Below are 144179 nucleotides of genomic sequence, written 5' to 3' on the forward strand. Positions count from 1 at the left end.
CTTCAGGTTGCTAGTCCAATGCCTTAACCACTTAGCCATGTGCCCACACATATGTACTTTGATATAAACTTACTTTAAAATAAATAAATACAAATTAAAAGTCAACATGTATGAACTAGCAATGTGTGCTGTGTTCTGTAAAGGAGGGTTAGAGTCTGGATGGAAACTGGGTCAAACACCTTCGCTCCATCTACAACAGGCAGGATTTTCCAGTGGCCATATTTTAATTCCACTCCCCATTCTCACATATCTGTCCATGGCTTTCTCTACTGTTGTGAGGCCACACTCAGGTTGGAGGAGCAACATCTCATATTCTGTTGGGAAGCCACCAACCCTATGGCATAGACCCTAATTTTTCCAGTTCCTGGTAATTCCCCCCCACCTTTTTCATTCCCCATTAAGGCTCCCTTCCCCTGCATTTCACCTCCCTCTAGTACACATCCCTTCCTTTTCTTCCATGGTCCAACTCTCCTCTCCTAACTGATTCCTTATTTCTTCAGCCCTGCATCCATCACCTGCCAGCTTCTCACTTCATCCCCCTCCTCCCCCACCCACCTACCTTCTCCCTCACCCATCACTTCCCAGGTTCCCACTTCACCCTCTTTCCCCCACCCACCTACCTTCTCCCTCACCCATCACCTGCCAGCTTGTACTCTTTCCCCTCACCCCCACTTTCATATCCTGGTTTCCTCCTCCCTTTCCAGTCGCGATGAGGGGTTTCGAACCAAAACTCTGATTGTTTATTTCCCTCCGTAGATTCTGCCTGGTGTTACGCTATAATCATTCAACATGACAAGATGTCTTTAAATTTCTTTCATCAGGGTCCTGGCTAATCGGCAGATGGGTGGGGCCATTTGTGGTCAGACTGCACAAGGCGGAAATACAAAATAATTACAAAATGAGGTGTGAGGATAGAGGGTATGCAAAGGAAATCGCCTTGGGGTTTCCTACACCTACACAATCTGTGCGAGATATCATCTGCTAGAGAAGAGATCCAATCACTAGCTGTTCGTTGATGTGAAGCAATGTAGAAAAGGGACACTCCAGCATAGGTGGTGCATGGTCCGGGTGTAAATGCACAGAACTGTGCATTTGGAATGGTCGATGATGGTGATGGAAAAGGGAGCTGGCCCTTACACAGCCTTGCTGTAATTCCTTACTGGATGCAGGGCTACCTTGTAGCTTGCGGGAGGGAAAATGAATAACCAAACTAAAGTTCAATGCCATGCTTGTGTAAACCCTGAAATAGACTGAGGGGAAGGGAGGGAATACCATTGGTCTTGGGCGAAGCAATTATATATTCATTAGCTTCTGACTCAGGATAAGTAGCATCTGATTAGCTTAGGGCACATCTCCTTTGAACTTCTATACAGTATACACACATACAAGGCATTGACCAGACCACACTTGGAGTATTATGCGCAGTTTTGAGTATTTTATCGAAGAAAGGATGTGATGGCTGTAGAGAAGGTCCAGAGGAGGTTCATGGGAATGCCCCTGGGAACAAAAGGGTTAACATAGGAGGAGCATTGGATGGCTCTCGGTCCATACTCCGTAGAGTTTAGAAGAATAAGGGGTGGAGAAGGAAATCTCTTTGAAACCTACCGAATATTAAGAGAATGTGGAGAGGATGTTTCCTACGGCAAAGGAGTCTAGCACCAGAGGGCACAGTCTCAGTGTAGGACATCTGTTTAGAACAGAGATGGGGAGGAATTTCTTTAGCCAGAGGGTGGTGAATCTGTGGAATTTGTTGCCACAGACTGTTGTGGAGGCCAATATTTAAAGCAGGGGTTGATAGGTTCCTGATTGGGGAAAAAGCATCGAAGGAGAATGGGGTTGAGAGGGATAACAAAGATTGGTGGAGGGGCAGGTAGTGTTGAGGAAACAGGTAGGATGAAGGAGGACCGGATTAGGAGAAAAGGCAAGAAAATGGCAAATGAAATACAATGTTGGAAACGCATGGTCACGCACTCTGGTAGAAGAAACAAATGTGCGGACTGTTTTCTAAACAGGAGAAAATCCAGGAATCTGAGATGCAGAGGGACTTGGGAGGCCTTGTGCAGAACACCCTAAAGGTTAACTTGCAGGTTGAGTTGGTGGTGAGGAAGGCAAATGCCATTTTAGCATTCATTTCAAGAACTCTAGGATACAAGAGCAAGGGTGTAATGCTGAGGCCTCGCCTTGAGTATTGTGAACAGTTTTGGGCCCCTCATCTTCGAAAAAATGTGCTGGCATTGGAGAGAGTCCAGAGGAGGTTCACAAGGATAATTCCAGGAATGAAAGGGTTACTATACGAGGAACATTTGATGGCTCTGGGCCTGTACTTGCTGGAATTCAGAAGGATGAGGGGGGGATCTCATTGAAACCTTTCGAATGTTGAAAGGCCTAAACAGAGTAGATGTGGAAAGGATGTTTCCTATGGTGAGAGAGTCTAGGACAAGAGGGCATAGCCTCAGGATAGAGGGGCACACTTTCAAAACAGTGATGCAGAGAAATTTCTTTAGCCAAAAGGTGGTGAATTTGTGGAATTTGTTGCCACGCGCAGCTGTGGAGGCCAGGTCGTTGGGTGTATTTAAGGCAGAGATTGATAGGTTCTTGATTGGACATGGCATCAAAGGTTACGGGAAGAAGGCTGAGAACTGGGGTTGAAGAGGAGATGGGGGGAGGAAAAAGGATCAGCCATGATTGAATGGTGGATCAGACTCAATAGGCCAGATGGCCTAATTCTGCTCCTATGTCTTGTGGTCTTAAGTCAGCACTGATAGAACGGCAGAGCACAGTCCATGGGCTGAACGGCCTAACTCTGTTCTTATTGTCTAGGTTGTTGACGAAGGCAGGAACACATCTACAACCAAAAATAACAATGCTGAGTGATTGGGATTTCCAGTCTGTGGTCTCCCAAACAACCACTGGGTAGCCTTTTCAGCTCTGGGGATTTTTTTTTACCTTAGAAGCTTCACCCACACTGATTGTTTGTTTGGAAACATCACTACCACAAAGTTTTCTTTCATTTTTTTGGGGGGGAATTTGGCTGTCACCAACAAGGCCATTTACTTCCTTTCAAATGAGGGGCTTGTCAGGCCCACACGGCAGCTAAGACTAAACCTCACGACTGAGGTTGGGGACATGTGGGCCGCACAATGTAAGAGACAGTTAATTACCTTCAGGAACAGTTATTACCCTTCAGCCACCAGGCACCTGAACCACTGTGGAAAACTTCACTCACCCCAACAATGAACTGATTCTACAACCCACAGACACTTATGCAAGGAACACATGTTCTCAATATTATTTATTAGTAATACTTTTTGTATTTAGTTTCTCTTCTTTTGCACATTGGCTTTTTTTGACTACCTTTGTGTAGTTTCTCATTAATTTTATTGCGTCATTTTTGTAACTACTTTGAATGCCTGCAAGAAAATGAATTTTGGGTAGTATATGGTGACAGATATGTACTTGGGTAATAAATTTACATTGAACTTTGACGCATCTTTCCTAGACGGTCATTAATGAACAAGATGGCTCTTTACAAATCTGCGTGCATTAGACTATAGTACAGTACAGTGCAGGCTTTTCAGACCACAATGTTATATTAACCTTTTAATCAATCCTAAAATTAAACTAAACCTTCCCTCCCACATAGCCCTCCATTTTTCTCTCATCCATCTGCATATCTAAAAGTTTGTTAAATGCTCCTAATGTCTCTACCACCACCCCAGCAGGGTGCTTGACCCACCCACAACTCTGTGTTTAGAGCTAGGCTTTTCCCTTTGGAGCAAAGGAGAATGAAATATGACATGATAGAGGTGTATAAGATGGGGTGGACAGACAGCACTTTTTTTCCCTAGGGCAGAAATGGCTAATACAAAAGGATCTAATTTTAAGGAGATTGCAGGAAATTATTAGCGGGGGTGGGGGGTTGGGGGGTGCACGGAATGAGCCGGCAGGGGGCATAGCAGATACATCAGGGAGATTTAAGTAACCTTCAGATAGGAACATGGATGAAAGGAAAATGGGGGAAAGAGAGGGATTAGATTGATCTTGGAGTAGGTTAAAGGGTCAGCACAATACCGTGGACTGAAGGGCCTGTACTGTTCTGTGCTCTGGGAACAATAACTCAGTCCCTCCTTCATCCGTTATGGTTTATAGAACGGTAGAGCACAGAAACAGAGCCACAATGTCTGCACTGAATACAAAGCCGAATTAAATGAATTGTCTTCTGCTTCACATGATCCACACCCTTCCATACTCATGTGTCTAACAGCCTCTTAAAGCACACTGTCAAATCTGCTTCCAACACTACACCACATGCCCCCACTCTGCACCAAAAGAACTTGACCCCCCCAGCACTTCATATTCCATCTGAACAGCCTCCAACCTGATGGTATGAACATCAATTTCTCCTTCCAGTTAAAAAAAAAAGTTCCGCACCTTACCTCTTTTCTGCTCTGGCATCTTACCTGCTCAACACCACCACACATCCCCCTCTCCCCACACTGGCACCCCCCTCCCTTTCTCCCAGGGCCCACTCTTCTTTCCCATCAGATTCCTTATCTCCAGCCCTTTACCTTTCCTACTTGTCTACACCTATCACCTTCTAGATAGTCCTCCCTCCTTTCTATTCTGGCATCTTCCCTTCTTTTCCCAGTCCTGATGAAGGGTCTCAGCCTGAAACATCGACTGTTGATTCCTTTCCATAGAGGCTGCCTGACCTGCCGAGTTCCTCCAGCATTTTGTGTGCTGCTCTGGACCTCCAGCATTTGCAGAATCTCTTGCGTTTATCCTTCAAGTAAGTCTCCTTTAAACTTCCCCGTTTCATCTCAAATGCACGTCCCATAATACTTCCTTCTCTATCCAGTGTAACCTCCTCTTCCCAACACACACAAAATGCAGGAGAAACTCAGCAAGCCAGGCAGCATCTACGGAAATGAATAAGCAGTCATTGTTGTAGGCTGAGACCCTTCACCGGGACTAGGAAGGAAAAGGGAAGAAGCCCAGAAGAGTGCAAGGAGAACACGTTGGTGGGTGATAGGTGAGGGAGAAGGTGAGACGAAGTAAAAAAAAAGCTGGGACTCAATAGGTGGAGGTGATAAAGGGCTGAAGAAGGGGGAACCTAATAGGAGAAGAGAGTGGGCCATGGAAGAAAGGGAGGAGGAGGGTGGTGATGGGCAGGTGGGAGAGTAACCAGAATGGGGAATGGAAAAATAGAGAATAGTGGGGAGGGGGCAGAAATTTGAGAAATTGATACTCAAGCCATCTGACTTATTAACAAAATAGACTTCTGAGCAGCAGATTAAAAAAGCTGGACAAAAATCAGCAGGCCAGGCAGCATCTATAGAGGGGAATAAACAGTAAATGATTTGGGCCATCAGGATAGAAAGGGAGGGCTGGGCGGGGGGGACAAACCAGAATAAGCTGTCTAAGTTGCATGCCATCTTGGACAATGTCTCCCATCCACTACATAATGTACTGGGTGGGCACGGGAGTACATTCAGCCAGAGACTCATTCCACCAAGATGCAACACTGAGCGTCATAGGAAGTCATTCCTGCCTGTGGCCATCAAACTTTATAACTCCTCCCTTGGAGGGTCAGACACCCTGAGCCGATAGGCTGGTCCTGGACTTATTTCATAATTTACTGGCATAATTTACATATTACTATTTAACTATTTATGGTTCTATTACTATTTATTATTTATGGTGCAACTGTAACGAAAACCAATTTCCCCCGGGAACAGTAAAGTATGACTATGACTATGGATAAGGTGGGGGTGGGGAGGTTTACCTGGCAGGTGAGAAACCAGGTGAGAATGGGGGTGGGGGAGGGTAAGAAATTGGGATCTTCTCTTCCCACCTCCTGCCTCACCGTAAACCTCTTTGCTTCTCAAAATTCTGCCTCGCGATGGGATGCAGGTGATGGTTGGTGCGTACCTGTGACCGCAAGGCTTGACGTACTGACATTTGCACTAAATCCCTAGGTTCTTTGTTTCATCAGTAACTGGCCCGCAAGCGAGAAACCAGCCGAGGATAGCAAAATGGTCAGGGTGCTCGAAACTGAGGAAGAAAGTCTTGAACTGCGGGAAGATCAGTCAAATGGGTAAGTGGCAGTGGGGACAACAAACAAGGGGAGGGGTCGGAACACAGGGACCAAAGAGTGCATGTCCCAGAAGGTGGGGTGGGAGTTGACATCACCTGCACTGTCAAGTCATTGAACGTGGACAGGGAGATCATAAACACAAGAGATTCTGCAGATGCTGGAAATTCAGAGTAACACACAAAATGCTGGAGGAACTCAGATCAGGAAGCGTCTATAGAAATGAATTAACAGTCATTGTTTCAGGTTGAAACCCTCGTCTAAGGGAAGGAAAACTCTAATGTCAAACCACGGCTGCCTTGCGGCTATACCCACCCATGGGGAAGGGTGTGGGAGCAAAGCCTGAGCAAAAATCCAGAGCTGAAGTCCCTAAGGCAGTCCTACATTGAGTTCAACGCCTGTGACGATATTGGTGCTAAGTGTATAGTCTCTGTTGTTTCTTTGGAATCATCAGCTTGGAACCTGCTGTGTGGGCAACAGCTTGCTCTCTATATCAAATTGCCCTGGTTTGTGCATCACGTAGACAGCTAGGACACAACATCCATGGTTGACCCCACAGTTATATATTGTCAGCCTATTGCAGCAGAACGTGATAGCACTAGAGGTTTTAGAGAAGGGCAGTGCCAGAAATGAAGATGTTCAATTGTGACACTCACAACACGCTGGAGGAACTCAGCAGGTCCGGCAGCATCCGTGGAAAAGACCTGTGCCCGACCTGCTGAGTTCCTCCAGTGTGTTGTGAGTGTTGCTTTGACCCCAGCATCTGCAGATTATTTTGTGTTTTTGATGTTCAATTGTGAGAGTTTGGGAATATCTCCCTGGAACTAGAGCCAAGGGTAGTTTTAGCAGAAGTCCATTTTAAAAGACCTAGCTTCCTCACTCGATACCTGACTAGGAGCCGAATGGTACAGGAACATGAGGTTGAGGAATGACTTCAAGCCCTCAGAAACCCAAACCTGCCAGACTTTTGACCAGTCCCGATGAAGGGTCTCAAGACTGAAATGACAGCTGTTGATTCACCTCCATAGGTGCTGCCTGACCTGCTGAGCTCCTCCTGCATTTTGTGTGTGTTTCTCTGGACTTCCAGCATCACTTGTGTCAAGACTTAGATGTCATACCTTTTGGTATGGCAAAGAAAGGTATCAGTTAGAAGATGGGTTGGAAGGAGAGGGAGGGGGGAAGAGGAAGATGTTAGGGAAGAATATGGTTGGGGAAAGGATGGTGTTAGTGTGACTGTGGGGAGAGGGGATTAGGGGTGTGGGAAGAGGGGTAGGGTTGGATAGGGAGAGGGGAGTGGGAGGAGTAAGAGGTGTACAGCAAGAGGGGTACAACTGGGGAAGAGGGTAGGTGTGTGGGTGTAGGGGAGTGAGGACTGGGGAGTGAATAGGTGGTGAGACTGGTTGGAGGTCAGAGGGGAAGTAGAAAAGGGGTGTGTGGGAGTGGGATAGGGTTGAGGGAGGAGCTAGAAGGATTAGGATGTGTGAGAAAGAGGGGTAGGGTTGAGGGAGAAGGAAGTGGGGTAGGGTTATGGGGGACTGATGTGGGAAGAGGTGTATAGTTCGAAAGAGGGGACGGGGTTGGAGGAGTGAGCAGGCAGTGTGAGAAAAGAGGTATGGTTTCGGAGTGGGGGGGGAGTAATGAGATGTGGTGGGAAGGGGTAGAGTCGGGGGAGAGGATTTGAGAGGAATGAGGAGCTGTGTGTGGGAAAGGAAGGGCTGGATGTGGGAAAGAAGGGAAGGTTGGGGAGTGAGGGGCAAGGTGGGGGGGTGTGGCAGGGTAGAGTTGGAGAGAGGAGGGAAAACGATAGTGTTAGAGGAGAGAGTAGGGGCACTGAGGGGGGTGTGGGAGTGGTCAGGAAGAGGAGTGGGACGGGGAAGAGATGGGGAGGGGTCACTGTGGGGATAGGGAATGGGTAGCATTGGGAGGGGAGACAGAAGTGACATTGTGGAGAGGGGTAAAGTTGGAGTAGTGGCACTGATGTGTACGGAGGGTGTTGGAGGGGGGGAATGAAACAGTAAGTACAGGGAAAGGTTGGGGGTGAGAGTAGATGCTGAAGATGTTCTACGAGTCTGTGGTGGCCAGTGCTATCATGTTTGCTGTTGTGTGCTGGGGCAGCAGGCTGAGGGTAGCAGACGCCAACAGGATCAACAAACTCATCCGTAAGGCCAATGATGTTGTGGGGATGGAACTGGACTCTCTCACGGTGGTGTCTGAAAAGAGGATGCTGTCCAAGTTGCATGTCATCTTGGACAATATCTCCCATCCACTACATAATGTGCTGGGTGGGCACAGGAGTACATTCAGCCAGAGACTCATTCCACCGAGATGCAACACAGAGCATCATAGGAAGTCATTCCTGCCTGTGGCCATCAAACTTTACAACTCCTCCCTTGGAGGGTCAGACACCCTGAGCCAATAGGCTTGTCCTGGACTTATTTCCTGGCATAATTTACATATTACTATTTATTATTTATGGTGCAACTGTAATGAAAACCAATTTCCCCCGGGATCAATAAAGTATGACTATAACTATTTCAATTTTCCAAGTTCATCTTCATGAGCAGAATTTAAAGTTTGATGTTACATCCAGGCACCATTGCTGTTAAATTGCTCAACTGTGAAGAGACGATCCTTCTCCCTTCCCTGCACAATTTACAGAAGCCTCCTTCCTCAATCCTGGTGGGATTACCTACCTTCATTTTTCAGTTCTGTTCATCTGTCCCCGATGGAAACAGTCACCCACCCCCATGATGCCGCCAGTCAAACACAATCTCAAGTTTAATGTACTTATCTTCCCGTGAAATTCTCCTCTGACGCACCGGGTCCGGACTCCCCTCAGAACCAACCATTCTTGCACCGGCTCTGATTTGCTCCTACCAAAGTGACACCAGGACCTCAAGTTCTGGAATTTCCTGCCAAAGTTTTTAAAATGGGTAAGTTTTTGCCTGTTCACAGGCAAATGAGTTAACTGCAAAATCAAATGTGTTCTCTGAAAGCTGGCAATACATCCACCTTCTACCAGCCTTTCACTGCGTCTTGCAGCAGCAATGAGTCCAGTCGGTGTGAAACGATCCTTTGAACGACCATCATCGCCTGCGATCACACCCCACTGAGCGGGTACACTGCAACACTTACCGGCTGCCGCAGCACGTCCTTGGCATTGTTGGTTGTTAAGAACCTGGGGGGGGCGCGCCACGGTGGCGTAGTGGTTAGCACGGCGCCATTACAGCTTGGGGCGTTGGAGTTCAGAGTTCAATTCCAGCGTCCTCTGCAAGGAGTCACTCCCCTGTGGAATGCGTGTGTTTTCTCCCAGCACTCCAGCTTCCTCCCACAGTCCAAAGACGTACCAGGTAGGCCAACTGGTCATTGTAAACTGTCCCGTGATTGTGTTGGGGTTAAACTGGGGTCGTCAGGGATTGCTGGGACTCGAAAGGCCAAAAGAGCCTACTCCGCTCTGTATCGCTACTTATATAAATAAACAAAACACAAACGATGCATTTCACTGTATGTTTCGCTGTACATGTGATAAATAAATCTAAATCATTAGCAAGTCCCCATGGTGGCCACCCCCAGCCCTTCTACCAATCACAGAACATATTACATACACTAGGGAACAAGCCAGTGACAGGCCGGGAAACAAAAAGGCTGCAGTCATTAATAAACTGTAATTATTGTTTCAGAAAGTTACACATCTTCACAAAACCAGCATACATTTTAAACAAAAAGAGAAAAAAAAAGGTGCATGTGAAGAAGAAAAAAATAAATTAAACGTCCACATTGATGCCTCGTTAGAGTGAAGTGGGAAGGGAGGGGGGGACCAAAGTGAAACAAAAAAAAAAACTAGATGCAAAATTGATCGGAATCTATTCAAAATCCAGTTTACATGAGGTGGATTTAAGAGTCTGCGAGAGCAGGAGCCCAGGAATTGGGCCTGGCAACAGAGAAGAAGTTTGCAGTATTTGTCCGTGAGTGTACAGATGTATACTTGTATATACAGGTTTTATTTTATAGTAAGTGTATGATCCGATGTTCCGGCCAAAGCCCGTTCGTCTCACAGGGGAAGAGGCAGCTACTGATAAAATGGAGTTTTTTTTTTTCCCGACTGATGCAGCGTAATTGGTCCTGAAGCACAGGACGTCTGTCACTGTTAGCCATCTTCCTTGGGCGGGGTATACCAACCTGTGGGAATAAAGAACTCAAAATGGTAGATCAGACTATACAGCGCCTGCTCCCGGAGCTAACGTCAATCTACAGTCAGCTCATTCGCAAATGCAGTAGTGACCCTTGTGAGTGTATTTATCGAGCAATGCAGCCCCTCCAACACTTTGAGCTGGGCGACCAGCAACCCCACAAACCCAGACTGGACCCCAGTCTAATCACAAGACAATTTACAGTGACCAATTAACCTACTAACTGGTGGGTCTTTAGACAGCGGGAGTGAACCCGCACATTCCACGTACAGACTCCTTACACAGGACCCTGGGATTGAACTCGCAACTCCGACGCCTCGAGCCGTAATACCGTCACGCTGACAGAGGCCCTACCGTGGCAGCCACTGCGACCGTGCAGAATCCCAAAAGCTTTGATTCAAGTTTATTCATCACGTGTACGTCGGGGCATAAAGCGAAATGTGCCGCCTGGGTGGGCTGGGGAATGCCCGCAAGCCCGCCATGCTTCCAGTGTCAGCATAGCACGCCCAGGATACCAGCAGGACAACACAGAACACAACAAGCAACAGAACAACAGGAAAACAAGCCCCGTTTTCCCTTCACACGCGCATACACTATCCTCTAATGCCAAAACATTCTGTATTCTTTGGCCCCCAGTGGACTCTGATCAACTCCCCTTCCCACCCACCTCTGTAAATACTTTAAACCACTTTTCATAATGCTGGTTACATTGGAAACATATGCTGATATTCTTGCACGTTTTCTTCCATATCTGTACTCTTCACTTTACACACAGCAGTGCAGCAGTGGCTGGATTAAAAGGCTTAAGCCTGTGCCATCGAACCCAATCATCTCAAAATGATCAGTGTTTCGCATCGATGCTTACAGCCGTCAGATACCCCACCGACACCCACTCTAAGGCTTGGCATGCAGGAACACTAAGCTGTAATAACCCTGTATCCCTGCCAGAGGCGCTGACTGCACCAGAGACACACTAATGCCTGACTCTCGAAGTTTACGGTCTGCAATTCATACCATTTTTCTCGTGAATCTGGACCAGCGATTTGTAGGACTGCTGTGCTCTGGTCAGGCTGTACTGTGACTGAAAGGAAGAACACATGCTTTAGAAGTTCAAAGTGCAAAGTACATGTATGTCACTATTATACATAAGAACATAAGAAATAGGAGCAGGAGTAGGCCATCCGGCCCATCGAGCCTGCCCCGCCATTCAATAAGATCATGGCTGATCTGTCCGTAAACTCAGCTCCATCTACCTGCCTTTTCCTCATAACCCTTAATTCCCCTTCTGTGTAAAAAATATCTAACTGTTCCTTAAATATATTTAGTGAGGAAGCCTCCACTGCTTCCCTGGGCAGAGAATTCCACAGATTCACCACTCTCTGGGAAAAACAGTTTCTCCTCATCTCCATCCTAAATCTTAAGGCAATGTCCGCTAGTTCTAGTCTCACCTACCAATGGAAATAACTTTCCTACTTCTATCTTATCTATCCCTTTCAAAATTTTGTATGTTTCTATAAGATCTCCGCTCATTCTTCTGAACTCCAGAGAGTACAGTCCCAGGACACTCAATCTCTCCTCATAGGTTAACCCCTTCATCTCTGCAATCAACCTGGTGAACCTCCTCTGCACTGCCTCCAAAGCCAGTATATCCTTCCTGAAGTATGGAGACCAGAACTGCATTCCAGGTAAAACCCCGAAGGCTGTAACTCACAGTAGAACAAAGAAATACAGGAGAATTTATGAAAAACAACACAAAGACTGGCAAACAATCAATGTGCAAATGAAAGCAAACTGTACAAATGTATACACACACACACAACACTGAGAACGTGAGCAGTTGAAAACTTTAAATGTGTCCATAGGTTGTGGAAATCAGTTCAGTGTTGATGTACGCTGGTTTAGGAGCCTGATGGATGAGGGGTGATAACTATTCCTGATCCTGGTGGTGTGGGACCCAAGGCTCCTGTACCTCCTACCTCCTTCCCAATGGTGGCAGTGTGAAGAGCCCATGGCCCAGATGGGGGGGGGGTCCTTCACGAGGGATGCTGCTTTCTCGTGCCAACCATCCTTGTAGATGTGCTCCTGGGGGGTGGGGTGCTGAAAAGATCTCGCTTCTGTGAGACCTCTTACAACTACTGGACATTCCCAAGTGTTTACCAGTGAGTGAAGTTGGGCCACTGCCGTGGGAAATAGGACAGTTTGGGTACGGCAGACACCTACGAAACGAAAATCTAAACTGATGAGGGTGGCGGACAGGGTGAATGCTTGCGGCCTTTTCCTCCTCAGGCTGGATGAGACTGGAACTAGCGATTCTGGGATGGCTGTGGCTTGAACTAGAGCTCATAGGTTTAGGGTGAAAGATGAAATATTTAAGGGGAACTTTGAGGAGATCTTCTCTCAGGAGCACCATCATGTGGTATGGAAGCTACAAGGCACTGGACTGTAAGACCCAACAGAGGGTAATAGAACCTGCCAAGAGGATCATCGAGCTTTCCCTCTCCCCGATTTGAGACATTTGCCGGGAGCATTTCGGACAAATTGAGGATCCCTACCACGCATTCCCCAATCTCTTTGGTCCCACTACTGTTAGGAAGGAAGCACAGGAGCATCAGGACTAGGATGGCCAGACAGGGAAACTGCTTCTTCCGCAGGGCTTTAAGATTAGTGAATATCATGTCATCATTGAGATCTCGTCACCAGGACAGCAAGCTGTTTAACATACTGTTTACCTGTGCTGTGCAATATATGCACTTTGAATTATATTTTATTAACTTCTCTGCGGTAATATTTTGTTTAATGTGCTGTGTGTGATACAAGACCATAAGACATAGGAGCAGAATTAGTCCATTCAGCCCATCGAGTCCGCTCTGCTATTCCATCATGGCTGATCCTGGATCCCACTCAACCCCGTATACCTGCATTCTCACCACATCCTTTGATGCCCTGACCAATCAGGAAACTATCAACTTCTGCCTTAAATATACCCATGAAATTGGCCTCCACCGCAGTCTGTAGCAGAGCATTTCACAGATTCACTACTCTTCAGCTAAAAAAATTCCTCCTTACCTCTGTTCTAAAAGGTCACCCCTCCATTTTGATGCTGAGCCTTCCAGTGCTGGATACCCCCATCACAGGAAGCATCCTCTCCACATCCACCTTATCTAGTCCTTTCAACATTTGGTAGGTTTCAATGAGATTCCCCCCTCCGCTCTTCTAAATTCCAGTGAGTACAGGCCCAAAGCTGCCAAACGCTCCTCATTCCTGGAATCATCCTCGTGAACCTCCTCTGGACTCTTTCCAAAGACAACACATCCTTTCTGAGATATGGGGCCCAAAACTGTTGACAGTACTCCAAGTGTGGCCTGACTAATGTCTTATAAAGGCTCAGCACCATCTGCTTGCTTTTATATTCTATTCCCCTTGAAATAAATGCTATTATTGCATTTGCCTCTTAACCACAGACTCAACCTTCTGGAAGTCTGGCAGAAGGACTCCCACTTCTAATGTTTGAATTTTCTCCCCATTTAGATAATAGTCCGCAATATTGTTCCTTTTACCAAAATGTATTATCACACATTTCCCAACACTGTATTCCATCTGTCACCTTTTTTGCCCATTCTTCCAAATTGTCTAGGTCCTACTACACTCGCATTGCTTCCTGAGCACTACTAACCCCTCTACCTATCTCTGTATCATCCGCAAACTTTGCCACAAAGTCATCAATTCCATTATCTAAATCATTGACAAACAATGTGAAAAGTAGTGGTCCCAATACTGACCCTGAGGAACACCACTAGTCACATGCAGCCAACGAGAAAAGGCTCCTTTTATTCCCACTCGCTGTCTCCTGCCTGTTAGCCATTCCACTATCCTTGCCAGTATCTTTCCTGTAACGCCATAGGATTTTACCTTGTTAAGCAGCCTCGTATGTGTCACCTTATCAAGCGCCTTCTGAAAATGTGTTGTGGGTGCACTGTAGCCCAGAGGAACATTGTTTAGTTTGGTTGTCTGTATGTACAGGCAGATGACAATAAACGAGCTTGAAGGGGAAGCATAGTAGCTTGGCGGTCAGCATAATGCTTTACAGTGCCAGCTGAAAATTCCCCCACTATCTATAAAGAGTTGCACATTCTCCCCATGACCGTGTGGGTTTCCTCCCACATGCTAAGGATTAGTTAGCTGAGGGTACGGGAAGTGTGGCGACACTGGCGGGCTGCACCCCCCACCCCCAGCACATCCTCAGACCACGTTGGTTGCGACGCAAACAACACATCTCGCTATTTTGACGTACAGGTGATAAATAAAGGTAGTGACTCCGCATGCCCTGTGTGTGACTATATGTGAGGTGTTTTGCACCTTGATTCCAGGTGAACGATGTTTCATTGAGCTGTATATGTGCGTATGGTTGAATGACAATAAACTTGAACTGAAGTGAGCAGAGGCTCTCGACTTTTATTTTCATGCCATGGACCAATACCAGTAAGCCAGGGGTCCGTGGATCCCTGGTTGGGAACCCCTGGGAGGGACACGGCATGGCGAGCTATAGCAAAAATCTGTTCCTGACTTGGGGAGAAGTCGGCTTATGAACAGTTCTTGGAACGGAACTCTTCTGTAACCCATGGACTGCCTGTGCCAGGGAGCCAGCCATCAGCTGATCCTGAATTGCCACAGTCTGCAGACCGAATGGTGCTGGATTAGGAGGGCGAGTGAGTAGCCAGACCCCACACGGCTCTGGAGAGAGTGGATCCCAGTGGAGGATTCCTCAAAGCTAGAACAATTAAATTGGTAAGCTTGTGTTGCATGTAGATCCACAATATCACTGCAGTGTCCACAGCAAAAAAACAGCCACAGCTTAAGGATCAAAGGTAATGTAGATCTGTTGTTGGAAGTATGCACACTCAGTGGCCTTTTTATGAGTTACCTCCTGTACCCAATAAAGTGGCCATTGAGTGCATGGCTGTTGTCTTCTGCTGCTGTAGCCCATCTACATACTTCTGCACACCACTGCTGTTATTTGAGTTCCTGTCGCCTTCCTGTCAGCTTGAACCAGTCCGGCCATTCTCCTCTGACCTCTCTCAATAACAAGGCAGTTTCACCCCCAGAACTACCGCTCACTGGATGTTTTTGTTTCTCATACCATTCTCTATGAACGCTGGAGACTGTTGTGCATGAAAATCTGAGGAAATCGGCAGTTTCTGAGTTACTCAAACCACCCCATCTGGCACCAACAATCGTTCCACAGTCAAAGTCACTTAGATCACATTTCTTCCCCCCATCTGATGTTTGGACTGAACAACAACTGAAGCTGTTGACCACGTCTGATGTTCTTGTACATTGAGTATCTGTCACATGATTGGCTGATTAGATATTTGCATTAATGAGGTGGACGAGTGTACCTAATAAAGTAGCCACTGAGTGTATATACTACCTTGAGATTAATTTTCCTGCAGGCATTTACAGGAAAATAAAGAAATACAATAGAATTTATGAAAATAACCATACATAAAGACTGTCAAACAACCAACATATTAAAGACAAACTGCACAAATAATGAGAACACGAGTTGTAGAATCCTTCAAAGAGATCCTGTAGGTTTTGGAGTCAGTTCAGAGTTGAGGTGAGTGATGTTATCCACGCCAGTTCAGGAGCCTGATTGCTGAGGGTTAATACATGCTCCTGAAGCCGGTGGTGTGAGGCTCTCGTACTTGCTACCCGATGTTAGTAGACAGGAAGGGAGCATGGCCTGGATGGTGGGGGTCCTTGATGATGGATGTTGCTTTCCTGTGGCACTGGTAAGGCTCACTGTAGGGGAGGGTTTTCCTGTGATGGACTGGACAGTATCTACCATTTTCTGTTCCTGGGTGTTGGTATGTCTGTATCAGCTGTGATACAACCAGCTGGAATACTCTCCACTCTACACCTATAGAACCTTGTCAAGTTTAAGATGACATCATGAATCTACGCAACCTTTGACGGCCTCAGTGAAGCAAGAGGAACTGACGCGTGCAAGATGACCCGCAAGCTCTTTGATCCATACCTCCCTTACCTTATTGGCCCCGAACTGAATCCTCGCTTTCCCTTTCACCAGCGTTGCACTGATCTGCATAATGACGGACTCGATGGAGTAGGCGCTGCTCCAGCCCTGGGTGAAAGGTCGACAGGCAAAACGTTAATGACTCTGAACGGGCGCTGGTCGGGGCAGAATGCAGTAATGGTGGCATAGGCTACAGGACACTCATGGACAAGAGGGCATAGTTACAAGGAACCGGTCATTTAAAACTGATGTGGGTAGAAGCATCTTCTCAGAGGGTAGGAAGGGTTCCTAACCCTTTTTATGCTATAGACTGCTACCATTAACCGAGGGGTCTGCTCAACCCAGGTTGGGAACTCCTGGGATACAGGATCTCTGAAATTCTCTATCACTGCTCTACACCACCCACCCCCACCAAAAACCTGAGGATGGGAGGAGATAAGGTTTATAAACACAAGGTGGAGATGGGCAAATGAAGAAAGAAAGAGGAAAAAGATGCAGAAGAGGCTTGAGGCCTACAGACGCGAGAAGCCACGAGGGACATGAGAGACATGTGTAAAGTGTAAATTTTGAGAAAGTTAAAGATGTCTTTCGAAGAAAGGTTGAATGAGCTAAAGCCCTTCTCTATAGGGTGAAGGAGAATGGGAGGTTCCTTGTTAGAGATGCATCTTTAAAGGTTCTTCGTCTGATCAACCACACTCCCCTCTATCTATTATCCTCCGTAACTGCACTGCATTATAAACATTTAAAAAAACTCTTTATGATGCTGTTAACATTATAAATATATGTTGGTATTTATGTATTCACGCACATTTTATTCCACATCAGCACTTTCATCTCTAACTTTATATAATTCTTTATAATTGCTGAATGCTGCTTTTGGTTGCACGTCACGCCAACACAGCAAATTCCTAATACAAGTAAAGGTATATGGTGAATAAAGTTGATCCCTGATAAGATTGTGAGGGGGTCAGATAGAGTGGACAGCCAGCGCCTTTTACCCAGGGGAGACATGGCGAATCTGAGGGGGCATATTTTAGAAGATAGAAATCTACAGCACATTACAGGCCCTTCGGCCCACAATATTGTACCGACCATGTAACCTACTCTAGAAACTGCCTAGAGTTACCCTGCCGCATAGCCCTCTGTTTTCCTAACCTCCGTGTACCTACCTAAGAGTATCTGAAGGTGAACAGAGGAAAGTTTAAGGGAGATGGCAGAGGCAGGTTTTTAAAAAATATACACACAGAGAGGTAACGCACTGCCAAGATGGATGCAGAGGCTGATACATTCAGGACTGTTAGAGATAGCCACATGGATGAAAGGAAAATGGAAGGCTATGGGTTATTTCGGAGCAAAGGGTTAAATTGATCATAGAATAGGCTAAACACAGCGGGCCGAAGGGCCTGTATGGTGTTTTGTGCCGGACGAGGTTTTGAAACAGAGTGGTAGGTGCTTTGAACAGGCTGCCTGGGGTGATGTTAGAAGCAAATATGATGGAAGTGCTTGTAAAGCTGTTAAAATAGGCAGATGAATGGACAGGGAATGGGGGATAGGGATCGTGTGAAGGCATTAGGTGTTGAGCTTCAGTAGTTTGGCACAAAGGACGAAGGGTCTGTTCCTGAGCTGTACTGTTAGATAACGTTGGGTTGTAGTGGCAGAGACGGAGATTCGAACTGTGACGGGAATAACGAGGACACACACAACACATATTCTGCATGCTGAAATGTCTTAGAGGAGGAGTATAGTTTCTGCCACAACCTCGTGGTGGGTTTACTCATAAAACACGCTGCCTCCTCACCTGTTTCGTTAGCAGTTCCATGCAAATTGCTCCCCCTCCAAGGACATATCTGTAGACAAAGAGAGGAAAGAAAAAATCAAATAGCAAGTCTGAGGTATTGGGAAGGGAAAAAAAAATCATCTCTCAGCAGGCAGCAACTCAGAACACCTTGCAGGCGTTTAGCTGTTGTAAGCCCCTGAGGCCTCCGCATTGAGCCAGTTATCTTAACGTACAATGATGTGTGTACAAAAGTTAGCCGGCCAGCAAGATGAACAACCAGTTTATTATCAAAAAATACTTTTAAAAACAAAACTACCTTTGGGCATATTTGCACTGAGAATTGTTGTTCAGGGAACTTGGCTGGTCAATTCTTGTTAAATTTACACTCCTACCTGTGCAGAGAGGAGATTTTGCCTGGGAATATGAATAGGCAGCGACTGTCAAACACCCTCCATACTGTCAGCCTTGATCATGGGTTCAACACGATAATGGTATAGGCATAGAGGTGGGGTGGGGTGGGGGGGGGAAATGAAAATAGGGAATAAAGTCATTCCAAATCTGGAAGGATTAGAGGTTTCCGAGGAGTGGAACAGCCCGTAAAAAGAGTGCGCACGCAGGACCAGGCACCTGTTCACCTGCTTGTTACTGTAAATATAAATTTACCTAATCTAATGTCTAATTAGCCCATGTGGCAGCAGCTCAGTGTATAAAAGCACGCAGACATGGTCAAGAGGTTCAGTTGTTATTCAGACCAAACATCAGAATGGGGAAGAAATGTGATCCAAGTGATTTTTGACTATGGAATGCTTGTTGGTGCCAGACAGGGTGGTTTGAGTATCTCAGAAACTGCTGACGTCCTGGGATTTTCACGCACAACAGTCTCCAGAGTTCACAGAGGATGATGTGAAAAACAAAAAAACATCCAGTGAGCAGCAGGTTTGTGGGGAAAAAGGCTTTGTTAATCAGAGAGGTTGGAGGAGAACAGCCAGACTGGCTCAAGATGACAGGAAGGCAACAGTAACTCAAATAACCATGCATTACAACAGTGGTGTGCAGAAGAGCATCTCTGATCGCACAACACGTCGAACCTTGTAAAGGATGGGCTACGGCAGCAGAAGACCAAACTGGGTATCAAGGTGTACCTAATAAAGTGTCCACTGAGTGTATAATTAATAATAATACTTCTAGCCGGGTACAGGTATTGTTTTTAACTGATGTTTTGATGACAGACTCTGCCATCTTCATCAGGGATGATGCCCAGGCATGTCTAGTCCGGTGGTATTTATACCCCTGTAGTCTGTTCCTCCTGATTGGTTAAGTCCTCATCCAATCAAGTTTCTATTCTCCCACCTTGTTCGCAATTGAATTCCAGTTCTTATTTAGAGAGAGAGAGACCTTCATTTTTGTTAAAGTTCTTCTTCTCAAGTTTGATTTCAATGGCTTCCGTCACTATTCAGTCCCAAAAGCCATTGGCCCAGCACGGTAGTTTTCTGCCATCAACTCCTACGGCCATTGTGAATGCAATGTTTTGCTGCCATCGATTTCTCCTGATAGCCCAAACAGATACACTTCCTCTGCTCCTTGATGTAGGTTTCCACCGTGCGTCCCGTCTGGCCGATATACGCTGCTCCGCATTCACAGGGAATCCTATAAACCCCAGTCGACCCGAGTCCCAGGTCATCTTTGACCTGCACAAGCTGCGATCTGACCTTCCTTATGGGTTTGTGGATGGTATTAATCCGGTATTTCTTCAACATCCTGGCCATCCTTCCAGAAACGGTGGAAATATAGGGAAGACAGGCAGTAGCGCTAGGTTCCTCCTCGTTGTTAGGTTTCCTGGTTTCTCCGTCGGCCCTTTTAAAGGCTGGATTGATTTCCTTCACCTTGAGCCTTTCTCTAGGAACACCGTGCATAATCGTCTTATTTCTTTGTGGAGACTCTCCGGGTCCAAAGTAGTTTTCACACAATCAAAGTAGAAAGAACAGCTCTACATTGGGAGGCGTGATGGTGACTGTTATTATTGAGGTACAAGTCTGTGTGAGTGGGTTTTCGATGGACACCATGCCTGAGGCTACCATCCAGTTTCTGTCGTATTAGAAGGTCCAGGAACAGGAGGCAACATTCTTCTCCATCTACATCGTAAATTGAATGTTTGGATATGTGCTGTTCAGATGGTCGTGGAACTGTTAGGAGTGCCTGGAGTCCATGAGGCCACACTACGAAGGTGTCACTGATGGACCTGAAGAAGCATTTCAGGCGCAAGGACGATGAACTCAGAGCCCCTTCCTCAAAGTCCTCCATGTAGGGATTAGCAATAGCCAGTGACAAGGGTGGTTCCATGGCCACTACATCTGTTTGTTCATGGTAGTTCCCCTTATAGAGGGAGTACGTTGATGTAAAGGTGTGTTCAAAGAGGTCAGTGGAATCCTTATCAAACCTTGACTCCAGGAAGGCCAAGCTGTCCTTAGTGGGAACTCTAGTGAACAGGGACACCATGTTGAAACTGACCATTACGTCCTCCGGTTTCAGCTGGATGTTGGTTATCGAAGTCGGTCAGGTCATTAGGAAGGAAAGGAGATATCGAATATAAGAGCAGGGATGAGATGTTGAGGCTCTATAAGGCACTCATGAGACCACACTTGGAGTATTGTGTGCAGTTTTGGGCTCATTTTAGAAAGGATATACTGACATTGGAGGGGGTTCAGAGAAGATTCACAAGAATTCACAAGAATGATTCCAGGAATGAAAGGGTTACCGTATGAGGAATGTTTGGCAGCTCTTGGGCTGTATTCCCTGGAGTTCAGGAGAATGAGGGGGGGATCTCATAGAGACATTCCAAATGTTAAAAGACCTGAACAGATAGATATGGCAAAATTACTTCCCATGGTAAGGGATTCTAGGACAAGAGGGCATGACTTCAGGATTGAAGGACGTCCTTTAAGAACAGAGATGCGGAGAAATTACTTTAGTCAGAGGGTGGTAAATCTGTGGAATCTGTTGCCATGGGCAGCTGTGGAGGCCAAGTCATTGGGTGTATTTAAGGCAGAGATAGATAGGTTCTTGATTAGCCAGGGCATCAAAGGGTATGGGGAGAAGGCAGGGAAGTGGGCATGACTGGAAGAATTGGATCAGCTCATGACTGAATGGTGGAGCGGACTTGATGGGCTGAATGGCCTACTTCTGCTCTTCTACCTTATGATCTTATGAAGTTTGTGATGTGATGCTCACAGCCCCCAACAAAGAGAGACATCATGGTCGTTAAAGGCATAGTGAGGTAGCAAGTCAGTGGATCTATCCCACTGATGATAGGCCTCGGGAGGGGGGGGAACCCTCCTTGTGTGTCTCAGGGAGCCCGTAAAGTCTTGGTGGTACCAGCACCTGAGGCAGAAGTGTCTTGCGCATGTCTGCTGGCAGTCTGGATTTCTTCAGTAAAAAGAGAGATTATCCTGACAGTTGACTCCGCAGGATCCTACAATAAGACCTCTGCAGGCGGGATCATCCAGAATGTGTTGGACTTTCCTGTGGTATTCCTTGGAGGACATCAGAACCGTCGCATTTCCTTTGTCCGCTGGTAAAATCATGATGGCTGGATTTCGCTGTAGTGCCTGGTGGGCCAGTCACTCTCCTTCTGTAATGTTGGTGTCTGTAAAACAGCCCTTTGCAAGGCTACGTAGACCTCTATCCTTACCTTCTCTGCAGTATCCGGCGGGAGCTTTTGGATTGCATACTCTACTCCGCCAACATAGTCTGATAAGCTCTGGGCACCAGAGCGAAGTTTGGCCCCTTGGCGGGGACTAGAGTGAAGTTTAGCCCCTTGGCGGGGACCAATCTAGTCACCTCATCGATCCTTTGCCCAGTTTGATTGATAACAATCCTTCCCTTCGCTAGCCTGCGAGTCACCCTTGGGCAAGGTGTAGCACCTGCTTAGCCCCTCCCCCTGATCTGGGTCATGGGAGCAGGTGTGGACGGTCGTATGAGAAGCCGGTGCACATCACAAGTCCTGGTTATGCGACCACTGACGCCAGGCAGACAATCTCTGAAGATTATTGATAATGGCTGGTGTCACCAGTCTTGTAAAGACACTGCCCAGAATCATACCAGAAGTCTCTGTTAAGTGTTAGGATTGGGGCCCATCATTGCTAGCACCCCAAGAGATGAAATGGGCTCCAGTACCTCACTGGCTTCATAGCTTATAGAAATACACCCTATGGTTTAACTCGTCCATGGTGGCCAAGATGCAATCAAACTACCTACACCAAAAGCTGGAGGATCTCAGCAGGCCAGGCAGCATCTACAGAGAAGAACGAAGAGTCAACGTTTTGGTCCACCATCAGGATCTCGGCCCGAAACTTTAGACTCTTTATTCCTCTCCATTGATGCTGCCTGACATATTGAATTCCTCCAGCATTTTGAGTGCGCTACTCTGGATTTCCAGTATCTGCAGAACCTCATTTCTATTCTGATCTCATTTTCCTGAGTTCAGCACACATCCTACTAATCTGTCATTATCCTGTCCTAATGTTTTTTTTAAACGTTCAATTCCTGCTGGGATAATTTCCCTGGAAAAGTACAAGACTTAAGGGAATACAACAGAGGTAGCTGTTACTCACCCTCCTGAGAGCACTGGAGATACAACCCGTACAAAGGGTGGGTCGAATGGGAAATTATCCTGGGGAGGCAACAAGAGATCTGTTAATATTCACTCAGTACCCCATTTCCCAGATGAAAAAGCGCGTCTCCACAGCCCACATACAGATTCCCCTCCATCCAAGACCGGTAGCAATTCACTTCGATTTCTTGCAGATCGTAGTAGCTGGCTACGCTGAGGAAGAGCAGAGACTGGGTGACCACTTCACAGCTCATTGGTAACCAGCCTGCAAGCCACATGCTAAATTTGCTCTCACTGGTCTGGGACCAGAGTATGTCACAGAATCGCTTTTGTTTTATAATCCTGCCTGAGCTCTCAGATCTTTGCCTGCCAGTCTCTTAAACTTAAACAATCTCTCTCAAAATCTTTTTTTAACTTTGCTCCCAAACTGTGGAACTCAATACCTAAAACTATAAAGGGATGCAGACTCAGTTGACACTTTTTAAACACCAGCTCAAAGCCTATTTATTTAACTTTGCTTTTAACTAACATCTCTGGCTTCTTATTTTCATGTTTGCACTTTATCCCATTGTAAAGCAATTTAAATTACGCTTACTGAATGAAAAGTGCTCGATAAATAAATTATTATTACTACTTTAACACACAGACTCCCTCAGAGGCTTACAGTTCCAAACAAACTCAGCATATAGCATGAACATCAATTTCTCTAACTTATGGAGGTACTGAGTGCCAGGGTGAAGATACGTCTCTTCTAGAGGAGGCGCAAGGCGCTCCTTCCCTCCGTGAGCCTGCAGGTCACCCTTAGGCAAGGTGTAGCACCTGTTTAGCCCCCCGATCAGGGTCACGTGAAGCCATGGGGCAGGAGGTGGATGGTCGTGTGAGCAGCAGGTACATATCACAAATCCTGGTTATGCAACCACTGAAGAATATTGATAATCGTTGGGGTCGGCCATCTTGCAAAGGCACTGCTCAGAAGGAGACGATGGCAAACCACTTCTGTAGAAATGTTTGCCTAGAGTCACGGGACCACAATCGCCCACATCACATGACACAGCACATAACGATGATATCAAATGACACGGTGCAAAATGATGATGATCTGGAGGCATAAACATCGATTTCCATAATTTCCAGTAATTTCTCCCCTCCCCCTTCACTTTCCATTTCCCAGTCTGGCTCACCTCTTAAGCCTGATTTATACTTCTGCGTTAATTCGATGCGGTAACCTACTCAAGTGGCCTGCACGCATTGTGAGCATTTATACTTGTGCGTTGGTGTGTCTGTGTCGCTCTGCAATTCCGGCACATTGCGCATGCACACACACCTGCCCGTGCAAGGTTTCATGGTCATGGTAGTCTTTCTCAGGGTAAACAAGTTTAAAGTGAGCGTCTTTTTTCGTAAAAGCGAAATGTGTCCTCCATAATTTCGGAGGTCTGTAAAGCTTCATGGAAAGCATTGCAGCCAGAGTTCCTTCCCTGCCCTTCAGTCACCCAATGGGAAGCTATTGCAGCGTAGGAGGAAATGCGATGCTACCAAGCGGACCAATCACAGCTGTTGTGTTCTGCGTTGCCACAACACATAGTTACATTTTGGGAGAGGTGAGCGTCAGGCTCTGGTGTAGGGATCCGCGCCCGCTCTGCGTAGGGTTTGCAGCGACGCAGTACTTACGACGTCGCATTGACGCAGAAGTATAAATCAGGCTTAACTCCTTCTCTTCTCACCTGCCAATTACCTCCCTCTGGTGCCCCTCCTCCTTTCCTTTCTCCCATGGTCCATTCTGCGATTAAGATTGTTTCTTCTTCAGCCCTTTACCTTTACCACCCATCACCTCCCAGCTTTTCACTTCATTCCCCCTCCCCTCACCTGGTCTCACCTATCACTTACTAGCCTGTACTCCTTTCCCTCCCCCCATTCTGGGCTCTTTCCCCTTCCTTTCCAGTCCCAATGAAGGGACTCGGCCAGAAAAGTTAACAGTTTATTCCCCTCCACAGATGCTCATTTTTAATTTATTGATTGAGATACAGCACAGAATAGGCCCACTGAGCCACACCACCCTGCAATCCCCCAATTTAATCCCTAGCCTAATCACAGGACAATTTACAACCTACCAACCGGTACATCTCTGGACTGTGGGAGGAAACCAGAGCACCCTGAGGAAACCCATGCGTTCGGGGGGGGGGGGGGGGGAATCATAAAAACCGCTTACAGACGCTGGCGGGAATTGAATCCAGGTCGCTGGTGCCTGACCTGCTGAGTTCCTCCAGCACGTGTGTGTGAAACTCAATAGAAGTTTTCTTCAAAGGATCACACCTCATCTTCTGCCCAGACCTGTTTCACTAAGCTGCCAACTAACTTCATAGAAATGATCTTGCTTCTCCCCTTTATACCATCTCAAAACCATCCATTTTCTTGGCTGGATAATATTGTTAAGAGTCAAGAGCTATTCGGTATGGAACCAGACCCTTTGGCGCAAGTGGTATGTGCCAATCAAGATTACCCTTTCAAGGTAAATCACTGGGTGTACTTAAAGCAAAGGTCGATGGGTTCTTGACTAGTAAAGGGGTCAAAGGTAACAGGGAAAGGCAGGAGAATGAGTACAAGGGGGAAAATAAGTCAGCCATGATCGAATGGTGGACACTCGATGGGCTGAATGGCCAGGTCTTACCCTCTTGGTGTCCAGCCCTGAAGTGTTAACTGTGTTGCTCTCAACCACGTTGCCTCAGGGGATGACCATCTCAGAGAGCTTCTGTTTTTATCCTGCTCTCCACACTCAAGAGACCCACTCACTCCATCTTTTGCAAACCCCACCCACCCCCATGTTCCATAATCCGACCTCGCAAAGAGCCAGTCTCTCAGATTGGGAAAAGGAATTGGGCTTTATTATTTTGGCGGATGACTGGGCGCATATTTTACAACTAGTCAATACTTCCTCTATCTGTTCTAAACACTCCCTAATTCAATTTTAAGTTGTCCATAGAGCACATATGTCCAAAGATAAATTAGCTCGTTTTTATTCTCATATTAATCCTCTTTGTGACAAATGTCATGGGGAGATAGCCTCCTTAACTCATATGTTTTGGTCCTGTCCTACTCTGGAAACTTTTTGGAAAGACATTTTTAATATTATTTCAAAGGTATTGAATATAGATATCTCTCCCCATCCTATTACTGCTATCTTTGGATTACCTAAAATTTCCAGTAGTCTTTCCCCTTCAGCCTGTAGAATGATTGCATTTCTTACTCTAATGGCGAAAAGATATATTTTACAACATTGGAAGGAGATTAATGCTCCAACTACATTCTTTTGGTTTTCCCAGACGATACTATGTTTAAATTTGAAGAAAATTAGAAGTAATCTTTATGATTCTTCAGTTAAATTTGAACAGACCTGGAGATCTTTTATTCAACATTTTCATTTAATGTAACTTTTTTTTCTCTCTCTGTCCATATTTACACTCCCTTCTTGCTTTTTAACTGTTTTTAATGGAGGTCGGGTTTGAGGATGTGATTGTTTTAAGTTGTTTAACTCTACTTGATACCTAATTAGCCCATTGTTTTGCTTTGCTTTTTAGATCAGTTGCACGGTGGGTTTTTTTTGGGGGTTTTTTTTTCTTTTCCTTATGAAAATTAGTATACTATTATATTACCTTGTTATTTTATATCTAAACTGCACTGTTTGTACTAATTTTTTTTTGTGTGTTAATATCTCTTGTAAAGTTATATTGCAACAGTGTATTAGTGCCTATATGGTTTACCTTTCGTGTACTAATTCAATAAAAAGATTTAAAAAGAAAGAAAGAAAGAGCCAGTCTCACTTCTGATACAAACCTCATTATTTATTCATTTAGATCAGTAAGATCCCAGCCTCAGGTGTATGGCTCCTTTCTGCAGGTGGAACAGAGTTATAGGAAGAGGGCATGGTGCCGTAGTGGTTGGCACTACTCTTTACAGTACAGGCAACCCAGGATCAGTTCCCTTCACTTTGTTTGAGGAAAGTACAAGGAGTTTGTACGCTCCCCCCGAGACCGTGTGGGTTTCCTCCGGGTGCTCTGGTTTCCTCCCACAGTCCAACAACGTACCAGATGGTAGGATAATTGGTCGGTGTAGATTGTCCTGTGATTATGGTAGAATTAAATCAGGGGATCAAAGGGCCAGTTCAGCGCTGTATCTCAATAATAAAAATATAGGCCACTCGGCCCCTCAAGACTTCCTACCATTCTGTGTGATCGTGGCTGTTCTACCCCAGTTCCAATTTCTTCTGTGCCCCTTTCCCAGAGCTGCCAAATCATTTATCTACTTCCTCTTTGGTGAGCTAACACCCAGATAACAGGCAGAGCTGTGCTGCAGACAGCCCAACACCTTACAAGTACCAGTGACCCGGGGTCCAAAGCCACCACTGTCTGCAAGGAATACGTGCGTTCTCCCCGTGACCACGGGGGTTTCCTCTGGGTGTCCTGGTTTCCTCCTACATACCAAGGATGAAAACGTTAGTGAATGGTGGGCATGGCATGTTGACACTTGTGGGCGGCCCCCAGCACATGCTCGGACTGTGTTGGTTATTGACAGAAAGAACACTCTCCAATGTAGGTTTTGATGGACGTACAACAAATAAAGCCAGGCTCTCGCCAGGAATTGAGGGCCTGAGCTATAGGGCAAGGTTGGACAGACAAGGTCTTTATTCCTTGCAATGTAGGAGAGTGAGTGGCAAAGCAAAGAAAGGTTAGTGAAAGGCAGACATAAGGTAGACGGTAATAGTTTTCTCCCCAGGGTAGCAGAGTCCAAAACCAGCCGTGAGGAAAAAGATTTAAAAGGGACTTGAGGGTAGCTTTTCTCACTCAGAGAGTGGTGTGTAGATGGAGAAGAGCTGCCAGAGGAAGTGTTCGAGGCAAGTGCAATAGTATCATTTAAGAAGCACTGGGATAGGTAGGTGGAGAGGGCTTGGAGGGATACAGGCTGAGTGCTGGGCGTGCACTGTGGTCAGCATGGAACGGGTAGGCCGAAGGGCCTGTATCTGTGCTGTATTGCTCCGAGACTGACAATCCATATTTCTCTGGTATGGGGTTTAGAGCAAGTCCAAAGCTTACAGGTGGTCTATCAGGTTTTAACAAAAGTATAAAAATTAATAAAGCCACCAGCCACCCTAGCAACAGGCTTGCTCGTACTCTGTGGTTTGTGTGTGCTCTTTCAGAGAGTAAACCTGCGATGTCATCACTTGCTTTTTTCCCCAAAAAAATGGAGCATATTTTACTGACAGAATTGTTATTCTGTAAAATTTTATTTAGAAATGCAGCACCTTCTGGCCCAACTAGCCGCATTGTCCAGCAATCCACCGACTTAACCCCAGCCTAATCACAGGACAGTTTACAATGACTACTTAACTTACTAACCCGTATGTCTTTGGAATGTGGGAGGAAACTGTAGCACCCAGAGGAAACGGGCATGTTCACAGGGAAGATGTACAAGCTTCCTACAGCCAGCATCTGAATTGAAATATGATGCTTCAAGCTGTAAATAGTGTCTCACTGATCGTTATGCTACCACTTAGTACAACTAGACAAAAGTGCTTTAGTCTGTTCTTATAAAATTTTATTTGACATGTTTGTATTTTTCTCATGGATGTTGAGCATCTAGTGCTCTGAGCCTGTGATACTGCTGCAAGTAAGCTTTTAAATTGCACCCACGCACACACAGACTTGTGCAGATGAGAATAAACCTGACTTTGGGTAGCCAGGTGGTAATTCAGAGGGCAGCTTAGCAGTAATCACATCACAATACCAGTGATCGCCAACTGGGGCTCGATTCCCACCGTTCTCTGTAAGGAGTTTGCACGTTCCCCCGTGACTGCACGAGCTTCCTCTGGGCACTCCTGTTCCCTCCCACATCCCAAAGACACACAGGTTAGAATTAGAGATTTGCAGGCATGCTATGTTGGTGTCTGTAGTGTGGCGACACCTATGGGCTTCTCCTCACTGTTTTGACGCTGCATGTTTCAATGTACAGGTGATGAATAAAACTATTTTACCTTTAACTTAGTTACTTTTCTGTGGGTCCCAACTTTCAGGATCAAGTTGGTGGGCAGCAGACTGGTGTAACCAGCAACCCCGTTTCGAACCTGATCTCCAGCACCAATCAGAACCTGATTTATCATCACTGATAAATGCCTGAAATTTGTTGCTTTGAGGCAGCAGTACTGTGTCTTCGGTTGTCCATCCAAATCCGATGATGACGACGTCCACTCTTTTAATGGTGAGATCTTTGATGACTATACAGTCCTATCCTGGACCCACAAGCTCTATTGCAGGTGGGACATGTATATGTAGTAGTAGTGGCAACCATGGCTGCATTTCTCCTGGCTCTCTTCTGCTGTCTTCTGGTTGTTCTTTCCATCTCCAGAATAGACAATAGGTGCAGGAGTAGGCCATTCAGCCCTTCGAGCCAGCACCACCATTAACTGTGATCATGGCTGATCAGTACCCTTCTCCCCATAGCCCTTCGCTCCACTATCTTTAAGAGCTCTATCTAACCCTTTCTTGAAAATACAAACCCCGTCCCCACACAGCTGTCGCCACGTGTTACAGTCAGCAGTAACCTCCTCCAGATCCTCGGGTCTGATCTTGCACTTCCTTAAAGCATTCTTCATCTGATCCTTATAGCGCTTCTTCAGCCCTCCAGCTGAGCGTCGACCATGATGTAGCTGGCTGTGTAACACTCTGCGGGGTAACTGACATGGGGGCATCCTTATCACGTGCCCCAGCCACTGCAGCTGACGCTGGGTGATCGTGGCCTCAATACTCCTGCAGTTGGTCTTTACAAGTATTTCAGTGTGAGGCATCCGCTCACGCCAGGTAATTCCCAGGATGCGCTGGAGGCAGCTTATGTGGAAGTGCTCCAAGGACTTGCAAGTACCATGCAAAGACAAAAATCTACAAACTGCATTCAGTGGCCACTTTATTATGCATCTCCTGTACCTAATAAAGTGGCCATGAGTGCATGCTCGTGGTCTTCTGCTGCGGCAGCCCATCCACTTCGAGGTTTGACATGCATGCGTTCTGCACACCACTGTTGTAATGTGTGGTCATCTGAGTTACTGTCACTTTCCTGTCAGCTTGAACCAGTCTGGCCATTCTCCTCTGACCTCTCCCACTAACAAGTCGTTTTCACCCACAGAACTCCCGCTCACTGGATGTTTTTTGTACCATTATCTGTAAACTCTAAAGAGTTTTGTGCATGAAGATTCCAGGAGATCAACAGTTTCTGAGACACTCAAGCCACCCCATCTGGCACCACAGTCAAGGTCACTTCGATCATATTTCTTCTCCATCCATTTGGCCCATCGAGTCTGCTCCACCATTCAATCATGGCTGATCCTTTACTCTCCTCAGCACAACTCCCTGGACTTCTCCCAATATCCTATCATGTCATCTCCAATCAAGAACCTACCAAGCTCTGACTTAAATACACTTAACCACCTGGCCTCCACAGCTCCCTGTGGTAACAAGTTCCATAAATTCACCACCCTCTGGCTAAAGAAATTTCTCTGCATCTCTGTTTTAAACCTCTATCTTGCTGTGCTCTCTTGTCCTAGACTCCACCACCACGGGAAACAGCCTTTCCACTTCTACTCTGTCTGGGCCTTTCAACATTCGAAAGGTTTCGATGAGATCTCTCCCCTCATCCTTCGAGATCACAGTGAGTACGGACCCAGGGCTATTAAATGTTCCTGATATGATACCCTTGTCAACCTTTCTGAACTCTCTCCAATGCCAGCACACCTTTTCTTAGATGAGGAGTCCAAAACTGTTCACAATACTCAAGGTGAGGCCTCACCAGTCCCTTATAAAGCCTCAGCATCACATCCTTGCTCTTGTATTCTAGACCTCTTGAAATGAATGCTAACATGGCATTTGCCTTCCTCACCACCGACTCAATGTGCAAGTTAACCTTCAGGGTGTTCTGCACAAGGACTCCCAAGTCCCTTTGCGTCTCAGATTTTTGGATTTTCTCCCCATTTAAGAAATAGTCTGCACAATTATTTCTACTACCAAAGTGCATGACCATGCATTTTCCAACATTATATTTCATTTGCCACTTTCTTGCCCATTCTCTTAATCTGTCTAAGTCCTTCTGTAACCTTCCTGTTTCCTCAACACTACCTGCCCCTCTACCACTCTTTGTATCATCTGCAAACTTGGCAACAAAGCCATCTATTTAATCATCTAAATCATTGATATACAGCATAAAAAGAAACGGTCCCAACACCAACCCCTACGGAGCAGCCAACCAGAAAAGGATCCTTTTATTTCCACTCGCTGCCTCCTACCAGTCAGCCAATTCTCTAACCATGCCAGTAACTTTCCTGTAATACCATGGGCCCTTAACTTGGTAAGCAGCCTCACAAGTGGCACCTTGTCAAAGGCCTTCTGAAAATCCAAATATACAACATCCACTACATCCTCTTTACCTACCCTACTTGTAATCTCCTCAAAAAATTACAACAGGTTTGTCAGGCAGGATTTTCCCTTAAGGAAATCATGCTGACTTTCTCCTATCTTGTCCTGTGACCAAGTACTCCATTAACCTCATCCTTAAAAATTGACTCCAACATCTTCCCAACCACTGTGGTCAGGCTAACTGGTCTATAATTTCCTTTCTGCTGCCCGCCTCTTTTCTTAATGAGTGGAGTGACATTTGCTATTTTCCAGTCCTCTGGCACCATGCCAGAGTTCAATGATTTTTGAAAGATCATCACTCCACAATCTCTACTGCTATCTTTTTCAGAACCCGAGAATGCAGTTCATCTGGTCCAGGTGACTTATGTACCCTTGTGTCTTTCAGCTTTATGAGCACCTTCTCACTTTTCATAGTAACTACACTTACTTCTTTTCTCTCACACCCTTCAACATCTGGCACACTGCTAGTGTCTTCCACATTTCCACATTGAAGACTGATGCAAAATACTAACATAGTTCATCCACCTCGTCCTTGTTATTATTTCTCTGGCCTCATTTTCTAGCAGTCCTATACCCACCCTCATTTCTCTTTTTTTTAAAATACATAATTGAAAAAGCTTTTACTATCCATTTTGATATTGTTTGCTAGCTTGCTTTCATATTTCATCTTTTCCCTCCTAATGATTCTTTTAGTTGCTCTCTGTAAAGTTTTAAAAGTTTCCCAATCCTCTATCTTCCTGCTAACTGTTGCTTTGTTGTATGTATGCCCTCTATTTTGCTTTAACATTTGCTTTGACTTCCCTTGTCAGCCACGGTTGTACTATTTTGCCATTTCAGTATTTCTTCATTTTTGGAATATAGCTATCCTGCACCTTCCTTATTTTTCCCCAGACACTCATGCCATTGTTACTCTGTTGTCATCCCTGCCAGCAGCTCCTTCCAATTTACTTTGGCCAACTCCTCTCTCATACCACTGTAATTTCCTTTACTTCACTGAAATACTGCTGCATCAGACTTTACTTTCTCCCTATCAAATTTCAAAATGAACTCAAAATCATATTGTGATCACTGCCTCCAAAGGGTTTTTCCCCGTTGCAATTTAACTCAACCCCCAAGAATCATATCTTCTGATCCTGTGTCACATCTTTCTAATGATTTGATGCCATTCTTTACCAGCAGAGCCACACCAACCCCTCCGCCTACCTTCCTATCCCTCTGATATACTGCATAACCCTGGACATTCAGCTCCCAACTACAACCATCCTTCTGCCATGATCCAGCGATGGCCACAACATCGTACCTGACAATCTGTAATAGTGCAACAAGATCTCCATCCTATTTCTTATTACTCCATGCATTGAGATATAACACTTTGAGTACTGTATTTGCTACCCTTTTTGATTCTGCATCCCAAATGCACTGATACTCAGCCTGCTGGCTGCAATTTTGTCTTATCATCTCCCTGCCCCTCCTGACGTTCTGACTGCACGCTCTCTTTGCTTTTTACCATCTATCCTATCCCGAACCTCTTGAACATGTCTGCATGCTTTTACGCATTGAGTGCCTGAATAGGTATTTGCATTAATGAAATGTACCTAATAAAGCAGCCAGAATGTATATAAAAAGCTTAAAAGGAATAATGAGGAAGTGTTCATGGACCATTCGGAAATCTGATGACAGAGGGGAAGAAACCATTCCTAAATGTTGAGTATGGCAGCATCATCCCACGTCTCAAAGATGAGCAGGGATAAATTATAAACATGAGAAATTCTGCAGATGCTGTAAATCCAGAGCAACACACACAAAATGCTGGAGGAAATCGGCAGGTCAGGCAGAATCTATGGAAATGAATAAACTGTTGACGTTTCGGGCCGAGACCCTCCTTCAGAATAGATTAATTGCCCAATGTAGTATCTTTACATACAGCCCATCCTGGGAGTGCTGATGAGAATACAGGAAGAATAAAAAGGGACCCGTGTTAGATATGCTTAAATGGCTGCAGACAGTATTGGGATAGACGGGGTCTGACTAGGGATAGTCATCACGGCTTTACGTGTTGTAGGTTGCGTCTTTATTTTGAGGAGGTTACAAGGAAGTTTGAGGAAGGAAATGCAGTGGATGTTGTCTACATGGACTTCAGCAAGGTCTTTGACAAAGTCCCGCATGGGAGATTAGCTCAAAGGTTTATTTATTATCAAAGCACGTATTCATATACAACTCTAACACACGTCTTCTCCAGATAACCAAGACGAATTTCAACAAGGCTCAATTGCTTGGCAATCAGGATGAGGTAGTAAATTGGATTCAACATCAGTCATGGGTAAATTACTGAAAGATCTTCTAAGTATTTGGATAGACATGGCCAGAATAGGGATAGCCAACATGATCTTGTGCATGGTAGGTCTCATCTAGCCAATTTTACAGAGACTTTATGAGGAAGGTTGGTGAGGCAAAGCCAGTAGAAGTTGTCTACATGGACTTCAGCAAAGCCTTGGACAAAGTCCCAGATGGGAAGCTGGTCCAGAAAGTGAAGCTGCTTGGCATTCAGGTTGAGGTATTAAAATGGGTTCAACACTAGCTTCAGCAGAAGACAGGGAGCAGTAGCAGATGCCTCTCTGATTGAAGGCCTGGGTCTAGTGGTGTGCGATTGCCTGGTTAGGATGGCAAGTTTCCCTTCCACGGATGCCATCAGTGAATCCGATGCATATTTATTATAAGCAGTAGATTCATTACCGAGGCAGGCTACTTTCTTTTAATTCTAGATTTTGAATAACTGAAAACAAATCCTACGTTGGGACTTGGAATTGTGTCCCTAGGTCGTCAGTTCAGCTGGCCAGAGTACCAGTAGCATTCAACCTGCAAATGTTTCGGCCATGACAACAGCAGGCGCTCAAGAAGTTAGGGCCTCTTGCAACCAAATTCAAATTCCTGAACTGTCAAAATGAGACCAGAAACTCTGGCCTCTGAGCGACACAGCTCCCAGTTATGTAACAGTGAGAAACGACCCACAGACGGCAGGGCTGATCAGGAAGCTTCTCCCACCCACACACACCACCCCACCCACCCACCCCCTCCCCCCGGCACCTCGCCCTGCACAGTACTCACTTTAAAAGAGAAATTTAACAAAATAAAGTCAACGCCTTCTTTCTCTTTGAGGATTTGGAGGTCGTTATGCAAAGCACTGTCCTGATCGACTCTGCAAGTGAAACAGCAAGAATCAGTCACCAAGACCTGCATTTGTCTAGTGCCTTTACAACAAAGCGGTTAGGGAGGGAAGGAGTGGGAAACAGAGACACGGACAACCAGAACAGGCCGTTGCCCTTGCCCCTTCAAGCCTGCTTCAGAATTTAATACCAACATGGCTCAAGGCCATCTTCCTCATACTCTCACTGTACCTTTTGAACAATACAGGCCCTTCAGCCTGCAATGTTGTACTGAACCTGTAACAGACTCCAGGATCAACCTAACACTTCCCTTCCACATAGCACTCCATTGCAGCCCATCAAATATTGATAGGCCGAGATTTTATTTTTTTTTTATTATTGAGACATAGCGTGGAATAGGCTCTTCCGGCCCCTCAAGTCACATCGCCCAGCAACCCACAATTTAACCCTGGCCCGACCACGGGACAATGATCAATGACCAATTAACCTTACCAACCAGTACATCTTTGGACTGTGGGAGGAAACCAGAGCACCAGGAAGAAACCCACATGGTCATGGGGAGAACGTACAAACTCCTTACAGGTGGCGGGAAGTGAACCTGTGTTGCTGGTCCCGTAAGTCATTGTGCTAACCACTACACTGCCATGCTGCCCCAAGATGTGGAGAGGATGTTTCCTACAGTGAGTCTAGAACCCCAAGGCACAGCCTCAGAATAGAAGGACATCCCTCTAGGAGAGAGATGGGGGGGATTTCTTTAGCCAGAGGATGGTGAATCTGCGGAATTCATTGCCACAGGCGCAGTCATTGGGTATATTTAAAGTGGAGGTTGATAAGTTCTTGATTAGCAAGAATATCAAAGGTTATGGGGAGAAGGCTGGAGAATGGGGTTGACAGAGAAAATAAATCAGACATGATCAAATGGCGCAACAGACTCAGTGGGGTTAATAGCCCCATTCTGCTCCTGAGTCTTCGGTAAGAGCTTTTCCATTGTCCCTAACGTACCAGCCTCTTGCAGGACATTCCACGCACCTACCATTAAAAACCTACCTCCGACATCCCTCACCATACTTTCTTCCCAATACCTTATGCCTGTATTGGCCATTTCCATCCTGGGAAAGTCTCTGGCTGTCCGCTCTATCAAGTCACCTCTCGTCCTGCTGCTCTCCAATGAGAAAAGCCCGAACTCACTCAGTCTATCTTCATAAGGAGCATTCACATGGCGGCTAGCCTAACACAATTACAGCGTCAGCAATCCAGGTTCAATATCACCACTCTCTGTAAGGAGTTTGTACACTCTTCCCATGACGAAGTGGGTTTCCTCCGGGTGCTCTGGTTTCCTCCCACAGTCCAAAGACGTAGGGGTTGTGGTTAGTAAGTTGAGGGCATGCTATGTTGGTAGCAGAACCGTGGCAACACTCACACCCAGTGCATCCTTGTTGGTCGTTGATGCTAACTTATTTCATAATGCTTCGATATACGCGTAATAAATAAAGCTAATCCCGTTCACTACTTAAATGACACCATTGCCTGCCCAACAGCCATATTGGGCTCCTCATCTTAGAAAGGATGTGTTGAAACGGGACAGGGTTCAAAGGAGGTTCAAGAAAATGATTCCAGGATTGAAAGGCTTGTCATGTGAAGAGTGTTTGATGGCTCTGGGCCTGTATTCACTGGAATTCAGAAGGACGAGGGTTGACCCAATTGAAACCGAGCGAACAGTGAAAGCCCTCGATAGAGTGGACATGGAGAGGATATTTCCTATGGTGGGGGAGTCTAGGACCAGAGAACACAGCCTCAGAATAGAAGGGTGTCCTTTTAGAACAGAGATGAGGGGGAATTTCTTCAGCCAGAGAGTGGTGAATCTGTGGAATTCAATGCCACAGGCAGCTGTGGAGGCCAAGTCTTTACGTATATTTAAGACGGAGGTTGGTAAGATTCTTGATTGGTCAGGGAATGAAAGGATATGGAGAGAAGGTAGGAGACTGGAGCTGAAAGGGAAAATGGATCAGCCATGATGAAATGGTGCAGCAGACTCAATGGGCTGAATGGCCTAATTCTGCTCCTATATCTTATGGTCTATCGATGGAGCTTTTCAATCTCTCAGGATCATAAGAAAATGGTGAAAGGCCTTGATAGAGTGGATGTGCAGAGGTGGTTTCCTATTCTGGGAGAGCCTAGGACCAGAGGACACAGCCTCAGAATAGAGCGATGTCCTTTTAGGACAGAGATGAGGAGCAATTTCTTCAGCCAGAGGGTGACAAGTCTGTGGAATTTATTGTCACAGGCAGATGTGGAGACCAAGTCATTGGGTATATTTAAAGTGGGGGTTGAAAGTTTCTTGGTTAGTAAAGGCAAAGATTACGGGGAGAAGGCAGGAGAATGGGGTTCGGAAGGAAAGTAAATTTAAGATTTAGGATTTGATTGTTTGTTGTCATTCTTCAGTGCACGGGCGTAAGGGAGAGCAAAGTGATTGTTACTCTGGATCTGATGCAGCATGAAGAAAACCATCCTGATTGAATGGCAGAGAAGGGCCGAATGGTCTACCTCTGCTCCCGAGACTTACGGTCGAAACCTCGAGAGCCAGCGGGCGGTGGGGGAAGGCACCGCCCAGCCTTTGAACAGCAGTCAGTCAGCGCAGAGCCAGGTCACGACCTCTGCGCTGAAACGCCAGTCAGCCAGAGCAGACGCCATAGTTCACTGCACTGCCTGCAGACACAATGCTTGTGCTCGAAGGATGAATACGCGGTCCTTGGGAAAGGGTGCAAGGTCACCACCCCTCCTCCCCTGTCGCCTCTGTGTTGCCGGGGCGACTGCACACTTGCCAGCTTTTATTTAAAAAATGTACAAAAGTTTATTCAAACTGACTGCAAAATCACAAAACACTATACTGTATCCAGACCAGATAAAACTCACTACAGTTCAAATTAAATTCTAATGAGCACGACCTACAACACACTTGAGGCCCGAGAGGGCCTCTGCACTGGGAAATCCCCTCTAGTACCCATTAACACCCAAGCACAGTCTGGAAAATGGGCAGGCAGTCGGCTTGGGCAGAACCCTTGACTGCCCACTGCCTGGACCTGTGAGTGGTCACCTTGGCTGGGCCCAGGGGCAGGCCAATCAGAAGATCCCACAAGAAGCCCTTCCCCACCCCCCACCGTACTCAGCGACTGTAAATCAGGGGCCCCAAACTGCCCCACAACCTCTCTGACCCCTATCATCAGGCAGGAGGTACCACAGCATTAGGGCAAGAATTGTTGGGATGTGAGAGCTTTTGGTACATTGGCCTTTATTAATCAAATTATTGAGTATAAGAGCTGGAATGTTATGATGAGGTTGTATAAAGCATTGGTGAGGCCGAGCCTGGAGTATTGTGTTCAGTTTTGGTCACCAAATTACAGGAAGGATATAAATAAGGTTGAAAGAGTGCAGAGAAGGTTTACAAGGATGTTGCCGGGACTTGAGAAACTCAGTTACAGAGAAAGGTTGAATAGGTTAGGACTTTATTCCCTGGAGCGTAGAAGAATGAGGGGAGATTTGATAAAGGTATATAAAATTATGATGGGTATAGATAGAGTGAATGCAAGCAGGCTTTTTCCACTGAGGAAAGGGGAGAAAAAAAAAACCAGAGGACATGGGTTAAGGGTGAGGGGGGAAAAGTTTAAAGGGAACATTGGGGGGGGCTTCTTCACACAGAGAGTGGTGGGAGTATAGAATGAGCTGCCAGACGAGGTGGTAAATGCGGGTTCTTTAATATTTAAAAATAAATTGGACAGATACATGGATGGGAGGTGTATGGAGGGATAAGGTCCGTGTGCAGGTCAGTGGGACTAGGCAGAAAATGGTTCGGCACAGCCAAGAAGGGCCAAAAGGCCTGTTTCTGTGCTGTAGTTTCTATGGTTTTCTATGGGAGACAGCTTCCTCCCTCAGGCCGTGAGTCTGCTGAACTCCCTGACACCACTCACGTCTCATCATGTACAAAGCGCCAATACATAAAAATCAACAGCACATTACAGGCCCTTCGGCCCACAACGTTGTGTCAGCCATGTAACCCACTCTAGAAACTGCCTTGTGCACAGCCCTCTATTTTTCTACCTCCATGTACCTACCTAAGAGGCTCTTAAAAGATCCTATTGTATCCACTTCCAGCACTGTCGCTGGCAGTGCATTCCACACACCCACCACTCTGTGTGGAAGAACTTAACCCTGACACCCCCTTGGTACCTATTTCCAAGCCCCTTAAAACTATGAATGCCCCTTTGTGCTAGTCATTTCAGGCCTGGGAAAAAGCCTCTGGCTATCCATGATCAATGCCTCTCATCATCTTACACACCTCTATCAGGTCACCTCTCATCCTCTGTTGTTCCAAGGAGAAAAGGCCAAGTTCACTCAACCTATTCTCATAAGGTACACTCTTATGTAGCACGATGATCCTGAAAAACGTTGTCTCGTTTTTACTGTGTACTGTACCAGCAGTTATGGTCGAAATGACAGTAAAAGGTGACTTGACTCCAATCCAGGCAACATCCTTGTAAATCTCCTGTGCACTCTCTATGGTATCCACAATAGTATTATACTGTCTACTTTTTCAACTTGTACATAAATGCAGCTTATTGTTTGTGGCAATATTAATTTATGTGTTGTGCACCTTGGTCCGAAGGAATGGTGTTTCGTTTGGCAGTACACACGTGTAGAGTTGAATGACAATAAACTTGAAATTGAAGTTGAGCTCGGGGCTGATGTGCAGCCAGATCTCGAGGAGCAGCTCCCTCAGCCACTCAAGAGGCTGTAATATAGACAGTACACCATCTCTTCCCGGCCACAGAAATAAACAGCTGGCTCGGGAATCCGTGAAGCAACTTAAGAATCTACGACATAGTGCTGCTCTATAGAACTGTGCAAAAGTCTCAGGCACGTATATATAGCCAGGGTGCCTAAAACATTTGCACAGTTCTGTAGCAATTTTATGTATTGCTGCCGCAAAAGAAAAACAAATTTCATGATATACGTGAGTGATGATAAACCTGATTCTGATATGGGTCTCTATTGTGGACTGAGAGTGGGAAGGGGGCAGGGAATGGGGAGCACCACAGAAACATTCTGTAATGATCAACAAACCAATTGCTTGTAATCAAATGACCTTGCCTGGTGTCTCAATATACATGCCATCTCCCACCCCTGGCACTCCTCCTCTGCCACCTGTCCAACACCTCTCCTAGGGCACTCCATCCTCCCCATTCCCAATATCCTTTACTCGTGCCAGATTTGCAAACTCTTTCTCTGCTCTCTGTTGACAAATACAGTACTGTGCAAAAGAACAGAATATAGCACCCTAGATATATACACACACACACATATACACACACACACATACACATATACACACACACACACATATACACACACACATACACATATACATATATACACACACATATACACACACACACATATACACATATATACACACACACACATACACACACACATACATACACACACACACACATACATACACACACACACACATACACATATATACACACACACATACATACACATATATACACACACACATACATACACATATACACACACATACACATATACACACACACATACATACACATACACACACACACATATATACATACACATACACACACACACATATATACATACACATACACACACACACATATATACATACACATACACACATATATACATATACACATACACACATATATACATATACACATACACACATATATACATATACACATACACATACACATATACACATACACACATATATACATATACACATACACACATATATACATACACATATACACATACACACATATATACATATATACATACACATATACACATACACACACATATACATATATACATACACATATACACATACACACATACATACACATATACACACACACATACACACACACATATATATACATACACACATACACACACATATATACATACACACATACACACATATATATACATACACACATACACATATATACACACACACATATATACACACATATATACACACACACATATATACACACACGCATATATACACACACACATACACATATACATATACACATACACACATACACACACACACGCCTAAGACTTTTCAACAGTAATGCATGTAACACTTTCCATCCAGGTCCCCGATGTAAAAGGCGCATTTTTTTTTTAAATGCATCTACACATGGTTCAGTCAGATTCCTCTTCTCCCATGCCCAGTAAAGGGGCACATTTAATTCAGTGAAAGCAGCATCACTGCTAGACAGGGAGGTGAAGGTGGCATCTGACAGGCTGCCCTGCTTCAGTCAGGGCACTGGGCACTGGGTACAGGAATTGTTAAGTTATGTTTCAGTTGCACAAGAAGTTGGTGAGGCCACTATCAGGAGTTTTGTGTATAGTTTTGGTCACCCTGTAATAAGAAAGATGACATCGAAGAAGGAAGAATGCAGAAAAGGTTCACCAGGATATGGCCTGACAGCGGCCTGAGTCACCAGGAGGGGTTGTGCAGACTGGGGCTCTATTCCCTGCAACACAGGAGATTGAAGGGTGACCTAATAAGAGGCACACAAAATCATGAGGGGGGCATAAACAGGTTGAACGGATAGCATTTACCCCAGGGACAGGATGCTAAAAGCAGGAGGCAAAGGTTTAAGGTCACAGGCAAGAGATTTAAAGGGGATATCAGGGGACAACAAGTTTGTCAAGTGGTGTGAGAATAACCCAAGCCTCAACGTGAACAAGACAAGAGAGATGACTGTGGACTTCAGAAAGGTGCAGGTTGATCGGTCTCCATTGCACATCAATAGCTCTGCCGTGGAGAGAGTGAAGAGCACAAATTTCCTCGGTATGCACATAATGGACCCACACCTCAGTAGTCAAGGCATAGCAATACATAACACTTTGAGGAGATCGAGGTGTGCAAGCCTCCTGACCCTATTCCGACAACTTCCTACAGGAGCACCATCGAGAATATCCTGTCTGGCTGAACCAGTGTGTGGTATGGAAGCTGCAAGGTTTGGGCCACGAGACCCTACAGAGGACAGTAAAAAAACGGCTGAGAGGAGTGGGGTCCCATTCCCCCCCCCCCATTTGCCCGCCACAGCACAGTATCTGAAGTGCCTAAAGCATTGTTTATTTATTGAGATCCGCGCAGAATAGGCCCTTCGAGCCCTGACACCCAGCAACTCCCGATTTAACCCTGGTCTAATCGTGGGACAATTTTGTTGTTGCTCAGTCGTTCAGTCCGGTCCGACTCTTCGTGACCTCATGGACCACAGGGTTTTCATGGCAAGATACGGAAGTAGATTGCCAGGCCTTTCTTCTGCACAGATACTGCTGCTGCCCGGGTTGGGACCCGGCTGGGTTTGAACCATCTGTATTGAAGTCCAGCACTGATGCCACTACACCACCAGCCGGCCCGTGGGACAATTTACAATGACCAATTAACCTTTGGACTGTGTTAGGAAACCGGAGTACCAGAAGAAAATCTACACGTTCCATGGGGAGGACATACCGCCTCCTTACAGAGAACATTGTAATTGAACTCTGAACTCCGACGCCCCGAGCTGTAACAGTATCACGCTAACCATAGGATACTGTGGCACCCGCCGTTTTTGGAGGATTGTTCAGGATCCCACAATCCCTGACCCACTACCATTAAGAAGGGGGTACAGGAGTATCAGGACCCGGATTGCCAGACTGGGTAACAGCTTCTTCCCTCAGACTGTGAGATTAATGAATATCCTGCACCCACTGAGGTCTTGTTACGAGGACAGCGAGCTATATACCTGTGCTCTACCAGCACTTTGAATTATATTGTATTAACTTATTGTTGTTGAAATACTTTGCTTTATGTGCTGGGTGTGATGTGTGTTTTGTGGACATGCTGTGGTCCAGAGGAATGCTGTTTCATTTGACTGTACGTATTTACACACAGATGACAATGAACCTGAAATTCTTGATGTTGCATTTGGTGGTGTGCATTTTGAATGAGCTGCCAGAAATAGTGATTGAAACTAGGCATATTATCAACATTTAAAAGCACACGGTTAGGAGAGGTTTACAGGGCTACGGCCCTAACGTGGGCAGATGGGATGAGATCGTTGCGCAACACAGTCGCCCGCAAGAAAACGAATCTCAGGGTTATATATGGTGACATGTATGTAACTTTGATAATAAATTTACTTTGAACTTTGAGACTGTCTGTTAAGATTGTTCAAGGTAATTTCCTGTACACAAGTGTAAAGGAGAACAAAATAATTTTTACTCCTGATCCTATGCAGGACACAATAAGACGAACACAATAGTAAAAAACAAACTCACAATAAATAAAAATACACAAGACAGCTTCTATACATCGATTGTGTCCATAAAGTGACCCAGGCACAGGAGTGTCTGTACACAAGGTTAGTTAAGGTTTATTAGTAGTTTCTTTTTCTATTTGCACAGTTTGGTTTATTTGGCACATGGGCTTTGTGTGTAGTTTTCTATTGATTCTGTTGTACTTTGTCCCATTGTGAATGCCAGTAAGACATTGAATCTCAGGGTAGTACGTGGTGACATGATAATAAATTTACTGTGAACTTTGGGGAACGGGAGCTGAGGAACCGAGGTTAGCATAGATCAGTTATGATCGTATTGTACCATTGGGAGTGGAGTGGGAGAGATGCTTGGATCCCTGTTCCTGCTCTTGTTTTCTTATTCTTGGCCGAACCTTTTTACCCGAACCCCACTTTCTCCCAGACTCTAAAAATCTATTCACCCACCTCCCACTCTGCTGAACAGGCCCAGGATGTGGTTCGAGGAGGGATGGGGCGGAACGCAATGATAAATTGGTCTGTGGTTCTCAGTGTAAGACCATAAGATATAGGAGAGAAATACAGTGTAAGACCATAAGATATAGGAGCAGAATTGGGCCATTCAGCCCATCGAGTCTGTTCTGTCATTCCACCATGGCTGATTTATTTTCCCTCCCAACCCCATTCACCTGCATTCTCACTGTAACCTTTGGCATTCTTACTAATCAAGAACCTATCAACCTCCATCTTAAATGTACTTGGTCTCCACAGCCATCCATGGCAATGAATTCCACAGATTCACCTCCCTCTGGATAAATAAATTCCTCCTTGTCTCTGTTCTAAAGGGACATTCTTTTATTCTGAGTTTGTGCCCTCTGCTCCTAGACTCCACCACTATAGGAAACATCCTCTCCACATCCACACTATCCAGGCCTTTCAATATCTGATAGGTTTCAGTGAAATCCCTCCCTCATTCTTACAAACTCCAGTGAGTAGAGGCCCAGAGCCAAAGGCTCCTCATACATTAACCCTATCATTCCCGGAATCATTCTCGTGAACCTCTGAACCCTCTCCAATGCCGGCAAACCTTTTATTAGGAAAGGGGGCCAAAACTGCTCACAATACTTCAAGTGTCTTATAAAGCCTCAGCATTACATCCTTGCTTTTATATTCTAGTTCTGCATGACGTGGGGGTTGGGAATCTGCTTTCCCCACTCAGAAATGAAGGTTCAGCCGTGTAGTGCGGTGGTCCAGCAACCTGGCTCCCCAACCACAATTTACCATGGTCCCAGTGTGACCATGTCCACGTTCCTTTGTCACCTACCCTGAAGTGTATTATAAACCACATGCGCAAATTCTATACCTCAGAGTGAGAGGCAAGGCTAGATGAGGTGGATATTTAGGTGGAGGTAGATAAATATTTGAATGATCAAATAATCAAGGGTTATTTATTTACTTTCTTTATGTATTTTCATTTTGTCATTGTTTGTACATGCATCGTTTGTCAGTTGTGTGTGTAGTTCTTCACTGTTGTATTTCTTTACTCTATTTTGAATGCCTGCAAGAAATTGAATCTCAGGGTAGTATGTGGTGACATACATGTACTTAGATAATAAATTTACTGTGAGCTTTAGGAAATGGGAATAGAGAAGAGCACACACACTAAATGCTGGAGGAACTCAGCAGGCCAGGCAGCACCTGCTGTAGCGTCTCGGCCTGAAACATTGACAGTACTCTTTTCCGTAGATGCTGCCTGGCCGGCTGGGTTCCTCTGGAATTTTGTGCGTGTGTGTTACTTCGATTTCCAGCATCTGCAAAATTTCTCTTGCTTGACAGAGGAGAGGAGGTAGTATAGACCAGTTATGATCATATTGTACGATGGGGCAGGCTTGGGGGGATCAGTAATGATGATATTGTACGATGGGGCAGGCTTGGGGGGGGGGGGAGATCAGTAATGATGATATTGTACCATGGGGCAGGCTTGGGGGGGGATCAGTAATGATCATATTGTACGATGGGGCAGGCTTGGGAGATCAGTAATGATCGTATTATACGATGGGGCAGGCTTGGGAGGGGGGGGATCAGTAATGATCATTTTGCACTTGGTGCCCCATTCCAGCTCATTTTCTCGTTCTTGGACAGATCTTTTCACTCCAACCCCACTTTCTCCCCGACTCCATAAATCCATTCACTCACTCCCCACTGTGCTGTACGGACATGGGATACGGACAGAGGAGGGATGGGGTGGGACCCAATGATAAGCTGACCTGTCATTGTCACACATAGAGATACAGTGCAAGACCATAAGACATAAGAGCATAAATAGGCCATTCAGTCCATCGAGTCTGCTGCACCATTCCATCACGTATGATCTATTATCCTCTCAACCCCATTCTCCTACCTTTTCCCCCATAACCTTTGATGCTCTTACCGTTCTGTAAGGAGACTCTGGCGTGGAATGTGTGGGTTTTCCCCGGGTCTTCCGGCTTCATCCCACAATCCAACGATGTACAAGGTAGGTTAATTGGTCATTGTAAACCGTCCCGTGATTCGGTTAGGATTAATCGGGTTTGTCAGGGCAGCATAGCTCAAAGGGCCAAATGGCCCTATTCCACGCTGTATCATTAAGTAAATAATCAATCGAGAACCTATCCAATTCCTCTTTAAATATACTCAATGACTTGTGGCAATGACTTTCATTGATTCACCACCCTTTGGCTAAAGAAATTCCTCCTCACCTTTGTTCCAAAGTGATGTTCTTCAATTCTGAGGCTGTGTCCTCAAGTCCTAGACAACCTCACTACTGGAAACATCCTCTTTGCATCCAATCTATGTAGACCTTCCAACATTTGATAGGTTTTAATGAGATCTCCCCCCCCCCCACATTCTTCTAAACTCCAATGAGTGCAGGCCCAGAGGCATCAAACGCTCCTCACATGTTAACCCTTTCATTCCTGGGATCATTCTCATGAACCTCCTCTAGACCCCCTTCAATTCCTGCATGCCCTTCCTTAGATTAGGGACTGAAAACTGCTCCCAGTACTCCAGACAAACTGTTTTGACATGCCTTGCATACTGATAATATCATCACAATCGTACATCGAGGCAGTACAAGGGAAAACACTAACTGAATGCAGAATAAATTGTCACAGTTACAGAAAGTGCAGTGCAGGCAGACAATAAGGTACAAGGGCCACGACCAGGACAAGTTAAAGTCTGTTCTGAGCCTTGTGGCCCATCAGGCTGGTGCTTATGCCAGTTTCCGTGGCGTGAGGCAACTGAGAGTTCGAGACTCCCCCCCCCCAGATAGGACGCCAGTCTATCGCGAGGTTAACCCCCAGCATTTGCCGGTACCCATTTTCATCTGGGTGGACTGGAACAGTGTGTGGTTAAGCACCTTGCTCAAAGACACAACACGCTGCCTTGGCCGAGACTCGAACCCACGACCTTCAGATCGTGAGCCCAACGCCCTAACCACTCAGCCGCCCGCCACACACGACCAGGACGAGAGCCTACCTTAATGTTCTGGAGGACCGTCAATAGTCTGACAACCGCAGGGTGGAAGCTGTTCTTGAGCCTGGTGGCACATGCTTTCAGGTTTTGTATCTTCACAAAAGCCCTTAAGCACATAATACCACCTCAGGAACAGCTTTTGGAAAACAGGCAAGGGACACTTTTTTTTAAACATTTAAAAAGAAATTAAGGTCAGGTAGAATCACTTACTTGAGGATTTTTACGTTCCAGTCATATAAGCTGTCGTTGACAAGTTCAACTGCATAGTTTCCTAGATGGGCAAGAGGATAAACAGATCAGGACTCTGCACTAAAGCTTCTCCAAACTCAATATTGGCTTCCACAAGTAATTCACACCCCACCCCACCGCCCCACCATCAGCTCGGCCTGCGCAGGTATCCGAGCGGGAAGAAAATGAGAAGACGTCCGACAAACAAATAACTACGATCCTGAGTGTTGTGCTTGGGAAGGCCATAAGCAGAATTAGGCCATTCGGCCCAGCCTGTCTGATGAGGTTTTAATTTATCACCTGCATATTGAAACATACAGGGAAATGGGTCAACAACCAAACACAAGATAAGTGTGGCTGGGGTCGGGGGGAGGGGGGGGGGTGCAGCCTGCAAGGGTCAACACACTAGTTCTGCTGCCAACATATCATAGCCTCAACATTCAGCATAACAACACAGAAAACAGCTAAACAAATTTCTGGCAATGAATTCCACAGATTTGTCACTATATATATTTATTATATATAGTGCTGAATCTGTGGAATTCATTGTCACAGACGGCTGTGGAGGCCAAGTCATTGGATATATTTAAAGTGGAGGTTGATAGGTTCTTGATTAGTAAGGTTGTCCCAGGACCGCGGGTGTATAAATACATACACATACACACTGACATACTAATCATGGCTGATTTATTATCCCTCTCCACCCCATTCTCCCACCTTCTCCTTGCAACCAGAGACAACATCACTAATCAAGAACCTATCAACCTCCACTTTATATATATCCAAATGACCTGGCCTACACAGCCGTCTGTGGCAATGAATTCCACATATTCATCACCTTCTGGTTAAAGAAATTCCTCCTCGTCTCTGTTCTAAATGGATATGCATCTATTCTGAGGTTGCACTCTCTGGTTCAAGACTCTGCCACTACTGGCAGATATCCTCTCCCTGTCCACTCTATCTAGTCCTTTCAATATTCAATAGGTTCTTATTTTTGGAATTCATTGAAGTGTACTACAAAATGGAAAGGGTTATTGAAAAGCACAAGTCAGGTGATGCATACAAGAAAATTTCCAAGTCACTTAATATCCCTTGGAGTACAGTTAAGTCAATCATCAAGAAATGAAAATAATATGGTACAGCTGTAAATCTGCCTAGAGCAGGCTGTCCTCAAAAACTGAGTGACTGTGCAAGAAGGGGACGAGTGAGGGAGGCCACTGAGAGACCTATGACAACTCTGGAGGAGTTACAAACTTCGGTGGCTGAGATGGGAGAGACTGTGCATACAACTACTGTTGCCCAGGTGCTTCACCAGTCACAGCTTTATGGGAGGGTGGCAAAGAGAAAGCCACTGTTGAAAAAAAAAGCTCAAATGAAACCTTGGCTAGAGTTTACCAGAAGGCACGTGGGAGACTCTGAAGTTAGCTGGAAGAAATTGAGCTTTTTTGGCCATCAGACTAAATGCCATGTCTGACGTAAGCCAAACATCACACATCATCAAAAAACACACCATCCCTACCATGAAGCATGGTGGTGGCTACATCATGCTGTGGGGATGCTTCACTGCAGCAGGCCCTGGAAGGCTTGTGAAGGTGGAGGATAAAATGAATGCAGTGAAATACAGGGAAATCCTGATACAGTCTGCAAGAGAACTGCGACTTGGGAGAAGATTTGTTTTCTAGCAAGACAATGACCCCAAGCATAAAGCCAAAGCTACACAGGAACGGCTTAAAAACAACAAAGTTACGTCCTGGAGCGGTCAAGTCAGAGTCCAAATCTCAATCCAATTGATAATTTGTGGCTGGACTTGAAAAGGGCTGTTCACTCATGATCCCCATGAAACCTGACAGAGCTTGAGCAGTTTTGTAAAGGAGAATGGGGAAAAATTGCAGTTTCGAGATGTGCAAAGCTGACAGAGACCTATTCACACAGACTCAAGGCTGTACTTGCTGCCAAAGGAGCATTTACTAAATACTGACTTGAAGGGGGTGAGTAATTATGCAATCAATTATTTTGTGGTTTAATAATTATAATAAATTTAGAATTTGTAAAAATTTGTTTTCACTTTGATCAACAGAAAAAGACTCTTACTGGTCAGTGTCAAAAAAGCCGAATTAAATCCACTGTGATTCAATGTTGTAAAACAATAAAACATGAAAACTTCCAAGGAGAGGTGAATTGTTTTTAATATATATAGGCATTGTACATAAGTGTTGGCGTGTGACCAAGTGGTTAAGGTGTCGGTCTAGTGATCTGAAGGTCGCGAGCTCGAGCCTCAGCTGAGGCAGCGTGTTGTGTCCTTGAGCAAGGCACTTAACCACACATTGCTCTGCGACGACACCAGTGCCAACTGTATCAGCCCTAGTGCCCTTCCCTTGGACAACATCAGTGGCGCGGAGAGGGGAGACTTGCAGCATGGGCAACTGCCAGTCTTCCATACAAACTTGCCCAGGCCTGCACCCTGGAAACCTTCCAAGGCGCACATCCATGGTCTCACGAGACTAACGGATGCCTATAGATAGAATACTGTACAGAAACACATTTTTACTGTAATTCAGTTTTCCCCAAAATTATGTATTGCAATGTACTTGTGCTGCAATGACAACAAATTTCATAACATGTTCCAGTGATATTAAACCCGATTCTGGTTCCGAAGTGGTGGGGAGAAAAGAATATGGATGGGGAAGGGAAATCACAGAGGACATTTCCACAGAGCTATCACTGAATGGCACCCTCCTGCCACAATTCTGTGCCGTATGGAATTGGGATTGGACTTGGTCTGTCTCCTCGTGATTACAAGGACCTCAGCAAGCACTGCTGACTATAGGTTGAGGAAGGACATATGGGACGTCCCTAACAGCTGAGCCTTTGGGAAGCCGGGAGACAATCACTAGCGGGCGTGGAGTCACTTGCAGGGTAGATCAGGCGAGAATGGCAAATTGGAGTCATAGAAACATAGAAAATAGGTTCAGGAGTAGGCCATTCGGCCCTTCAAGCCTGCACCGCCATTTATTATGATCATGGCTGATCATCCAACTCAGAACCCTGCACCAGCCTTCCCTCCATACCCCCTGATCCCCGTAGCCACAAGGGCCATATCTAACTCCCTCTTAAATATAGCCAATGAACTGGCCTCAACTGTTTCCTGTGGCAGAGAATTCCACAGATTCACCACTCTCTGTGTGAAGAAGTTTTTCCTAATCTCAGTCCTAAAAGGCTTCCCCTTTATCCTCAAACTGTGACCCCTCGTTCTGGACTTCCCCAACATCGGGAACAATCTTCCTGCATCTACCCTGTCCAATCCCTTTAGGATTTTATGCGTTTCAATCAGATCCCCCCTCAATCTTCTAAATTCCAAGGAGTACAAGCCCAGTTCATCCAGTCTTTCTTCATATGAAAGTCCTGCCATCTCAGGAATCAATCTGGTGAACCTTCTTTGTCCTCCCTCTATGGCAAGGATGTCTTTCCTCAGATTAGGGGACCAAAACTGCACACAATACTCCAAGTGTGGTCTCACCAAGGCCTTGTACAACTGCAGTAGTATCTCCCTGCTCCTGTACTCGAATCCTCTCGCTATAAATGCCAGCATACCATTCGCCTTTTTCACCGCCTGCTGTACCTGCATGCCCACTTTCAATGACTGGTGTATAATGACACTCAGGTCTCGTTGCACCTCCCCTTTTCCTAATCGGCCACCATTCAGATAATAATCTGTTTTCCTATCTTTGCCACCAAAGTGGATAACTTCACATTTATCCACATTAAATTGCATCTGCCATGAATTTGTCCACTCACCCAACCTATCTGCATCCTCTTAGCATCCTCCTCACAGCTAACACTGCCGCCCAGCTTCGTGTCATCCGCAAACTTGGAGATGCTGCATTTAATTCCCTCATCCAAGTCATTAATATATATTGTAAACAACTGGGGTCCCAGCACTGAGCCTTGTGGTACCCCACTAGTCACTGCCTGCCATTCTGAAAAGGTCCCGTTTATTCCCACTCTTTGCTTCCTGTCTGCTAACCAATTCTCTATCCACATCAATACCTTACCCCCAATACCGTGTGCTTTAAGTTTGCACACTAATCTCCTGTGTGGGACCTTGTCAAAAGCCTTTTGAAAATCCAAATATACCACATCCACTGGTTCTCCCCTATCCACTCTACTAGTTACATCCTCAAAAAATTCTATGAGATTCGTCAGACATGATTTTCCTTTCACAAATCCATGCTGACTTTGTCCGATCATTTCACCGCTTTCCAAATGTGCTGTTATCACATCCTTGATAACTGACTCTAGCAGTTTCTCCACCACCGACGGTAGGCTAACCAGTCTATAATTCCCCGGTTTCTCTCTTCCTCCTTTTTTAAAAAGGGGGGTTACATTAGCCACCCTCCAATCCTCAGGAACTAGTCCAGAATCTAACGAGTTTTGAAAAATTATCACGAATGCATCCACTATTTCTTGGGCTACTTCCTTAAGCACTCTGGGATGCAGACCATCTGGCCCTGGGGATTTATCTGCCTTTAATCCCTTCAATTTGCCCAACACCACTTCCCTACTAACGTGTATTTCGCTCAGTTCCTCCATCTCACTGGACCCTCTGTCCCCTACTATTTCTGGAAGATTATTTATGTCCTCCTTAGTGAAGACAGAACCAAAGTAATTATTCAATTGGTCTGCCATGTCCTTGCTCCCCATAATCAATTCACCTGTTTCTGTCTGTAGGGGACCTACATTTGTCTTTACCAGTCTTTTCCTTTTTACATATCTATAAAAGCTTTTAGTCAGTTTTTATGTTCCCTGCCAGTTTTCTCTCATAATCTTTTTTCCCCTTCCTAATTAAGCCCTTTGCCCTCTGCTGAACTCTGAATTTCTCCCAGTCCTCAGGTGAGCCACTTTTTCTGGCTAATTTGTATGCTTCTTCTTTGGAATTGAAACTATCCCTAATTTCTCTTGTCAGCCACGGGTGCACTACCTTCCTTGATTTATTCTTTTGCCAAACTGGGATGAACAATTGTTGTAGTTCATCCATGCAACCTTTAAATGCTTGCCATTGCATATCCACCGTCAATCCTTTAAGTGTCATTTGCCAGTCTATCTTAGCTAATTCACGTCTCATACCTTCAAAGTTACCCCTCTTTAAGTTCAGAACCTTTGTTTCTGAATTAACTATGTCACTCTCCATCTTAATGAAGAATTCCACCATATTATAGTCACTCTTACCCAAGGGGCCTCTCATGACAAGATTGCTAATTAACCCTTCCTCATTGCTCAAAACCCAGTCTAGAATAGCCTGCTCTCTAGTTGGTTCCTTGACATGTTGTTTCAGAAAACCATCCCGCATACATTCCAAGAAATCCTCCTCCTCAGCACCTTTACCAATTTGGTTCACCCAATCTACATGTAGATTGAAGTCACCCATTTTAACTGCTGTTCCTTTATTGCACACATTTCTAATTTCCTGTTTAATACCATCTCCGACCTCACTACTACTGTTAGGTGGCCTGTACACAACTCCCACCAGCGTTTTCTGCCCCTTAGTGTTATGCAGCTCTACCCATATCGATTCCACATCTTCCCGGCTTATGTCCTTCCTTTCTATTGCGTTAATTTCATCTTTAACCAGCAACGCCACCCCACCTCCTTTTCTTTCATGTCTATCCCTCCTGAATATTGAGTATCCCTGAACGTTGAGCTCCCATCCTTGGTCACCCTGGAGCCATGTCTCTGTGATCCCAACTATATCATAATCATTAATAACAATCTGCACTTTCAATTCATCCACCTTGTTACAAATGCTCCTTGCATGAGGGTCAGCAGATGCTGCAATCTAGAGCAACACACAAAGAGCTGGAGGAACTCGGCAGGTCAGGCAGTGTCCATGGAGGGGAGATCATAAATTCATTTGGACTAGATCATCTAGATCTGGCATCGAGCTGAAACGTCTCAACCCAAAATGTCGGCTATAGCATTGGTCTACTGTGTTCCCTCATTTTACTGAAGAAAAAGTATCTCATGGTAGTAGATGGCAGTATCAGGCCCTTGAACCTAAGGGGATAACTTCACTCGCCTCATCACTGAGCTGGACTCGCTTTCAAGGAGTCTTCATCTCACATTTTCAGTATTTGTTGCTAATTTATTATTATTATTTCTTCCCTCACCCCCTCGGTCTTCTGGTATTTGCTGAGTTTGGTTTCATTTGTAGAGTAGTTTTTGTCTACCCTGTTGTGTGTGGTCTTTGACTCTACTGCGTTTCTTGTATTTACTGTGATTATCTACAAGGAAATGAATCTCAGGGTTGTATATGGAGACGTACACCTGTGGACTTTGATAATAAATTTACTTTGAACTTTGACACTGCCTCGTCTGCCGAGCTCTTCACGGGATGAGATTTCGTTCTGTGGAAGGAGGAGTAAACCAGAAGGTTGCCGTGACAACCAGGTAGGTTCAAGATTCCTTCAGATTTGCTTCATTAATATTAATGTGTCCCTGGAATTTTAAACACACAAGGAGCACTGCCATAAAAAGGCAGCATCCATTATCAAGGCCTCTCACCATCCGGGGCATGCTCTCTTCTCGCTACTACCATTGGGCAGGAGGTCCCACACCACCACTTTCATCATCTTCAAATGACTGTTGTGCTGCTGGCATTTATGGCAGCAATGAGGGTCCTCCATATCTGTCTGTCCTGGGCCATCTTCTCTCTAGTGTGCCCCAGGTGTAGTTCATTTCTGCCCCTACGGTACAGCGCCAAGTTGACTTTGGTCTCTCGTGTTTCCGCCGCCCTTCAGGGGTCCGATGAAGAGCTGTCTTGAAGCTAGCCTCTCTTCTCATCATGTCCCCAATCCATCTCCAACGTTTCATCATGATGATTGTGCCCTCTGGGTGATAATGAAGGAGTAGGGAGTAGTTGAGATCTTTCTTGGCCAGAAAATACGGATCTTCTGGAGGCTCACAGTGTGGAATGATGACGCTTGGCAAGTTTGTTCTGTCATGTGTCAGCATTCTGACCCGTACAAGTGTGTGGACACAACGCAGCTCTGATAAGGCTTCACCTTGGCGTGGGCGCTGTACGTGACAAAATGACAGCTACACGATCACAATGCTGAGCATCTGAGTGAAAAACATCAGGTTTGGGAATAGTTATTACCCTTCAACCAACAGGCTCCTGAACCAGTGCAGTTAACTTCACTCACCTTCACTCTGAACCGATTCCACAGAGTCACTGTCAAAGACTCTATGACTCAATCTTACTTTACAACCCACCATGCTCTCAGTATTATTTATTTTTTTCTACTTGCACTATTTGTCATCTTTTGCACATTGGTCTCTGTATTGTTTTTCACGAGTTATTTATTTTCCTGTAAGTGCCTGCAAAAAAAATGAATCTGAAGGCGGTATCTGGTGACATACACTGTGTGCACTTCGATAATAAATTCAATCTGGACTTTGAATGGTCTAGTATACTGGATACTATGCCCTGACAACTTGTTAGCAATATCAAGAATGGAGAGACGGTTCCCCAAGTTCCAACCACTCAGACAATGCCCGGTTAGTGTCATCTTACCTGCTTTAAAACTCTCTGATCGGTAAATGTCCCTGAGCTCTTTCATAAGCCGGTCGGTGGCCTGTACAGACCCGGACACCGCCCCCTGTAAAACAATGGACACATTAGCTGCAGCAGTCAGACACAAGGAAGTAGTAGTAGGAGGGGGCCGCTCGGCCCCTCAAGCCTGCCCTGTCATTCACGCTGGCCTCAGTTCCTCTTCTGCTGCCAGTTCATTATAACCTTTGATGCCCTGACCTTCCAAATATTTATCTACCTCCAAATGATTTTTATTTTATTTAGAGATACAGCACAGTAACCTTCCAGCCCAATGGGCCCCAATTACACCCATGTGACCAGTTAACCTATTAACTGGTACATCTTTGGAATGTGGGAGGAAACAGGAGCACCCGGAGGAAACCCAGGGGGGTCACGGACAGAATGTATCAACTCCTTACAGACAGTGGTGGGAATTGAACCCGTGTCACTGTTGCTGCCAAAACTATACAGAACACTACTGCCCACGATGTTGTGCCGAATTTTTAACCTACTCCAAGATTAATCTAAACCTTCCCTTCTTCCTTCATTCATGTGCTTCTTAACCACTCGTGACCTTATCTGCTTCTACCACCAGCCTCGACAGGATATCCCATTTGTGGGATAAACCTGTCTCTGACATTCTCCCTAAACTTCTTGCAATCACCTTACAATTTTGCCCCCTTGTATTCGCCATTTCCACCTCTGGCTGCCCACCATCTATGCCTCGTATTATCTTTTACACTTTTACTAAAAGTTATTAATAGGACCTTTAAAAGACATTTGGACAGGTACATGGATAGGAAAGGATTAAAGCAGGGGTTCCCAACCTTTTTTATGCCATAGATCCTTACCATTAACCAAGGGATTTGTGGACCCCACGTTGGGAACCCCTGGATACAGGGATATGGGCCAGATACAGGAAAATGGCTATCACTTGATCTACAGAGTGGCCACTTTATTAGTTACGTCCTGTACCTAATAAAGTGGCCACTGAGTGCATGTTTGCTATAGCGCATTCATTTCAAGATTTAACGTGTTGTCCCTTCAAAGGTGCTCTTCTGCACACCACTGTTGTAACTCGAGGTTATTTGAGTTGCTGTTTCCTTCCTGTCAGCTTGAACCAGTCTGGCCACTCTCCTCTGACCTCACGTATTAATTAGGAGATTTCGCCCACAGAACTGCCACTCAATGGATGTTTTTTTTTTGTTTCTCGCACCATTCTCAGTAAACTCTGGAGAATGCTGTGCATAAAAATCCCAGGAGACTAGCAGTTTCTGAGATACTCAAACCACCCCATCTGGCACCAATCATTCCACGGTGAACATCACTTAGATCACAGTTCTTCTCCATTCTGATGTTTGGTCTAAACATTAACTGGACCTTTTGACCAGGTCGGCATGCTTTTATGCTGATTAGATATTTGCATTAATGAACAGGTGTACCTACTAAAGTGATTGTATGCCCCTTATCATCTTGTATATCTTTATCAAGTTGCGGCAACTGCTATACCACTATGCCAGGCCACTAAATATTTAAGGGATCCAGCCACATACCTCTTGGTTAGAATAAGAATACAAGAGGGTCGCAACAACCGAAGAGATTTTGTCATTTATCTTTGGGTTCTGGCCACTGCCAGAAAGGTCACGCACTGTGTTCGGTTTTGGTCACTCTGCTTTAGGAAGGATACCATTAAAGCAGAAAGGAGATTTGAGAAGGCTGCCAGGGATTGAAGGTCTGAGTTACAGAGAGAGGTACCACAAGCTGGGTTTTTTATTCATAGGGGCGTAGGAGAATGCAGGGTGATCTTACACTGAATTCAGGAGTGGCACAGATAGGCTGAATGCACAATCCATCTCCTCAGGGTTGGGGAAGAACTAGTGGACATGGGGTTTCAGATAAAAGGGAAAGGCTAGATTGATCCTAGAGTAGATTAAAAGGTCAACACAACATCGTGGGCCATAGTCATACTTTATTGATCCCAGGGGAAATTGGTTTTCGTTACAGTTGCACCATAAATAATAAACAGTAATAAAACCATAAATAGTTAAATAGTAATATGTAAATTATGCCAGTAAGTTATGAAATAAGTCCAGGACCAGCCTATTGGCTCAGGGTGCCTGACCCTCCAAGGGAGGAGTTGTAAAGTTTGATGGCCACAGGCAGGAATGACTTCCTATGACGCTCTGTGTTGCATCTGGGTGGAATGAGTCTCTGGCTGAATGTACTCCTGTGCCCACCCAATACATTATGTAGTGGATGGGAGACATTGTCCAAGATGGCATGCAACTTAGACAGCATTCTCTTTTCAGACACCACCGGCAGAGAGTCCAGTTCCATCCCCACAACATCACTGGCCTTACGAATGAGTTTGTTGATTCTGTTGGTGTCTGCTACCCTCAGCCTGCTGCCCCAGCACACAATAGCAAACATGATAGCACTGGCCACCACAGACTTGTAGAACATCCTCAGCATCGTCCGGCAGATGTTAAGGGACCTCAGTCTCCTCAGAAAATTGAGACAGCTCTGACCCTTCTTGTAGACAGCCTCAGTGTTCTTTGACCAGTCCAGTTTATTGTCAATTCGTATCCCCAGGTATTTGTAATCCTCCACCATGTCCACACTGACCCCCTGGATGGAAACAGGGGTCACCAGTACCTTAGCTCTCCTCAGGTCTACCACCAACTTCTTAGTCTTTTTCACATTAAGCTGCAGATAATTCTGCTCACACCATGTGACAAAGTTTCCTACCTGTACTCAGCCTCATCTTCCTTGCTGATGCTGTACTGTACTATGTTTACATGTATTGATTTAAAATGCTCTGCTGCCCTTGTTAGATAGCCTGGTATCTGTGCTAATTAGGGTAGATTGGGGGTCAAATGGTCTAATTCTGTTCCAATGTCTCATGGAATCATCTTTCTCCTGGGATTGAAATGGCTAATACTGGAGCACATGCATTTAAGGTGGGGAGGGGGTGTAATTCAAAGGAGAGGTGTGGGGGAAGATTATTTTTTTAAAAAAAAAGAAACACAGTGGTGGGTACCAGGAATGTGCTGCCAGAGGTGGCAATGGAGACAAATACAAGGCATTTATCAGTCATTTGCAAACAGGGTTGAAATCTCTAATTTTAGAGGGCATGCTTTTAAACTGAGGGGCAAAGCTGTCTTAATAGGAGATGTGTAGGGAAAGATTTTTTTTTAAAAAAACAAAAGAGCGGTGGGTACTTGGGACTGCAAAACTGACATAGGAGCAGAATCAGACCATTCAGCCCATCAAGTCACTTCTGCCATTCACCATGACTGATCATCCCCCTCTACCCCATTTTCCTGCCTTCTCCCCATGATCTTTGATGCCCCGACCAATCATGAACCTATCGACCTCCGCTTTAAATAGACCCAATGACTTGGCCTCCACAGCCATCTGTGGCAATGAATTCCACAGATTCAGCACCCTCTGGCTAAAAAAAATTCCTCCTCATCTCTGTCCTACATGGATGTCCCCCTATTGAGGTTGTGCCTTCTGATCCTAGATTCATCCACTATTGGAAACATCCGCTGCACGTCCATGTTATCTAGCCCTTTCGATATCTGATAGGTTTCAGTCAGATCCCTCCTCATCAACTCCAGTGAGCACTGGCCCAGAGCCAAACATTTACCCTTTCATTGCTTGCTGACCCACTGTGCCCCTCTCCCACCCCCCCCCCAACTTTTATAACAGTGTTGGGTATCTGGGAAAGTGGGCCACAAGGAGGCCAGCTGTCCACCCACACCTTGGAGTCTGGCCAAGACCAGCGCCACTAGAAAGCTTTGAACAGGAGAAACAGCCACAAGCTCAGTGCAGCCCACAAACAGCAGTGTTCACCCCACCTCGGTCCCAACCAGCAAACCCCCAGACCTCCCAACTGAGCTGGAAGTGGGCCCGGAGTACATCATTGCGGCCTGTTTTTTTTTTACAAACACTTTGCTGCCCATCATGGACAAAATGAGCGAGTGGTAAAGGGTAACTCTACAATTAATGTCCCCTACAGACACGTACATTTAGATAATCTTGCCTCTGGTTCTTTTTAATTTTCTCCAATATAGCCAGGTTTTCCTTTCCGATGCCCTCGTCCTCTGATTTTTTGCCCTCAGCCGGCTCTTCTTCCTTCATCTCGTAATGGTCCAGGTCTTCGTTGTCCTGCAGTGCACAGAAAGAGGCAGTGCTAGTGTGCTGACATTTGAACAGGACAGTATCACCAACAGCACACACAGCAACACGACGTGGACCAAGGCCAGAGGAGCAAGCTTAAAGGAGAGGTGCAGGGCAAGGTTTTTTTTTTTAAAAACACACCGAGCGGCAGGTGCCTGGTGGCAGAGACAGATACGACAGTGGCACGTGAATGCGTAGGACAAGGGTAGCAAACCTTTCTGAGCCCAAAATAAAGAGAAAATCTGCAGATGCTGGAAATCTGAGCAACACACACAAAATGCTGGAGGAACTCAGCAGGTCAGGCAGCTTCTATGGAAAAGAGCGCACTACATACCTAAGGTCCTGACGAAGGGTTTCGGCCCAAAACGTCAACTGTACTCTTTCCTGGATGCTGCCTAGCCTGCTGAGTATCTCCTGCATTTTGTGCCTGTTGCTCAAACCTTTTTGAGAGCAGGCATCCAAATTGGCGATGATCTGAAAAGATTCTCCTGTGTACCATGGTAACTTGGAGCAGAGGTTTTCACTGATTAATGAATTAGTAATAATAACTGGCAGTGGTCCTCCAGGTTTGGGGGGGTTCAGCTCAGGGCCGACAACCCTGGCAGGTAAGAAAACTGTTATGGAAACAGCAGTGAAGAATCAGAGTGCAATGGAATCCCTGAGACTGGACTCAGGACTTGGACAACTGGCAGGAACGAAAACCGAGAGAAAGCTACCGACACGACGCACACCGCCTTCACTGCTGCCCTAAACGCCAGCTGCGTAACCGGCAGTAAGTAACAATAAATTCACTTAGTCTTTGGGGTTTGTTTTGTGGATGTCTCTCTGAAGAGTGAATTTCAGACTGTATACCATATACATTCTCTGATACTATAGGGAACCATTTGATTTAAAATGAATTGTAATTATTGCAAGCCATATACCCAAGGGCCTCTTAAATACTGCTAATGTGCCTGCCTCAGCCACTTCCTCTGGCAGCTCATTTCACATGTGGACACCCTCTGGGTGGAAAAAGTCTTTCCCTCTGGGGCACCACGGGACTGTAGCTGTTAGCCCGACGCTATTACAGCGCAGGGTGCCAGAGTTCAGAGTTCAGTTCCAGCATCCTCCGTAAGGAGTCTCTGTACGAGCTCCCCGTGGAATGTGCGGGTTTCCTCCGGGTGCTCTGGTTTCCTCCCACAGCCTAACGATTGAAAACTATCCCGTGATTAGGCTTGGGTTGAACCAGGGTTACTAGGCTGGTGTGAAATGGGGGGCCTACGTGCTGTATCGCTGAATACATAAACAGGTTGCCCGTCAAGTTCCTATTAAATCCCGTCCCTCTCACCTTCACTTATGCCCCCTTGTTCTTGAATCCTTAGCTCTGGGAATTTGACCAGCATTGTTCTGCTAGGCCCACACCAAACTCTCTAACCAACTTCAAACCTCCCTTCTCCCCCTTCCTTTTACATCTTTCCTCCTCCAGCATGTTTATCTGTCTCCCTCTTCAAATCCTTTCCTCTGCAATCACTCCCCATTCCCATTCATTAGAAGCCTGGGATTTAAAAAAAAATATTGGGTTGTTCAGGGCCAGTCTTGCAACAGCAGCCCCCAAGTTTCACGACAGTACACCCTCCATCCTGCTTGTGATTCTGTGGTAGCTTTCACCGCCAGGTTCAGGAATAGCTATCACCCTACAACCACCAGGCTCCTGAACTGGTGTGGACAACATCACTCACCACCCTGAACTGACTCCACAACCTACACACTCTACAACTCATTGTCCTTTGCACAATTTGTCTTCCTTTGCATAAATAAAGACAATTTCCTGAAGGTTGTTATAGCCAGCGTTGGCAGTGGGGATAAGCTCCCACTATTTATTAAAGGCTCCAAATACCGTGTCTCAAATAGCCTCTGACAACCAAGTCCTTCACATGTGGCTTAGCTACTAGGTCCAGTGGAACAGTTTCTACTGACTGAAGGGGCAAAGGCGGATTACTGGCGCCTTAAAACCAGTCGCTTTGGAAGTGTCACTGGTTAATTTGTTCTGTACCCTACAATATTTAATTTATGCACTTTACTTTGACAAGTCATGTGTATAAATATTTGATAATTCATTTGTAGATTTTATTCTTACTTTTCTAAGTTATTTGTGTAATAGTGTGTTACCCCCTGCTTCGGGGAAACGTCTCGTTTGAAGGTATACATGTATGTAGTTAAATGACAAACTTGACCTGAGCTGGTTGGCACCGTGGTCAGCATGGGCTCATTGGGCCTGTATCCGTGTGGTATTGCCCTGTAACTATGACTAAGATTTAACTCTGTGATCTGTACGTCATGGGCAAGGCTGGTATTTAATGCCCATTTTCTAACGCTGCCTCCCTGGAGAAGACACAGGGGGATGAGCTGTCACCTTGAATGGCTGCCTCAGTGAAGGTTTGAGACGTAGAAACGTTTGAGAACTTGCAATGAGGAAGGTACACAGCTTGGAAGGGAAACTGTCGCTAATATCCCATGCCTATGGTGCCTTAGTAGACCATTTGGAACAGAGTTGAGGAAAAACTTTTTCACACAGAGGGTTGCGGTTCTGTGGAATGCTCAGCCTCAGAAGGCAGTGGAGGCCAATTCTCTGGATTCTTTCAAGAAAGAGTTAGATAGAGCTCTTAAACATAGTGGAGTGAAGGGATATGGGGAGAAGGCAGGAAAAGGGTACTGATTGTGGATGATCAGCCATGATCACAGTGAATGGCGGTGCTGGCTCAAAGGGCTGAATGGCCTACTCCTGCACCTATTGTCTATTGTCTTACCTATCAGTGGTATAGGTCACGAGTCAGTACAGCACATTTTCTTTAGCCAGAGGTGGTGAATCTGTGGAATTCATTGTCACAGCCTGCTGTAGAGGCTGAGTCATTGGGTACATTTAAAGCAGAGGTTGATAGGTTCGCAGTTAGTCAGGATGTTAAGAGTTACAGGGAGAAGGCAGGTAAGTGTGGCTGGGAGGGATAATAAATCAGCCCTGGGAATGGTGGAGCAGACTCAATGGGATGAGTGGCTTAATTCTATTCCTGCGTCTTATGGTCTTATTTTGTCAATGGTACACACCACACCTACTGTGGGTGAGTGGTAAAATGTTTTTGGCTGATGGCACCATATACCACATTGAGGTTCGTTTTCATTTGCCTGCAGGTGCTTACAGAAAAATAAATACAGTCGAATTTACGAAAAAAAACTACACATTAACAAAGACAGGCAAACAACCAACGTGCAAAAGATGACAAATTGTGCACTTTAAAAAAAATTACTGAGAATACGAGTTTAGAGTCTGTAGGTCATAGAATCAATTCAGAGTAGTGGTGGGTGAAGTTATCAGGCTAGTTCAGGAGCCCAATGGCTTAGGGGTAGTAACTGTTCCTGAACCTGGTGGTGTGGGGCCCCAAGGCTCCTGTATCTCCTGCCTGATGCTAGTAGTGAAAAAAAGACCATAGGCTGGGTGGTGGGGGCCCACTGCTTTCTCGTTGCAGACTTGCTCAGTGGTGGAGTGGGGTATAAATCAAACAGCCTTCAAGTTGACAATGGACATCTTGCACTTCAAAAGAGATGTGTGGGAAAGTTTATTCTTCTCCCTGTTTTAAACAGAAAGTGGTGAATGCCCGGAAAATTCAGCAGGGGTGCTGGAAGGGACAGATACTGTAGAGGCATTTAAAAGGCTCTTGGGATGGCACGTGAATGTGAGAGAATGGAGGGACTGTGTAGGCAGAAGGCATTAGTTTAGTTACGCATTTAATTAGTTCGACACAACACTGTGGGTTGAAGCGTCTGTTCCTTGCTGTACTGTAGTCCAAGTATCCATCTATCCATTCCAAGTATCCACTCAACACCACACTAGGGGAGGAGGTCACGGTGCAGGCATCCCCCACCATTTCCCCCGCCCCCACAGTGGGAATAAAAGCGACCTCACCTCTGCCATCTCCTCGTCCTCCTCCTCAGATGTTACGTCGTCCCGTGTGCTCTGCAAGAGAGGGGGGGGGGGGAAGAGCCCTCAGACAAGTCTGCAGTCAGGTGCCCGCGCCCCACCCTCGCAGAGGACGCAAGTCCATCTTTGTTTCTGATGTTCCCCCCCACCCCCCCGCCCCAACACCACCTCAATCTGTTCCAGCACAATGTCCGTCAGCAGAGATCCATCGGAGAAAGAGCGGGATGTGAGATTTAGTGAAATCTATGAGGGGGAGGGGAGGAATTTCTCTCCCATCTTCAGTTCCTCACAAGCTGCTTCCTGAGCTTCTTGCCACCACTGCCTGCTCAGTATCTCACTGAAGCCAGGGCTGGGTAGGGGAGGGAACATGCACTTCATCACTTCCCAATCTGCACACTCCTACACCCTGCCTCATCACTCGGAGATGTTTAAACTCCACAATCTCCCTCCTCCCATTCTACCCCATCAAGAGGGGCAGGGTGCCCCGGTCAGTATCCATCCACCAGCTTGGCAATTATCACACTACTTTCGGAAACCTGGCTGTGCAGGACGGACCTTCACCGGGTCTGGGTTCGATGGAGCACAATGATGATAGCTCGGTCACGTGCCACTGACCTCCAAGCCCTATGGACACTTGGGTTGGTCGTTGGTCATTGTGTTCTAAAGCACTGACCACCCCACCCCCCCCAAACCCAAATGGCCTAAATGGCCCCTCTCCCCACTTGCAGTGGCCAAACTCCACCACCCCGCCTCTCCCAACCCAACTACCTGTTCCGTGGGCAGCGGCTGGTCCAACATCTCCACGTCCGGGTGCTGTGGGAGGTTGTAAAGTTTGCACAGGTCGGATATTATCCGCTTTAAATGTTGAAGGAGCTGCCGGAGAGGACAGAGGATTAGTGACTGACAGCTGTGCCCAGAGACCACCCAGACCACCATGGCTGCTCCAGAATCAGGTTCATTATCACCAACGTATGTCGCGAAATTTATTGGTTTTGTGGCGGCAGTACAGTCCAGGCTATAAAAATTACAAGTTACCATAAAAAAACAACTACGGAAGAATAATCAGATAGTGGTCATGAACCGTTCGGAAATCTGGTGGCAGAGGGGAAGAAATGTTAAGTGTGATCTTCAAGTTCTTGTTTCTGCTCCTTGATGGTAGAAATGAGAGGGCAATGTATGCCAGCTTCCTGAGGCACTGCCTTTCGAAGATGTCCTCTGTGGCGGGGAGGGTGGCTTCAGAGTTAGGTACGAAGGCTCCAATGTACAGGACTGAAAGAGGCTACAAAGTCTACAACCCTCTGCAGCCTCTTTGGATCTAGTCCAATGGAGCCCCCATACCAGGCGGTGATTCAACCAGGCAGAATGCTCTCCATCATAAAACCGTACCTAGAAATTTGCTAGTCTTTGCGGACGTACCAGTTCTCTTCCAACTCCTAATGAAGTAGAGCCACTGGTATGTCTTCTTCATGTTGGGCCCAGGGTAGAGCCTCGCACCCAGGAATTTGAAGCCTTCCATGAGGACTGGTGTGCATTCTCCCGACTTCCCCTTCCTGAAGTTCACAGTCAATCCCTTGGGTCTTGCTGATGTCATTGCTGAGTGGATTTTAAGATCATTCCCGAATCTGAAATGTACTGAGCAGCCTCTTCCTCAGGCATACTTCGAATCATTGTCTGTCTGTAATCAAGTAACCCTTACTGAGGGAGGGAACGGCTGGATTGATCTTGGAGAAGGTGAAAAGGTCAGCACAACATCCTGGGTTAAGGGCTGTACCGTTCTATGTTAACTTGTACAAAACTCTGGCAAGGCCACACTTGGGGAATTGAGTAGTTTTGGTCACCCTGTTTATAAGGCATCATTAACGCTGGAAAGAGTGCAGACCTGGTTTACAGGGATCTGTGGGCTTGAGTTATAAAGGGGGAGGTTGGACAAACTTGGACCTCATTCTATCGATTGGAGGAGGCTGAGGAATGACCTTACAGGTTTATAAATCATGATCGGTAAGTTGAAGGCACAGTCATTTCACCAGAGAAAGGGAATCAAAAACCAGAAGCCATAGAGAGATGAAAAGGGATTCAAGGGTCAGTTCTTTGTGCAGAGTGTGGCATTCAGACTCAGTGGCCACTTTATTAGGTACACCTGCTCGCTAATGTAAATATCTAATCAGCCAATCATGACAGCAACTTAATGCATAAAGCATGCAGACATGGTCAAGGAAGTTCCGTTGTTGTTCAGACCAAATAGCAGAATGGGGAAGAAATGTGATTCAAGTGACTTCGACCATGGAATGATTGTTGGTGCCAGACGGGGCAGTTTGAGTATCTCAGAAACTGCTAATTTTTTTTTTTACACGCACAAGTCTCTAGAGTTTACACGGAATGATGTCAAAAACAAAAAAAAAACAACCAGTGAGCAGTTCTGTCGGTGAAAACGCCTTGTCAGTGAAAGGTCAGAGGAGAATGGCCAGACTGGTTCAAGCTGACGGGAAGGCGACAGTATCCATGCATTACAACAGTGGCGTGCAGAAGAGCATCTCCGATCGCTCAATACGTTGAACCCTGAAGTGGATGGGCTACAGCGAGAGAAGACCGTGAACTTGTGGTGAGCGGAAAGAGCTGGCAGAGTAAGTGGCATTGGTAGGTACATTAACATTTACAAGACCTTTGGACAGGTAGATGATAGGAAAGGTTTAGAAGGACTCAGGCCAAACTGGACCCCTAACTAAAAGGGCAGGGGACACCATTATCTGTTTGCACAAATCTCCCAACCTGAAAATGTATCCTTGTTTTTAACCATGGACTCCCCTTCCACCAGTTCAGTAGGAGCCCCTACACCAGGGTAACCCACCATCTCCTCCTTGGGGAAGAGAATGAAAATTAATGCAACATCTTGTTTAAAAAAAAAATAATTATTTAAAAACAAACCCAAGTTTAGATCATTTAACAGTGGTGCAGAATTCCCCTATGGACTATGAAAAGTTTCCAGACCAGTTTCTGCAATTTCCCCTGAAATATTCTCAGTAGCTCCAAGCGGACCACAACATTGTGGTTTGGAGGCTTGCTGCGATCCAGAGAGTTATGGCAGATGGAATTGGGGCTTATGGCTTGGCTCTCGGTAGGGTCACACATGCCAAACAGGTGAAAGGGTAGAGACCAGACTAACAGTGGCCCGGCGATGCTCCAGGTTCAGGGGTTCAGTACGGAAACAGCGATGAAGCATCTGATTGTGATGGTAATCCTGAGTCTCCACCTGTGACTTGCACGGCTGACAGTAGCGAAAACTACTGACATGATGAAGGACGCCACCTGGGATGAAGGGCCTTCATTGCTGCCCTAAATGCCTGCAGTGTAACGGGTAGCAAGTATTCTTAGCAAGCCATGAATGGTTGACGAATTGTGCTAAACTCAGGAGGGGACCGGCCAAGGAAGTGGGCTGGTTCTTCCAGGTCTCCTTTCCCCTCGCTCCCCCAGACTCACCAGTGTGTTTCCTTTCTTGAGGTCAACGAGTCGCTCTAGCACTGCTGCCAAGTTGGGGTCATCTGATTCCACGAACCATATGGGTGGTACCGAGGGATAGGACTCCTGGAAGACAGGACCATACAGAAGCACGGTCAGCTCTGGAACCTGGTCGTTCACCTCAGCCCATCCTGCGCCTCATTGTTTCCCCGGCCCCACCACCCCATCCTACTCAATCAAGTTATCAGGATTGGAAAGGAGGAGGTGAGGAGGAGTACAAGCTGGCAGGTGAAACCAGGCGAGGAGGAAAGTGGGTGGGGGAGGGTAAGAAATTGGGATCTTCTCTTCCCACCTCCTGCCTCACTGTAAACCTCTTTGCTTCTCAAAATTCTGCCTCGCGATGGGATGCAGGTGATGGTTGGTGCATACCTGTGACTGCAAGGCTCGATGTACTGACATTTTAGATTAGATTTAGATTATGAAGACACGCAGTCCTCTTTTATTGTCATTTAGTAATGCATGCATTAGGAAATGATACAATATTTCCTCCGGTGTGATATCACAAAACACAGGACAAACCAAGACTGAAAAAACTAACAAAACCACATAATTATAACATATAGTTACAACAGCGCAACAATACCATAACTTGATGAAGAACAGGCCATGGCACAGTAAAAAAGTTCAAAGTCTCTCAAATGTCCCACATCTCACGCAGACGGGAGAAGGAAGAAAAACTCTTCCCGCCATGCCTGACCACAGTCCAACTCTGAGTCATCCGAAAACTTCGAGCCTCCGATCAGCCCTCCGACACCGAGTACCATCTCTATCCGAGCGATTCGACCTCAATCTCGGTCACCAACAGCAGGCAAAGCCGGAGATTTTGAGGCCTTCCCTCTGGAAGATTCACGATCACGCAGTAACGACAGCAGCGAACAGGCGTTTCAGAAATTTCTCCAGATGTTCTTCTGTGCTTTCACGTCTGTCTCCATCAAATCAGAATTGTCCGCTAAATCCCTAGGTTCTGTTTCATCAGTAACTGGCTCGCAAGCGAGAAACCGGCAGAGATTAGCAAAATGGTCAGGGTGCTCGAAACTGAGGAAGAAAGTCTTGAACTGCGGGAAGATCAGTTAAATGGATAAGTGGCAGTGGGGACGACAAACAAGGGGAGGGGTCGGAACAGAGGGACCAAAGAGTGCATGTCCCAGAAGGAGGGGTGGGAGCTGACATCACCTGCACTGTCAAGTCATTGAACGAGATCAGGGAGATCGTAAACACAAGAGATTCTGCAGATGCTGGAAATCCAGAGTAAACACACACAAAATTCTGCAGGAAGTCAGTAGGTCAGGCTGCATCTACAGAAATGAACGCACACTCAACATTTAGGGCTGGAACCCTTTATCAGGGCTGGAGAGGATGAGGGAGGAAGCCAGGATAAGGTGAGGAGTGGGGAGTGGGGAGTCGGGGGGGGGGCGGAAAACAGGGATAGGTGATAGGTGAGACCAGATGAGAGGTTACGGTGGGTGGTGAGTGGAGGGGAGGGGATGAAGCAGGAAGCCAGGAGGGGATAGGTGGAAGAGGTAAAGGGCTGAAACCTTTGGAGAAAGGGTAGGAGGAGGGGCACCACAGGGAGATGAGATGACGGGCAGCAAAGGCGCAAGACAGGATAGTGAGAGAATGGGAAGGGGAGAAATTACCAAGGGTTAAGAGAATTCGACGTTTGTACCATCAGGTGGGAGTTTCTCCACCCACATTCCCCACTCACCTGGTCTCAACCTTCACTTGCCAGCTTGTACTCCTCCCTCTTCCCCCCCCCACTTCTCATTCTAGCTCATTTCCCCCTTTCTTTCCAGTCTTGCTGAAGGCTCCCGGCCCAAAACACAGTCTCTTTATTCGCTCCACAGATGCTGCCCTACTTGCTGAGAACCTGCAGCATTGTGCACGCGTTGCTCAGGAAGGTTACAAGGCCTGCCTGTCCCTACAACAAGAGCCTCTCTCTCAATGTCAGCACAACTGAAGAGCCGATTATTGAATATAGGAGAAAGAAGCTGGAGGTTCTTCAGCCAGTCCTTATTTGCTCAGCAGAGGTGGAGAGGGTCAGCCACTCAGGGACTTGTGGTAGTTTTATTTTGTGACTATATGTGCTGTGTGCATCTATACTTACTGTGTTTTGCACCTTGGCCACAGAGGAGAGGTGTTTCATTTAATTGTATATGTGTTTTGTTGAATGACAATAAACTTGAACTTCGAAATTTTCTTTGGGGAGGGGGTGGAAATAGGTGAGTTAACTGTAGCTGCACAGGTCCAGAGTTGGTGAGAAGTTCCTAGGACAATTTAGAGGGAGCATCACTCTGCATCTGATCCCAGGAGTGCGAGTTGGGAGTGTGTGATGGGACAGTGTAGAGGGAACTCCACTCTGTGTCTAGACCCTGGGAGTGTGTGATGGGACAGTGTAGAGGGAACTCCACTCTGTGTCTAGACCCTGGGAGTGTGTGATGGGACAGTGTAGAGGGAACTCCACTCTGTGTCTGACCCCAGAAGTACGTGATGGGTCAATGTAGAGAGAATTTTACTATGTGTCTGACCCCGGGAGTGTCAGATGGGACAGTGTAGAGGGAGCTCCACTCTGTGTCTGACCCCAGAAGTACGTGATGGGTCAATGCAGAGAGTGTTTCACTCTGTGTCTGACCCTGGGAGTGTGTGATGGAGCAGTGTTGAGGGAGCTTCACTCTGTGTCTGACCCCGGGAGTGTGTGATGGGATGGTGTAGAAGGAGCTTCACTCTGTGTCTGACCCCAGAAGTGTGTGATGGGACGGTGTAGAGGGAGCTTCACTCTGTGTCTGACCCTGGGAGTGTGTGATGGGACAGTAGTGCACCCGTGGCTGACAAGAGAAATTAGGGATAGTATCAATTCCAAAGAAGAAGCATACAAATTAGCCAGAGAAAGTGGATCACCTGAGGACTGGGAGAAATTCAGAGTTCAGCAGAGGAGGACAAAGGGCTTAATTAGGAAGGGGAAAAAAGATTATGAGAGAAAACTGGCAGGAAACATAAAAAACAGACTGTAAAAGCTTTTATAGATATGTAAAAAGGAAAAGACTGGTAAAGAAAAATGTAGGTCCCCTGCAGACAGAAACAGGTGAATTGATTATGGGGAGCAAGGACATGGCAGACCAATTGAATAATTACTTTGGTTCGGTCTTCACTAAGGAGGACATAAATAATCTTCCAGAAATAGTAGGGGACAGAGGGTCCAATGAGATGGAGGAACTGAGCGAAATACATGTTAGTAGGGAAGTGGTGTTAGGTAAATTGAAAGGATTGAAGGCAGATAAATCCCCAGGGCCAGATGGTCTGCATCCCAGGGTGCTTAAGGAAGTAGCCCAAGAAATAGTGGATGCATTAGTGATAATTTTTCAAAACTCATTAGATTCTGGACTAGTTCCTGAGGATTGGAGGGTGGCTAAGGTAACCCCACTTTTTAAAAAAGGAGGGAGAGAGAAACCGGGGAATTATAGACCGGTTAGCCTAACGTCGGTGGTGGGGAAACTGCTGGAGTCAGTTATCAAGGATGTGATAACAGCACATTTGGAAAGCGGTGAAATGATCGGACAAAGTCAGCATGGATTTGTGAAAGGAAAATCATGTCTGACGAATCTCATAGAATTTTTTGAGGATGTAACTAGTAGAGTGGATAGGGGAGAACCAGTGGATGTGGTATATTTGGATTTTCAAAAGGCTTTTGACAAGGTCCCACACAGGAGATTAGTGTGCAAACTTAAAGCACACGGTATTGGGGGTAAGGTATTGGTGTGGGTGGAGAATTGGTTAGCAGACAGGAAGCAAAGAGTGGGAATAAACGGGACCTTTTCAGAATGGCAGGCGGTGACTAGTGGGGTACCGCAAGGCTCAGTGCTGGGACCCCAGTTGTTTACAATATATATTAATGACTTGGATGAGGGAATTAAATGCAGCATCTCCAAGTTTGCGGATGACACGAAGCTGGGTGGCAGTGTTAGCTGTGAGGAGGATGCTAAGAGGATGCAGGGTGACTTGGATAGGTTGGGTGAGTGGGCAAATTCATGGCAGATGCAATTTAATGTGGATAAATGTGAAGTTATCCACTTTGGTGGCAAAAATAGGAAAACAGATTATTATCTGAATGGTGGCCGATTAGGAAAAGGGGAGGTGCAACGAGACCTGGGTGTCATTATACATCAGTCATTGAAAGTGGGCATGCAGGTACAGCAGGCGGTGAAAAAGGCGAATGGTATGCTGGCATTTATAGCCAGAGGATTCGAGTACAGGAGCAGGGAGGTACTACTGCAGTTGTACAAGGCCTTGGTGAGACCACACCTGGAGTATTGTGTGCAGTTTTGGTCCCCTAATCTGAGGAAAGACATCCTTGCCATAGAGGGAGTACAAAGAAGGTTCACCAGATTGATTCCTGGGATGGCAGGACTTTCATATGAGAAAGACTAGATGAACTGGGCTTGTACTCGTTGGAATTTAGAAGATTGAGGGGGGATCTGATTGAAACGTATAAGATCCTAAAGGGATTGGACAGGCTAGATGCAGGAAGATTGTTCCCGATGTTGGGGAAGTCCAGAACGAGGGGCCACAGTTTGAGGATAGAGGGGAAGCCTTTTAGGACCGAGATTAGGAAAAACTTCTTCACACAGAGAGTGGTGAATCTGTGGAATTCTCTGCCACAGGAAACAGTTGAGGCCAGTTCATTGGCTATATTTAAGAGGGAGTTAGATATGGCCCTTCTGGCTACGGGGGTCAGGGGGTATGGAGGGAAGGCTGGGGCGGGGTTCTGAGTTGGATGATCAGCCATGATCATAATAAATGGCGGTGCAGGCTCGAAGGGCCGAATGGCCTACCCCTGCACCTATTTTCTATGTTTCTATGACACTGTAGAGGGAGTTTCACTCTGTGTCTGACCCCGGGAGTGTGTGATGGGACGGTGTGGAGGGAGCTTCACTCTGTGTCTGACCCTGGGAGTGTGTGATGGGACAGTGTAGAGGGAGTTTCACTCTGTGTCTGACCCTGGGAGTTTGTGATGGGACAGTGTGGAGGGAGTTTCACTCTGTGTCTGACCCTGGGAGTGTGTGATGAGACAGTGTAGAGGGAGTTTCACTCTGTGTCTGACCCTGGGAGTTTGTGATGGGACAGTGTGGAGGGGTCGCTCGGCTTGCTGTCGTTTAGGGAAACAGCCTCGGCCCTGCCAAACTGGGTAATTAGTTTGTGTGGATGCTGTGTGAGGTACCCCACCCCGCCCAAATAACAGGCAATACACCAGATGCAATTAAATGATATACAGTTTGTAGATATTACTGGAACTATATAATTAAAAGAGAATAAAATATAAAAGGAAAATAAAAGGCGCCACACTTATCAAAGTTCAATCTCTTCGTGCACAAACCGTTGGAGCTCAAGGACCTTCTTCTTCACCCTGCGACCCCTCGGACCTCCTTGACCGGCCGCCTGGGACCAACAACGGTGGTTGACCAGACGCTCCACACGAGTCCGTCTCCGTCTCCTCGCCGAACGTCCCGCTCGGGGTCCGACCCCGTTAGCGGACTCACAGCACCTCGTCCATCCTCTGTCTCGCTCTCCCGCCTTCTGCCCCCAAAACCCCGCGCATACAGTATCTTCAAATACACCAAAACCATAACAACTATCCCAATTGGTTAATAACGTATTTCTTATCACCCTCTAAACCACAACAAGCTGCTAGCGCAAACTTTCTCAGCGTTTGGGACAACAAAGCCGCATTCCCCAGATTAACATAACAAAGACGCCATTTTAATTAGCCTCCGCAGTAACATAAAAATCGAAACCCCCTTACATGTGTCTGACCCCGGGAGAGTGTGATGGGACGGTGTAGAGGGAGCTTCACTCTGTGTCTGACCCCGGGAGTGTGTGATGGGACGGTGTAGAGGGAGCTTCACTCTGTGTCTGACCCCGGGAGTGTGTGATGGGACAGTGTAGAGGGAGTTTCACTCTGTGTCTGACCCCGGGAGTGTGTGATGGGACAGTGTAGAGGGAGCTTCACTCTGTGTCTGACCCCAGGAGTGTGTGATGGGACGGTGTAGAGGGAGTTTCATTCTGTGTCTGACTCAGGGAGTGTGTGATGGGACGGTGTGGAGGGAGCTTCACTCTGTGTCTGACCCTGGGAGTGTGTGATGGGACAGTGTAGAGGGAGTTTCACTCTGTGTCTGACCCCAGGAGTGTGTGATGGGACAGTGTGGAGGGAGTTTCACTCTGTGTCTGACCCCAGGAGTGTGTGATGGGACGGTGTAGAGGGAGTTTCACTCTATGTCTGACCCCGGGAGTGTGTGATGGGACAGTGTAGAGGGACTTTCACTCTGTGTCTGACCCCGGGAGTGTGTGATGGGACAGTGTAGAGGGAGCTTCACTCTGTGTCTGACCCCGTGAGTGTGTGATGGGACGGTGTAGAAGGAGCTTCACTCTGTGTCTGACTCCGGGAGTGTGTGATGGGACGGTGTAGAGGGAGTTTCACTCTGTGTCTGACCCCGGGAGTGTGTGATGGGACAGTGTAGAGGGAGCTTCACTCTGTGTCTGACCCCAGGAGTGTGTGATGGGACGGTGTGGAGGGAGCTTCACTCTGTGTCTGACCCCGGGAGTGTGTGATGGGACGGTGTAGAGGGAGCTTCACTCTGTGTCTGACCCCGGGAGTGTGTGATGGGACGGTGTAGAAGGAGCTTCACTCTGTGTCTGACTCCGGGAGTGTGTGATGGGACAGTGTAGAAGGAGCTTCACTCTGTGTCTGACCCCGGGAATGAGTGATGGGATGGTGTAGGGGAACTCCACTCTGTGTCTGACCCCAGAAGTACGTGATGGGTCAATGTAGACAGTGTTTCACTCTGTGTCTGACCCCAGGGGTGTGAGATGGGACGGTGTGGAGGGATCTTCACTCTGTGTCTGACCCCGGGAGTGTGTGACGGGATGGTGTGGAGGAACTTCCCTCTGCAAAACACCATAAACAGAGTAATTTCATCCACCACTCTACTCCCATATGGAGGTAGAGACCACAGACCGGATGTAACTCCATTAACTACACAGTGTGGAGCTGCTGTGGCACTTACAGGCCGTGGTCAGATAACTTCACTTCATGCCTCACAGGCAGATTCAGAGTTTCAGTTCCTGTTACCGGTTTTCTCCACAAACTCTACCCACTCCCAGGGAGCGTTCTACCCGAGCAGACAGTGACGCAAGTAGACCCGGTCAAGGCCACATTGTAAAAACTACATCTTTGCACAGAACTTCAATGGTTCGCATCAAAACATGGATACACACAATCCACCTATCCCCACCAGTACCGTACAGTGGTGTAATACAGTGACAGACCCCATCCCCACAGGTACCGTACACTGGTGTAAAACAATGACAGACCCTTCCCCACCTGTACTGCACCCCAGTGTTATACACCGACAGACCCTTTTCCACCTGTACTGCACCCCAGTGTTATACACCGACAGACCCTTTTCCACCTGTACTGCACCCCGGTGTTATACACTGACAGACCCATCCCCATCAGTACTGTAGCTCAGTGTTATACAGTGACAGACCTGTCCCCACCAGTACTGTACCCCAGTGTTATACAGTGACAGACCTGTCCCCACCAGTACTGTACCCTGGTGTTATACAGTGACAGACCTGTCTCCACCAGTACTGTATGCCAGTGTTATACAGTAACAGACCCCTCCCCACTGGTACCATGCCCCAGTGTTATAGAGTGACAGACCTGTCCCCACTGGTACTGTACCTGTGTTATACAGTGACAGACCCGATCCCACCGGTACTGTACCCCAGTGTTATACAGTGACAGACCAGTCCTCACCAGTACTGTACCCCGGTGTTATACAGTGACAGACCCGTCCCCACCGGTACCGTACCCCGGTGTTATACAGTGACAGACCTGTCCCCACCAGTACTGTACCCCGGTGTTATACAGTGACAGACCAGTCCTCACCAGTACTGTACCCCGGTGTTATACAGTGACAGACCCGTCCCCACCAGTACTGTACCCGTGTTATACAGTGACAGACCCATCCCCACCGGTACTGTATCCTGGTGTTATTAGGATTAATTAGTTTCAGTGTAATTATGGAGAAGGATAGGACTGGACCTAGGATTGAGATTTTTGATTGGAGAAAGGCTAACTTTGAGGAGGTGCGAAAGGAGTTAGAAGGAGTGGATTGGGAAAATTTGTTTTATGCGAAGGATGTAACAGAGAAATGGAGGTCATTTAAAGGTGAAATTTTGAGGGTTCAGAATCTTTATGTTCCTGTTAGGTTGAAAGGAAAGGTTAAAAGTTTGAGAGAGCCATGGTTTTCAAGAGATATTAGAAACTTGGTTCAGAAAAAGAGAGAGATCTTCAATAAATATAGGCAGCTTGGAGTTAATGAGGTACTCGAGGAATATAAAGAATGTAAAAAGAATCTTAAGAAAGAAATTAGAAAAGCTAAAAGAAGATACGAGGCTGCTTTAGCAAGTAAGGTGAAAATAAATCCAAAGGGTTTCTACAGTTATATTAATAGCAAAAGGATAGTGAGGGATAAAATTGGTCCCTTAGAGAATCAGAGTGTACGGCTATGTGTGGAACCAAAAGAGATGGGGAAGATTTTGAAAAATTTCTTTTCTTCGGTATTCACTAAGGAGAAAGATATTGAATTGTGTAAGGTAAAGGAAACAAGAAGGGTAGTTATGGAAAGTATGCAATTAAAGAAGAGGAAGTATTGACACTTTTAAGGAATATAAAAATGGATAAGTCTCCGGGTCTGGACAAGACATTCCCTAGGACTTTGAAGAAAGTTAGTGTAGAAATAACAGAGGCTCTGACAAAAATATTTCAAATATCATTAGAAACGGATGGTGCCGGAGGATTGGCGTATTGCTCATGTGGTTCCATTATTTAAGAAGGGTTCTAAGAGTAAACCCGGCAATTATTGGCCTGTGAGTTTGACGTCAGTGTGGGCAAATTGATGGAAAGTATTCTTAGAGATGGTATATATAATTTTCTGGATAGACAGGGTCTGATTAGGAACAGTCAACATGGATTTGTGTGTGGAAGGTCATGTTTGACAAATCTTATTGAATTTTTTGATGAGGTTACTAAGAAAGTTGACGAGGGTAAAACGGTGGATGTTGTCTATATGGACTTCAGTAAGGCCTTTGACAAGGTTCCACACGGAAGGTTAGTTAGGAAGGTTCAATCGTTAGGCATTAATATTGAAGTAGTAAAATGGATTCAGCAGTGGCTGGATGGGAGACGCCAGAGGGTAGTGGTGGATAACTGTGTGTCAGATTGGAGGACAGTGTCTAGTGGTGTGCCTCAGGGATCTGTACTGGGTCCAATGTTGTTTGTAATATATATTAATGATCTGGATGATAGGGTGGTAAATTGGATTAGTAAGTATGCAGATGATACTAAGATAGATGGTGTTGTGGATGATGAGGTAGGTTTTCAAAACTTGCAGGGAGATTTGGGCCAGTTAGAAGAGTGGGCTGAAAGATGGCAGATGGAGTTTAATGCTGAAAAATGTGAGGTGCTACATTTTGGTAGAACTAATCAAAATAGGACATACATGGTAAATGGTAGGGTATTAAAAAATGTTTTAGAACAGAGGGATCTAGGAATAATGGTGCATAGTTCCCTGAAGGTGGAATCTCATGTGGATAGGGTGGCGAAGAAAGCTTTTGGTTTGCTGGCCTTTATTAATCAGAGCATTGAGTATAGGAGTTGGGATGTAATGTTGAATTTGTAAAAGGCCAAATCTGGAGTATTGTGTACAGTTCTGGTCACTGAATTATAGGAAGAATGTCAATAAAATTAAGAGAGTGTGGCGACCCACTTTCCAGAGCACACGAACAGGCTCACGAAACAGCGTGCGCAGGCAGAGGGCCAGTCCCAAAAAGGGCGCCAGGCCATCTTCACCAGCAGGAGGAAAATCCCACGCGCGGAAAGGGTCTGGGAATATGCATTCCCCACGGTAGTCCCGCCCAGGGAGGGCGGCAACGGGAAGGCTTTAAAGCAGGCCGCGAAGTTTGAATAAATCTCTTTATCGCAACTCCAACTCACCGACTCCGTGTGGTTATTCTAGCGCTGTGTGGGTTTCATCTCCTAAGTTACAGAGAAAGGTTGAACAAGTTAGGTCTTTATTCTTTGGAGCGTAGAAGGTTGAGGGGAGACTTGATAGAGGTGTTTAAAATTATGAAGGGGATTGATAGAGTTGACATGGTTAGACTTTTTCCATTGAGAGTGGGGAAGATTCAAACAAGAGGGCATGGGTTGAGAATAAGAGGACAAAAGTTTAGGGGTAACATGAGGGGAACTTCTTTACTGAGAGAGTGGTAGCTGTGTGGAACGAGCTTCCAGCAGAAGTGGTTGAGGCAGGTTTGATGTTGTCGTTTAAAGTTAAATTGGATAGATATATGGACAGGAAAGCAATGGAGGGTTATGAGCTGAGTGCAGGTCAGTGGGACTAGGATAGGGCAAGAGTTCGGCATGGACTAGAAGGGCTGAGATGGCCTGCATCCGTGCTGTAATTGTTATATGGTTATATAACCAATCCCCAGCGGTACTGTACCCCAGTGTTATACAGTGACAGACTCATCCCCATGGGTAACATACTCTGGTTTTATAGAGTGACGGACTTATCCCCACTGCTCAAAACTCCCGACTACACGGTAAGCCAGACTGACACACTGTGACATGACTAGTGAAGTACAGCACTGCCAGAGACACCCTGTGCCAGGGCAGAAACACAACACTGCACTGCGCCCCTCCCCACCAGCAGTGCCAGAGACACCCTGTGCCAGGGCAGAAACACAACACTGCACTGCGCCCCTCCCCACCAGCAGTGCCAGAGACACCCTGTGCCAGGGCAGAAACACAACACTGCACTGCACCCCTCCCCCCCAGCAGTGCCTTGTCAACAATCATTTCTCAACATTTTAGGAACCACTCCTCCCCCTCCACTATCAGGATTCCGAATGGCCCATAAACAGCACCTCATGATTCATCTTTTTCAGTCTTTATTGCACTGACCTGCTGCCACAAAACAACAATATTTCACAACGAACGTCAGTCAAAAGAGATCCAGTTCTGATTCAGACCCCCGGTTTTAAACTCCTCAACCAGGGCAAAGGTGCTCCTGGCAGCTAACTTGTAGAGTTATAGCATAGAAACAGACCCATCAGCCCATCTAGTCTGTGCTGAACCGTTAATCTGCCTAGTCCCATTGATGTGCACAGACCATAGCCCTCCATACACCTCCCATCCAAATTTGTCTTAAATGTTGAAATCGACCTCGCAGCCAGGATATCTCAGATCGAGTCCTCAGCATTCTTAAGTGGAAGGGTCAACAGCTTGAAGTCACGGTCCATTTAGGTATCAATGACATGGGAAAGACAAGTGACAAGGTTCTGCTTAGGGAGTTCGGTGCTAGGTTAAAGGCAGGACCTCCAGGGTTGTGATCTCAGGATTGTTCCCCATGCCACCTGCTAGTGAGGCCAGAACTAGGAAGGTCATACAGTTTAATACATGGCTAAGGAGTTGGTGTAGGAGAGAGAACATTAAGATTTTTGGATCATTGGGCTCTCTTCCAGGGAAGGTGGGACCTGTACAAAAAAAAAGTTTGCACCTGAACTAGAGGGGGACTAATACTCTAGCGAGAAAGTTTGTTCATGCTCTATGGTGGGGTTTAAACTGGAGTTGCAGGGGGATGGGAACCAGAGTGCCAGAATAGTTAGTGGAGATTTTGTGGAGGCAGATGTTGGTAAGACGTCAGACAAAGTTAGGAATCAAAAGGTTGAGCACAGTGTGACTAGTGTCCTGAGCTGCCTATATTTCAATGCAAGAAATATCGTAGGGAGGTCAGGTAATAGTGCTGAACATGAAGTAGCTGGCTTACAAACAGGCTATGTGAGGAGAGGCTGTTGATGGGGCAAAATTATAGTCAACAGGACGGGTTGTAACGTAAAAGGCGGACAAAATCAAAAAGGGTGAATACAGGACTGAAAGTGTTATATTTGAATGTGTGCAATATATGGAATAAGGCAGATGAACTTGCAGCACAGTTCCCAAGTCCCTTTTCACATCATACTGCTGGTGTCTTCCACTGTGAAGACAGACACAAAATACTTTATCACTTCATTGGCCTTTTCATTGTCCCCTATAACTACCTGTCCAGCATCGTTTTCCAGCAGTCCAATATCCACTCTCGCTGCTCTTTTATACTTTATGTATCTGAAGCAACTTTTGGTATACTATTGGCTAGCTTACTTTACATCTGAAAGTATGAAGGTAGGCCATAGTCACTAGAATTCAGAGAATGAGGGGTTGAAACCTATCAAATGGTGAAAAGCCTTGATAGAGTGGATGTGGAGAGAATGTTTCCTATGGTGGGAGAGTCAAGACCAGAGGACACAGCCTCAGAATATCAGGGCGTCCTTTTAGAAGAGAGATAAGGAGGAAATTAGCCAGAGAGTGGTGAATCTGTGGAATTCTTTACCACAGGGAGCTGTGGTGGCCAAGTCTTTATGTATATCTAAGGCAGAGGTTGATAAGATTCTTGATTGGTCAGGGCATGAAGGGATACAGGGAGAAGGCAGGAGATTGGAAAACTGGATCAGCCATGATAAAATGGCACAGCAGAAATGATGGGCCAAACAGCCTAATTCTGTCACTATATCTTATGATCTTATGGTCTAAATTAGGCCTCAGCAATGTCTTACACAACTTCAACATAGCATCCCAACTAAGAGAGTTAGATAGAGCTCTTAAAGATAGCGGAGTGAAGGGATATGGGGAGAAGGCAGGAAAAGGGTACTGATTGTGGATGATCAGCCATGATCACAGTGAATGGTGGTGCTGGCTCAAAGGGCTGAATGGCCTACTCCTGCTCCTATTGTCTATAACTCTTATACCAAATACATTGATTTATGAAGGCCAATGTGCCAAAAGCTTTCTTTATAATCCTAACTACAGTAGTGTGCAAAAGTCTTAACACATATATATAGCTAGGGTGCCGATGACTTTTGCTCCGTCCTCTATATGGAGCAGAGAGCGAGGTTGTCAATCTGGCAGGAGCAAAGCATATTGGGAATGGTGAAGGTGGAGTGCCGCGCGAGGGGTGTGGGACAGGTGGCAGGGGGTGGCGTGGGTGCAGACACACCCAGCCCCGAGACAACAGGCAAGGATTTTTGATTCCAAACAATTGGTTTATTGATCATTATAGAATGTGTCTCTGGTGCTTCCCACTCCCTCCCCTCTCCCTTCACCCTTTTCCCGACCATGATTCCCCTCTCCTTGCCCCCTTCCCACTCACAATAGAGAACCATATCAGAATCAAGGTTTATCGTCACTCACATAAGCAATGAATTTAGTTTTTTTTGTGATGGTGTAATACATAAAACTACTGCAGTACAGCGCAAAAGTCTGAGGCACCCTAGCTATACATAGGTGCCCAAGACTTCTGCACAGTACTGTACCTGTGACGGCACTTTCAAAGAATTTTTGATCTGTGCCCTACCGTTCACCTGGTTCGTCCTCCCAAAGTGCAACACCTCACACTTGCCTGCGTTAAATTCCATCTGCCATTTGTCAGCCCACTTTTCCAGCTGGCACTGATCTTACTGCAAGCGTTGGTAGTCTTCCTCGCTGTCCACTACACCCCCAATCTTGGTGTCATCAGCAAATTTTTCAATTCAGTTTACCACATTATCATTCAGTTTGTTGATATAGATGACAAAGAACAATGGACCCAGCACCAATTCCTGCAGCACTCCACTAGTCTGCAGTCAGAGAGGCAATCATCTACAATCACACTCTGACTTATTCCACAAAGTCAAAGTCTAATCTAATTTACTACCTCATCTTGAATGCCAAGCGACTAAACCTTCTTGACCAATCTCTCATGCAGGACCTTGTCAAAGGCTGTGCTAAAGTCCATGTAGACGACACCCACTGCCTTTCCGTAATTCCTTGAAAAACTCTCCAAGATTGGTTAGACATGACTTACCACACACAAAGCCATGTTGACAGTCATTAATCAGTCCCAGTCTACCCAATCACTTATATATCCGGTCCCTTAAAATGCCTTCCAGTAGCTTTCCCACAACTGATGTCAGGCTCACCGACCTATAACTTCCTGGCTTATTCTTACAGCCTTTCTTTAACAATGGAATATTAGCTGTGCTCCAATCCTCTGGCACCTCACCCACGCTCAAGTATGTTTTAAATATCTCCGCTAGAGCCCCTGCAATTTCTGCACTAGCCTCCTACCGGATACAAGAGAACACATTGTCAGGCCCTGGGAATTTATCCACCCGAATTTGCCTCAAGACAGTAAACACCTCCACCTCCAATATGTATAGGGTCCCTGACCTCACTGCTGTATTGCCTTACACCTTATAGACTGTGTGTCCGTCACGTGAGTAAATACAAGTGCAAAAGATCCATTTAATATCCCCTCCAGCTCTTTAGGCTCCACACATGGATCACCACCCTGATCTTCTAGAGGACCAATTTTGTCCCTGGCTATCCTTTTGCTCGTAACATATCTGTTGAAGCTCCTTCACCTTGTCTGCTAGAGTGACCTAATTTCTCTGTTCAGCCCTGATTTTTTTCTTTAAGTGCTCCCTTGCATTTCTTATTCTCAAGTACCTCATTTGTTCCTACCTGCCTCTACCTGATAGACATCTCCTCCCTTTAACCAGGGCTTCCAAGGTTCCCTAAACCTGTTATCCTTGCCTTTTATACTGACAGGAACAAAGACTCTGAACCCTCAAAATTCCACTTTTGAAGGCTTCCTACTTCCCAGGGAACAGCCTGTTCCAATCCACACTTGCCAGATCTTTTCTGGCACCATCAAAATTGGCCTCTCTCCAATTCTAAATCTCAACCCGAGGACCAGCCCTATCCTTTTCCATAATTACCTTTAAACTAATTGCATTATGATCACTAGATACACAGTGTTCCCGTACTCAAACTTCTGTCACCTGCCCTGTCTCATTCCCTAATTGAAGATCTAGTATTGCACTCTCTCTAATTGGGACTTCTATGTACAGATTAAGGAAACTTTCCTGAATAGATCTGACAAATTCATTGTCATCCAGCCCTTTTATAGTTATGGGAGTCCCAGTCAATATGTGGAAAGTTAAAATCACCAACTATCACAACCTTACATTTCTTGCAATAGTCTGCGATCTCTCTGCAAATTTGCTCTTCTAAATACCACGGACTGTTGGGTGGTCTATAATATAATCGCATTAACATGGTCATACCTTTCCTATTCCTCAGTTCTACTCTTAAGGACTCACTAGACGAGCTCTCCAGTCTGTCCTGAATGAGCACTGCTGTGACATTTCCTCTGAAAAGTAATGTCCTCCCCCTTCATTCCCTCCCACTCTAAGCATTGGAACTCTGGAACACTGAGCTGCCAGTCCTGCTCCTTCTGCAAACAAGTCTCACTACAGGCTACAATATCATAATTCCACGTGCTGATCCATGCCCCGAGCTCATCTGCTTTTCCTTACACCTTGCATTGAAATACACTCAGCTCTGAAAACTAGTCCCACTATGCTCGACCTTTCGATTCCTGACTTTGTATGTAGGCTGAACAACATCTTTCTCCACAACCATTCCACTATCTGTTCTGACACTCTTGCTCCCACCCCCCTGCAACTCGAGTTTAAACCACCCCTCCTCTTTCTGTGCAGCAAGTGCAAACCTTCCTGCTAGGATATTAGTTCCCCTCCAGTTCAGGTACAAACCGTCCCTTCTGTACACGCCCCACCTTGCCTAAAGAGAGCCCAATGATCCAAAAAATCTGAAGTCCTCCCTCCTCTACTAACTCCTTAGCCATGTGTTAAACTGTATAATCTTCCTACTTCTGTCCTGACCGCCACGTGGCATGGGTAGCATCCTGAGATCACAACTCTGGGGGTCCTGTCCTTTAATTTAGCACCAAACTCCCTGAACTCACTTTTCAGGACCTCGTCACCCATCTTACCATGGTGTCATTGGTACCATGACCTCCGGCTGCTCACCCTCTCACTTAAGAATGCTGAGGACTTGCTCCGAGATGTCCCTGACTCTGGCACTTGGGAGACAACAAACTATTTAGGAATCTCATTCTCAACCACAGAACTTCCTTTCTGTTCCCCTAACCAACGAATCCCCCATCACTACAGCTCACCTCTTATTCCCCCTTCCCTTCTGAGCCACAGAGCCAGACTGAGTGCCAGAGGTCCGAAGCTTTCTTCAGCTTGGTCATTCCCCACCGCACCCCCTCTCCAAACAGTAAAAGCCAAGGGGTACTCCCCACTGCTGCCTGTCCACTTTCCCCTCCTGACAGTCACCCAGTTACTCGTGTCCTGCACAGTGAGTGTAACTACCTCCCCTGTATGCCCCGTCTATCAACCCCTCATCCTCCCGAACGATCTGGAGTTCATCCAGTTCCAGCTCCAACTCCTTAACACGGTTTGTTAGAAGCTACAGCTAAATGCACTTCAAGTCAAGTCACTTCAACCATAACTTCTGGTACAGTACACAGTAAAAACGAGACGACGTTTCCCAGGACCATGGTGCTACATGAAACAATACAAAAACTACACTGAACTACGTAAGAAAAAACACAAAAACTACACTAGACTACAGACCTAGCCAGGACTGCATAAAGTGCACAAAACAGTGCAGGCACTACAATAAATAATAATAAACAATAAACAAGACAGTAGGCACAGTAGAGGGTATAGTAGGTTGGTGTCAGTCCAGGCTCTGGGTATTGAGGAGTCTGATGGCTTGGGGGAAGAAACTGTTACACAGTCTGGTCGTGAGAGCCCGAGTGCTTCGGTGCCTTTTGCCAGATGGCAGGAGGGAGAAGAGGAGGTCTCCCTGCCTTCCCATATCCTGCAAAAGGAGCATTCCAGTAACCTGCCTGACACTCCCTCTGCTCTAAACATGGGATAAGGATAATGAAAAAAGCCTATGGCCTAACCTCTCCACGCTAAAGCCTCATCTCACCACTCCAGCACTGGCCCACTCACAAATGGCTGCTCTGCTTAAACCTAACTTTGTAATTAGGTATTTGACAATGTCCATTATGTGTAATCCAAAGTCTTTGTCATTGTTGAGACCTGCTAGCATGCTCCATCTCTGGATGAGGTCACATCTCATTCTCCTGAACTCTGGACAACAGAGGCACAGTCTACAACAGTGGTCCCCAACCACCGGGCCACAAAGCCTGTGTTATCGGGCTGCGAGGAAATGATACGATTCGGCGATATGAAACGATATGAGTCAGCTGCACCTTTCCTCATTCCCTGTCACGCCCACTGTTGAACTTGAACCCACGCGAGATCATTACGCACACGAGGTCATTACCCACGCAAGGTCATCAGTTGGTCATTAACCTACAACTACTCGATGAGTAAAAAACAAACGTCGCTTGAGTTTCTTTGAATGAGGTGGCAGAGGACATAAAAGGCCTAACGATGATGATAACGCAGAGACACTTGAGGCCGAGACTGCAAAAAAAAAGCTTCCTTCAACAGAAAATACGACGAGTCGTACATAAAATGTGGCTTTATTGCGACCGGTGACTCGCACGCTCCAAGCCCCCTGTGTGTGATATGTGGAGACAAGCTGTCTAATGAGGCAATGAAGCCCTCAAAACTGCTTTGGCACCTTGAGTCCAAGCACCCTGCACTTAAAGACAAACTTGTTGAGTTTTTTGAGCAGAAAAAACGTGAGCAAGTGGGACAGAAGCAAGTGCTGAGAGCCACCACCCCCACAAATGCTGCTGCTCTGAGAACGTCGTACTTAGTGGCTGGCCGTATTGCTAAGGCTAAGAAGCCTTTCGCTGTTGCTGAAGAATTGATTCTGCCTGCTGCCAAGGACATGTGCCGTGAACTGTTGGGAGAAGCTGCAGCTAACAAGATGGTACAGGTTTCTCTTTCAGCTACCGCAGATTCAAGGAGAATCGATGACATAGCGGAGGACATCGAAGCACAGCTGTTTGAACGGCTTAACGAGTCACCATGGTATGCTATCCAGGTCGACGAGTCTACCGATGTTGACAACAAGGTAATGCTGCTGGTTTATGTGCGATACATACTGCAAGACGATGTGCATGAGGATATGTTGAGTGCACTGCCGCTGCCAACTAACACAACTGGGGCAGAACTACTCACGTCTTTGAATGACTACATGTCAGGCAAACTGGACTGGTCATTCTGTGTTGGAATATGCACAGACGGGGCTGCAGCTATGACTGGATGGCTGTCTGGTTTCACTACCCGAGTCAAAGAGGTTGCCCCTGAATGCCAGTCTACACACTGTGTCATACGCAGGAAAATACTGGCTAGCCAAAAAATATCACCTGACCTTAACAGCATATTGAGTGACGTTGTTGAAGTTATCAATCACATCAAAGCAAAAGCCCTTAACTCATGTCTGTTTGAGCAGCTTTGCGAGGAAACGCCTTCTCTTACATACTGAAGTCAGGTGGCTATCAAGGGGGAGAGCCCTGGCCAGGGTTTTTGAGTTAAGAGAGCAGCTACAGAGATTTCTTTCTGGAGAAAAAGTCACCACTGGCAGCACACTTCAGTGACGAGGAGTGGACAGCAAAACTCTTTTATCTGTGTGACATCTTCAACCTGCTCAGTGAACTCAGTTTGTCATTTCAGGAGAGAATGATAACTGTCTTCAAGTTGGCAGATAAAGTGTCTACTTTCAAAGCCAAACTGGAACTGTGGGGACAGCGAGTGGACAGGGGCATATTTGACATGTTCCCAACATTAGCTGGGATTTTGGGAGAGACTGAGGCTGCACCATCTTTCTCACAGCTGGTGCGCGACCACCTAACCGCCGTCGAAAGAATTCAAGCGTTACTTCCAAACCGCAAATGACCCAAGATGTGCAAAGGAATGGGTCCGTGACCCATTTGTGAATGTCCCCGGTGAATCATCCATGTCAGCGCGAGAAGACGATCAACTCCTCAAGCTTGCAAATGACGGCGGGCTGAAAAGTATGTTTGACATAACATCTCTGCCGGTACTCTGGATCAAAGTCAGGCTGAATATCCTGAGACAGCCACGAAAGCACGGAAAACGTTGCTTCCATTTTCAACATCATATCTCTGCGAAGTGGGATTTTCTGCAATGAATGCAACGAAAACTAAATTGCGGAATAGACCTGATATAAGGAACCCCCTTCGAGTATCGTTGTCTCCCATCACCCCTCGATAGGACCGTGTTGTTGCAGGAAAACAAGCCCAGGGCTCCCACTGATTCAGCGATATTGGTGTGTTGCCATGATTGCGCTGTGTGTTTAATATCCAAACGTTACTTAAAATGTTATGATGCTATTGACCTATAATTGACTTATCACTATATTTATGCAAGGAAAATATGCGCTGTGTGTTTAATATTAAATTTTGTTAGATAAACCCTTTCAGAAATGAAATTGAGTGTATTAGCCACTTATAAGTGACTTATAATTGACTTATCACCTATATTCCGGTCATGATTAACACACACCCCACCCACCCCCACCCCCGTCGGCCGGTCCGCAAGAATATTGTCAATCTGAAACCAGTCCTCGGTGCAAAAAAGGTTGGGGACCCCTGGTCTACAAGGGTCTCTGCCTGAAACGATGACTCTTCCTTTCCATTGATTCTGACTGGGTTCTTGTAGCATTTTGTGTGTTGCTCTGGATTTTCACAATCTGCAGAATCTCACGTCTACCCAATTTTTTCCCCATACAGGAGGAAGCACAGGAATCAGAAACCCAAGAAATCAATCTGGGCAGTCTTCACTCTACAGCCAATGCACCATTCGTCCAGCAGGAGACCAAAAGTGGACACACAACACTGCACTGCACTCTCACTATAGTGGTAGCAAGACACAGATATTCAAAGATTAGCTCTATTTGTCACAGTGAAGTGTGTCATTCTGCATTAACAACCGATAAAATTGGAGGTTTGTACTGGGGTAGACCAAAAGTGTCACCACCTTCTGGCACCAGCAGAGCATGCTCACAACTTGTAACACATCAGATCACCTGGACACACATCAGATCGATTGCGAGAACGTGGCAAGTGCGCTTGTGGCCGATCGATCATACAGTGTACTGACCCGGGCCTCCCATACGCGGGAAGCTCTCTCTTTTGAGTGTGGGCTTTCAAGTATGTAGGACCTTTGTCTTGGTAGCTCCCACACTGCAGGTTACACACTGTGCACCATTACTAACATGACTCAGTACAAACATTTAATTATACAATTCCATTGTAGTTCCTGCTCTGTGCAATACGTTAACACAACTCACTTAACTCTAAGTAGTCCTTGGCAAGTAGGATTAAGGTGAATCCCAAGGCATTCTACATATACATCGAGAGTAAGAGGATAGACAGAGAGAGGGTAGGACCACTCAAGAATAAAGAAGGGAACAGTTGCGTGGATGCAGAGAATGTGAGTGAGGTATTTAATGGAGTATTGCATACAGTTCTGGTCACCCCACTATAGGAAGGATGTTGAGGCTTTGGAGAGGGTGCAGAAGGGGTTTACCAGGATGCTACCAGGCTTAGATGGCATGTGCTGCCATAAGAGGCTGGCACAGGATACAAGGTGTTGCAATATTCTGCACAGGTCATATTCTGCACGGAGGTCGGTGACCAGTGGTGTGCCTCAGGGATTTGTTCTGGGACTGTTACTCTTTGTCGTGACCTGGATGTTGAAGTGGAGGGCTGGGTTAGTAAGTTTGCTGATGTCACAAAGGTTGGGGGTGTTGTGGATAGTGTGGAGGGCTGTCAGAGGTTACAGCGGGACATTGACAGGATGCAAAACATGCAAAACTGGGCTGAGAAGTGGCAGATGGAGTTTAACCCAGATAAGTGTGAGGTGGTTCATTTTGGTAGGTCAAATATGATGGCAGAATGTAGTACTAATGGTAAGACTCTTGGCAGTGTGGAGGATCAGAGGGATCTTGGGGTCGGAGTCCATAGGACACTCAAAGCTGCTGCGCAGGTTGACTCTGTGGTTAAGAAAGCATACGGTGCATTGGCCTTCATCAATCATGGAACTGAATTTAGGAGCCGAGAGGTAATGTTGCAGCTATATAGGATCCTGGTCAGGCCCCACTTGGAGTACTGTGCTCAGTTCTGGTCGTCTCACTACAGAAAGGATGTGGAAACCATAGAAAGGGTGCAAAGGAGATTTACAATGATGTTGCCTGGATTAGGGAGCATGCCTTATGAAAACAGGTTGAGTGAACTCGGCCTTTTCTCCTTGGAGCAACGGAGGGTGAGAGGTGACCTGCTAGAGGTGTATGAGATGATGAGAGGCATTGATCGTGTGGATAGTCAGAGGCTTTTTTCCAGAGCTGAAATGGCTAGCACGAGAGGAGATGTCAGGGGTAAGAGTTTTTTATTATATAAACGCAGAGAGTGGTGAGTGCGTGGAATGGGCTGCTGGCAGCAGTGGTGGAGGCGGATACGATAGGGTCTTTTAACAGACTTTTGGATAGGTACATGGAGCTTAGAAAACTAGAGGGCTATAGGTAACCCTAGTAATTTCTAAGGTAAGGACATGTTCGGCACAACTTTCCCGGCCGAAGGACCTGTATTGCACTATAGGTTTTCTATGTAAAGCAATTGCTCAAACTGCTACAGTACTGTGTCACCTGACGAGCAGAGGAGCACCTCCTGAATGGTAGCAGAGCCTTTGAGTGTGGAGAGGGCAGCCTCCTCAACCACTTGCCTTGTTACTATGAAAACCAATGTACCATTTGCCTTTGTAATTAGCAACTGGACTTCATTCCAGCGATTTGTGTACCAAGACAACCAAATTCCTTCTGTGTTCACCATCTCCACACCATAAAACAAAGGTGAAGAATGAGGCCATTCAGCCCATCGAATCTGTTCTGCAATTACATCTTGGATGATTTATTATCCCTCTCAACCCCAGTCTCCTGTGTTCTCTATGTAACCTTTGAAACCCTTACTAATCAAGAACCTATCAACCTCTGCTTCCTACATACACAATGGCTTGGGCTCCACAGCCGTCTGTGGCAATGAATTCTACAGATTCACCACCATCTGGCTAAAGGAATTCCTCCTCGTCTCTGTTCTAAAGGGACGTCCTTCTGAGGCTGTGCCCTCTTAAACCTGAGGAGGGCTAAGGTACTGGTGACCCCTGTTTCCATCCAGGGGGTCAGTGTGGACATGGTGGAGGATTACAAATACCTGGGGATACGAATTGACAATAAACTGGACTGGTCAAAGAACACTGAGGCTGTCTACAAGAAGGGTCAGAGCCGTCTCTATTTCCTGAGGAGACTGAGGTCCTTTAACATCTGCCGGATGATGCTGACGATGTTCTACAAGTCTGTGGTGGCCAGTGCTATCATGTTTGCTGTTGTGTGCTGGGGCAGCAGGCTGAGGGTGGCAGACACCAACAGAATCAATAAACTCATTCATAAGGCCAGTGATGTTGTGGAGATGGAACTGGACTCTCTCACGGTGGTGTCTGAAAAGAGGATGCTGTCCAAGTTGCATGCTATCTTGGTCAATGTCTCCCATCCACTACATAATGTACTGGGTGGGCACAGGAGTACATTCAGCCAGAGACTCATTCCACCGAGATGCAACACAGAGCGTCATAGGAAGTCATTCCTGCCTGTGGCCATCAAACTTTACAACTCCTCCCCTGGAGGGTCAGACACCCTGCGCCAATAGGCTGGTCCTGGACTTATTTCATAATTTACTAGCATAATTTACATATTACTATTTAACTATTTATGGTTCTATTACTATTATTTATGCAGCAACTGTAACGAAAACCAATTTCCCCCAGGATTAATAAATTATGACTATGACTAAACACCTGAAATAAGGTGTAGGGAAATCGTAGCAAGAGCCCGTCAGAAACATTTACGGGCAAGGTTCCAGGGTTAGATGCGGAGAATCTGGGATTGTTCGGTGAAGAAGGTGAAAATTGGAATTGGTATTGGTCTAGTGAAAAGCTTGTCATGCAAACTGTACAAATCAAACCATTACACAGTGCAGTGAGCTGGAATATGGTAAAACTATTACAATGCAGAATAACATGCAAAAGCTGTGATTGTGAGGTCAAGTGCTCTCTTATGCTGCAAGGAGAATCATTCAATAGTTTTATAATAGCAAATTGGAACTGGTTTATTATTGCTACGTGTACCGAGATACAGTGAAAAGCTTGTCTTGCACACTGTTCACACAGATCAGATCATTCCACAGCGCATTGAGGCAGAATTAGGTAAAACAACAGACTGCAGAATAAAGTATAACAGCTACAGAGAAAGTGCAGCGCAGGCAGACAATAAGGTGTAAGATCATAATGAGGTAGGTTCTGAGGTCAAGAGTTTCTTATCGTACAAGAGGAGCGTTCAAGAGTCATAACAGTGGGTTAGAAGCTGTCCCTGAGCCTGGTGGGAGAGGGGAGAAGAGAGAACATCCAGAAAGATAGATCTCACGATGCAGACTCAGCCCAATAGATCACAGACTCATCCCTCGTAACGAGGTAGATTGGGAGGCCAAGGATCCATCTTATCGCACTAGAGGACAGTTCAACAGTCTGATAACAGTGGGGTAGAAGCCGTCCTTGAGCCTGGTGGTACGTGCTTTCAGGCTTTTGTATCTGTCTGATGAAGTGGGGGGGGCAGTAGAGAATGTCCAGGGTGGGTGGGGTCTTTGAGGGTGGGGGCTGGATTCTGTGATGTACCAAGGTGTGTCCACAACTCTCTGCAGATTCTTATGGTCACAGGCAGAGCAGTTGCCATTCTGGCGCGCGCGCGTGCACACACACACACACTCACTCACTCCCCACCTGGGCTACCTGTGATCAGGAAGGTCATGAGAGTCGGGGGAACTGGAACTGGTTTGTTATTGTCACATGTACCGAGATACAGTGAAAAGCTTCTCTTGCACACGGTTCACACAGATCAGATCATCACACAGAGCATCGAGATAGAACAAGGGAAAACAATAATTACGCAGAATAAAGTGCAACAACTACAGAGAAAGTGCAGTTCGGATAGACAATAATGTGTAAGTCATAAAGAGGCAGATAGCAAAGTCCAGCGTCTACCTTATCACATTCAGGAACAGGTCGGGTTCAGGGGATGATGGCCCAAGCACTGGCAAATGGGATGAGCTTGGTTTGGGCACCTTGGTCAGCACGGAAAGTTGGGCTGAAAGGCCTTTTCCTGTGCTCTATTACTCTATGAAGTGAAGGCGAGTTTGGACAGGGTTGACAGATGGATGGAAGTGGCTGCCATTCATAGAACAGTGGACAGCACCAGGAGAGAGCTTACACAGCAAATGGTAGGACACCGAGGAGTGTGGTTGAGCAAAGGAATCCAAGACCAAAGTGACGAGGTCCACGATTCCTTGAAAGTGGTCCCGCAGGTAGACAGGGTCATAAAGGGAGCCTTTGGTACGTGAACCCAAATTTAGAATGGGTGCGCGTCTATGGTTACCTACCTACAGGAAAGATATCAATAAGATTGAAAGAGTAGGATGTCGCCAGGATTTGAGGACCTGGGTTCTAGGGAAAGGTTGAATAGGTTAGGACTTTATTCTCTGGCGCGTAGGAGAACGAGACGAGATTTGATAGAGGCATACAAAACGCTTAGAGTGTAGACAGGTATAGATAGCATGTAGGCTCCCCCCCCCCCCCGGGTTGGGTCAGAGGTTATAGGTGATGGGTGAAAGGTGAAATATTTAAGGGGAACGTTTTCCACTCAGAGGGTGGTGTGAATGCCAGCAAAAGTAACAGATGTGGGTTCAATTATAAAATTTAAGAGAAGCGCAGATATGCACATGGTTGAAGGAGGTATGGAGATTAATGGTCTGTGAGCAGCTAGATGGAATGAGGCCAGCATTGACTACATGGGCCAAGTGGCCTGTTCCTGTGCTGTAGTGGGCTCCATGACATTATAACACACAAAGGGGTGGGGGTACAAAGGAAGAAGTTTAAAAAAGGCTGTAGTTATAATCTGGCAGTGGTGGTATTAGAAATGGCCTGTATAAAAGAATTAGATGAGGATAGAAGAATACACTGGGGTGTAGGGGCAACGGGTTTGTCCTGTCTGGAGCTGGTTTAGCTCCCTGATACGCTGATTCCACAATTCAGTGGGAGATCCCTGTCCAGGATTCCCATTCCCCTCCCCCCAACCTTCCAAAACAACAGGAGAGTATGTGCTGGCAGGGCGGAGGGAGGCAGCAGCAGCTTTAGAGATGGTAGCTAGCACAGGAGCCTCTCTCACCACAGTAGACAGGGAGGGGAAAATCAAGGGAAGTGTCAAACCTCACATCAAAAACAGGTCCACCCTGAACAAACATGACTCTGCTCTGTACGGAGCCCGCAAGAGATTAAAACTGGGAACAAGACACTGGCCCGCCCTAGGCACACCAGGGACTGTGATCAGCTCAGCTTTAGATCCTGAATCACAACCAGGGTTATTATCTCTGACATATGTCGTGAAATATGTTGCTTTATGGCTGCAGTGCAGTACAAAACAAGAAAGTATAGAAGTTACAATAAAAAAAATAAACGGCACAAAAGAGTAATCAGGACAAATCAAGATCAGGTCACTGGCATGTCAGGAAATTTGTTTTGTGGCAACAGTACAGTGCAATTACTGTACATTCCAATAAGAAATAAATAGGGCAGATGAGGAATAATGAGCTGGTGTTCATAGACGGTTGTGAAATTATTTCTGATATGGGATGTAAAACGTGTTGTTTTGTGGCAACAGTACAGTGCAACTTCGGGCAGATGGGGCTCGTCAGCTGAGGTTGGCAGTTCATCTGGTAGAAGGGAAAACTCTGATCTCAAATCTCCACTGCCTTGCGCCGACACCCACCCATGGGGAAGGCTTCGGGTGTAAACCCCCGAGGAAAACTCCAGAGCTGGAGTCCCCAAGGCAGTCCTACATTGAGCTCAATGCTGACTGGCAACTCCTGCGAACCCGCTGGTGCCAAACTGTATCAGCCTCTGCCATTCCTTTGGATTCACCAGCCGTGTGGAGTGGGAGAGGATGCTGCTTTGCTCTCCATACCGTACTGCCTTGGCATGCATATGACAGTCAGGATGCAACACCCATGGTCAAAATCTCTACGGTGCAGTGCAATAGATTAAAAAAAACTACAATTACAAATAATAAGTGCAAAAGAGAAACATCATAATATTCATTGGCCATTCAGAATTAGGCTTATTACACTGGACAACTTTCTGAAGACTTTGTGGATTTTGGGCTGCTGACCATGAAAATCACTATGCCATTTCCCTATCACAACATTTTTATGAACTCACCTATATTTGTTCTTTCAACTCATAATTCAAGTCAGAATAACTGATGTCAAAATTAAAGCCGTAACTCTTGTTGGTTCACAAATCAATGACAGACAATTTGAAGAACTTTTAGTGGGACCAGAGAAAAATCACATGGAAGGCATTCAAGGATGTTATTGAACATTTTCTTGACAACAACAGAGCACCAAACTACGTGCAGCTGGTCCACAACATGCTTCAAGCATACAAAACCATGAAGTGCAACATGTCACTAAAGATTCATTTTCTGCATTTCCATTTAGACTTCTTCCCTGACAGCCTTGGCACTGTCAATGATGAGCATGGTGAAAGGTTTCACCAGGACATTGCGGTCACAGAGAAACAATATCAGGGCAACTGGAATCCATCAATGCTGGCTGAATATTGTTGGACACTTAAGCAAAAAACCTCAGACACTGAGTACAAATGAAAATCATCAAAAAAAAAACACTTAATTTAGTTGAACTATTGCAAAGTGTCAGCATTGTTATGCAATTAAACACATTATATTCAAAAAAAGTTACTTTGTTTCCCCAAATTCCTACATGATACAAGTAGTCTTACAAGATACATGCTGTCCAAGTTGCATGCCATCTTGGTCAATGTCTCCCATCCACTACATAATGTGCTGGGTGGGCACAGGAGTACATTCAGCCAGAGACTCATTCCACCGAGATGCAACACAGAGCGTCATAGGAAGTCATTCCTGCCTGTGGCCATCAAACTTTACAACTCCTCCCTTGAAGGGTCAGACACCCTGAGCCAATAGGCTGGTCCTGGAGTTATTTCATAATTTACTGGCATAATTTACATATTACTATTTAACTATTTATGGTTCTATTACTATTTATTATTTATGGTGCAACTGTAACGAAAACCAATTTCCCCCAGGACCAATAAAGTATGACTACGACTAAATTTGTATTGAGCTTTACATGGTCTATGATAAACAAAGAAAAATAATTCTAGGTAAGCAACACTTTTGAAAAAAAAATTGTCCAGTGTTATTACTTACATATGCTGTGAAATACATTTAAAATGCAATATATAAAAATGCAATTCATTAAAAAATTACAATAATATAAAAAAAGTGAAAAAAGAGAGCAAGCTGTTGTGGTGGTGTTCATTGACCATTCAGCAATGTGATGGCACAGGAGAAGTGTTTCTAAAATGTTGAGTGAGAGTCTTCAGGCTCCTATACCTCTTCCCTGATGGTAGATATGAGAAGGGGGCATGTTCTGGATGATGAGGGTCCCCATTATGGATGCCGCCTCGCTGAGGCACCAACTCTTGAAAATGTCCTTGATGCTGCAAAGGGTTGTGCCTGTGATACAATGGCTTTGTACAGGGGAACAAGACATAGCTGCTGGAGGAACTCAGCAGGTCAAGCAGCGTCCTTAGAGGGAAATGGATAGTTTCGACCCTTCACCTGGGCTCAGAGTGATGCTGTAAGGTGGTTCAAAGACCCAAGATTTAAAATTCAAAGATATTGAAGGGTGGAGGAGATATTCCCTCATATGAGAGAAGCTCGAACTAGGATCTGCTGTTTTAAAAGTAAAGGACAGCTAATTTAATAGATTTCTCTCTCTTCCCCGCCTTTCCTATTTTGTTTTTGAGATACAGCACAGTTTCAGGCCCCCAAGGTCCAACGAGTCAGTGCCACCCAATTACACCACGTGACCTACTAATCCATTAACACACACATCTTTGGAATGTAACGAGAGACCGGAGCACCCAGCGGAAACCCATGCAGTCATGGGGAGAACGTACACACAGTGGTGGAGTTATTGTCATGCTAACTGCTAAACTACTATGCCGCTATAATTTGAGAGAGCTTCAGGTACTTCCCTTAGAAATAGAAACATAGAAAACCTACAGCACAATACAAGCCTTTCCGCCCACAATGCTGTGCCGAACATTTACTTACTTTAGAAATTACCTAGGATTACCCATATTTTTCGAAGTTCCATGTACCTACCCAGGAGTCCCCTTCTGCCCTTCCTCATTCAAAATTAAGTTTTTTGGAACTATAAGACATTGGAGCAGAATTAGGCTATTTGGCCCATCAAGTCTGTTCCGACATTCCATCATGGCTGATTTATTATCCTTCTCAATTCCATTCTCCTGCCTTCTCCCCGTAAACTTTGAAGCCCTCACCAATCAAGAACCTTTCAACCTCAGCTTTAAATATACCCAACGACTTGGCTTCCACAGCCATCCATGGCAATGAATTCCACAGATTCACCACCCCTGGCTAAAGAAATTCTTCTCTTTTCTAAATGGAGATCCTTGTATTCTGAGGCTATAGCTTCAGATCCTAGACCTCCCCCATCATTGGAAATACCCTCCCCACGTTCACTCTCTCTTGGCTTTTCAATATGCGATAGGCTTGAATGACAGTGCATGCCCCCCCCCCGCAAATCTTCCAAACTCCGGTGGGGCCCAGAGTGATCAGCTCATGTATTAACCCTTTCATTCCCAGAATCATTCTTGTGAATCTCATCCAGACCTTCTCCAATGCCACACATCTTTCCTCAGATACGGGGAGCAAAATTGCTCACAATAGTCCAAATGCTGTGTGACCGAGGCCTTATAAATCCTCAGCTACTATGGGTGTTACTGCATTAAAAACTGATAAATTACTAGAGCGAATGGTTATGATATGGTCTTGTTAATATCAGGCAATGAGATACCTTCCCTCAAGGGAATTTGAATATTTAAGGAAGAGATCAAGAGACCTCTGTTCTCAATATTATTTATTTATTATTAGTATTTTTTAAATTGTTTGTGTACAGTTTGTGCAACTTTGTGTAGATTTTCACTGTGTTTCTTTGTATCTACTGTGAATGTTGACAAGAAAACAAACCTCAGGAGAGTATATGGTGACATATATGCACTTTGATAATCAATTTACTTTGAAGTTTGAGAGATTCTTGATAAGCAAACATACGAGGAACGTTTGTTGGCTCTGGGCCTGTACTCACTGGAGTTTACAGACATCCCACCCTGCAAAAACTCATTTCAGGGAGGTAGCATCATCAATTTGCGGGAGACTTCCGGGAGAGGTGGGATGTCTGCAATAGAGTAGCTCCTTAGCAGCTGGCAGCTAGTTTAAATAACGTTAGCTATGCTAATGAATGAGTGACACCTGTTAAACTCACCTCAACATGTCTTTTACAGTCTTAACCCACCATGGGCAATAGAAAATTCACTGTTGCAAACAGTGCAGCGAGCAACACTGTCATTATTTTTGACCCCTATTAGGCAGGGGTACACTTTAGTGTAGTCTGGGGTGATGTACGTTTTATATTTTCTTTTTTTTTTTGGAACACTCTGCCACGGCGCACTCTCGCTCTCTTGCTCGCGCTCTCTCTCACTCTCTCTCTCTTGGTTGCTCTCGCACTCTTTCTTGCTTTCCCTCTCTTGCTCGCTCTCAAAAAAATTGATTTCCGTGATATTGTATATAATTTGTGGGCATCAGGGAGTCACTATTCATATGCGGGAGACTCCCGGAACTTCCTGGAGAGGTGGGATGTCTGAGTTTAGGGGATCTCATTGAAACCTACGAAATATTGAAAGGCCTAGATAGTGGATGTGGAGACGTTTTCAATAGCGGAGGAGTCTAGGACCAGAGGCCACGAACCTCAGAATGGAAAGATGTCCCTTTAGATGAGGAGGGACTTCTTTAGCCGGAGGGTGGTGAATCTGTGGAATTCAGTGCCACAGATTGTGCGGAGGCCAAGTCATTGCGTATATTTAAAGCAGAGATTGATAGGTTCTTGATCAGCGAGGGCATCAAAGGTTACCAAGAGAAGACAGGAGAATGGTGCAGAAGGGCATAAATTAGCCAGGACAGAATGGCCAGGAAGATTTAATGAGCCGAATGGTCTGATTCTGCTCCTATCTCTTATGGTCTTATATCCAAACTGCCCTCTGGACATCACACAAGACTTCTCCCACTAACGAAAAGCTCAAAGGACAGACAGAGACTCGCAGAGACAGCCCACCATAGGTTCCAATTAGACTTAAACTAGTTGTGTTATAGTTAAAATTTTAAATGCTGCTTAAATTTGTTGAGGAAATCAATCATCTGCGATTGGCCACAGTGGGTTAGTTAATGTCTGGGATATCTTGTGACTTTTTTTTTTAAACTTGATGCTTCTAAATATGAAATGCAGAATCTGATATACAGCATATATTTCTCAAAATATACCCACAGCCTTCTCAACTTATCAACAGCACAGGGAAGTGTATGTCATGCACTTTGGTAGAAGGAATAAAGACAGACTATATTCTAAATGCAAGCCAATTCTGAAATCAAAGTGTAAAAGGACTTGGGAGCCCTAGTGTGGGATTCCCTAAAGGTTAACTTGCATGTTGAGTTGGTAGTAATGAAGGCAAATGCAATGTAAGCATTTAATTTGAGAGGATAATATAAGAGTGAGGATGTAGATGCTGATGAGTTACAAGGCATTGGCCAGACTATATTTGAAATATGGTGAGCCGTTTTAGAGAAAAAGACTAAGATATAGGAGCAGAATTAGGCCATTCGGCCCATTGAGTCTGCTCCACCATTCCAATCATGGCTGATCCATTTCCCTCTCAGCCCCATTCTCCTGCCTTCTTCCCGTATCCCTTCATGTCCTGACCAATCAAGAAGTTATTAACCTTTGCCTTAAATATTCCTTAAGATTGGGCTCCACAACTGCTTGTGGCAACAAATTTGACAGGCTTACCACTCTCTGGCAAAAGAAATTCCTCATCTGTTCTAAAATAATGCCTCCCTATTCTGAGGCTGTGTCCTCTGGTCTTAGACTCCCCAAACACTCCTCATACAAACCTTTCAATCTCAGAAACCTCCTTTGAACCTTCTCCAATCAAGAAGTACGCCCTTGGGCACATCCTTTTTAATGCTCACAATACTCCAAGTGAGGCCTCACCAGGACCTTATAAATCCTCGACTTTATTTCCTGCTTTTATATTTTAGTCCTCTCAAAATGAATGCTAATGGTGCATTTGCCTTGCACCCTCGCCGCACCAACTGCACCCCAGGGCCATTCTTACTCCACTGACTGTGCCCCGGAGTCATTCCCACTGCACTAAGTGTATTTTAACAGATGAGAATAAAGACAGCCAGATATTTACCTCACCCATGCCTGATCTCATCCAAGCCCAATGAGCCAAAGCCAAAGTTTGCCCACTCTAACACTGGCCCATTCACACAATAACCACTCCACTTGCAGGGAAGGAGTGCCTTATTTTTATTTGCCCTTGCTAACGAATCCCATTCATTATTTGGGTGCAGTCCAACTTTGAAAACTGCTGCTAAGTGCCGCCTTTTTAAATCTTCTACCATGGACTGAAATGAAATTACCCAATATCTTAAAAGGGTGTGCTTGCACCGAGAGGGTCCAGAGGAAATTTATGTGAATTATCCTGGGATCCCAGGACTGAAAGGGGTTAATGTCCGTTTGTTATGTGCTGTGTTGTATGACATGGGCAATCATGGTCTTTCCATGACCATGATTGTTCTTGGCAAATTTTCTACAGAAATGGTTTGCCATTGCCTTCTTTACAAGCCTTTATCAATAATATTCAGAGATTGTCTACCTGGTGTCAGTATAACGTGCATGTGTGCCCGTGTGTAGGCAAGTGTTACACCTTGCCCAATGATGACCTATAGGCCAGTGGAGGGAAGGAGTGCCTTACACCTCCTTCAGTAGAGACACATCCCCACCCTGCCACCCCGGGAGTTACTGTACGAGGAGCATTTGATGGCTCTGGGCCTGGTTGGAGACTGCCCAGACAGAATATGAGGGGTTGCTACTCTAATCTGAGAGGCAGGACAGAAGGCCATGACAGACCTGTCAGAAAGAAAATGGGTGACCACTGGGAGCTCCTGCTGTGGGGACAGGACAAAGGTAGCCATCAGATCCACCTAATCCAGGGGTCCCCAATCTTTTTCTGCCATTAAGCATGGGGTGTGTGGCCCCTGGCTTGGGAACCCCTGATCTAATCCTACTTAGATCTACCCACTTTTACACACAGGTTGTTTGTCAGTCTGTGTGTGTAGTTTTCATTGATTCCATTGTTTTCTACTGTGAACGCCTGCAGGAAAGTGAACCTCAGGCTGTTATACGGTGACATATATGTACTTTGATAATAAATTTCCTCTGAGTGCGAGAACCTTGGGGCACTTTTGCTGCACAGAGGGGTGGATTTGATTCAGTGCAGATGTAGCTTCCCTCCGTTGTCAGCTGGACTGCAGCCTCCACCAATTCAGAACGGTCAATACATTTCCCAACACAGCTGAGGCGAACTCCAGCTCTTAAAACCAACAAGAGATGGCTTCTTAAAACCTGATGGCGTGAACATCAATTTCACCGCCTTCTGGTAATTTCTACAACCCCCACCCTCCCCCGCCCATCCCTTTATCTCTTTATCCATTCCCCATTCTGCCTTCTCTTCTCCTCACCTGCCCATCGCCACCCTGGTCCACTCTCAACTACCCACCTTCTCCAGCTCTTTACCTCTTCCACCCATCACCATCCAGCTTCTCACTTCACCGCTCCCCCTGCCTTCTCTCTCACCTGGTCTTACCCATCACCTGCCTGTTGGTATTCCTCCCTCGCTCCCCGACCTCCGTATACTGTCCCCTTCCTTTCCAGTCTTCAGCCCAGAACGTCAACTGTTTATTCCCCTCCACAGATGAGTTCCTCTCGTGTTCTGCATGCGTTCTTCAAGATTTACAGTATCTACGGTCTCTCGGGTTTAAAACCTTGAGCTAAGTCGAGGGGTCACAGTTTAAGGATAAAGGGGAAGCCTTTTAGGACCGAGATGAGGAAAAACTTCTTCACACAGAGAGTGGCGAATCTGTGGAATTCTCTGCCACAGGAAACAGTTGAGGCCAGTTCATTGGCTATATTTAAGAGGGAGTTAGATATGGCCCTTGTGGCTAAAGGGATCAGGGGGTATGGAGAGAAGGCAGGTACAGGGTTCTGAGTTGGATGATCAGCCATGATCATACTGAATGGCAGTGCGAGCTTGAAGGGCTGAATGGCCTACTCCTGCACCTATTTTCTATGTTTCTAAGACACGTCCTGGCCCAATCAGCCCTGGGAGTCCATTTAGGAGGAAGCTGGTTGGCAGCTGCTGAGGCCAACAAAATCTTTTTAAAAAGGAAATCGGCACATCAGCAACAGTGGAGATTAACAAATAATAAATGTCACCTCGTGATGTAGCTACTGGCATGGCTGGGCAGCAAGCTAAGCTCTCACTGATTTCTGCCCTCTAACCAAACAAGACCTCTCAGAAAGACACACACACAGTTTGATAGATCAGCCTGATAAGAAATTACAGACAGTGTATAAATCACAGGAATTCCATGTCCGGTAACCAAGAGAGACACTGATACCTGATGTACAATCATAAGATATAGGTTCAGAATGAGGCCATTTGGCCCATCAAGTCTGTTCCACTATTTCCCTCTTGTCCATTCTTCTGCCTTACACACCTCGGCTAATCAAGAACATATTAGCCTCTGCCTTAAATCTCCCAATGACTTGGCCTCCACTACCCGAATTCCACAGCCTCACCATCCTCTGGTTAAAGAAATTCCTTCGCATCGCCATTCTAAATGGACATTCCTCTATTCTGAGGCTGTGCCCTCTGGTCCTAGACTCACCCACCATAGGAAACATCCTCTCCACATCCACTTTGTCTGGGCCTTTCATAGGTTTCAATAAGATCCCCCCCGCATTCTTCTAAATTCCAGCGAGTAAAGGCCAATAGACATCAAACGCTCCTCAAATATTAACCCTTTCTTTCCCCAGAATCATTCTTGTGAACTTCCTCTGCACCTTCTCCAATGTCAACACATCCTTTCTTCAGAAAGGGGCCAAAAGCTGCTCACAATACTCTGTGAAACCTCACCAGTGCCTTGTAAACCCTCAGTATTACAGCCATCAATAAGAATGAGTAACAGGTACATTTACAATCAACTCTTTATTGTACACAGCATACGACATTCACTGTACACTTGGCACTTCTCGCTGCCTGGGTGAAACAATCAATATAATCAAAGATCTCACCCATCCCAGACATTCTCGCATCTCACCTCCAACACCTGGATCCACAGCTGCACTGTAGCCCCTCCAAACCCTTTCCATCCCTTTACCTATCAAAACTTCTCTTAAATGTTGCAATCAAACCCACATCCATCAGTTCCTCCGACAGCTCATTCCGCACTGAGTGAAGACGTTCCGCTCACGTTCCCCTCAAATATTTCACCTTTCACCCTTAACCTACAACCTCTGGTTCTGGTCTCACCTAACCTCAATGCCTGCTTGCATTAATCTGATCTGTACCCCTCATAATGTTGTATACCTCTATCAAATCTCCCCCTCATTCTCTTACACGCCAGGGAGTAAAATCTTTCCCTACAATTCAGATCCTCATGTGCTGGCAACATCCTTTGTAAATTGTCTCTGCACTCTTTTAATTCTATTGATGATCTTCCTGTAGGTAGGTGACAAAACTGCACACATCACTCCAAATCAGTTCTTGCTGCAACGTACACCCTCAATGCATGGTTCTGCTGATGAGATCTCTATGACCACATACAAAACAAAGCTTTTTCCACTGTACCTCTTCTATGTGGTGGTGTGCTGGGGCAATGGTATCAACACAGGTAATGCCAACAGGCTCAATAAACTGATTGGAAAGTCTGGCTCTGTTATGGACACACTGGAGGCTGGGGTAGAACAAAGGACCCCACGGAAAATCCTGGCAATTCTGGACAATGTTTCTCACCCTCTACACGCCACCTTGGCTGAACAGAGGGGCAGTTTTAGTAATAGACTAAGACAAATGTGCTGTTCCAAAGAGCACTATATGAGGTCATTCTTAACCTCAGCCATTAGGCTCTATAATGAGGCAACCTACAGCCGGGGAAAAGGTGACCCCTCCTGTTGGACTGTTTGTGGTAACTTATTTTTTATTCTTTCTACTTCTCTTCTAAAATTTATATCTGTGCACTTGTAATGCTACTGTTTTCCTGTAATTTCCTCAGGGATCAATAAAGTATCTACCTACATGTGACAATAATGAACCAATTTATATGTTGCTCAATGCACCATGTGCTTCTGTGTATAAAACAGACCAGTGTTGAACCCTGCATCAGACGCCATCATAATGTACACGACAATGGTAAGGCCACACTTGAATCAACAAACAACCTGCTGGAGGAACTCAACAGGTCGAGTAGCGTCTGAGAGGGAAGGTATTGCTGACGTGTTGGGTAGAAACCCTGCCACTTGGAGTATAGGGCAACACTGCACTGCAGTGGTCAGCACAATGCTTTACCGTACAGGTGATCCAGGTTCAATTCCCACCACTGCCTGTAAGGAGTTCATACATTCACCCCGCCACCACGTGGTGCCCCAGTTCCTTCCCACAGTCCTAAGACATACCAATTGGGATTTAGTTATAGGGAGAGGTTGAACAGGCTGGGAATATTTTTTCAGTGGAGGGTAGGAGACTGAGAGGAGACCTTACAGAGGTGTTCAAATCATGATAGGCATAGTTAAGGTGAATGCACAGTCTTTCCTAGGGTTCAGAAATTGAGAGCTAGACACAGGCTTAAGGTAAGAGGAGAAAGGTTTATTAGAAATAGCCCTGATTTCCCCACTGAGAGAGTGGCCAGTATATGGAACAAGCTGCCAGAGGAAGTGATTGAGGCCAGTACATTAATGGCATTTAAAACACACTTGGACAGGTACGTGTATAGGAAAGGTTTAGAGGGATATGGACAGGTACATGGATAGGACAGGTTTAGAGGGATATGGACAGGTCCACGGATAGGAAAGGTTTAGAGGGATATGGACAGGGACACGGAGAGGAAAGGTTTAGAGGGATACGGACAGGTACATGGATAGGAAAGGTTTAGAGGGATATGGACAGGTCCACAGATAGGAAAGGTTTAGAGGGATACGGACAGGTACACGGATAGGAAAGGTTTAGAGGGATATGGACAGGTACACAGATAGGAAAGGTTTAGAGGGATATGGTCAGGTACACGGATAGGAAAGGTTTGGAGGGATATGGACAGGTACACAGATAGGAAAGGTTTAGAGGGATACGGACAGGTACACAGATAGGAAAGGTTTAGAGGGATATGGACAGGTACACAGATAGGGAAGGTTTAGAGGGTTATGATTATGATAACACTCAGTCCTCGCTTATTGTCATTTAGAAATGCATGCATGAAGAAATGATACAATGTTCCTCCGGAGTGATATCACAAAAAAACAGGACAAACCAAAGACTAACACTGACAGAACCACATAATTATAACATATAGTTACAGCAGTGCAAAACGATACCATAATTTGATAAAGAACAGACCATGGGCACGGTAAAAAAAAAGTCTCAAAGTCCCGAGTCCCCGGATATGGACAGGTACACGGATAGGAAAGGTTTAGAGGGATATGGACCGGTACACGGATAGGAAAGGTTTAGAGGGATACGGACAGGTACACGGATAGGAAAGGTTTAGAGGGATATGGACAGGTACACGGATAGGAAAGGTTTAGAGGGATATGGACAGGTACACGGATAGGAAAGGTTTAGAGGGATACGGACAGGTACACGGATAGGAAAGGTTCAGAGGGATACGGACAGGTACACGGATAGGAAAGGTTTAGAGGGATACGGACAGGTACACGGATAGGAAAGGTTTAGAGGGATACGGACAGGTACACGGATAGGAAAGGTTTAGAGGGATATGGACAGGTACACGGATAGGAAAGGTTTAGAGGAATATGGACAGGTACACGGATAGGAAAGGTTTAGAGGGATACAGACAGGTACACGGATAGGAAAGGTTTAGAGGGATATGGACAGGGACACAGATAGGAAAGGTTTAGAGGGATACGGACAGGTACACATACACAGATAGGAAAGGTTTCGAGGGATATGGACAGGTATGTGGATAGGAAAGGTTTAGAGAGATATGGACAGGTATGTGGATAGGAAAGGATTAGAGGCAAACAGGCAAATGGGACTAGCTTGGATTGGGATCCTGGTTAGCATGGACAAGTTGGGTCAAAGGGCCTGTTTTTGTGCTCTATGGCTAATATCTGCACAGTGCATTTCATAAAAGGGGCACAGGTGTGTTACAGTACTTTAATGTGATATCTCCAAAACCATACCATGCATGATATAATGCACACTAATTGGGAAGGAGGCTGTTTGGCCCATTCTCTCTATACTAGCCCTTTGCACAACAATCTATTAATCCTACTCACTGCCCCTCACCCCATAGCCCTGGATCCCAACCCCCTTTAAATACTTATCCCAGCTCCCTTTTGAATTTGTCTCCGGTACACTCCTCGATGACGCACAGTGAGCATTTAGAGTCGGGAATTTTGCTCCTGTCACATTTGCCAATCACTTCCCTTCCTCACTGACTGGTTTCCTCACCCCTCCAGCAGTGTGAACATCCCCTCTCTACTGTGCCAACCTTTATTGATTTTAAAAATCACTTTACTGGGGACCCTCTGCCCCAGGAAGAAATAGCCCGGTGTCTCTCTATTCGTGCCATGTCCCCCATCCCAGGGACCATGCTATGAAATCTGCTCCACATCCCCTCCGAAGGCTTTCGCATCCTGCCTCTGCGGCCAACACCAGAATGTGGCTCGGCGCTCCAGCTGTGGCCCACTAGCGTTTTATAAAGGTTTGGTGTACAACTCCCTTACTTTGTGCTACGTGTAGCCATTGGTGAGGTCAAACCTGGAGAATCGTGTGTGCACCTAGCTACAGCAAAGGCACCAATAAGATCGAAAGAGTACTGAGAAGATTTACAAGGATGTTGCCAGGACTTGAGGACCATTAACAGGGAAAGGTTGAAAATGTTCGGAGTATAGGAGAATGAGACAAAATTTCATGGAGGTGTACAAAATTATGAGTGGTATGGGTAGTGTGACACAGTTACCCCCTCCCCCAGGTTGGGTGAGATGACAACTAGAGGCCATATGTTTAGGGTGGAGCTAAAGATGGTGCCAGCAGGCGACTTCTCCCAGCCCATCAGTGAAACAGTCAAATTCTTCTATTCTAATGACTCTATTTTCCTGTTCAGGGCAGTCGGGGTCCTACTGGGATCTTTGACCTACACTGACAGTGTGTCCCCGATCTTGGAGCTCGCCCATCGGCCGCGTTTCAGTATGCCCAGGTTCGGCCTGAAGTCGGCCGATTTGGGGGCCTGCACGGCCCTGCGGACGCGAGTTCTCGCCGATGGTGCGTACTGAAGCGGAGCGGGAGCAAGAACATCAAAGACAGCAAGAGCGGCTATCGGAGGGCCGGTTCTCGAGTTGAAGAGTTCGAAATAAAAAACGCATCAGACTGACTGTAAACTTGAAAACAGGGACTGTTATCTCCCCTGTCACTGTGGAAGGAGAGATATCTGTCTCTCTGTGAGAGAGAGATACGGAGACACAGCCTGAGGGATGTCGAACTGTTGGAATGAACAGTTAGTTATTGATGGACTGTAGACCATGGTCTTTCTTTGGGGGCTTTGCTGCTGCTGGTGTGGTGGGTGGTGGGAGTGCTGGTGTTTTATACTATAATAAGTGGGGGGAGAAGGGAGGGCTGGTGCTGCTTGTGTGTGGCAGGGGGCTTTGGGGTTCTTACACCTTTTTTCTTGTCATTCATGCTTTGGGTTTATTTTCTTCTGTTTCGATGATATCTGTGGAGAGCAAGAATTATAGGCTGTACATTGTACACATTCTCTAATGTTAAATGGAACCATTGAAAGGTGAAATATTTAAGGGGAATTTCTTCACTCAGAGGGTGGTATGAGCCGCTATTGGAAGCAGAGGATGTGGGTTCAATTTCAACATTTCAGTAAGTACGTGGAGGGGAGGGGTACGGAGGGGAATGGTCCAGGTGTGGGCCAATAGGAGCCAGCAGAATAAAACTTCCGCATGAACTAGATGGGCTGAAGGGCCTGTTATTATGCTGCAGTACTCTCCGACAATGACTCTCTCCAGTGAGTCCTGGTTCAGGGTTTCAACCCAGATCCAAATTTGATCTTACACAGCTTCAGCATAACATCCCAGCTCCTGTATTCAATACTTCGATTTATGAAGGTTAATGTGCAGCAGCCTGTGACCTATGACCTATCAGCCTGTGACACCACTTCTGTTTGAACAAAAGATGCAAAAAAGTTTATAACTTTCCAGTCGTCAAAGGCACCACTCGAGGACCTGCAGGTGTCCAGCTGATTACAGCCAGAACCATTGCCATTTCCCTTCCGCTTGGTACAGCAATGGCTCTGCCCGTGATCGCAAGGAACTGCCGAGGGCTGTGGACACAGCGCAGTAAATCACAGATGGACTCCATCTATCCTTCCTGCTGCCTCAGTAAAGCAGTTAGCATAATCAAAGACCCCCCCCGCTAACCCCCACCCCAGACAACCTCTCTCCTCCCTTCCCATCAGGCAGAAGATACAAAAGCCCAAAAGCCCGAACCACCAGGCCTGAGGGCAGTTTATATCTCACTGTTATCAGATACTGGAATGGACCTTGAACGATAAGATGGACTCCTGGCCTCTCAATCTACTTCATTATGATCTTGCATTTCATTGTTTACCTCCACTTTCTCTGTAGCTGTTACATTTTATTCTGTATTGTTTTTGTTTTACCTCATTCTAGAACATAGAACAGTACCGACCCCTTAGCCCACGATGTTGTGCTGACCTTTGAATCTTCTCTAAGAGTAATATCACCATCCCCTCCCCTCCCATACAGCTCTCAATTTCCAGCTCAGTGCACTACCACTCCCCCTTCCCATTCCCCACTTCCAACTCAGTGCACTACCCTTCTCCCTTCCGCCATTCCAGCTCCCCTCCCATCTCTCCTCATCTGCTTGTCAACCGACCCTGGTACCCCTTCTTCTTCCCTTTCGCCCATGGTCCACTCCCCTCTATCAAATTTCACCTTCTTTGCCTTTTCCAGGTATCACCTATCACTTCACCAACCTCTCCCCACACAGCTGGCTTCACCTATCACCTTCCAGCTTGCACTCCTTCCACTCCCCTCCCCATTCTTATCCTGGCTTCTTCCCCCTTCCCTTCCAGTCGGCCTGAGACGTCAACCGTTTCTTCCCCTCCACGGAAGCTGCCCGACCTGCTGAGTTCCTCCAGCGTTTTGTGTGTGATGTACGTGTAACGATCTGATCTGCATGAGCAGATTGCAAGGCAAGCTTTTCGCTGTATCTTGGTACACGTGACAATAATAAGCCAATTCCAATACCCTGGTGGCCTCAGGTGCATTCCAACTGGACCGGGCGACTTACATACTACTAGTCGTTCCTAAACACAAGAAATTCTGCAGACGCTGGAGATCCAGAGCAACACACAAAAAATGCTGGAGGAACTCAGCAGGTCAGGCAGCATCCATAGAGGGGAATAAACAGTTGGTGTTTCGGGCCGAGACCCTTCCCTGGAACTGGAAAGGAAGGTGGGGGGGAAGACACCGGAATAAAAAGTTGGGAGGAGGAAGGGAAGGGGGACCAACTGGAAGGTGATAGGTGAAGCCAAGGTGTCTTTCCTGTAACAGCTCTTGCCCCACCCAGAATTCCAGCTGCATCTTCCTTCACTGAGACCACAAGGCACGGGAGCACAATGAGACCGCTTGGCCCATCAAGTCCAATCATGGCTGATTTGTTATCCCTCTCAACCCCATTCTCCTGTGTTCTCCCGATACCCTTTGATGCCCTGACTAATCAAGAACACATCAGCCTCCACCTTGACCTGTGACCTGCCCCCACAGCCATCTGCAGCAACAAATTCCACACAACGAGACTCCAACCAACGGCATCCTTCCTTACTGGGCTGTTTTCCCTGGAATGTTGGATGCTGAGGGGGTGACCATATAGAGGTTTATAAAATCACGAGACAAATGATCAGACTTCTGCCCCCCCCAAAAAAAATGAGGCAGCACAGTTTAAGGTGATGAGGAGAGATTTACCAGGAACCTGAGGGGTAGCTTTCACACAGAGGGTAATAGGTATCTGAAATCAGCTGGCAGGAGAAGTGATTGAGGCTGCTACATTTATAATGTTTAAAACAACATTCCAACAGGTAGATGGAAAGGGAAGATTTAGAGGGCCAAGCCCAGACAAATGGGACTAGCCCAGGTCAGAAGAGTCATAGCCAGGCAGGCAACTTGGACAGCATTAGGTCGAGAGGTCTGTGGTCCACACTGAATCATTCTGTGACTAAAAAGCTTTTTACTCAGGAACAAACAAGTGCATGTCGTCCACTAGCCTCCCCGGCATCAATGACATCTTTAAAAGGCATCGTTAAGGACCCCTACCACCCAGGACATGGCCTCTGCTCACACTGTCATCAGAGAGGGGTGTGGGAGTCCGACGACCCATGCTCGATGTTTGAAGAACAGCTGAGACACAAAACACAGGAGCAGAATTAGGCCATTCGGCCCATCATGGCTGAATTATCCCACTCAACTTCATCTCCAGCCTTCTCCTTGTAACCTTTTGGTGCCCTATCAACCTCCAGTTTAAATATACCCAATGGCTTGGCCCCCAGGGCCACCTGTGGCAATAAATTCCACAGATTCACCATTCTCTGGCTAAAGAAATTCTTCTCATCTCTGTTCTAAGCTTCCCCTCTGCAGTCAGATTTCTGAATGGACAATGAACCTCATTTTTTTTCGCTCACTTTTGAACTACCTAATTTTTATATATTTTCTTTTATATCTTATGATATATTTTATGAATCAGACTGTACTGCCAGCACAAAACAATAAATGTCAGATATAATAAACCCGATTCTGATAAAACAAAGGTATATCCAATAATCCTCCAACTGTGTCATTGGGTTTGGAGGCTTGCATACCTCACTGACCCAGACAGCTACGTTGGATGGATCAGGGCTTTGTGCTTTGACTCTTGCTAGGGTCACCATGCCAAACAGGTCAAAGGGTAGAGGACAGACTAAGGGAGGGCAACCAGTCGGGGGTTCAGCTCGGGGCTAACAACCCCGACTAGTCAAACAAAACTGTTACGGAAACAGCAATGAAGAATCCTTCTGCATCAGAGTGCGAACACAAAATACTCTGCAGATGCTGTGGTCAGAGCAACACTCACAACACGCTGGAGGAACTCAGCAGGTTGGGCAGCATCCATGGAAACGATCAGTCGACGTTTTGGGCCGGAACCCTTCGTCAGGACTGTAGAGGGAAGGGGCAGAGGCCCTGTAAAGAAGGTGGGGGGGGGGGGGGGCGGTGGGAAGGAGAAGGCTGGTAGGTGCCAGGTGAAAAACCAGTAAGGGGAAAGATAAAGGGGTGGGGGAGGGGAAGCAGGGAGGTGACAGGCAGGAAAGGTGAAGAACATCTGAGTGTGACAGTATTCCTGAGTCTCCACCCAGGACTGGCATGACCGATACTAGTGAAAACCAAGAGGAAGCTACTGACAAAATGAAGGAAGCCCTGAGTGCTCCCAGAGATGGAGGACCTTCATTGCCATTCTAAACGCCAGCGGTACAACAGGCAGTAAGTATATCCAGTAATACACTTGTATAAGAGAGCAGGAATGTCTACAAGAAGGGTCAGAGCCGTCTCTATTTCCTGAGGAGACTGAGGTCCTTTAACATCTGCCGGATGATGCTGAGGATGTTCTACGAGTCTGTGGTGGCCAGTGCGATCATATTTGCTGTTGTATGCTGGGGCAGCAGGCTGAGGGTAGCAGACACCAACTGAATCAACAAACTCATTCGTAAGGCCAGTGATGTTGTGGGGATGGAACTGGACTCTCTGCCGGTGGTGTCTGAAAAGAGGATGCTGTCCAAGTTGCATGCCATCTTGGACAATGTCTCCCATCCACTACATAATGTACTGGTTGGGCACAGGAGTACATTCAGCCAGAGACTCATTCCACTGAGATGCAACACTGAGCGTCATAGGAAGTCATTCCTGCCTGTGGCCATCAAACTTTACAACTCCTCCCTTGGAGGGTCAGACACCCTGAGCCAATAGGCTGGTCCTGGACTTATTTCCATCTGGCATAATTTACATATTACTATTTAACTATTTATGGTTCTATTACTATTTATTATTTATGGTGCAACTGTAACAAAAACCAGTTTCCTCCAGGATCAATAAAGTATGACTATGACTATGAATACATGAAATATTGTCACATACATTGTATTATTGATACAGAAGTGTAAAACTCAATATTTCCCTAGTAACTGTATATTACACACAACATATAGCAATTCCATGTTACATAGTCACAAAATACACAGTGCTGTTATATCCAGTAATTCAGAAACTTCTCACATGGTGTGTGATATTATGCTTTATAATATATGCACAAGACCGGTGCACACACAACACACACAATTCCTAGTAACACTTTTAAAAACACAGATACAGGAGAAAGGTTCTATCCAATAATACATGCTGTGTTTTCATAATACATAGGCTACACGGCAGATATTAAGAGTGACTGAAGAAAGGCGGGATTTAGGAAGAGGGCTCTGGGGTTTGGGGTTTACAAGGGGCAAGTATCCGAGGAGAGTAGATAGAGGTGGGCAGGGGCGAGGAGGCCAAGAATTGTTTTAAAAACACAAGCTGGTGTTGTTAAAGAGCGAAGTGACATTGGATGTGTGATCAGGGGCTGGAGAAGCGCAGGGTGCTACTGGGACTAAGGCGGGGCATGAGTCTAAATGTCAATTGGCACTCAAAAGCACACAGCTGACTGCGAACCCCACCTGTCTGCCCCACCGCACAACCAGATTCAGACTTCCACACCCAACCACTCCAGCAAGGAGGCTATTCAGCCCATCGGACCCATTCTGTCACTCCAACAGTCAACAGCACCTTTCACCCCAGGACCATTCCCCCATGGAAACACCCGACCTCTGCACCCAAAGACTCAGCCTTGAGCATTGAACAGTCAGTGACTGACACCCCCCCCCCACCCCAATGGCTCTGTCAGGTAGAGGATTCACACACTTGTGGCTGGACAACTCCCTGACCACCACCTCCAACTCTGTTCCCAAATGGCTGACCTCCTTCATTTGGGAGTTGCGATGCAGGACTGGAGCAGCAAGAACAAGTTTAAGGTTGGGGGGTGGGGGGGAGGTGGAGGTTTAATAGTAACCCGAGGAGTAATTTTTTTAACCACCCCAGAGGTGGTCAGCGTATGGAAGGAGCTGCCAGTGGAAGTGGTTGAGGCAGGTATTTAAAGGACACTCGGAGAGGGACGTGGGTAGGAAAGGTTTGGGCTGTGGGCCAAATGGGATTGGCTTGGATGTGCATTTATTTATTGAGCGTCACAGGAAGTCATTCCTGCCTGTGGCCATCAAACTTTACAACTCCTCCCTTGGAGGGTCAGACACCCTGAGCCAATAGGCTGGTCCTGGACTTATTTCATAATTTACTGGCATAATTTACATATTACTATTTAACTATTTATGGTTCTATTACTAATTATTTATGGAGCAACTGTAACGAAAACCAATTTCCCCCGGGTCAATACAGTATGACTATGAGTTACAGTGCAGAGCAAGCATTCCAGTCCTCCAAGCCGCGCCGCTAAACAACTCCCGATTTAACGCTAGCCTGATCACGGGGCAATTTACAACAATCAACCTCCCACCCGGTGCCTCTTTGGACGTGGGAGGGAACCCACGCAGTCACGGGGAAAACCAGACAGTGGCAGGAACCGAACCCAGGTCGCCTGTACTGTGAAGCATCGTGCTAACCACTACACCACTGTGCCACCTTTGGTTGGCATGGTCCAGTTGGGCTGAAAGGCCTGCTTCTGTATTGTACAGCTCTAGGGCCATGATACCAGAGTAGAACACAGAACAGGCCATTCGGCCCACAATGTTGTGCCGACCTTTTAACCTAATTTAACCCTACGTGGCCTTCCATTTCCTCTTAAATCTCCCGAACGTATCTGCCTCTCCCACCAGCCCCTAGCAGGGCTTTACCCTCTCCCTGACATCCCCCTATACTATCCTCATTAGGACCCCTCATACTAGCCATTTCCACTCTTTCTGGCCATCCACTAACACAAACCAATCCTCAAAGAGAGTGAGAAATCTCTCTCAGGATCTAACCTGGTCCCAACACATTGTTTCAGCTATAAAGAAGGCAAGACAGCGGCTATATTTCACTAGGGATTTGAGGAGATTTGGTTTGTCACCTAAAACACTTGAACACTTCACAGATGTACCATGGAGAGCATTCTGACTGGCTGAGTCAGCATCTAGTATGGGGGTGGGGGGTGAAGCAGGGGGCTACTGCACAGGATCGGAGTTGCAGAGAGTTGTAAACTTAGTCAGCTCCATCATGGGTACTAGCCTCCGTAGTACCCAGGACATCTTCAAGGAGCAGTGTCTCAGAAAGGCTGCTTCCATCATCAAGAACCCCCACCACCCGGGACATACCCCTATCTCACTGTAACCGTCGGGTAGGAGGTACAGAAGCCTGAAGGCACACACTCAGCGATTCAGGTACAGCTTCTTCCCCTCTGCCATCCGATTCCTAAATGGACATTGAACCTCCGAACACTACCTCACTATTTTGTTTTAATTTCTGGTTCTGCGCTACTTATCTTAATTTAACTATTTAATATACACATTTACTATAATTCTGTTTTTTCTGTATGCCGCCACTGAGTTACCAACATATCCCAGTGATATTAAACCTGCCTCTGATCACCTCGCACACCTCCATCAAACTGGCCTCTCCTTCACTCCAAAGAGAAAAGCCCTAAGCTCACTCAGCTTTTTTCCTCACAAGGCATGCTCCTCAATCCGGGCAGCCTCCTGGTAAACCTCCTCCGCACCCTTCACTAAACCTCTCTTCCAAGCGGCAGAGGGTGAAAGGGAGAGTGATGGAAGTTCACAAAATTAGTAACTTTCACTGATAGTCAAGATGTCTGATAACTAGAGGCACGTATTTAAGGTGTGAGGGGAGGGGTGGAATCTCAATGGAGATGTGTGGGGCAAGTGTTATAGATTGGTGTGTGTTCTTGAGGGGATACTGGCCAAACATTGGCGATTGTGGCTAACTTAGATAGACAAGTGGCTGGCATGAACTGGTCGGGCCGAAAGGCCTGTTTCTGTGCTGTATTGACTTTTGACTGCGGGTTCTAGACAGCCCAGGTTGGGGGGGGGGCAACACCAACTCTACAACTATCCTGTGCAGGCCTGTACGAATTTCACCTCATCTGCTCCAATACCTAGCAATGGACTTGACCCCAAGCCACGGTGCATGAAATCGCAGACTTATTAATAAATCTATGTTATAAGTAACAGCTCAGGCCTCTGTTTATACACACAAGCGTCAGGCTAGTTCGGATCTATTTACCTCAAATGGGAACTGGACCCGAACTAACCCTAGGCCTCGCGTCGATTTATCGTGCTACAAGAGAGTTAGCGAGGAAAAAAAAGCCTCATCGGAGGTAGATCAGCAGCCATTGCGGCCTGGATACCAACAATCCCTCCCCCTTCCGCCTCTCTAGGAACCAATCTCCCTTCGCCCCTCGATATTTTTTTTGGCTTCTTTCAGCTGCAACTTTTAGGCCTCGCCCCGGTTAATGTCACTTCTGGCTTCGACACACACGCACACAACAGATACTTGTGGAAGGTTTGCGAATCAGTATTCAAAGGAGGTCAAAATTGGCCTCTCTTTTAAACACGCACAACCCCGATTGTAGCAAACCTTCTTGCTTTGACTGTCGAGTTACAAGGAAGAGAATAATCCTCAAATCAAAGAGAGACACTGGGCAGAGGAGGTGCCCCCAGTTGTTATTCGGAGGCGCAGGGAGGGTGTCACATTTTGCCACTGAATACATATTGCAACCGTGGTGTTCCTGATACAATGTTGCAGTTTGTGTGCGCTGCGGTTTCCTGATACAATGTTGCAGTGTGGCGATACAGTTGTTGCAGGCGCTCGGGCTGACCACTGGTTACTTTAACGCCGCTGTTATGTTGCTGATTACGTGCGTGGTGCTTGTGTGTGCGCGCTGGAGTGTTCATGAGCCAGACCTCTGGTTAGTTTCACGCCGCTGCCGCCGCGCGTCGGCTGACTCGCTAGTTAGTTTCGCGTCAGTTTCCTTACCGTGATATTGCAGTGGATGACCAGAACCTGCTCCTGGGTAACAAACTGACAGCTGATTTCGTCCAGAGACCCAGAAACAATGCGGAATCTCTCGTGTTTCTGATGGAAGATCGACTCGAGTAATTTGAGCTCTTGTTTCAGCGCAGAGCCCGACATTTTCTCACCATTTCCGACGGTCGAAAGGTTAAAAAAAATCCTAAACCCTCCCAAAAAAAATCCAATAATATATTTATTTTAAAAACTGCTTTTCCAACCGCCCCTCTCTCTCATTTAAAAATTCAGACACAAAGCACGGAATGAAGACCAGGAAGGGGAAACTAGAACTGCGGGGAGGTGGTGGGGGGGGGGGGGAGGCGGGGAATAAAGGAAGGAAGGGGGAACGAGAGGCGTTGAGACAGTGAAATTAGAAAGAGAGAGAGAAAGGAGGGTGAGAGAGAGAAGGGAAGGGGGAGATAAGAGAGAGAAAGGTCCAAGTTGTCCTACGCCTAGACTGAACGGAACTCGATGCACCAGGATCTCCGGGGCCCTCGCACGCACGCACACACAGAGAGAAAGAGAAAAAAACAAAATAAGATTTCCCTTCCCCCTCCTCGCTCCCCCAAAAAATAAAACACACAAAAAAAAACTTCTTCACAACCCCCAAAATGGCGACAGCAGCGAGCCCAGGGGCCCGGCATCCATCCTGATCGCGACCAAAAACCCGTGAGATCCGAGAAAAAGGGAAAAAAGAGAGAGAGGGGGGAGAGAGGGAGAGAGAGAGAGCGGAACCGCGGAGTCTTAAAGCGACACCCACACTGAAAACACAACCCGGAAGTGATCTGAGTCCGGACCGAAATGACGAGGGGACGTTGACCTCCACCGAAAGGAGTCGGGTGTCGCGGAGGGGAGGGGTGAGAAATCCACCGAGGGGCTGAGATCGCTAGAGGGGGGAAATGGGCAAACAGATTGAAATCAACATGGGGAGTTAAATCGACAGGAGCAGGGGTGAAAACCAGGGGTGTGAAATCGACACAGGGCATGAAGTCAGTGGGAGGGGTGAAATCGACAGAGAAGTGAAACCAGGGGTTGGAATCGACTGAGAGGTGAAATCATCAGGGGGTGAATTTGACAGGGAGTTGAAAATGACGTGGTGAATTTGACGGGGAGGCGAAATCGACAGAGGGTGAAATGGATAAAGGGGTTGAAATCAACATAGGGAATTAAATCGTTGGGGGTTAAATCGATAATGGTGAAGACAATGGGTAAAATCGACAGGGAGGTGAAATTAAAAACGGGGGGGGGCGTAAAATCAACAGGGAGCTGAAATTGACAGCAGGATCAAAACCATCAGAAAGCTAATATCGACGGGGATAAAATCGACAGGGTGAACTTGACGGGGTGAAATTGACATGGGGTTGAAATTGTCAGAGGGGTTGGATATCGACGTGGGTTGAAATTGACGGGATGAAAATGGGTAAAATCGCCAGGGGTTGAATGGACAAGGGGATGGAATTAGTTGGGGGTGAAATTGATAGAGGGAGGTGTGAAACCAAAAATGGGGTGAAATTGTCAGGATGGTGAAATCAAAATGGGGTGAAATTGACAAGGAGCTGAAAATGACATGAGAATTTGACAGGGAGGTGAAATCGATAGAAGGATTCAAATCAACATAGTGAATTAAATTGGCACGGATGAAATTGACAAAGGGAAGGATGATATGGATGGGGTGAAATCGTCAGCGGGGTAAAATTGACAGGGTGAGGAAATCGACAGAGGGATGAAATCAACAGGGGTGTGACATCCACAGAGACGGCTGGAATTGACAGAGGAGGGTGAAATCGACAGAGGGGATTTGAAATCGACAGGGGTGTGACATCCACAGAGATGGCTGGAATTGATAGAGGAGGGTGAAATTGACACGGGCTGAAATCGACATGGGGAATTAAATCAATAGTGAGTGAAGTTGACAGGGGGAGGGGTGAAAACGACAGGGTGAAGTCGAAAGAAGAAGGTGAAATCGACAGGGTGATGAAATTGACAGGTCAAATTGATGGGGTGAAATCACAAGGGGAGGGTAAAATCTGCGGGGGTGAAATTGACAGGGCTGGTGAAATCAACGGGGTGAAATAGACAAGGGTGAAATTGATGAGTGAAGATAATGGGTAAAATCAACAGGGAGGTGAAATCAGCGGATGAAATCAACAGGGTGAAACTGACAGTGAAATCAATGGTGGGGTGAAATGGACATGGGGTAAAATTGACAGTGCGGGTGAAAATTGATAGAGGGAAGATTGAAATCCTTGGGGAGTTAAATCGATGGAGTTAAAATCGTCAAAGGGGTGAAATCAACAGAGGGGTAGAAAATCAATAGAGGGAGGAGTGAAATCACTGGGGGGTGCAATCGACAGTGGGGGTAAATCGATTTGGGTTGAAATCAGAACGGTGTGATCAACAGGGTGAAATCGATTGAGGAGTGAAATCGACAGAGGTTGTGAAATTGATGGGGTGAAATCGATGGGTGAAGATAATGAATAAAATCGACAGGGAGGTGAAATCACAGCGGATGAATTAGATGGTGGTGTGAAATTGACAAAATGAAATCAATGGTGGGGTGAAATGGATGGGGGTTGAAATTGACAGGGTGAAAATTGATGGAGGAGTGAAGTCATTGGGGAGTTAAACAGACATGGGGTTGAAATCGTCAAAGGGGTGAAATTGACAGAGGGGAAGAAATCAATAAAGTTTGGGGTGATATCACTGAGGGGGTTAAACTGACATGGGGTTGAAATCATCTGAGAGGTGAAATCAACAGTGAGGCTGTAATCATCAGAAGGGTGTAATCAATGAAGCTGAAATTTACGGGAGTGAAGTTACGGGAGGTGAAATTGATAGTGGGAGTAGTGAAATTATTTGGAGGGAGGACCAACATGGGGTTGAAATCATTAGGTGAAATTGTCAGAAGGGTTGAAATTGATGGGGTGAAATGGGGTAAAATGAACAGAGGGTGAAATCAACAGGGAGGTGAATTTGATGGTGGGTAAAATCAACAGCTTGAAATCGATGGTGGGTGAAATCGACATGATTAAAATTTTTACCGGGTGGGTGAGATCAAGGGGGGTGAAATCAACAGGAGGTGAAGTCAGTGGGGTTAAATCGACAAGAGAGTGAAATCAAAAGCGGCTGAAATCGCTGAGGTGAAATCAATGGTGGAGTGAAATGAAGGGTGGGTGAAATCAGCGGGGAGTGGAATCGATAGCGATGGGTTTGAAATCAACGAGGGGGGCTTGAAATCAACGGGGGGTTGAAATTGGTGGTGAAATCGATAGAGGGAGGCATGAAATCGTCGTCCGGTTAACCCAACATAGGTGTGAAATCATCAAGGAAAAATTGGCAAAGGGGGGTGAAATCAAAATAGGTGTACAATCAGTTGACAAAGGGGGGTTGAGTCAACATACAGGATTAAATTGATGGAAGGGGTTAAATCGAGAGAGGGAGTTAAATCAACAGAGAAGTGAAACCAGAGGGGTTGAAATCGACTGAGAGGTGAAATCAATGGGAGGATGAAATCAACAGGGATGGGAAATTGACAGTGGGGGGGGGGGGATCAACAGCAGAAGTGAATTCAACTGAATGGTAAAATTGACATCAGGGATTAAATCAATGGCAGGGTGGAATTGACAGAGTTGTGAAGTCACTGGGGGTGAAATAGTGAGAGGGTGTGAAATCAACAGAGGGGTGAAATTGACAGGGATGAGGAATGAAAATGACAGTGGAGTGAAATCAACAGGGAGATGAAATTGACAGCGGAGTGAAATCAACGAGGGTGAAATCAGAGGGGGTGAAATCTGCATAGGGCGTTAAATCGATCAGAGGGATTAAATCGACAGAGGGAGTTAAATTGATTGAGAAGTGATGCCTGAGGCATGGAAATCGACTGAGAAGTAAAATCAACAGGTGCTTAAATCGCTATGGGAAGGAATTGACAAGAGGTGAAATTGTCATGGGGGAGTGGTGAAATTGACAGGGAGGTGAGATCATTGGGTTGAAATCAGAGTGAAATCAACATGGGATTTATAATGACACATGGTGAATTTGACAGAGGAAAGAGTGAAGTCATTGGGGAGGTTGGGGTTAAACCAACGTGGGATTGAAATTATGAGAGAGGTGAAATCATCAGAGGGGTGAAATTGTGAGATGAAATCGACAGGCTGGTGAAATCAATCGGGAGTGAAATAGGCGGGTGAAGATAATGGGTAAAATCAACAGGGAGGTGAAATCAACAAAGGGATGAAATCAGTGGATGAAATCAACGGGGGTGAAATTGACAGAGTGAAATCAATGGTGGGGTGAAATGGATGGGGTGGGGTGAAATTAACAGGGGGTGAAAATTGATAGAGGGAGGATTGAAATCTTTGGGGAGTTAAACCGACAGAGTTAAAATCGTCAAAGGGGTGAAATCAACAAAGCGGTGGAAAATCAATAGAGAGAGGAGTGAAATCACTGGGAGGTGAAATTGGGGGTAAAATCGACTTTAGGGTTGAAATTATCAGAATGGTGTAATCAACAGGGTGAAATTGACGGGGTGAAATTGATGGTGGATGAAATCATCAGAGGGGTGAAATCAATAGTTTGAAATTGATGGGGTAAAATTGACAGCGGGGATGAAATCATCAAAAGAGTGAAATTGGTGGAGCTGAAATCAATGGGCATGAAATCGACATGGGTGAAAGCAACAGGCAAAATCAACGGAGGTGAAATCAGTGGGGTTGAATTAAGGGGGTGAAATCAATGGAGGTGATATTGGTAGAGGGAGGAGTGAAATCATGGGGGGTGTTAAACTGACATGGGATGGAAATCATCAGAAAGGTGAAATTGACAGCTGATATCGAGAGAGGGGTTGAAATTGACGGGGATGAAATTGGGTAAAATTGATGGGACAAAATCAACAATGGGGGTGAAATCAAGAGAATGGTGAAATCGACAAGGGTGAAATCAACATATTGGATTAAATCAATGTGAGGGGTGAAATCATTAGAGGAACTTAATTCAACAGAGAAGTGAAACTAGAAGGGTTGAAATTGACAGATAAAATCAGGGGGCATTGACAGGAGGTGAAATTGATGGGGGTGGTGAAATCAACAAGGAGATAAAATCAATGGAGTTGAATCGACAAGGAGGTGAAATTAAAAGCGGATGGAATCAACGGTGGGTGAAATTGAAGGGGAGAAATTAATGGTAGGATGAAATCAACGAGGAGGGTGACATTGATAGAGGGTGGAGTGATATCATTGGGGGGGGGTTAAACCAACATGGGATTGAAATCATTAAAGGTGAAATCGTCAGAGGAGTGAAACCAACAGAGAGTTTGAAATCGATGGGAGGGGTTAAAATTGACAGCTGAAATCGACAGCGGAAATGAAATCATCAGAAAGGTGAAATCAATGGAGATGAAATCGACAGGGTGAAATCAAAGGTGGAAGAAATCGATGGGGTGAAGACAACAGGTAAAATCAACAGGGAGGTGAAATCGATAGGGTTGAATTGAGAAGGGGGTGAAATCAATGTAAAATCAATAGAGGAGGTGATAGCGATAGAAGGAGGAGTGAAATCACGGGAGGGGCTAAATTGTCATGGAATGGAAATCAGAGAGGTGAAATTAATTGAAGTGTTGATATGAAAGAGGGGTTGAAATTGACAGGGGCATGAAATCAACCAAATGGTGAAATCTACAGAGTTGAAATCAACGGGGGTGTGAAAACATATTGGATTAAATCGATGTGAGGGGTGAAATTGACAGAGGGACTTAATTTGACAGAGAAGTGAAACCAGAGGAGTTGAAATTGACTGAGGAATGAAATCAATGTGGCAAAATGGATACATTGAGGATCGATAAGAGGTGAAATCGATGGGGAGAAATCAACAAAGGGTGCAATAGACAGAGGACATGAAAACAACAGGTGAAATCGATATGGGGGCTGAAATCAATGGGGTTGAAATCTACGGGGGAATTGATGAGACGGTGAAATCAACAGAAGTGAAATCGACAAAGGGGAGATATTGACAGGAGACGCATGATATCACTGGGGGGGTTAAACCAACATAGGGGTGAAATTGTCAGGAGGGATGAAATCGATAGAGGGAGGCATGAAATCATTGGATGGTGGGTTAAACTGACATGCGGGTGAAATTATCAGGGGGTTGAAATTGTTATATGGGATTAAATTGATGGGGTGGGGTGAAATTGACAGAGGGACTTAAATCATCTGAGGAGTGAAACCAGAGGGTGAAATCCACTGAGAGGACGCGGTGAAATTAATGAAGTGAGAGTTAAATCGCTGGGGTGGTGGAATCAACGAGGGACTATAAATGGCGTGGTGAATTTGACAGGGGTGTAATTGATAGAGGGGTTCAAATTGACATGGCGGATTAAATCAACACGGTAGATTGAATTGACACAGGTGAAATTGACAGAGGGAGGGATGAAGCTGATGGGGTGGGGTGGGGGTGAGGAAATTGATGGGGGAGTGAAATTGACAGGATGAAATCAACATGGGGAAATAAATCAATGGGGAGTGAAATTGTCAGGGAAGGGGTGAAAACAACAAGGGATGAAATCGATAGAGGAGGATGAAAACGGAGGAGGGAAGGGTCAAACCAACAGAGGTTGGTGAAATTGACAGGGGGTGAAATCAATTAGGGTGGTGAAATCGATAGGGCAGGAGGGAATGAAATTGATGGGGGCTGGTGAAATTGACAGGTGGGGGGTGAAATCAACAGGGGTGATGAAATTGATGGTGAAATCAACAGAGGTTGTGAAATGGATGGGTGAATATAATGGAGAGGTGAAATCAATAGCTTTGAATCAACAAGGAGTTGAATCAAAAGCGGATGAATTTGACTAGGGCTGAAATTGACAGATTGAAATTAAATCAACATGGGATTGAAATCGTCAGAGAGGTGAAATTGACAGAGGGTTTGAAATTGACAGGGGAGGGGTGAACTTGATTGTGGGGGTAAAATCCATGGGGTGAAATTGACAGTGGGGCTGAAATCATTAGAACAGTGGAATTGACAGAACTGAAATCAATGGGAGAGATTGTCTGAGTTGAAATTGATGGGGGTGAAATTGACAGGGGTGAAGATAATGGGTAAAATCAACAGGGAGGTGAAAGCAATGGGGTTGAATTGATTATGACATGAAATCGACAGTGTAATCAATGGAGGGGTGAAATGGTGGGTGAAATTGACAGGGTGGTGAAATCAATCATGGGTGAAATCAACGGGGTGTGAAATCAGGATGAAATCAATGGAGTGGGGTGAAATCAATACAATTGAAATTTACGGGGTGGGTGAAGTCGTTGGGGATGGGGATTGAAATAGATTGAGTTTGTTCAAATCTGCAGGGAGGTGAAATCAATTGAGGGAGGCAAGAAAATCATCATGGGGTTAGCCCAACATGGGGGTGAAAACAACAAGGAAGAAATCGACAAGGGGGGTGAAATTAAAAAGGGGGTAGAATCGACAGGGGGTTAAATTCAACATACTGGATTAAATCAATGGGAGGGGCAGAATCAACAGAGAGACTTGATTCAATAGACAATAGGTGCAGGAGTAGGCCATTTGGCCCTTTGAGCCAGCACCGCCATTCACTGTGATCATGGCTGATCATCCACAATCAGTACCCTTTTCCTGCTTTCTCCCCATATCCCTTGACTCCGCTATCTTTAAGAGCTCTATCTAACTCTTTCTTGAAAGAATCCAGAGAATTGGCCTCCACTGCCTTCTGAGGCAGAGCATTACTGTGGCCTCTGATTCTGGACTCCCCCAACATCGGGAACATGTTTCCTGCCTCTAGCGTGTCCAATCCCTTAATAATCTTATATGTTTCAATCAGATCTCCTCTCAGCCTTCTAAATTCCAGTGTATACGAGCCCAGTCGCTCCAATCTTTCAACAGAGAAGTGAAACCAAAGGGGTTGAAATCAACTGAGGGATGAAATCAATCGGGGGCAAAATCGATACGGGGGGAATCGACAAGGAAGTAAATTGATGGGTGAAATCGACAGGGTGTAATAGAGGGGGTGAAGCAACTGAAATTTGCAGGGGTGAAATTGAATGGGTGAATGGGGTTGAGTAGACGGGGATGAAATCAACAGGGGGTGAAATTGAGGGAGAGTGAAATCAACAGAGGATGCAATAGACAGGGAGTGAAAGCAACAAATGAAATCAATGTGTGAAATCAACATGGGAGTGAAATAAATGGGGGTGAAATCAACAGAAGGATGAAATCGACAAGGGTGAAATCATCGGGAGCTTAAACCGACATGGGGGTGAAATCGACGGGGTGAAACTGATAGAGGCATGAAATCATTGACTAGGAGGGTTAAATTGACATGGGTTGAAATCATCAAGAGGGTAAAATTGACAAAGAGGGTGAAATTGTCATGGGGATTAAATTGATGGGAGGGGCAGGTGAAATTGACACAGGGAGTTAAATCAACTGAAAAGCGAAGCCAACAGAGAGGTTGAAATTGACTGGGAGTTGAAATCGACAGGGTGAAATTGATATGGGGAGGAATCAACGGGGTGAAACTGTCAGAGGGGTGAAATCGACAGTGTGGTGAAATTTACAGGGAGCTGAAATTGACAGTGGGGTGAAATCACGGAGGTGAAATTGACAGTGAGGTGAAATCAGGGAGGTGAAATTGACAGCATAAGTGAAATCAACAGAGTGGTAAAATTGACATTGGGGTTTAAATCAGTGGCAGGGTGGAATCAGCAGAGTGGTGAAATCTACGAAAGGGGTCTGAAAACAGCAGAGGGGTTGAAATCAACAGGGGTGAGGGGTGAAGTCAACAGGGAGGTGAAATTGACGGGAGAGAAATCGACAGAGGGTAAAATTGATAGAGGGGTTGAGATCGACCAGGGTGAAATCAACAGTGGAGTGAAATTGATGAGGGGGGTGAAACCGACAGTGGAGGAGGAATCGACAGGGAGATAAAATTGTCAGAGGGGGTGAAATAGGGGAGTGAAATCAACAGAGGTGGTTAAATCAACGGGTGAAATTGATTGAGGGGTTGAAATTGACATAGGGATTAAGTGGACATGGAGTGTAATGAACAGAGGGAAGGGTGTTAAATCGAAAAAGGGAGGAAAATTGACAGGAAGTTGAAATCAATAGAGTGAAATCTTCAGGGGGTTGAAGTTGTCGGGGGGGTGAAATCAATGGGAAGGAGATGAGAGTGAGATCAGTGGGGGAGGATGTGGGTATTATCCACAGAACATAGAATATCACTGCTCTGTACACAATATTGTGCCGACCTTTTAACCTACTTCAATATTAATCTAATCCTTCCCTCCCTTGTAGGCCTCCATTGTTCTATCACCCATGTGCCCTGTCCCTTGGATGACCCTAATGTATCTGCCCCTTCCCCCATCCCTGGCAGGGCCTTCCACGCATGTACACTTATCTTTGAATACTCCCTGTACTTTCATGTGCCCTGGTATTAGCTATTGCTTCCCTGGGAAAAATGCACGGGCTGTCCAATCTGTCCGTGCTTCCTATCATCTCACGCACCTCTTTCATCACCTCTCATCCTCCCCGTCTCAAAAGAGAAAAACCCTAGCTTGCCCAATCTTTCCTCATAAGGATTGTTCTCTAATCCAGGGAGTGTCCTGGTAAATCTCCTCTGCAGCCTCTCTAAATCATCCACATCCTACCTATGATGATCTCCTCTCATATCCCCTTTTGCCAATCACCTGTCCAGTTCTTGGCTCCATCCCTCCCCCTCCTGTCTTCTCCTATCATTTCAGATCTCCCCCTCCCACTTTTAAATCTCTTACTAGCTCTTCTTTCAGTTAGTCCTGACGAAGGGTCTCAGCCTGAAACGTCGACTGTACCTCTTCCTAGAGATGCTGCCTGGCCTGCTGCGTTCACCAGCAACTTTGATGTGTGTTGCTATGATGAACTGAACTCATTACCCCCAGGTGCGGTCTGACCAGAGTTTTATTGAGCTGCAACTTTACTTTCCAGCTCTTGAACTCAATTTCCCTGACTAATGAAGGCCAACACATCATACACCTTCTTAAGTAGCCCATCAATTTTGAGGAATCTGTGGTCGTGGACCCTGAGATTTCTGTGTTCCTCCACAATGCCATTAACCCTGTATTCTGCCTTCAATTTTGACCTTCCAAAAGAGTATCGCTTCACACTTTTTCTGGATTGAACTCCATCTGCCACTTCTCAGCCCATCTCTGCTTCCTGTCAATATACTGGTGGATGATGGGGTTGGGGGTGAAATCAACAGGGAGAGAGGGGGTGCGGGTGAGGTTGACTAAGAGAGGGGTGAAATAAATGGGGGAGAGGGGTTGGAGTGAAATTAATAGGAATGTGGATGAAAAAGTGACAGGGAGAATGAAATCGATGGGGGTGGCAGTGGTGTAACTGACAAGGGGGTGATGGAGTGAAATCAATGGTGGGGCAGATTGAAACTAAGAGGAGGATGGGGTGAAATTAATAGGGGATGGGTGAAATTCACAGGGAGAGGTGGTAGAGTGAAATTGTGAGGGAGGGCGTGTGGGGTGAAATCAATTGAATTTAATCGACTTTATTTCTTACATCCTTCACATACACGAGGAGTAAAATTCTTTAAGTTACGTCTCTATCTAAATGTGCCATATGCAATCATAGTGATTTATAATAAATAGAACAGTCAGTGTAATATAGAGTACACTCAAATCAGTGTGAGTTCGTCAGTCTGATGGCCTGGTGGAAGAAGCTGTCCTGGAGCCTGTTGGTCCTGGCTTTTATGCTGCGGTACCGTTTCCCGGATGGTGGCAGCTGGAATAGATTGTAGTTGGGATGACTTGGTGTCCAATCATCCTTTTTTCACACCTGTCCTTGTAAGTGTCCTGAACAGTGGGAAGTTCACAGCTACAGATGCGCTGGGCTGTCCGCACCACTCTCTGCAGAGTCCTGTGAATAAGGGAGGTACAGTTCCCATACCAGGCAGTGATGCAGCCAGTCAGGATGCTCTCAATTGTGCCCCTGTAAAAGGTTCTTAGGATATGGGGGCCCATACCAAACTTCCTCAACTGTCTGAGGTGAAGGAGGCGCTGTTGTGCTGTTTTTCACCACACAGCTGGTGTGTACAGACCACGTGAGGTCCTCAGTGATGTGGATGCCGAGGAACTTGATGGGATGAAATTCACAGGGAGAGGGGGTAGAGTGAAATTGTTAGGAGAGTGTAGGGGTGAAATCAACAGGCAGAGGGTGGTAGGGTGAAATTGATAGGATGGGGGAGGAGGGTTGAAAACAATTTTATTTAGTGACACAGCACAGAGTTGGCCATTTGAGCCACGCCACCCCAATAACCCCGACAAACCCGGTTAACTCTAACCCAATCGCAGGACAATTTACAATAACAAATTAACATCTTTGGACTGTGGGAGGAAACCAGAGCACGTGGGGGAAACCCATGCATTCCACAGGGAGGACGTACAGACTCCTTAAAGAACGTGCCGGAATTGAACTCTGAACTCCAGAACTGTAACAATGGTGTCACACTAGGCACACTGGTGCCCAATGAGCAATGGAGGAGGAGCAGAGGGTTGGTGGGGGGGGAAATTGACAGGGCAATGGATGGTATTAATGGGGGGATGAATTGTACATGGAAAGGGGTTGGAGTGAAATCGACAGGGCAATGGATGATTTTAATGGGGGGATGAATTGTACATGGAAAGGGGTTGGGGTGAAATCAAAGGACAATGGATGGTATTAGTGGGGGGATGAATTATACATGGAAAGGGGTTGGGGGTGAAATCGACAGGGCAATTTTTTCTGAAGCTTCAATCTCCTTAATTCCTAAAAAAGATAAAGATTTATCTGAATGCGCTTCCTATAGACCAATCTTTCTATTGAATATCGATTTTAAAATTCTTTCTAAGATCTTGGCTAATATACTTGAGAGTATTTTACCTACTGTTATTTCCACTGACCAAACTGGATTTATTAAAAATAGATATTCACATTTTAACATTTGAAGATTATTAAACATTATTCACTCTTCTCCATCTAAAGAATCTGAATGTGTTGTTTCTCTTGATGCAGGGAAAGCCTTTGATAGGGTGGAGTGGGCTTACTTATTTGACGTTTTGGAAAGATTTAATTTTGGCCTGGGATTTATTTCCTGGATCAAATTGATCTATCATGCTCCTATGGTTGCTGTTATAACTAATAATCAAAAATCTCCCTATTTTAGATTATATGGGGGTACTCGGCAGGGATGTCCTCTTAGCCCCTTATTATTTAACTTGGCTTTAGAACCCCTTGCTATTGCTCTTAGAGATTCCAATACTGTTCAGAGTATTAAGAAAGGGGACAAAATACACAAAGTTTCGTTATATGCAGATGACCTGTGAGTTTATATTTCAGATCCTCGGAAATCTATTCCTATATTATCTATATTTTCTGAATTCGGTAGTTTTTCTGGATATAAATTAAATTTACATAAAAGTGAGTTATTTCCTATTAATAATTACTTGGATCCAAATCATCAAGTACTTTTTAGTATTGCTAAAAATTACTTTACCTATCTTGGTATTAAAATTACTAAAAATTTTAAGGACCTCTATAAATATATTTTTTTTCATTAATTGAATACACCAAACAAATGCTTTCTAAATGGTCACCTATGACATTATCATTAATAGGTCGAATAATACTATTAAAATGATAGTTTTACCAAAATTCTTAAATATATTTCAGACAGTTCCTTAATTTGTTCCTAAAACGTTCTTTGACAGAATGGATTCTATAATCTTATATTTGGAACAATAAAAATCCTAGATTGAGTAAATCGTTATTGCAGAAATTAAAAAAGGATGGTGGTATGGCTTTGCCAAATTTTAGAATGTATTACTGGGCAATTAATATTTGATATTTTGGATTTACTATTCAGATATACATGAATGTCCTTCATGGTTGGATTTGGAAGAAAACTCGGTGAAGGGGTTCTCTTTGGTCTCTTTACTGGGAGCGCCTCTTTCCTTTTCGTTTTCTAAGATTGGTAGACAAGATTTTAATCCTTTTATACTTTATTGTCGCCAAACAATTGATACTAGAGCGTACAATCATCACAGTGATATTTGATTCTGCTCTTCCCGCTCACTGGATTACAAAATCGATAGTAAATATTAAAAATTTAAATTATAAATCATAAATTTAAATTTAAATTATGAATTATTAAACATACATTAAGAATTTGGTTTCAGTTTCGTAGATTTTTTGAGTTGAATAGTTTTATTCTTTCTGGTAATATCTATCTCAATTTTTTTTTAAACCATCAATTTTGGATAAGGCCTTTTTAATTTGGAAAACCAAGGGAATAACAACTTTTTCAGATTTATTTTTAAGGAACTGTTTAATGTCTTTTTCTCAATTAGTGGATAAATATGATTTATCTAATGTACACTTTTTTTTAGATATTTACAAATTAGGAATTTTTTACGTGGTTTGTTGCCAAATTACTCTTCTGCTTATCCACCTAATATGACAGATGCTCTCTATCAGCTTAAACCATTTCAAAAAGGGTTGATATCTATAATCTATAAACGGTTATTGAATTTACAAATGATATCTAATGATAAAATTAAACGTGCTTGGGAATCAGAATTTCAAGAGTCATTTTCAGATCATCAATGGAGTAAAATTTTTCATTTGGTGAATAACTCATCTCTGTGTGCCCGTCATTCCCTGATACAGTTGAAGGTAGTGCATCGGGCCCATATGTCAAAGGATAAACTAGCGTGTATTTTTTCCAATATTAATCCTATTTGTGACAGATGTAATATTGAAGTGGCCATTTTAACTCATGTTTTGGTCTTGTATAAAGCTAGGCAACTTTTGGAGAGATGTTTTGAAAATTCTATCAAAATTCTTGGATCTGGATTTACAACCTAATTTACTTACAGCAATTTTTGGGATTATCCCATCAGAAGCAGGAAATATTCCTGATTCCGCTCAACGTATGATAGCCTTTTCAACTTTATTGGCTAGGAGAGCCATTTTATTGAAGTGGAAGGACTCTAATATGGTGACCTTTTATTCTATATTTTCATTTGATTTGATTTATTACTCTTGCAACTATTTTTTTTTCAAAGTTTTAGATTTAATCAGAAAGTCTATCCTTTTTTCTTGGTTGTATCCTCCGAATGGACTGCCCAGACCCCTTTTTTTTTAGTGCAGTGGGTTTTTTTTTCCATTCATTTTAAATTTAAAGTTTCTTTTCCTCTCTTTATGAATTGATAAGAGGAGAATTAGTTGTCCTTTTTTATTATATATTGCATATTTTCTATTGCTATGTATGATTATGATAATATCTATTTCATCTTTTGTTTATATTGTTGCTGATATATTGAGATAATTCTCCCCTTGTCTGTATATATCTTTTCTCTAAATCAATAAAAAGATTAATAAAGAAAGAGGCAATGGATGATATTAATGGGGGGATGAATTGTACAAATGTTTGTACATGGAAAGGGGTTGGGGTAAAATTGACAGAGCAATAGATGATATTAATGGGGGATGAATTGTACGTGGAAAGGGGTTAGGGTGAAATTGACAGGGCAATGGATGGTATTAATGGGAGGGGGATGAATTGTACATGGAAAGGGGTTGGGGGAACACAAAATTTTCTGGATCATTCTCTGTCAGCTGTTGCATGCTACAGCTGCTTCAGCAACTTTAATGCACCAAGACACTTTAAAGAGGAAGGTGGGGGTGGGACGGGGGCACGGGGTAGGGGGAGTTCTCAAAATCAAACTTTTTTAAAAGGCAGATTGCATCAAAATAGGGAGAGTTCCAGGCCGTATTTTAAACAAGTGCAGTTACAGTACATGGCACCTTTATACCCTGGGGAAATACTGTTGTTGGATTGCAGATATGGCAAGAACAGCAAGACCTCACAGGGCAATAGCCTGGTTTAATTTTTTTTTGCCATTTGGAGTAATATAGAGTGAGTGGCTACGTAACCTATCAGTGCCTCTTTATGGGATGTGGGAGCATTCGGGGTAAATCTGCCGAGCCACAGGGAAAATGTGCGAGCATAGAATGCAGTGCAGGCTTTTCGGCCCGAAATGTTGTGCTGACCTTTTAACTTACTCTGAGATCAAACTCACCCTCCCCTCCTGCATAGCCCTCCATTTGCTATCATCCATGCGTCGGTCTAAGAATATGTGAAAATACCTCTAACGTAGCTGCCTCGACTACTCCATGCACTCACCTCTCTCTGATGCCTCCCCCTGCATGCTCCAAGCACCTTAAAATGATCCCCACCCCACCCTGCCCGATCTTCAGCATTTCTGCCCTGGGGAAAACTCCAGGAACTTGATGGGGTGAAATTCACAGGGAGAGGGTGAAATTGTTAGGAGGGTGTAGGGGTGAAATCAACAGGCAGAGGGTGGTAGGGTGAAATTGATAGGATAGGGGAGGAGGGTTGAAAGTAATTTTATTTAGTGACACAGCACAGAGTTGGCCATTTGAGCCACGCCACCCCAGTAACCCCAACAAACCCGATTAACTCTAACCTAATCACAGGACAATTTACAATAACAAATTAACATCTTTGGACTGTGGGAGGAAACCGGAGCAGGTGGGGAAAACCCATGCATTCCACAGGGAGGACGTACAGTCACTCCTGTTACATGCTCAAGGAGATCTGTTTTTTTTGTGTGAGAATGATGTAATGGTCTTTTGGAGGTCACCTGATGTGATTTTCCCGCCAATGTGAGGTTACGTGATGACATGTGCACCACGGGTATATAAGGGAAGATCCCAGGTGACGCAGTTTTTAGTTTGTAGATTTCCAGGTAGAACGTGCTGTGTCTCCGTTTCTGTTGTGTGTTTGTTTTTGTGATGCAGTTTCATTTTTAAAACGGTTGTACGTTCTGTTGCAAGATACAATATTATTGGACTGGAAATTTTTGGCTAGATGTGTTGATTTACTCAATTCCAACAGTAGAAGGGAGAGTGAAGACTTTATCGAAGTACAGGATGGAAGGATCGAGAGGAGTCGGCATCATTTGGCAGTTTAATAAAGGATCGACCTTACTGAGTCTTCGTTGGAGGAGTACCGACCTGCATCGGAGATAACTCTTGCCAAAAAGAGCAAAGAGTTCATGCAAAGGTTTGCTCTCTCTCTCAAAGAATTTAAGGTTAGTTGTTTTACACTGTTTATTTTCGGCATTGTGAATCCTGTGGACAGAACCAGCAGGAAAGTCGCGTCTATGAAGAAGTCCTTCTCCAGAGAAGTCTCTCTCAATTGAACGTATAAATCTGTTGGAGTTTTGAATTTACCATTTTAAGAACTATATCTGACTTTATCGCTTTAAGAACTGTTTTCGCATTTAACGCTTTAAGAACCAGTGCAGTGTGACGATTTGTTGAATGGCTGCATATCGGTTAACTTCCGGTTAAAGTTTTCATTTGTTTTTTACCTTATCGTTTATCCGTGTTTAATAAATGTTTGGTTGTTTTTATATAACCTGTCTCGATTGATATTCATTGTTGCCGTTTACGTAACACTCCTTAAAGAACGTGCCAGAATTGAACTCTGAACTCCACAACTGTAACAGTGTCACACTAGGCACACTGGTGCCCAATGAGCAATGGAAGAGGAGCAGAGGGTTGGGGGGGGGGCAGAAATCGACAGGGCAATGGATGATATTAATGGAGGGGGGATGAATTGTACATGGAAAGGTTGGGGTTGAAATGGATGGCAATGGGTGATATTAATAGGGGGATGAATTGTACATGGAAAGGGGTTGTGGTGAAATCGACAGGGCAATGGATGAAAACTCTTTCGATATGCATTTGACCTATCCCTCTTATCATCCTGTATTCCTCTATCAAGTCGACTGTCATCCTTCTTCACTCCAAGGAGAAAAGCCCTACCTCACTCTGTCTATCCACATCAGACATGCTCTTTGATCCAGGCAGCATCCTGGTAAATGTGCTCTCTACCCTCTCTGAAGCTTCCACATTCTTCCTATAATGAGGCAACCAAAACTGAACACAGTATTCTAAGTGTGATCGAATCATGGTTTGTGTAAAGAAAGACCAGAGGTCTGGATTCAACCTACCACACCCTCTGCCATTTCAGAGTCATACTGCATTGAAACAGGTCCAACTGTGGTGTAACTGCTCCAGGCTGACCACGATTCCTACCAAAACGTAGTCCTGTTTGCCACATTTAGCCCACAGCCTCCAAATTTTTCCTGGCCATGTACAGTACTTGAGGTTCATAGCTTCAATTTAATGTCAGAGAAATGTATACAATTTACATCTTGAAATGGTTTTTCTTCACAAACATCCACAAAAACAGAGAAGTTCCCCAAAGAATGAACGAGTTAAACGTAAGAACCCCAAAGTACCCCCCCAGCTCCCCTCCCTCCGGCACGTAAGCAGCAGCAACCAACGATTCCCCCTCCCCCCACCAACAAAGAAAACATCAGCACCCACCACCGAGCACTCAGGCATGATCAGAGCAACAGTGGGACACAGACTTGCAGTTACCACAAAGACTTCACGTTTCACCCAGCATTTGACATACCACAGGCTCTCTCTTTCCCTAATAAGGGGAAAAAAAAGTGTCTCCATTATCCCAGTGAACAGGGAGACATAACAGACAACTCGCTGGTTTACGATGTTAGAAGTCAGTTACGTTGCTTTCTCCGAGCTCTGTCCCCAAAGATCTCAAAGATCCCGGGTCTTTGGGCACACAGCAGTAGATTTTCCGATCCCGCGACAGCGCACGGGTCTCCTTGCCTGACACTGACCCTCAATCCGCCCGTCCCAGGAGCCCCGAGGTCTTAGGCTTCCAAATACGAGCCGGACTCTTAGGCCGAACCCTTGGCGTGCTGAACAACGGTCAGTCCTGGAACCCCGAGAGTGGGTCCCATTCCCACAAAGAACCAAAGTCAGCGTGTAGCTCCAGGTCGGAGTCTTCAAAAAAAAAACCTAAAGGGGGAAAACAGAGATATTAAAGATAGAAATCGAGCCAGTTCCGAAGTTGCGAGCAAAGGAGTCGCTGTTTAGCGCTATCTTAACTTCGCTCGGCCTCCGCCGAGTTAAGAAGACGACGAGACATAGGAGCAGAATTAGGCCATTCAGCCCATTGAGTATGCTCTTCCAAGGACATTTTCCCTCTCTATTCCTGCGACATTGGACACTCACCTGTACACTTACCGACAGAGCCATTTCTACCACAAATGCCACAGCATGTGTCATGTACCTGGCCCTGACACACCTAGAAAACAAGGATACTTATGGCAAAATGCTGTTTCTGGACTTCATGTTGGCATTCAACACTATCGTCCCACCGGCCTTGATGAAAAAATTCATACTCCTCGGTCTAAGTACACCACTGTTGGACTTCCTAACCAACAGTCCTCAGACAGTCAGGCTGCACCACTCCTCCCTCTCCATCATCCTCAACATGGATGCTCCCAGGGCTGTGTGCTGAGCCTATTACTGTACGCTCCGCTCACACAGGATTGTATGGCCCGTTACGTACCCCATAACTGGGTTGCCAAACCAGCAGAAATGGAACGCTTGTTGGAGTCTGTGATTACTAGGAACTAATAAAGTTTTATTAAAGAAATAAGTAATACAGTACACTAACCACAAGGATATAAATGTAACAGGTTAGCAATGATAGTGTACACATATACACAGAAATAGGGTAATAGGAATCAACCAAGCTCTATTGAAGTCTAGGGGTAAAATGATCAGTCTTAAGGTGAAGCAGAGTTCAGTTCAGTCTAGTGCAGTTCGAAATAATTGCTGTCGTTGTACCGCTGGAGAGAGAGAGAGAGAGAGTGAGAGATACAGCTGGTTTCAGGCAAACCTTTCAATGCCTTCTGATCCAGCAGTGGTCACCGACTGTGACCCCTCCGTTCCGGATGCGATCGTTCTTCCGTGGTGAACCCAGCACCCAGGCAAGGGCGGACACACACCAGGTTCCCACCAATCGTACCTTTACACCCTGTGAGCCTCTGACTGATTCCCGTGAACCGGTCCTCCAAACTCCCACCAACTTATGGAGCACACTGATCTTTCCAGGGTCTCGTGGCATGTGTGTCATGCCTTAGCAAACCCTCTATTTTTATCCCCCTGATGGGGTATCACCCATCCATCAAGTTTCAAACAGTTCAGATTCAAAGCAAACGGTCTGTGGTAGATGCCAACATCTGAATTGTGTCTCTTTCTCATTAATCTCTTGCTTCTCTCTTATTAGCATTTTGAATGTTTCTCCATTGTCTTTCATTGTCTCTCTCATTAGCACCATCCGTTCTGCAGCTCTGCTTGGCTTCACGCATGACAGGCCAAACACCCAAGTAATCACATTGTCAAGTTCGCCAATGACATGACAGTGGTGGGACTCACCACCAACAACGATGAGCCTGTCTACACAGAGGAGGTGGAAGAGCTCGAAGCCTGGTACCAGACAAAAAACCTCTCCCTTGATGTCTCAAAGGCAAAGGAGATGGTTATCAATTTTAGAAGATCTGAAACCGCTCACACCTTCTCTTCACATCGGCAGCTCAGCAGTGGAAACCGTGAGCAGTTTCAGACTCCTGGGACAGCACACCTCACCACAACCTCTCAGGGGCCCAGGGTACATCCTGCACAATCAGGAAAGCTCACCATTGTCTCTGCTTTCTGGGGAGGCTGAGAAGAGCTGGACCATGCATATCCATACTCTTGTCTTTCTACAGACGCACAGTAGAGAGCATCGTAACAAGCTGCATCACTGCTTGGTACGGAAACCGCACTGTGGTGGACATGAAGGCTCAATAACTGATAGTCAAAACTGCCCAGTGAATCATCAGCCCCAGCCTGTCCACCGTCAAGGACATACGGTAGATACAGAAAGCTGCTGGAAAAGGACCAATAACACCATGAAGGATCCCACCCAGCCTGCTCATGGACCGTTTGTCCCACTCCCATCAGGAAGGAGGCTACATAGCATCCACCCAGGACCACCAGACTCAGAGACAGTTACTTTCCCCAAGTACCTCCACCCACCCCCCGTACCACTACTTTATTATTTGTGTCAGAGTGCCTTGGGTACAGACAATCCTGTGTCTAGCGTCATTTTATGGACACGTAATCAATCTGTGTATAGAAGGTAGCTTATGTATTCATATTTACTGTGTTTCTTTCTTATCTTTATCTTATCATTCTTTTTCTTCGTGCTGCATCGCATTTGGAGTTATAATTATTTCATTCTCCTTTACACCTGTGTACAGGAAATTACGTTAAACAATTTTGAATCTTGAATCCTGACTCTTGAAATGCCATTCACCTGCCTTCTCCCTGTAACCTTTGATGCCGTTACTAATCAAGAAGTTATAAACCTCTGCTTCAAATATATCCAATGACTTGGCCTCCACAGTTGTCTGCAGCAATGAATTCCACAGATTTACCACCCTCTGGCTAAAGAAATTCCTCCTCATCTTGGAATACCTCCTGATGCACATTGGAGCACTAAATCTGAAGGCGGGGTACAATGTTAACGGCAGGATTCTTGGCAGTGTGGAGGAGCAGAGGGCTCCTGGGGGGACACGTCCACAGATCCCTCAAAGTTGCAGCACAAGCTTACGTAATGGTTAAGAAGGTGTAAGGTGTGTTCATTAGTCTGGAGATTGAAATCGAGAGCCACCAGGTCATGTTGCAGCTCTATAAAACTCTGTTTAGACCAATTTAGAGTATGTTTTCAGTGCTGGTTGCCTCATTACAGGACGGATGTGGAAGCTTTAGAGAGGGTGCAGAGGAAACTTACCAAGATGCTGCCTGGATTAGAGAGCATGTCTTATGAGATTAGCTTGAGAGAGTTGGGGGCTTTCTCTTTGGGGCAAAGGAGAATGAGAGGTGACTTGATAGAGGTGTATAAGATGATAAGAGGCATAGATTGAGTGGATAGCCAGACACTTTCCCAGGGTGGAAATAGCTAATAAAAGAGGGAATAATTTTACAGTGATTGGAGGGAAGTACAGGGAGATGTCAGAGGGAGGTTTTTTACACAGAGTAGTGGTGTGTGGGCCACACAGTCAGAGACAGATACATTATGGGCATTTAAGAGACTCCTAGGCATGTGGATGAAAGGAGAATGGAGGGCTATGTGGGAGGGAAGGGATAGACTGATCTTGGGGTAGTTTAAAGGGTCAGCACAACCAAAGGGCCCGGACGTTGCTGTGCTGTGTTCCACTGCACCTAATAAAGTGGCCACTGGTGTATTTCATAGTCTTCTGCTGCTGTAGCCGATTCATTTCAAGGTTCGATGTGTTGTGTGTTCAGAGATGCTCTTCTGCACAACGCTGTTGTAACACAGGGTTACTTGAGTTACTGTCACCTTCCTGTCAGCTTGAACCAGCCTGGCCATTCTCCTCTGACCTCTCTCATTAACAAGGAGTTTTCACCCGCAGAACTGCTGCTCACTGGATGTTTTTTTTTTTGTTTTTCACACCATTTTCTGTAAACTCTAGAGGCCGTTGTGCATGGAAATCCCAGGGGACTGGCAGTTTCTGTGATACTCAAACCACAATTATGTCTGGCACCAACAATTATGCCACAGTAAAAGTCATTTAGATTCACATTTCTTCCCCATTCTGATGTTTGGTCTGAACAACAACTGAACCTCTTGACCATGTCTGCATGCTTTTATGCATTGAGTTGCTGCCATGTGATTGGTTGATTAGATATTTGCATTAATGAGCAGATATACAGCTGTACTTAATAAAGTGGCCACTGAGTGAATATTAAAGGGAATAAGACTCACGCTGGGTAAATTACTCTCATAATTTAACCAGTTAAATGCCAAAATCATTATGGACATGCTCTTCCCGTGACAATACGGTAAAACTCAAAGATGACTGTTATAATATTCACAGAAGTTAGATTAGATTTGAGTTACTAGTCACTAGTACATCAGAAAATAAAATGAAATGTGTTGTTTGCGTCAATGACCACCACAGTCCGGGGATGCGCTGGAGTCAGCCCGCAAGTGTCGCCACGCTTCCGATACCAACGTAGCACGCCCACAATGTTCAGCAGAACAACGTTCAGCCGGCACACAACAAGGCAGGCACGGCAACATGCCAAACAAACTCCTTCCCGACCCCCCCCCATTCATCCCCCCCAACATCGTGGATCTCATATCTATGCCCAGGTACTATGAAAAACCTACTTGCAGCTGCATCATAGGCACAGAGCATCAGATTAGCAGAATTCACAAGAAAAATATAAATTAAAAATAATTTACTGGCATATGGATGAAAGAAAAATGGAGAGTTATGGGGAAGGGAAGGGAAAGGTTAGATTGACCTTAGAGTTGGTTAAAGATTTGGCACGGCATCGGAGTCTGTACTGTGTTCTATAAATTATGCACAACTTTTTCAAGGAGGAACATTAAAAACTGAAGCCCATTTCAGTGCAAAGCCTTCATTTAAGCTGTGGTGATTAGGGTTGGCTCAAGAACCAAATGGTTGAAGGGAAGTCGCTGTTCCTGAACCTGCTGGTGTGGGACTTCAGGCTTCTGTACCTCCTGCCCAATGGGATGCTGTGAGAAGATGGCCTGGCCCGGATGGTGGGGGTCTTTGATGATGGACGTTGCTTTCTTGTGCCAGCGTTTCATGTAGATGTGCTCAAAGGTGGGGAGGACTTTGTCTGTGATGGACTGGACTTTGTCCACCACATTCTGTAGCCTTTTCCATCCCTGGGCATTGATGTTTCCATACCAGACTGTGATGTAATCAATGAGGATACACTTCCCTGAGCATCTATAGAACTTTTTGTCAAAGTTTTTGATGACATGTTGAATCTACACAAACTTCTAAGAAGCACCGACGTTCGTTCTTTGTGATGACACTCCTGTGGTTGTCCCAGGTCAGATCCTCTCAGGAGTTTAAAACTGCAGACCTTCTCCACTTCCCATCTCCTAATGAGGACTGGCTCATGGACATCCTCCTGTAGTCGATAACCAGCTCTTCGGTTTCGCTGACGTTGCGTGAGAGGTTGTTGTTATGATTTTGTTCAACCACAGATTGACTATCTCCATCTTGTGGTCACCACTTTTGAGTCTGTCGACAGCAGAGTACGGGAAAGAGATCGCGAACCCTGTGTCACCTTTGAAAGGTTGAGGGGGCCAGGACTTTTCAAGATTCAAGACTGCTTAATCTCATCTTGAGTACACAAGTGTAAAGGAGAACAAAATAATTGTTACTCCTGATGTGATGCAGCACAATAAGAAAGAGTATTAGGATAAAGAACGTAGTAATAAAAATATGAACACATAAGACACCTTCTATACATAGAATGATTACATGTCCGTAAAGTGATTCTAGACTGTACATAGGGTGACTGACAGGAAATAATAAAGTATTATTTATTATACTGATGGAGTTAGTGGGTGGAGGTGTTGATCATCCTTACTGCTTGGGGAAAGTAACTGTCTTTGAGTCTGGTGGGTGCTATGCAGCCTCCTCCCTGATGGGAGTGGGACATGAGCAGGGTGGGTGGGATCCTTCATGACGTTATTGGCCTTTATCTCGCATCTTTCCGTCTCTCTGTCCTTGCTGGTGGGTAAGCTGGTGCCGGAGATGCAGTGGGCAGTTTTGACTGCCCACTGTGGGGCCTTTTGCCTTTGGAGCAGAGCAGGGTAAGAGGTGACTTGATAGACGTGCATAAGGCGAAAAGAGGCACATATAGAGTGGACAGCCAGCACCCTATTCCCGGGGTGGCGATGGTTAATACTAAAGGAAAAAAATTAAATATGACATTGGAGCTGAAATTAGCCACACGATCATAAATATAAAGTGAGTAGAGCGGGTTGTGGGGGGGGGGGCTATGCACATGTAAGGGGGTTTCATCTTTTATGTTACTGTGTAGGCTAATTAAAATGGCTCCTTTGTTATGTTATACTTAGGAATGCTTCTTTGTTATGTTAAACGCTGAGAAAGTCCTTTCCACTAGCAGTTTGTTTTGTATTATCTATTGATATGAGGATGAATGAACCAATTGGGATAGTTGTTATGATTTTGGTGTATTTGAAGATACTGTATGCGCGGGGTTTTGGGGCAGAGGGCGGGAGAGAGAGAGAGACAGAGAATGGAGCAGGTGCTGTGAGTCCGCTAACGGGGTCGGACCCCGAGCGGGGCGTTCGGTGAGGAGAGGAGACAGAGATGGACTCGTGTGGAGCATCTGGTCGACCACCATTGTTGGTCCCGGGCGGCTGGTCGAGGCAGTCCAAGGGGTCGCAGGGTGAAGAAGAAGGGTCCTGAGCTCCAACTGTTTGTGCACGAAGGGATTGAACTTTGATAAGTATGGCACCTCTTATTTTCCTTTTATATTTTATTCTCTGTTAATTATATAGTTCCAGTAATATCTATAAGCTGTAAATCATTTAATCGTATCTGGTGTATTGTCTGTTATTTGGGTGGGGTGGGGTACATCACACAGCGTCCACACAAACTTGTTACCCAGTTTGGCGGGGCCGAGGGCCGTTTCCCTAGACGACAGCGGGCCGAGCGACCGTCAGGGTGGCCAGGGGGCTACACACACGTCCCTGTGCTGAAAGTAAGAGGTGTGGAGGAGATTCATTTGTCAATCCATACTAGCTGGGGTCTGCCAGTGAGGAAATCGAGGATCCAGCTGCACTGGGCCCCACGAGAGGACGACAACCTTGTCGTGCGGTTTGGAAGCTTGCATGATGGTGCCAGAGGTTTTTGCAGACCCAGGTGATTTCTTCCAGATCGTCCATGAAACAGCTTATTCTTCTCCTCCCCTGTCTTTTCAAGGTGGTTGGGGTTCAGTTGGGGCCCGTGATCTACAGTTCAAACTACTGTTCTTCACAAGTGGTGGGCTTTTGGGCCAGCTGTGCGACCTGGGGCTTTGCTATCTCCAGGAACAGCCTGGAAGATGTGAACCCTCGTGGAGAATGACCTGGTTCCTCAGTCCTCATCGGTGACTGAAGCTTCATGGGAGACTGAAACAGTGAGACGGCAGACGGTGTGTTTGCTCATCGCCGGCTGCCGTCAGAAGAAGGTTCCTGTACCTGAGCAATCCCTCTCTCTCTCTTTTGATGGCCTGTTGGCCCTCAAGGCAGGGAGGGGGGTGGGGATGAAGAAAGGATGTGGAAGGTTATAACATGAGAATAACGAGTTGCTGGTCTCCACTCTCATTGTTGCAGGAGTGACCTCTCTCTCCATTACTGGGGAGAGAGCCTGTCTGACATATGGAAGAGCTGGATTATGGACTGTCGTTTTGATGGATTCCAGATCGAGGTCTCTTTGGGGGCTTTTGCTCGCACGTTGTGGGGGGTGGGGGGGGTTGATGCTTTCTCTGCTGCTTGTGTAGAGGGTTGGGGAAGAGGGGCTTCGATGTTCTATCATTCATTCTATGGAGTCTCTGGTTTCGTGAATGTCTGTGAAGAGTGCGAATTCAGCTCTTGGTAGGGTCACCCATGCCAAACCGATCCAAGGGTAGAGGCCAGACTAAGAGTCTTCCAGATTTGTGGATTCAGCTTGGGGCTAACAACCCTGACTGGTCAAATGAAACTGTTACGGAAACAGCAATGAAGAACCCTTCTACATCTGAGTGTGACAGTATTCCTGAGTCTCCACCAGAGACCTGCCTGGCTGACAGTGGTGAAAACCGAGAGGAAGCTACTGTCATGGGCAGTAATTAAGTAAGTTGCACAGGGAGGTACCAGGGTCCAGATCTTGGAGCTTAGTGATAAGATTTGAGGGGATGATAGTGTTGAATGCTGAGCTGTAGTCAGTGAGGAGCATCCTGACGCCTATATCTTCGTTGTCCCGTAAAGTTGGCAAACGTGGCTGAAACTGGTGTACAAATTTAGACTTCTTACTGAAAGGTGGAGACTCTTCCAGTGGGAATTGTTCATTGGGAAGATTCCTGGGAGGAGGGATTCTCGTATTCTCAGGGGGGAGCAGTGGTAGTGTAACGGCTAGCATAACACTTTACAGCATCAATGATCAGCGTTCAATTCCCACTTCTGTCTATAAAGAGTTTGTACGTTCTTCCTGTGACCATGTGGGTGTCATGGTCTGGTCCAAGAAGTCCACATTCCAGTTCACAATCCAGTCTGTCGATCTGTATTCCAGGTTTTCTGGTTTTCCATTGTTCTGTTGGGTGCTCTAATTAAGGCACATGATTCTCATTTGGGCAGACACATAGATACCTCCGGAGACCAGGGCTTGGCTGCTGGATTGTTCCTGTCCAAGTCCCCTGTCTGGATTCTTTGCCCCTTCCTCCTAAAGCCTTGCCTGCAAACGTTGCCTGCACTGCTGTCAGGTTCAACTGCTGGAGCAAGATAAGGAAGTGTCCATTGCTGTTTTGAACTGTCTCTGTGTCCACGCCTTCACTAGGTAGGTCTGGCTGTTTGCCGCTACCTAGTGTTGGGAATTGTTTCGTTGTGTTCAGCATGCTGTGTATGAGTCCTGGTCCTATGTCCTGTTCCCAAGAAGGGGTCCTGGCTCTGTGTTCCGCATTCCGGTCTCCCACAGCCGAGGCTCTGTGTTCCGCGTTCCGGTCTCCCAAGACCAAGTCAAGGCTTCGGGGTCTCGTCCTGTCCTTGTGCCTCGCCCAGCCCAGGAGTACCTTGCCCAGCCCAGTGCTGGGTTCCCTCATCCTGTGCTGGGGTCTCTCGTCCAGTCCAAGCCACGTCCAAGAACCTCTTCCTGTCCAAGCCATGGCTTTGTGTTCTCGTCCTGTCCATGTGCCTTGTCCTGAGCAGGAGTTCCATGTTCTGTTCTGTAGCCACGCCCTGTCCTTGCCAAGGTCCTAGTCCCGAGTCCTAGCCTAGACCCGGGTTGCGGTTCCAAGTCCCAACCAAGACCCAGGTTCTGGGTCCTTGTCCAGGCTCTGGTTCCCGGTTCCGTGTCTCTTATCCATGTCCTAGCCCAGGCCCTGCATCCTTGTCTCGTCCAGGGCCTGTGTCAATGTCCAGCGTCCTTTCTTTCCCACTTCCCTTGCTTGCTTAACTCTAGTCCTTGTCCTGTCCCTAGTACTTTAGTGTCTGTGTCTTGCATTTGGGTCTGCCACCAGTGCCCCCTTTATGTCAGTGTGTTTCCTCCTGGTGCTCTGGTTTCCTCCCCAGTTCCATAGACACCCATGGATTTGAGTTGGTGAGTCGTGGGCATACTGTGTTGATGCAGTAAGTGTGGTGGCACTTGTGGGTTGCCCCCAGAACAATCCTCAGAGCATGTGTCAAATAAAGCCCATCTTTAAAAACCTTTTTTCAGACATCCAGACCCAGTGCCAACTCGACCTTTAAGTTCACCAATGACATTGGTCAGATCAGCAACAATGATGAGGCAGGGCACAGGAAAAACATCGTAAACCTTGCATCATCTTTGAAAGGTTGAGCAAGTTAAGACTTTTCCTTTTGAAGTGAAGAAAGATGAGAGGTGACTTGATAAGGCGGGCAAAGATAGAGCACTATTTCCCAAAGAAATGTAAGACCATAAGATATAGGAGCAGAATTAGGCCATTTGGCTCATTTGGTCTGCTCCACCATTCAATCACGGTCGATCCCTTTCTCCCCCTCCTCAGCCCCACTCCCCGGCCTTCTCCCTGTAACCTTTGATGCCGTGTCCAATCAAGAACCTATCAAGCTCTGCCTTAAATACATGCAACTGCCTGGCCTCCTCAGCTACCTGTGACAACAAATTCCACAAATTCACCACCCTCTGACTAAATAAATTTCTCCACATCTCTGTCCTGAGGCTGTGCCCTCTTGTCCTAGGCTCCACCACCACGGGAAATATCCTTTCCACATCTACTCTGTCTGGGCCTTTCAACATTCGAAAGGTTTCAATGAGATCTCTCCTCTCATCCTTCTGAATTCCAGCGAGTACAGACACAGAGCTATCAAACCTTCCTCGTATGATAACCCTTTCATTCCCAGACTCATCTTGTAAACGTCCTCTGAACCCTCTCCAATGCCAGCACATCTTTTCTAAGATGAGGAGCCGAAAACTGTTCATAATACTCAAGGTGAGGCATCACCAGTGCCTTATAAAGCCTCAGCATCACATCCATTCAGAAGGTATTCTAGACCTTTTGAAATGAATGCTAACATTGCATTTGCCTTCCTCACCGACGGCTCTAGTTAACCTTTAGGGTGTCCTGCACTTAGTCTCCCAAATCTCTTTGCATCTCATATTTTCAGATTTCCTTCTCATTTAGAAAATAGTCTGCACATTTACTACTTCTACCAAAGTGCATGACCATGCAGTTTCCAACATTGTATTTCATTTGCTACTCTTCCTCATTCTCCTAATCTGTCTAAGTCCTTCTGCATCTGACCTGTATCCTCAACACTACTCTCCCTTAGCAACAAAGCCACCTATTCATCATCTAAATCATTTCTATACAGCATAAAAAGAATTGGTCCCAACGCTATCCCCTGCAGAACACCATTAGTCACTGACAGCCAACCAGAAAAGGATCCTTTTATTCACACTCGCTGCCTCCTACCAATCAGCCAATGCTCTAACTATGCCAGTAACTTTCCAGTAATACCATGGCTTCTTGACTTGGTAAGCAACCTCACATGTGGCACCTTGCCAAAGACCTTCTGAAAGTCCAAATGTACTGCATCCCCTTTATCTATCCTACATGTATCTCCTCAAAGAATTCCAGCAGGTTCGTCAGGCAAGATTTTCACTTAAGTAAACCATGCAGACTTTGTCCTATCTTGTCCAGTGTCACCAAGTACTCCATAACCCCATCCTTAACAATTGACTCCAACATCTTCCAAACCAGAGGTCAGGCTAACTGGTCTATAATTTTCTTTCTGCTGCCTTCCTCCCTTCTTAAAGAATGGAATGACATTTGCAATTTTAGTGTCCTCTGGCACCATGCCCACCTCTTTTCTTAAAGAGTGGAGTGATATTTGCTATTTTCCAGTCCTCTGGCATCATGCCAGAGTTCAATAATTCTTTGAAAGATTATTTCTAATGCCTCCACCATCTCTACTGTTACCTCTTTCAAACCCTAGGGTGCAGTTCATCTGGTCTGGGTGAGTTATGTACCTTTAGGTCTTTCAGCTTTTTGAGCACCTTCTCCCTTGCAATAGTAACTGCACTCCCTTCTGTTCCCTCGCATCCTTCAACATTTGGCACACCGCCAGTGTCTTCCACAGCGAAGAGTCTACAGTGAAATATCTAAGAGCCTTTTAAATGTCCCTAATGTATCTGTCTCTATTACCACTCCTGATGGGATGCCCCATGCACCCACCACTCTCTGTGTAAAAATCTACCTTGGACAACCCCTCTATGTTTTCCTCATTTATTAGATCTGTCAGGTAAGATCTTCCCTTGAGGAAACCATGCTCACTTTGGCCTAATTTATCACGTTCCTCCAGGTACCCCGAAACCTCATCCTTAATAATCACATCAGGATAGGGCTGATGGTATGAAATGGCAGGGTGACCAGAAAAGGGACCTAGGAGGACAAATGCCTAGATCCCTGGAAGCAAATTCACAGGTAGACAGGGTGGTGAGGAAGCCATTTGGCATGCTGGGCACTGAGTATAGGATTTGGGAAGTTATATTGCAGTTATACAACACATTGGTGGGGCCTCATCTGGGAATATTGTGTACAGTTCTGGTCACCCTGTTATTAGGAGAAAATGTTTTCAACTAAAAAGAGTGCAGAAAAGATTGATCAGGATGGACCTGGAGGGCTTGAGTTACAAGGAGATGTTGGGTAGAACCTGGCCATGACAGAGGTACATAAGATCATGAGGAGCAATAGTCAGGGTGAAAGCACACAGTCTTTTTCCTGGCCGGGGTGGGCGGGGGGGGGGGGGGAGTGTTGCTGAAGAAGGGAAGGCATAGGTTTAAGATCAGAGACAAGAGATTTAAAAGGGACATCGGGGGAGCTTCTTCATGCAATGTGTAGTGTGTATTTGGAAAGAGTTGCTGGAAATAATGGCTGAGGTGGACACATTAGCAACAGTTAAAAGCCATTCCTCCTTCTACATGGAGGCCGGTGACCAGTGGTGTGCCTCAGGGATCTGCTCTGGGACCCCTACTCCTTGTGATTTTCATAAATGAACTGGATGAGGAAGTGGAGGGATGGGTTAGTAAATTTGCTGATGACACAAAGGTTGGGGGTGTTGTGGATAGTGTGGAGGGCTGTCAGATGTTACGTCGATAGGATGCAAAACTGGCAGATGGAGTTCAACCCAGGTAAGTGTGAGGTGGTTCATTTTGGTAGGTCAGATATGATGGCAGAATATAGTATTAATGGTAAGACTCTTGGCAGTGTGGAGGATCAGAGGGATCTTGGGGTCTGAGTCCACAAGACACTCAAAGCTGGTGTGCAGGTTAACTCTGTGGTTAAGAAAGCATACGGTGCATTGGCCTTCATCAATCATGGGATTGAGTTTAGGAGCCGAGAGGTAATGTTGCAGCTACATAGGACCCTGGTCAGACCCCACTTGGAGTATTGTGCTCAATTATGGTCACTTCACTACAGGAAGGATGTGGAAACCATAGAAAGGGTACAGAGGAGATTTACAAGGATGTTGCCTGGATTGGGGAGCATGCCTTATGAGAATAGGTTGAGTGAACTTGGTCTTTTCTCCTTGGAGCGACGGAGGATGAGAGGTGACCTGATAGAGGTGGACAAGATGATGAGAGGCATTGATTGTGTGGATAGTCAGAGGCTTTGCCTCAGGGCTGAAATGGCTAAAACGAGAGGGCACAGTTTTAAGGTGCTTGGAAGCAGATACAGAGGAGATGTCAGGGGTAAGTTTTTTATGCAGAGAGTGGTGAGTGCGTGGAATGGGCTGCTGGTGACAGTGGTGGAGATGGATACAATAAGATCTTTTAAGAGGCTCCTGGACAGGTACATGGAGCTTAGAAAAATAGAGGGCTATGGGTAGGCCTAGGTAATTTCTAAGGACAGAACATGTTCGGCTCAGCTTTGTGGGCCAAAG

General features: G+C 45.8%; 1 protein-coding gene across 2 annotated transcripts; it reads right to left on the bottom strand.

Annotated features, from left to right (window-relative positions):
- Positions 1-9740: 9740 nt before the first annotated feature.
- LOC140211900 (ubiquitin-conjugating enzyme E2 Q1) lies at positions 9741-113975 on the bottom strand. 2 transcript variants are annotated; one of them, XM_072282090.1, is made up of 13 exons: positions 113174-113975; positions 65634-65738; positions 62928-63032; positions 62145-62195; positions 58055-58195; positions 54005-54089; positions 46417-46477; positions 34260-34350; positions 22706-22764; positions 18117-18165; positions 16322-16426; positions 11299-11365; positions 9741-10273 (listed from the first exon to the last, which is right to left on the bottom strand). In XM_072282090.1, exons 1-13 carry the CDS (start codon positions 113327-113329, stop codon positions 10242-10244), a joined length of 1107 nt encoding a protein of 368 aa, XP_072138191.1. In that variant the 5' UTR covers positions 113330-113975; the 3' UTR covers positions 9741-10241. The 2 variants fall into 2 exon arrangements, with proteins under 2 accessions (XP_072138191.1, XP_072138196.1); XM_072282095.1 differs by having other exon boundaries at positions 16331-16426; positions 113174-113974.
- Positions 113976-144179: the final 30204 nt, after the last annotated feature.

Source organism: Mobula birostris, chromosome 2 (genome assembly GCF_030028105.1).
Source record: "Mobula birostris isolate sMobBir1 chromosome 2, sMobBir1.hap1, whole genome shotgun sequence".
Taxonomy (NCBI): domain Eukaryota; kingdom Metazoa; phylum Chordata; class Chondrichthyes; order Myliobatiformes; family Myliobatidae; genus Mobula; species Mobula birostris.

Excerpts from the sequence above, each read along its gene's own strand:
- LOC140211900 (XM_072282090.1), bottom strand. The coding sequence starts at position 113,329 with ATGTCGGGCTCTGCGCTGAAACAAGAGCTCAAATTACTCGAGTCGATC. Across the intron at positions 11,366-16,321 it reads GGGCCAATAAGGTAAGGGAG|TCACAGTACAGCCTGACCAG; the intron begins GTATGGATCAAA and ends TCTTCCTTTCAG. Across the intron at positions 10,274-11,298 it reads CCAGATTCACGAGAAAAATG|GTTGGTATACCCCGCCCAAG; the intron begins GTATGAATTGCA and ends TTATTCCCACAG.